Below are 118,141 nucleotides of genomic sequence, written 5' to 3' on the forward strand. Positions count from 1 at the left end.
TTCTAATTAGCATTTAACTGTATTTATCTCATTAAGTACAAGTCATGTGTAGTTTTGCTATATATTCACTTTTTACTTATTTATTTTTACAATCCTTTTTTGAAGCCAACCCCCTTTTTCTTAATAACAAAAAAGTTTTACAGCACATTAAACACTATTTTAAAAATGTGCTAGATGAATTGAAAGACTTATTAAGTCTATCATCATTCTATCACACAGTTCATCAGGTGAATTTAAATCTAGTAAATTTGAACCCCTTTTTCAATAGTAATACATTTAGATAAACAGATATATATAGTTGAGGAAGCAGAGAGAGAGGTGGAAATGACACTAGAGAAGAATGAAATGAAAGAAATATAGACGACAATTACTTTTGTTATTATTTAGGCCAAAATGAATACAGGATGTAACATTTATTGCAACCAAAATCTGTAATTCAGATTATATTTAGGTGTATTTTTCTGAAATATATAAACAGTAGTTGATATTCATTATTAAACACTATAGAATAATTTTACTTTCTGTTTCCTTAGGCAATTCCTTCCTATGTGCTTAAAGCAAAGTCACAGTGTCCATTTGAATTAATTTATCCTACCTATGTTTATCATTGCAGTTTCATGTTATTCCTATGTATGCTTACTCAAAATTAACTTCCACTAAATTGATTGAATTATTTCTATAAGCTTTCATTCAGGAAATATGTTTTGCATCTTTAACCTTTTTGACCAAGCTGAAAGCTGCATATGCATGAAAAAAAGAATAACAACATTTTGCAGGAACATATGTTAACTAAAACATATGTTAAGAATGTCAAGTTGGAAGGAGTATCTCCACAGCTGAAATGCATAGCATCAATGCAGTATCACAATGGGAATAATACAAAACATGCACTAGTTATTTTCAAATGAGATAATTTGTAGATGCTTTGAGAAGCATGTTGCAAATTAACAAGATAAGGGAAATGAGAAAAAACTTAAACGAAGCAAAACAAAATTGAACTGTTACCTTGCTTTCATTTCTTTATCTCTTCCAATTACATGATGGGTATAAATTTATTTAAAATATAATAAGGGGAATGGACAATATTTTACAATTAGTTTTATTTTTTATTCCTATTATTTTATTTTTAAAAGATTGTAACAAAACTAAGTACAATATCAACAATTAACTAATATAAATGGCTTTAAGAGAAATGAACATAATATGCTAACAAACTACTAAACCAAATATTCTTCAGAAAATGCCATCTTCAGTAAGCTTCTAGAAAGCTATAAAGGATTGGGAAGTCTGAATTCCAAGGGTAGACTATCTCAGAGCATCAACCGTGGGAAAAAAAGTGGAGGATTACCAAAAGCTTGTCTCAAGAGCATACCGATTCGGCTGTTGGGAGAAGGGGAGACATGGAGTTTATGTTGATTGAAACTATAACGCTTCTAGTGACCCACATAGGGCCTGAAACATAATGTGCTTGGTGGCTAATTGAAAACTTGGCTCTGCCTTGATAAAGGATGCACTATAATGCAGGAAGGCCTTTGGTTTTTAGCTCCCTATTCAATCCTCTTAATTTTAATCGTATTACCTTTTTTTACCTTTTTATTATATTATGCGCTTCCCTAAGTCACTGTAGCAGTGAGATAGCTGGCATAAAAATGTAATAAATAAAATAAAAATAAATAAATAATTCCACCACTATTTCAGCTCCATGTAGAGTGCAATTCTTGTGCTCCTGCTTGATCTCTTGGTAATACCACTGACTCTAAATGCCATCTGGCCTTCCCTCTTGTAGCCTCTTATAGCCCCTTCCCTCTCTACCCTTTGGAGTGACATCCTCCACTCCAATAGATAAGACCCATACCCTGACTATATTTAGAGAAGACCTTAAGGCTTGGCTCTTTTCCCAGACTTGGGCAAAAGTGGCTGATGGGTTCCTCTTGGGTTGTTTGATTTGTGAAATGATGGTCATTTGCTCTGGACACGTGTTTTGTATTTTGCATGAATCATAACAGGTTCAGCAGCCTATAAATGTATGATAATAAAATTAAAAAACATTAAAAGATGGCAAAACATTCACACATAAAAGAGGAATAGTAGAGCCATTAGCTAGCAAAGTCATTTCCTAGCTTCTACAAAAATAAAAGAATATTTAAAAGAATGCCCCAAATGTATAATTACATTAGAGAAACACAGCATTTTAATATAATAAGAGACTAGAAACCAATAGTGCTGTTTCTAATATCTCCCAAATATCCCAAAAAGACAACAAAGGAAAGAGATTTTTGTTTTATAAAATGCATTTTATTTAGTATAAAATACTGTAAAAACAATCCTGCTAATGCAAATGTCATATTGCATTGGAAAATGTCTTTTTCCTCATATTGCACATTAGAAGATGCCATGAACACCATATTTTATATTAATTCTGCACGTGATGGTACAAATTAGAAGTATGTTTCTGAGGGATTTAAAAATCCTATCATGTAAGCTATACTGATTTTATCTCAATTTGCTCCCAATCTTTATTTTACATATCCTTAAGAAATATTATTTGGAGCAAATCTCATCCAAATGTAAATGATAATCTTTTATGTCTATTGCTGAGTATCCAGGAGGAGACACATAATCTAATAGCAAGTATTACCACATTGTTAGTAGGGGCTATGAACAATGTCATGTTGTACTTCTAAATGAGAACTACCAGCAGAGTTTGTGAATGAAATCTAATAAACCTAGACACATTGCTATAATTTTATATAAAAGAAAGTTACATGGAAAGCATTTTTCATTAGAAGCCAAATATGAGATTTTATTCTACAAATGCAGGGCTAAAAGAGAAATCTTCTACAGTAATTAATCTGTGAAACTAATGCATAAAGGAGATGAAGAAAAATGCACAAAGGGAAATCACGTGCTGATGAGTTTCTCTGAAAACTCAATTCTTTCTTCTTGAATTAGCATATCAGATACCATTTATGTGGCACACTTATGCCATTATCTTTTAATTGCAAAGAGTTAAAACAAATGATATTGCTTGCCTAGTATGTTATTAAAATGGTAACAACAAATGGTTGTGATAAAATGAATAAAGAAGATGGGAGGAATGTGGTGAGAGTTTAATTCTTTTTCTCTGTCTGTAGCTGACTTTCGTATCCATAGGATCAAGGATTGGAACTGATATGAGACATACACAGAAAGCATTACCATTCCAGCGGATTCTCTTTTTCTTATCAGACATTTAGGAGAATTACAAAGCCATAGGATTTATTACAGATAGCTTGGAAGACACCTCTTGTCTCCCTTTTATTAGGTGGGACAAAAGATTGAATTTTCCATTCTGAAAACTCACTGGAATGAATAAACTTATAGCACCTTTGATTTATTATGCCCTACAATTTCATAGATCACAAGCAACTTCATCAGATGAACAGTGTTCTGGACTAGCCGGCTCGAAAGCCTGCAACTCTGATTGGCCCGCGAATAGCAGATCGTGATTGGTCACCGCAGACTGATGCGATTGGCTAGTAAACGGGCTGCCGTGATTGGCCCAGCCAAGAGCGGCAAACTCAAATCGCCTTCATTGGCTGCCTAGCCGCAGCCAGCCCTATATAAGGGGCTGCTGCGGCTGGGATTCTTTGCTCAGATCTGAAGTCACTAATAAAGAGCTGTTGTTGTTATCTGAGACTTGCCTCCGTTCTTGAACCGTCCTCCCAGATCTAACACTGGCAACGAGGATGGGATGCGGAGGCAATGAAGTCTATTGAACTCGAGCTAGCTGAAGGAGCACGTGGCTGACAGAGCGCAACATCGGCGACATGGCCAGCAGTGCTATATCACCCGCCCCATTCGATCCAGCTAGCGAGGACTGGGACTCATATATGGACAGGTTTCAAATGTTCCTAGAGTCCAACAACCTCAAGGATGCCACGCCCAGCAAGAAACGAGCCGTTTTCCTAACGCATTGCGGACCTGCCATTTTTAAAATGCATTAGCGAAACCAGCTAAAGTTAAAACGATGGATTGGGACACCCTTGCTCCCATCCTGCGCAACAACTACGCCCCAGCAGTACCGACTCTCATTCGCAGACACGAGTTCTATTAGAGGGACCAGCGTGAAGGTGAGAGCATCGGGGATTTCGTGGCAGACCTGAGAAACCTGGGTGGTTTATGTGGCTTTGCTAATCTCGAAGAAGCCATGAGAGACAGAAGTGTCCTTGGCCTTAGAGATCCAACTGTCCAAAGCAAGATCATGGCCAAAGGAGACATCTCACTTGCAGATTCCATAGCAGATGCCACCGCAGCTGAAGCCACTCGTAAATCAGCAGCACGAATGCGCCGAACCAGCGGGACCAACCGCCAACCCACCAACGATGCTGGGAAACCTTCAGACAAGTACACATCGGCCACCCATCATGAAGATATCAAGTCATCCTCAGACAGCGAGGAGGAAGAAGTCCACAGACTCCTATCAGAACGTGAGCAACGGGACCAGCGGGGTCGTAAATCCAACTACCAATGCGCCGGATGCGGTGGAAACCATCCTCGATCCGAGTGCAGATTCTTAGACACCATTTGTCGTTTTTGCGAAAAACGTGGGCATATTGCTAAAGTATGCAGAAACAAAAGAAGTTCCAGCCCCAGACGGAGAGGGAGCAGCCCGAAAAGAACCGATAGCAACCCCACCACACAGAGGGACCACCCTAGCAACCAGTGGAACCAGTACAACAGACCCTGAAGGTTTAATGGCATGCCCAGACGAGAAGAGGCTCATCAAACCATCACCATCGGCCACGCTTTATCGCTAGATACAAAGAAAATTCGTGTAGAAATCACCATTGAAAATAAACCTTGCATCATGGAAGTAGACTCTGGGTCCTCCCTATCCATGGTATCCTGGAAAACCCTCAAGCAACTGATTCCCAACATCCGACGCCAAGACCTCAGCAGTCAGAGACTCATACTGAGAGATTATCAAGGCAACCGGATTCCAGTCGCAGGTACCAGCCATTTCCAGGTATCTTTCAAAGGACATAATGCAATACTACCACTCACCATTGTCGACAAAGACCGGCCAAGTCTACTGGGCCTTCAGTAGTTCGCGCCATTAGGAATCGGAATGGCTGGCATCCATCATACTGAAGACGATGATTGGAAAGCGGCCCTCGTCCACGACTTCCGAGAAGTTTTCAGCGAAGAGTTAGGCAAGTAGAAGGGGTCCCCTATTTCGTTTAATCTTCACCCTGACATTGCGCCCATTCGCCTAAAACCACACCAAGTTCCTTTTGCTCTCAAACCCAAAATTGACGAGCAACTGGACAAATTAATTGCACAAGGCGTGTCAGAGCCCACTGACCACGCACGATGGGAGACACCAATTGTCACCCCCATAAAGCCTGACGGGTCCTTGAGAATCTGTGGAGACTACAAGGCCACCCTCAATCACGCACTGCAACAGAGCACCTATCTGGTACCAGTCATTCAGTATCTCCTACATTCACTTGGGGGTGGCAGAATATTCGCAAAACTAGATCTGGCCCAAGCGTATCAACAGCTGCCAGTTGATACCGAAACTGCAGAAGCCCAAACTATAGTTACACATCGTGGTGCATTCAAATGTAACAGGCTCCAGTTTGGAGTAAGCGTAGCGCCAGGCAATTTTCAAAGCCTGATGGAGAGACTATTACAAGGCATAAAAGGGGTCATGCCCTATTTTGATGATGTACTGATAGCAGCCCCAAGAAAAAGTCAATTAGAGAAACGCCTCAGAACAGTCCTACAAAGGTTCAAAGATGCTGGCCTCAAGGTTAAGAAGGAAAAGTGCCAGTTATGCACAGAAAGGGTAGAATTTCTTGGCTACCTTCTTGACAAACAAGGAATCCACCCTACAGAAAAGAAATTGGCAGCCATCAAAAATGCCCCAAGACCCAAAAACAAAACTGACCTTCAAGCCTTCCTGGGACTCATTAACTTTTATAACATTTTCCTACCCCAGAAGGCAACTGTTGCTGAACCCCTTCATAGACTACTCGATAAAAGGGCCTCCTGGATTTGGGGACAACGGAAGGAACATGCTTTCCAGCAAGTAAAGGACCTCCTCACCTCTGATGCAGTACTAATACAATATAACGAGACGCTCCTATTGACTGTTACTTGTGATGCCTCACCTTTTGGGGTGGGGGCCATTCTGAGCCACGTCCTACCAAATGGCTCAGAGGCACCAACTGCATTTTTTTCGAGAACTTTGTCAAAAACAGAAAGAAACTATAGCCATCTAGATAAGGAAGCCCTTGCTATTGTGTCTGTGATTAAAAGGTTTCATGAATATGTATATGGGAGATCATTTTCCATTATCACAGATCATAAGCCATTACTTGGCATTCTGGCGGGCGACAAACCTACCCCACACATTCTTTCCCCCTGAATGACGCGATGGTCAGAATTCCTAGCTGCCTACGACTATCAACTAAGATATCGCCCTGGAAAATCTATTTCTTATGCTGATGCCTTGAGCCGCTCTCCACTACCCGAACTGCAGGATGACCCAGCTCCCATGCTACCAATACTACAAATCGAGACAATTCCATCACCTCCACTAACAGCCCAGGACATCGCCTTTGAAACCAAAAAAGACTCATGTTTGGCATGAGTTCTTGGCTGGGTGGAGAGGGGATCGCCAGAATACGAGCCCAAGGAAACTTTTAAAACCATTCAAAAACAGACAGACATAACTCTTCTCACAAAGAGGGTGCGTATTATGGGGAGACCGAGTCGTCATACCAACTAAACTACAAAAAAAAGTCCTTCAAATGTTACACGATGGACACCCGGGCATCGTGCGTATGAAAGCGCTGGCAAGAAGCTACGCCTGGTGGCCAGGTATGGACAAACAAATTGAAACCTGGGTCGGCTCCTGTAACAGATGCCAGGAAAACCACTCAGCCCCACCAAAAGCTCCACCAGCAGAATGGGAAACACCCAGAGGTCCTGGTCGCGCATTCATATTGACTTTGCAGGACCTACTTTCCTAATAACTGTAATAACTGTAGATGCGTATTCTAACTGGCTCGAGGTCAATAAAATGAAAACAACCACTACAGATGCAGTCATCAAGAAATTAAACAGACTCTTTGCCACACACGGCCTACCCGATGTCCTGGTTTCTGACAATGGGCCCCAATTTACTGCTTTAGCCTTCGAACAATACCTAGCTGAACGGGGCATCCGACACGCACTCACATCGCCAGCTCATCCAGAGGCGAATGGTAGGGCTGAACGAATGGTTCAGTTCACAAAGAAAACCCTACAGAAAATGGAACAAGGTAACATCCACGATAAAGTCACTAGAATGCTGCTTCTCCAGCACATCACACCTAACAGCACGACTAACAAGAGCCCAGCTGAACTCCTGATGGCCAGGAAACTCAGATCGCCTCTAGACCGCTTACACCCTGCCTACACCCCGGAAAAGCCCCTAGGTTCCAGCAGCAAGCATCGCACCTTTAAGGTAGGAGACCTTGTATTTGCAAAGTTTTTCAGGGGATCCCCTCTGGATTCCTGCTCAAATAACTCAAGTCACGGGTCCCCGCTCCTACCATCTACTGACCACTGATGGCAGAGCGTGGAAATGCCACATTGACCAGCTATGCTCCAGACTGACCACAACTTCCATCCCTGACCCCAGCATCGACACCAGGGGGGAGGGGAAGCCGCGAGCCCAGAAATAGAACCAACACCTGTTCCTTCAGAACTAACCCCGAAATCACCACACCATAGCTTGCAATACTCACCAGCCGTAGTTGAAAATGGGCAGATGAACACTTCACCAAGAAGCAGCAGCCAAGCAGGTTCAGAGAGTCCGGGAAACCACAGCGGTAGCAACGAAGCTGAGGACTCAATCACCCCAAGGGCATCAGGAGAGAGTCCCAACTATAGCACCAGTTCACCATTCCAACTAGACCCAGCAAGTGGTCCATCTGAACCCGAATTTGAACACGGACAATTGGAATTATGTAAGTCAGGTAGACAGGTACGAAGACCTGCCTACCTGCGAGACTATATAACTCCACCCCTTAAACGGAACCGAGGGGGAAGGGGTGTTCCGGACTAGCCGGCTTGAAAGCCTGCGATTCTGATTGGCCCGCGAATAGCAGATCGTGATTGGTCACCGCAGACTGATGCGATTGGCTAGTAAACGGGCTGCCGCGATTGGCCCAGCCAAGAGCGGCAAACTCAAATCGCCTTCATTGGCTGCCTAGCCGCAGCCAGCCCTATATAAGGGGCTGCTGCGGCTGGGATTCTTTGCTCAGATCTGAAGTCACTAATAAAGAGCTGTTGTTGTTATCTGAGTCTTGCTTCCGTTCTTGAACCGTTCTCCCAGATCTAACAAACAGAGTCCAGTTCTGTGACAAGAATATGTAACATAACTGTTTCTTGGAATGGGAAAGACAAAACAGCTTTAGAAAGGATCACATATAAGGACTTATGTGTATGCATGTATGTATACATTCCAATCCCAAGGAATCTCAAAAAAAGAAAACTAAAAGTGTAACAAATAAATCAGAACACTGTCTAAAACAAAGCAAAATCATGCAAAGCAAAAATAAAGTGGGAATGAAAATAGATGTGGTCTAGACCTTCCTAATTATTTTATCAAACTTGTATACTGCCCAAAGACAACTCTTTGCCAATTATTGTGCCAATGTTTAGTTGGTAAACATAAGCAATGTGATAAAAGGATTTAATCTTTATTTGTAAAACAAATCATTCAGACTATTTCCCAATAAAACCAGTATTTGGATTTTTTAAAATCCCACCTTTATTACTTAACTGAAGGTGGGAAATATACACAGTACTCCTTCCTCCTATTTTCCACACAATTATATGTGAGGTAGGTTAGTCAGAGAGAATGACAGGCCCAAAGTCACCCAGCTACTTTTCATGGCTAAGGGTGGGAGTAGAACTCAAGGTCTCCTAGTTTCTAGGCCACTACCTCAACCACTACATCTGACAGACTCAAAACTAAAGGCTGCCATCCTGCATTTTCCTACCAATTAAGTATAAATTAAGTATATTGTTGCTTTTGATATAAAATTTATATCCACTGTTTGGCTTTGAAATCGACCACTTCTTCTAGTATAAAGTAAAATAAGGCACCACTGATGATGACAAATGGTATTTTAGATGAGCCACTGTGTATTCCCCAGTTTATTTATTTTTATTTATTTATTTATTTGATTTGTCAATTGCTTACAAGATAATAGGTATAAGTATATACATAGTTATGAATACATGAAATGGGTACATAAAAGAAAAATAAAATAAACAATAGGACAGGGACGGTAGGCACATTGGTACGCTTATGCACACCCGCTACAGAGCTCTTAGGAAAGGGGTGAGGTTAATAGTAGACAGTCTAAGGTTAAAGTTTTGGGGGTTTGGGGAAAAAACTTCAGAGTCAGGTAGAGTATTCCAGACATTGACCACTCTGTTGCTGAAGTCGTATTTGTTCTAGCTGGTCCTAGAACACTGCCTTGGGGGACACCACTATTGACAGGTACAGAATTTGATAGGACACTCCCAATTTTGACCATTTGTTGTCCGTTTGACAGGAATGCTTCTATCCAGTTATGCAGTTGTCCAGAGATACCATAAGATTTTAGTTTTAGGAGTAGTTTGTCGTGTACCACTGAATCAAAGGCTTTACAGAAGTCTATGCAGATTGCCCTGATCAAGTTGTGTAGTCCATATGTTTTTGCAGTGTAAGAGTTGCAGATTGCAGGATAGTTTTTTCCTGAAACCAAATTGTTTATTGGAGAGTAGGTTGTTTGTCTCTAAGTGGAGGATAATGGATTGGTTAATAATTGATTCCATGACTTTTCAGGTGACGCAGCATAAGGAGATTAATGAAGCTATTAGCTTCTGTAATAATATTGTCTCCTAGTCATCTTTATCACACTGGCATCTTAAGTGCCTCTACCATGTATTATATGGCAGACAGAATTTTTAATAATACTCTGCAAACAAGTACAAGCCCGTTGCTCAATGGTAGTGAATAGTCCAGTGGAGTAGTAATTAAGGTGCAAGTTACTGCCTTAGTGACAATAATTCATCCCTTAATTTCCAATTTGCCTCTGGAAACAACCTGAAAGCTAAATTAAGCACAAAGTGGAGGAACTGAATGCTGCTACAATAGTAGCAGTTTACTTCTGGGTTCAAATTAAAGTATCTTTAAAGTCCTACAAAGAGCAGCACCAGGCTGCATCAGGCAATCCCTTATCAGAACAAAGTCTGGGCATTCATTTGTTATCATTGCTAAAAGATAGTTTCGCTCCTTTGGGAGGGTCATAGGGTTTTGGTAAAATGTGCTATGGATAAGATTTCTCAGTAGTACTTCAACAGCTCTAATTTTCTGCAAACAAACTAATAAAGAGTTTTATTTCACAATGCTTTTAGCCCAAAACAGAAACAATTTTTTCTTCATTAGAAATGTTACTGTAATGATTGTTTTAATAACATTTAATAACATATGCTGCCTATAGTCTGTAATGAAGGAGCTAGAAATATCATGAAAGAAATATATAATTTTGCCCATTATAGAAAATTACCACCCACCCTCTCTTAAAATGAAATATTTTGAGAAATATTAGAAAGACAGGAGTATTATAGTTCCCTGGAAGAGAACTGAAGAAATATGCTCTTGGAAAGCAGCCTCACCATTTTTAATAGCCCTCAGCAGATGTCAGCACTTAAGAGATAGCTAGCTCTATTCATAAGCAAATACCCCAAGATCCAACAAAGGCAGGCTTAGACCTCAGCCACAATAGGAATTGCCCAAAGTGTCTTCATTGTATCATCTCAGTTGCACCATCCCCAGCAGTTAAAACTTCAACCAAACTTAGCTCAGACAAACTCCTCGGATTTGTACATGGCCCCATGGGAGTCTGACAACAGCCAATAGAATACATGTTCTTGTGCAGGAACAGGAAGTTCAAATGCAAAGCCCAAGAGAAGGGCTCTCAACTCTATGTGGTCAGCTGCCCAGGATCACATGTGCTTGGTGGTTCCACTTCATCAATAAACGGATCCTTTTTCCAATCAGTCTACAGCCTCCATTTTGTCTCCACTGCCTTTCTCCCAGCTTAGAACTGAACCAGATGCATATTTCTTCCAACACCATGTTAAACCTGTAATTAGTGTAAGAAAGGTGTCCCATTTAACCAGTTTGATTCATTTTAGCAGCTTCTTTTCAGTTTTGGGGAAATACCTGATTGATTGTTCAAGTTAACTCTATTTACTTGTACATATATACTATGATGAAAAGACTTATAGGTGGTTATAAATATATTAAAAATGGATAGATGGACAATTTAGAAGTGGAAAATATAAATAATAAACACATGTTCTTTTTTCCTATAAAGTTTCTCCATTAAAATCTTAATGGAATATAAAAATAGTGTAATTATCAGCCAGCTAGTTATGTACAGCAGTGAAGAAAATAAAATTAGAAAATTCAAAGAGGCAATCCCTTGGTTACAGTAACTAAAAAAAATATTTATGGAGCGATATCTTACAAACAGCTGAACATTTTTACTTATATTTCAGCAGAAATGTGCGGGCACATATCACTCAATAGAATCATATCTAAATAGTAAAATACAAGTTACAAAGTTCCATTCAAATACAAGAGAGAGGAATGTGAAAATTGCAGACCAAGATTGCTTCAGACCCTGAAGTGACACTGCAAGTGATTACAATAATCTGACATGGGAAAAAACAGTGTAAGTCTTAGAAGTAATAAAGGCTATTCAACCATGGAAGTTTATATCTAAGAGTTCAAATTTTGGTTTCATCATAAATAGCTATTTCAGTGCAAGCATGATTTCTTTTAAAAACATGCATTTGGAAAATATATAAAAAAAAACTATTTCAAACTTGAATGAATACACCCATTTATATTCTTTCAAACAACCTACATTGGGGACTTACAAAAAGAAGTTTTCTTTAAATGACTGCAGATAGTCCTCGACTTTTGACCACAAATGAGCCCCAAATTTCTGTTGCTGAGACATTTGTTAAGTGAGTTTTGCCCCATTTTATGACTCTTCTTGCCAGTCATTAAGTGAATCACTGCAGCTGTTAACTTAGTAACATGGTTGTTAAGTGAATCTGGCTTTTCCATTGACTCTGCTTGTCAGAAGGTCACAAGAGATGATCACATGACCCCAGGACACTGCAACTGTCACAAATACGTACCAATTGTGAAGCATCCAAATTTTGATCACGACCACAGGAATGCTGCAATAGTCATAAATGTGAAAAATTGTCATAAGTCGCTTTTTCCAGTACCTTGTAACTTTAAATGGTCACTAAATGAACTGTTCTAAGTCGAGGACTATCTGTACTTGATTGATTGGATGTGAACTATACAGACCGATGTTTATAACTGCACCAAGTTAAAAAGATTATATATAAATGCAGTATGCTTTCTTACTAGTTTATAAAAACTTTAATATAGGTTCTACAAATAAACTATGGAGATCAGATAATGCTGTTGAACCTTTTGAATCTTATGTCTGATTTGGAGTTATCAGGACCAAATCATAAGGTCTTGCTTTTCTCCCCATTCTGGCTTAGACGTATGTGTTTGGGAGTCCAGCACATCAGCAATGCATCATATGGGGGAAGCTTGGCCCATGCCTCCATGCTCATATGCCATCTGTTTCTGCATTCATTGCTTTTCTAATGGAAAACTGCTCTGTGCATTATACCCATCTGTACAGTACACAAAGACTGGAATAGAAATTATAGCTAAGAAGAGATACTTCAGTTCCTACCTAAGGAAAAAAACATCTGGCTTCTCGTGTCAGGAAGCCACTAAATAATAAGATAATTCTGTTCTGATTAGTTCCAATCCACCACAACATGTTGATGAAGAAAACAGATGAGTTAAATAACAGAAGATCGGTACTTGACTGATTCTGCTTGCCATGCCTGGCTTTTATTAATACTAAAATTACTAATGAAAGGTTTGTGTTTGTAAGCAAGTCAGTTGTTACTTTAGGTAGACTTGTAGAATATAATAGAGTATAATCTCCCCAGATAGACTGCCCTTGCCTGAATTATCATTACTATTCCAACAACTGGATGTAGTACCCGTGTTTTCCTGAAAATAAGACCTTGTCTTATATTTTTTGCCACCCAAAAGCCACTATGTCTTATTTTCAGGGATGACTCACCTCAACTGTGCGCATCAAACCCCTGCCCCCACCTCCTTTTCATTGTCAAGAGGCCTTCAGGAACTTCTTCTGAGGCAGGCAACTTATCAGCAACAGAGGCTTTTGGAAAGCCTTGTAGTCCTTGCCAGCTGCAGAAGAAATGGGCCGGCAAAGCAGGCCTGGCTGCAACTGTCCGAAGGTAAGTAGGGGCAGCTCAAGCCCCCCATCCCTATCCTAGAATAATTTTTACCTGTGCACCCTGGAGTGGGCAGGGTTTTAATTAGGGATTATTTGGGAGGCAGGATTTATACTGGGTGCACATGTAAAAATCAAGCTAGGGCTTACTTTTGGGGTAGGCTGTATTTTTGGGAAAACACAGTTCCAACATGCTGCTATTCAAATCTTCTCCAAATGCAATGCTCTGGAACCAGCTCATCCCCAGTTTGAAGATAGCATTGTAATTAACAAAATAATCATGCTGTAATCATTGAGAAGGAAAGAATGTTTTATATAGGGCATTACCAAGAAAATAGATGATAGTCACACTGATATTTGCCAATTGGTAGGAGAGGTCCTGATTTACTCACAGTCTCTCACATTGTTTCTAGATTATGATAGGGAGAAAATGTTCTTAGTAAAACAATATACTACATGCAAACTTCAATCCCATTTTTTGAAGTTCAAAAACTATACAGCTAAATTTTACATACTTACATACCACAGGTTAAATTCAGCCGGTTCTCACCAGTTCACGCAAACCATTAGTTAACTGCTTATGCAGTTTGGAGAACCGGCTAAAAATAAAGTGCAAGAGAGGGTTTTTTTTCTCTTTCCCCTCAGTTAATAGCTACGGGAAGACAGCCATGAACCACTTAACAGTTGCAGCTGGAATGCAGCCGATACACACTGAATCAAGTCAATAAACAGAAACTGACAGGATTAGAGCAGGGAAACCCATCAATCACCCATCTAGGGATGGGATTAATCTCTTCCCTTCAGGAAGAAGGACAAGATTACAAACATTTTCATTATAAAGAGTATTAAGTAACACTTCTGTGATCAGCTGATACATCTTGGAGTTTCTCCAAAACCTTTTATAGCTGCTGTAGTGTTGGATACTTCTTGTTTCTTCCTGGGGGGAAAGATACAGAGGGGACAATGATGCAGCTTGATCATACAGGCCATGAATGTAATACATGTGTGGTCCAGCCAGCTGTATTGCTTCTGCTGTGAAGCACCCAATTTAGAACATAGAATAATAGAGCTGGAAGAGTTAATGGCTTTTGGCAGCACACCCAGGCTTTCAATTAGAATGAGCTCTTAAGTTGAGCAGCATCAGCTGCTCTTAAGTTTCCCTCAGCATTTGCTTTGGGGTTGATTTTTTTTAAAAAAGGGGAATGCTGTTTTAAGTTTTCTGCATTGCTTTAGTGATTCCCGGCACTGTCCTTTTGGGATGCACTTCCCCCCACTCTTTTTGAAAGCTTCTAGTGATGGAGCTCTAGTTAGTAGTGTGATATTACCAGAGAAAAAGCTACGTAGGATTAGGTTAACAACTCTTAATGCCTTTTTGGCTACGTAGTTACAGTGGGCTCTAGCACTTAGATCATTAGATGACCTATAAGGTCCCTTCCAACTCTGATTATCTGTATCTGCTGGCAGCTCGCAGTCAACAGAAGTAGCTTTTGCAGTATTGCATTCTAACCACTGTGCCACCATGCGGTGTTCATTTGGGGAGAAACTCCTTTATTACCAGCATTCTCCAAATTTGGGGAGAAAGTACAGGTTTCCAGTATTTCAGTATCTCCTTATTCAGACCACATGATCTCCAGACCCTGGGACAAAGACTCAGCAACATTACTTGGTCAATCAGGGGCAAAGATATACACTGAGATCATCAGTGTATCAATGAAACTATATTCTATGTTGATAGATGACCTTTTCCAGCACCTTCATATAGAAGTTAAATAAACAACAACAAAAAAAAGAGTAGAGCTCTGAAGCACCACATGCATGCATGTCTCTGTGTACATGCACACATGATTTGAAAAGACAGAAGATGTCTCCAGTGCTACATTGTAGGAGAAACAAAAATGTTCCAGTGCTACCTTCAAGAATTTAGGAAACAATGGGGTCACCATTATACAGTAAAGTCCCAATGCTGTCTGGAAATCCTGTAAATTAACTTTATTTGGGGTTTGAACAAACTGCTCAAACAACAAATTAGTGCTGATGCTACATTGAAACAGATGTGGGATGCAAGGAAAGATTAGAGTTTTAACATGTTTATGGCTGAACGGAACACAACAGTGACAAGGGATGCCATTTCAATTCCTGAGGTGGTCCACCAAAAAAGCAAATTAAGCCCTTTAAATTCATAACATGCCTATTTCAGATTATTTTAAAAACTTTATCTCCCTCCCTAGCAACTTGCCAATGAATTTTTGCCTCTGTGTTTTCATGTCACGACATGGATTCCGTCCCTAACCTAAAATAGCCCATATCATCCAGAAGGACTGGAGCTTTGAGTATTCTTCAATCAACATCTCAACTCTGAATGATACACAGTATTTGAAATTACCTAGAAACTGCCTGATATAGTGAAGATAGGCTGGACCTGTTCAACTTTGCCTCATACAAAAAGATCCCATATGTTCTGATATAGAGATACCTATCAATAAAAGTGCCTTGCAAATAGGCCACAATGCATTAAGCATTTCTTTTCTTCTTCCTTATAGATCAAGATATAAATAGGGTTTTGATTTGTTTCTGCTCTGAAGAGTTTCACTGGAGCTCTGATCAGAAATAGATGACTATCATGGAACAGGCTCCAAGACAAATTTTGTCCTACATAAACACCTTAGTTATCTTCTACCACAACTGTTTATTTATTGAGAATCTCTGTTCCTTTGTGGACCTTTTGACAAGGAAAACATTAGCTCTACTACGGTAGAGCTAAGCAGTGGTTAGGTGGATGCTAAATCATATTTGCTGAATAATCAAAATATAGAGATCCTAATTTTATTAGGATCACATTTAGCATTTGAGGGAGGTAAAAGTAATGCAACTATGCAAAAGAGTAAGCGTAAGATAGTTGTTTCATTATTTCTATTTGTGGGAAACGAAAAGAGGAAGTTTTAACCTGCCACCAGTTTTTGCTGTCAAAATTAAACAGTGTAGCTAAAGTGCATTGGAATGGCAGGCATTCAGGGGATTTAGTCTGTCCATTGCAATTTGCTTATCTTACTAAAAACCAGAGTTTATAAATCAAAACACATGAAGTCAAATTAAGATTATAATGCAATTTTACGGGGAGATAAAATTATAGTTGTGGGCGACGTGATTAAGAAAAATTAAATTGCCCCATTCAGATAGGCTTAACCAAAAATCAAGCCAAGCCAGTTTCATTGTACCAACTTTTGCGATGCCTTTCAACAAAAATTAGCACCGTTCAGAACAGGAAATGTGGGCCCGGGAAACAGTTTCGACAGCTTTCTTCTACCCTCCCTGTTTTGCAGTCCTCCCGATCGCGGTCTGTGATAAAAAAAGCAAGTTCCCCGCTTCATTAGCGGTTACTGAAAGTAACGATGAAAAAAAACTTCCTTCCCATGAGGTCCGGAAGAGCGGCTGCAGTGTCCCCAGCGGCTGTTAAGCGAAGTCAGCCTGGCACCTGAGTCCGCTGCTTTCGTTCTCTCGCCTCGCAGCCAAGGTCCTTCTCAGCCCGCCTCTCACACCGAAGGGGGCCGCGCTTCGCTTTGCCCGCGCTGTGACGTCCCCTCGAATAAGCAACGCCAAGTGGCTAATTCCTTACGGAGGATCCCGGCGGAGTAAAAGTGCCGCAATTTAAGCGGCTCGTCTTTTTTATATTCGAGTTGAAGAAGCGCGAGAGAAAGGCGCGCCGGACTCCGGGTTTGTTTGTTTTCGAGACAGGTGAAGGGGATTCCGTCGCGGCTTGCCGAGAGGATGACAGCCACCCTCTCCGCGCCCGGAGCGTCGCTTTGGCTCCTTTTCCTCCTGCCTTGGGCCGCGGCGCCTTCCAAACTCAACATCCCTAAAGTGTTGCTGCCCTTCTCTCGGAGCGCAAGGATTAACTTCACCCTGGAGGCAAGCGAAGGCTGCTACCGTTGGTAAGCGAAGGGAGGGAAAGAAAGCCGCGTTTGAAAGCTGAGGCACATGGCGCAGGTGCAACAATCGCGGGCGCAACACGTGGGCTGGGGGGGGGTGGGGGAAAGAAGCTTAGTGTTTAGTTCGGCGTTCGTAAAAGCGAGCTCCTCTCTTGGCCTGCGCCGAACCGGATAATCGGCCAGATAGTTTCAAAGGAGGAGAGTTGACTGGCTTCCAGTAGAACAGCTTTTGCTTTGCAGCCAGTCAGAGTAATTATTGAGCCTCTTGGGCGCTTGCGCACTGCTTGAGATGAAACGCACACCTTGCTTCCAATATTGGAAAATCAGCCCGTCGATCGGGAAAAGTTGTTTTTCTTTCGTGGCAATGGTTTGAACCGCGGATTGTTCCCTTTCACTATTCGGGGATCCTTGCTTTTTTAGCTTCAGCGCCATTGGGTTGTTAGTTTTGCTTCCTACTAAGTAGGAATATGTGCAGTGGGGCCTCAAAACTTTCTGCAACAGAGTGAATTGTATGCTAATATATTGGTTTTCTTAAGAACCTAGGATGGCTGCTGTTGGAAAATGAGTTGGAATAAAAAGGAAATTGTGCAAGTCCTTGCTCGTTCAGTCGATACTGGTAAAACTGGTTGATTCTGTCTTCATCATCTTTTTATTGTACTTATTTATTGCCCTGGGTTTTTGTTTTGTTTTTTAATACAGAACAAGTGCTATTGAAATGGACAGTTCTGTTGAAAGTCTGAAATAAAAGCCTGGGTAGTATAATAATCATTATAAAAGAAACGTATTTTTTCTTAGGTGTAACATCTTCTTGCTGCCAGACAAGGAAAAATTCAGATTATTTCCAAAATAATTATGCCACTCTGTGTGCACGTGTGTGATTTCTTTATGTATCTTGATCTTTTAATGCTTTTTATTTAAGATATTTACATTCTGTCCAAGTCAACTTGTTTTAACAGTAAAAATAACTTGTCTGTGATATTAATAGATTTCCTGTATATTTTGAAAGTTCTATTGGTGACTATAAAGATTACTTGAAGTACCAATACCAATTTACAGATTTTATCAGAAGTAAGCCTAATTGTGTTCAGTTAGTATATAGCTAAGTAAATTGTATTGGATTAAAACTTTAGTGACTATTGCATATTTAATATAGTGATTTATTTGAGTTTAAAATATGGCTTTAATTATACAGAACGTGTAAGTATGATAGTGCTTAAATTCTTATTCAGACAATATTTTGAATTATTCAGTTGTGAAAATGTCCAGAATCTTTCAAAGTTTAATAAGTACAATGTCTATAAAGATGAATGAGCATTTTCTCACAATTCATTATTGAAAAGTACTTTCTATTCAGCGTTGGATATGTAACAGAAGTTAATATATTGCTATCTCCATATTTCTTTCTCAGAAGATATGCTAAATAAAGATTAACAATTACATTCATTTTTTTAAAAAAATAATTTTAATTAAAATGTATTTACATAATTAGATCAGATGGCAATAAGATGGCAGTGTTAAAATTTGATTGGGAAGCATAACAGGAACAAAGCTGCTTAAAATGCAGATCAGGTAACAATGTAATTGTACTTTTTAGTCAAAAAAGACCTGTCAGTCAGCTTAACTGGCAGTTTGATCTTGCACATTGTTAAAATAAATTCCAAAGAATTAACTGAAACTACTTTGCAAAATTTCATTAAAAATTAATTAGTTCATGTTGGCTTTAAGCATAATGTAACTTGGATTTGGTTTAGGCACATTTAATATTTAAAGTTAATAACATTTAACCTAACATTTAAAATTCTAAATTGTGCTTATTATTGACAGTGGTCATTTATCTATGGATGATTTTCCAGAAAGCAGGGAAAAAATGCTCCAATGGTTTGTTGTTCTTATGCTCCCTAGCTGATAAGTTATCCTTCTGGGTTTTCATTTTGCAAAGAGAAAAAAAGTAAAAGAAAAGAGCCATGACATCCTGATTTGAGGTCAGAGTTACTACTCATTCACTATATTCCAATGACATACTGGACTATTGATCAGCTAATAATCAGACCTTAGCCTTGTATTTTATGTGAACATAGACTTTGTTTTGGCATGTTAAAAAAATAAGCCTTCTGTGTAAATATTGAGTTAAAGCATGTAAACAAAGCTCCTTGGGCTTTTTTGTTTTCCTTTGATTTGTTTTAGAGGTGAAAAAACAGTTGAGAAATAATGGATAATCTTTATTCCATTCCAGATGATATAGGAGTTATGGTCAGACTAAGCAAGCATAATAAGCAGCATCTAACATGGATCTGCTTTTTAAATATAATTTCAACCATGAATCCAATTTAAATAATATGCCAAATCTAGCCATTGCAGGTCTACTGGCAGCAACTCAGAAAACTAGACAACCATGATTTCTTCATTAAAAAAAAAGATTAAAATGAACCATAACTTGCAATAGAGTAGGTGAAGTCAAATTTAGATTTATGTATTCAACTGTCCATCTCTGATGCTCTGGGTGAATAATTTGTGAAGAAGATAAATGGGGCCTGGTTCTTTCATTTTTCCGTGTAACTTAGACCAATCATTTCCTATAAATCTTGATAAAATAGAAATAACTAAATTTAAAAGTGATGTGAGATATGCAGTTTGTTTAAAAAAACAAATTGCCAAAGATACTATTTGTAACCTATGTTGCAATTGTGATAGATAATTTGCCCATATTATATATTTTCATGTAAGCAGACCCTGAACCTGCAGGAATAACGCTAAGATGATGATGATATATAACTTGGCTCTAAATTTTATGAAAAAAGTGTATGACCTGTACAAATGTTGTACTCCTGTGGCCATAAAATCAGAGTAGAGTTTCTTCAGACATCCGGATGCTTTTAGCTTCTACATGCAGTGAGGAAGAAGAATTAGTTGCTTCTCTATTGTTCAACATATTGTCATCCTGTATGAAAATGAACTGCACCAGAACCCTTTGTTCCTGCAGGCTGTTTCTGTGATTTAGAACCCTGATATTGTAATCTAATATCTCTTGCATGCTTAAGCTGTTAACCATCCATGACTGACTGACCTAATCACATTCATACAGCAGAGCAGTGTTCACTGGGGTTGTGCAGTGATCCAGATTTGAAGGAGAAAAGATGATTCGAACTATGCAGAAATACACAAGTTTTATCTATCATCAGCTTCTTAAAAAGAAAGTTGCTGCACAATGCCACAAAAAGACATGCTTGATTTCCGGAGATAACAGCAGGTACATTGTATGCACCCATGTGTGCTCCAAATCACCTTTCAGAATTCAACAATTCCTAGATTCGACAACTATCTTACAATAGTGTTCAGAGTTTTCTCCCATTAGAACTGTTGGAGAACTGACTTTTGATGTGTTACCTGTCTATATGTAGTTGGTGCTAGTTCCTGCTGAGTACAGGTAGTCTTGTACTACAGGTGGTCAACTTATGACCATGATTGAGCCCACAATTTCTTTTAAGTAAGACGTTAAATGAGGTTTTCCCCCATTTTACGAACTTTCTTGCCTGCCTTGTTACTTTCTTGTTAAGTGAGTCACTGCAGTTGATAAGTTAGTAACCCAGTTGTTAAGTGAATCTGACTTCCTCATTGACCGCTTGTCAGAAAGTCAAAAAAGGTGATCATGTAACTTTGGGACATAGCATACACTTGAAACAGTTGCCAAGTATCTGAATTTTAATCACATGATCTTGGGGATGCTGCAAAGGTAATTGTGAAAAACAGTCGTAAGTCACATTTTTCTGTACTGTTGTAACTTTGAACAGTCATTAAACAAACATATATGTCGAGGACTACCTATATTAGCTACATGTTGTTGGTCATTTGTCCTGAATGCACAGTACAATAAATATGATTGCATTAATGGATTAATTTCTTATAAAAGAATGATCTACCAGCAAACCAATTCCCTTTGGTAAAAATATGCACATTTATAAGTTAGAGCAAATGAACACAGTTTTGGGGAATTACTGGAATTGAATCTTAAATTTCTTATTAACAGTCGTGGTAAAACACTATTCAGCCAAAATTTATATCTCATAGCAAAAATAAATTGTCACCTGAGGATAATTTAGAGAATTCAGGAAGTATAATTAGGATTAGTTAATTCAACAGTCTTTTTAAAAAAGTGAACAGGTGTTAGTATTAATTCAATCTGTCAGTATCTTCAAGCATTGTGTGTGTGTGTATGATGTATATATATGTATGTATGTATATATGTATATATGCATATATATGGTATTCAGCTTTGTTTGGGTATTTTCCCACGTCATTATAGTTGTGCTTTTAAAGTTGTAGCGATGTTTTGGCAAAATCTCATTTGCCATCATCAGTCTTCTGTATTGTGTTCGTCTGATGAAGCCTGATGATGGCAGATGAGATGAGATGAGATGGCAGAAGCCTGATGATGGCAGATGAGATTCTGCCAAAAAGTCGCTACAACTTTAAAAGCACAACTCTAATGACGTGGGAAAATACCAGAACAAAGCTGAATACCATACATATAGATACCCACCCAAACTTAAGAAAATATATATATATAAACACATACATATTCATTCACCATCATTTTAGCCATTGTCTATCAACTGCAGGATGAAGGCCTCTTCCACATTTCCAACCAATACGGTCCTGAGCTTTCTTTTGCCAATCGGGCCCGCAGCATTTGCTGATGTTTTGTGGTGTGTGTGTGTATCTCACAATGTTGTATATCTGTTTTTTTAAACTCTTTAAAGATTGCAATAATTAATGAGAATACGTATGCGTGTGTGTGTGCATTTATAATTCTATATTCCATCAGATTGCTTTTTTGGCAGACGCTGCAGGACAGAATCACAAACAGTACAAATGAAAATGTAAAGCAGCCTACTTTAGTAACTACAAATAAAACCCTTATTCTCAAAAGTTTGTTTCCGTTCCTTGCTTACACATAGAATTTGAGATTAAAGAGAGGTCTGGTGCAATAACTCTTCCTGTTCTGTTGGTTTCTACTCTACATGAAAAAGGAACCTCTTTCAAACACCACATACCAAATTCTGAAGCAAGAAACAATGCCCAGATGTCTTACTACTAGAGTGAATGTAATAATTCTGTGAGATTCTTGGTTTACACAGATAGAAGCTTAATACAGTAGTTATACTAGCAACAAAATTAGAAACCTAGAGGAATAGTGAAAATATCACAATATTTCTAATTACTGAGGGTTTTGAAGAAATTACATATCCATTACAAGTGAAAAGGATGACATTCCAAAAGAATGTTTTTTTAATGTAGCAGTTTTAAACTTGGAAAATTCTGCAGTAATAGATTTTTCTTGGAAACTAGTTTAATCTGCAACATTTTTACGATTAAAAATATCTCATTTCTTCCAATCTGTTTCCACCAACTTTTATTACCCTTAGATCTAGCTCAGGCATGCCCGACCTTTTGGTTTGCCGGTGCCTCATATAAAATATATAATATAGTTAATGGATATAAATAACAAAATTCATTTGGGGGAGGGTCTTGTGGGGCCTCATTACTAGCTGTCCAGAGGTTGTACATGTCTGATCTAGACTCTTCTTTTTAAATCTATACAAAAATTACATGTTACTATAAGACGTCAGAAAGATAAAAGTAATGGTAATTAATATATGTATATGATTCTCCAGGATTGCTAATCATTAATACTGTTTAAAAGGCTGTATTACAGATTGGAAATGAGAAATTTGCAGGTGTGCCATGGGTACAATTGTCTACTTACATCCCATGACACTAGATTTTTCAGTCTTCCAGTTTGACAATATGAATTGTACAACGGGGGTTGTTTTTAAATAACATGTATCTGGATGCAGCGAAAAGTTATGTTTAGTGCATAATTTGCAAAGTAGATTTTGTGTTATAACATTTATCTAAATAATGTTATTAAATTGTAAATGTATTTCAGAAGATTCAGATATATCATATTCTAACGGACATTTTTATAAATACATTCAAAGGAGAACAATTGATGCTTATGTTTCTTGAAAGATCAAAATGAGGTTAGACTCTTGAAAATATATTTTGGCAAATGGTTTCCAGTAATTTAGATTTACTAATCTAGATTTACATACCTATTGTTCAAATGGATTAATAGTTTTTAGTTCATATAAATGTTAGTTAATGGGACCAGCAACAGTTGGTCAGGGAAAGCTTTAGTTATTTAAGCAATAATTTACAAAAACATGTTTAGAGATAATTGGCCCGGAAGTTGCAGGAACCCACCTCAGTAATCCAATCTGGACCGGTCACTGGGACCCAGATTGTATCTTGCAAAAATGTGCACATATATATTCACCTTCATTTCACCACAGTAAGTTTATTTATTCCCTTTAATTCTAGCTATTCATTCTCTAGATCGGTATTTTGCAGTTCTGAATGTGACCTCCCCCCACCCCCAATTATGCAAAATAAGTTTTAAAATAGGCAGGATGTACAGATCATTCTTACATTTTTAAGACTGGAATGTGTTAAGACTGCAGCCCAAACAGTTTAATTATTAATCAGTATGTTGATTCAGAAATAACTCTTGAATGTAATAGTGCAATATCTTTTTATCGTGCCTAAATATTGAATACAAACTGGCTTTGCCAACTGACCAGGTACATGAGTAAGACATTTACAGAGTATATGACTAAAGTAACATTTCTTGACAAATATCTATCACAAGTCTAAATCTGTAGGAGAGATAGCTTGGGCTTATTTTATTAGGCAACCTTAATCCTGATGCATATAGAGGTCTGCTTTATTTTGTTTTAAATAGGTATAAATGCATTCATTTCACATGCCATCTGTGCTTCAAAAGATCAGGACTGTAAAATAGTTGCTAACAAGATAGGCATATAGATGATTGGATTCATTTTACTTTATCTGAATTCACATTTAGGACTAAAGCATACTTTGCTAAGCAGTAGCTTGTTGAACCATTTATAACTGACTGGATTCATATAAACAAAAATCCAACAAACCACATGATAGGGTAAGACTGAGCTAGGTTTCATGAGCATATTGAAGATGTCTCAACCCAATCCTTCAGATGACTTCTTCCAGTGACTGCATTAGATATTTTGCAACACAGGAGACAGTGTTGAACTCTGGAGAACTCTATAATGGAACGTTCAGCTTTCTCCCATGAGCTGTTCAGAGCATCCAGAAGTGGGGAGGTGCTTCAGTCTCTTCTGGAAAGGCTGGGCTTAAAACTCCGGGATGCTCCTCCTCCTCCACGGGACACCTCCTCAGCATCCCCCATTTTTAGCTCAGCCTTCGTGGTAACAGGTTGTGCATTCCCTGACTGGAACGATTTCTGATTCAGGTTTGCTCTTGGGTAATTTTAGCTTTTAAAAATCTTCCCCATTTAATTTGGCTTTTTCAGGCTGGTCCCTCTATTAGGCTACCTCGATTAGTTCAAAAAACAAACAGTTTCTTTGTAAATAGCGGAGCCTGCCACTCCACAGGCAGCTTGAGGCTACTGCATCAGGCAATTACCTTATCTAACTTTCTGATGGTCTTCTCTGCGATCACAGCGGAGCGCTCACAGCCGCGGCTCACTTCGCCTTGCCGTTTCATCTGACAGGAGCTTTTAACTCACAAGTTAGAGCCTCAGCAGCAGCGGCTCATTTGACGGCTCAGACTTAGCAACAGAGATTCTGCTTCCTGCCCTTTTCAACGGCTGGCTCAAGTTCACGCCTAATTGTCACAGGCGCCATTCCCCGCTGGTTTCCCTTTTTGGGGACCGGGGCAGTACCTTCCCACTTTGTTCTCCCTGGCTTTAGCTCTCTCTTGTCTGGCTGATGTTGGATAAACAGGCTAGTCATTACACAGGCATTTCTTTGCAATTGCCTTCGGATCATTTCTTCGGAGTGAAACTGCAAGTATCATTTAAATTGTGGGACGTTTGGTTTTGACAGGAATGGATTACCTCAGATCCTGTATAGCTGGTTTCCCTTGTTGGGGACCAGGGATTCAGAAAGTTCTTGCTTGGAGCGCTTGGGGGTTTCCCTTGTTGGGGACCCTTAGATACTGTTTACCATATGCACAGTTTTACATATACATATAGACACATGTATATGTATACAAAAAAAGGCATAGATGATAGATAGATAGATAGATAGATAGATAGATAGATAGATAGATAGATAGATAGATACAGAGAGGGGGGGGAGAGAGAGAGAGAGTGTTACTCTCCTGGAGGAGCGTTCTACTTTCAACCACAGGGGAAGGAATCACCCCAAACTACTACTACTACTACTACTACTACTACTACTACTACTACTACTACTACTAATAATAATAATAATAATAATAATAATAATAATAATAATAATAATAAATTAAAGTCAGAGGCAAGAGAATCAGTCATCCACAATGGAAGGTGACAACGCCTTAAAAAAAAACCGCTCCAAGACAAATAAGTCCCGAGATAAGCCAGTGGGCCCCAAAAAGGCCTCTATGGCAAAGGATGAAGATGCCCATAGATGGCACCTAGCTTTGGAAAGGCAATTGCAGAAACGAGCCAGGGAGGCAGACAAGATGGCTATGACACAACAATCTTATCAGGACCCAAGTCCATTGTTGGGGCCCTTGGACTTATTCACCCAGCCCAGACAGGCTATTTCTGGACAACCCCCCATAGGCACATCTCCAATGACCACTGCCTGGCTTCATCCCCACGGTCGCCGGCCTAAGACAGGAGGAGGGATTCCCTGATACTATCCCCATCCAAATGAGGCAATTGATGGAGATGGAGATTCAAAGGGGCATGGCAGCTGGAGTTCAGCAATCCATTAGGACCAGACACTTCTCGGCCGCTTCGGATGTGGGATCCTTGTCCGCTCGATCCTTTGCGCATATGGGACAACATCAAACTCAGGTATTCCCCAATATTCCTAACATACCAGCCCAGGGCCTTCGGGAGGAGGTAGAATTTGAGGATCAGGATGTTCCCATGGAGGTGGGGTCGATCCATCAGATGGGCTTGGGGTTGTCAGAGGCTGACCCACTAGAACGGGGAATGTCGGACGACGAAGGCCTCATTCCAGACCAACCTACCTATTCTGGCCTTTTTTCGTCCGCACCTCTTTAAATCCTTACTGTTCAAGGCAAAGAACACCGCTAAACTAGGCACATCAAACCCTCATCCATTGTCAACAGAGGCTCAGGACGAATACGAGGATCTAATATTCTCGCAACCAGCTAATGAGGCGGAAAATATTCCTGCCCCTCGTATGTTGGCTGAATTAGTACAAAATCAATGGGCATCAGCAGCATCATACCCAGCCCCAACAGGGTATGATAAACGATATTATAATTTGGCAACAGAGTTTTTAAATTTTTCAAAAACACCGGAGGTGGATGAGCCCATTGTGGCACTAGCCTCTTCTTCAACCTTTCCCAACGAGGCCGAGGAAGCCCTGAGACCGGAAGAAAAGAGAGCAGAGTTGGCACTTGTAGGGCGCACGTTTCTGACGCCTGGGCCATTAGGGCAGCTACAGTGCCGTACTTTTTTTTACATGGTCCTCCCTCTGATGCTCTTCCATATTGTGCCGGTGTCAAATGTCAGAGCCCACCAGGACATAGCTAAAATTATTGCTGCAGCAGAATTCTCCGCCAACGCCACATTTAACGCAGTCAAATTCTCGTCTAGGGCCATAGCACCTCATGTATCAGCACGGAGACTGCTATGACTCAGACATTGGCAGGCAGATACCAAGCATAAATGCAAGTTAGCATCAGCCCCAATATCGGGGGATAAATTATTTGGCAGTCTCTTGGAGCCCCTCCTTATAGAGAATAGAAACAAGAAAAAAGTGCTTCCCCCTCTCTTCGGAGGTCTGAAAACAGAACGCCCCAGTCCTTTCAAAGGGGTTCCTTTCGGACCTGCTATCAAGGCCCATATGTTCCCAGATCTCAGAGAACATCAGGCTACAAGATAGATCCGAATCTTCCAATAGAGGTCAGTGGGGAGGTAAAAACAGAATAAGCCGCAGAGGCACCGGAGGCCGATGTTTTCGTCACCCCAAGTGAGTCCTTGACACCAGTTCCCATTGGAGGGCGGCTAAAATGGTTTGCTGATCAATGGGACAGTTCCACCTCTGTTGCATGGGTCAGGGACTCTGTTAGGTTTGGTTTGGCGATAGACTTTCAATCCTCCCACCCGAACTTTTTCATTAGGAGCCCGAGGTCCACAGATCCCATTAAGAGGGCATTGATGCAGGAGGCTATCAATCATCTTCTACATATTCGGACCATTAGAGAGGTCCCATTTGAACAGCGGCATCACGGCTGTTAATCTCTATTGTTTGTGATCCCAAAGACTTCGGGGGGCTGGAGGGCAATTCTAGACCTCAAACATCTGAACAGATCATTGGTTTATCGAAAATTCAAGATGACTATTCTCCAGTCCGTTCTGCTCAGCATCAGAGAGAACGATGTCCTGACCTCCATAGATCTCACAGAGGCTTATCTACATATACCAATTAGACCTGCTCACTACAGATATTTTAGATTCTGCTATTGTGATTGGCAGTATGAATACCATTCGGTCTGGCTTCGGCCCTAGGACTTTTACCAAGGTCCTCGTGGCCTTGGCGGCCTCACTCAGGATCAAATCTATTCACTTACAATGTTATCTGGATGATATTTTAATTTTGTCATCTTCCAGACATCAAGCAAAATTGGATACCAAGATTACTCTGGAGACCCTTCAGGGTCATGACTTTTCCATAAATTGGGATACAAGCCATTTGATCCCCTCAACTTGGTTAGTTCATTTAGGGGCAGTGATAGATACCGTGGAGGGCAAGGTCTTTCTCTCTCAGGACAGGTTAAACAGTATACAGTCTTTGGCCATAAAGATCAGAGCCTTAAAGAGGGCTTCCCTGGCAGGGCTGTCTCAACTGTTAGGGAAACTGATTTCTTGTATTTCCATTGTGCCTTGGCTTGATTCCATTCTAGAGAGCTGCAAGGGTTTCTGCTACCTTTCCAGCGATCTGGAAGAGCCACTTCCAACGTCCGGTTAAAAGTACCGCACAATGTTCTCCGATCGCTCCGTTGGTGGTCGGAAAACACAATAAACAAGGGGTGTCCTTTCAAGGAACCTTCCAGGGCAACGATCATAACTGATGTCAGCCCGGTAGGATGGGGAACTCACTTCCAATCCCACACTGCACAGGGAATTTGAACTATTTCCGAGCAATCACAAAGCATCAACCTATTGGAGCTGCGAGCAGTTCACCTGGCCTTACGCAGCTTCTACCCCTTTTCCAATCACGCCACATCCTGGTCATGACAAACAATATCACAACCAAGGCCCCCGTAAACAATGGGGTACCCATTCCAAACTTCTGATGCCGGAGACGGCCAATTTGTTCAAAGGGGCCAAGGCCAATCTGCTTTCGCTCAAGGCAGAACACATATCAGGGGCCTTAAACACACAAGCGGACTGACTCAGCAGGGCCACGATAGATCAGGCAGAGTGGCGCCTACACCCGTCTGTCTTCCAGGAAGCAGTGCGGAGGTTTGGGCAACCGGTGATCGATCTATTTGCCTCTCCTCTCATTGCCCAATTGCCCCAGTATATTTCAAGGTACCCGACTCAGGGGGCAGAGGCTGTCAATGCCCTGCGTTGTCAGTGGCCTCCCGGACTTCTATATGCATTTCCTCCACTCCCGGTAATACCCAGGTTGATCCAGAAGTTATTGGAGGAATGAGTGGAATTGATATTGGTCGTCCCTTATGGGTCCAGGCAAATGTGGTTCGCAGACTTACAGGACCTGTCAAGAGAACAACCTTGGAAAATTCCACCGTCGAAGGTTTTCCTCTCATAAGGGCCGATACTTCGCCCGAACCCACAATGGCTCAGTCTAACCATGTGGAGGTTGAGCGGAGCGGTTTAGGGGCCCAACAGATTTCAGAGGATGCTATTGCCACCATTCAATCATCCAGACGGTCCTCAACAAATCGTATATACGAGGCCACATGGTCCACCTTCTGTCGCTGGTGCCAGGGGTCTAGGATCCCATAGACCCAACTGCCCCATCAATACGACAATTATTGGCCTTTTTACAGGAGGGGTTGACCAAGGGCCTATCTCCAAATACTTTACGCAGACAGGTGGCGGCTTTAGCCTCAGTGATAGCCTGGGGTGACCTCCAGTCTATGGCTCTCCATTCACATGTCCACAGCTCTCTTAAGGGTGCTACAAACTTACGACCTTCTGTAATTCACTGCTATCCCACCTGGGCTCTCAACAAGGTGTTAACCGCACTTACAACTGACCCGTTCGAGCCTTTAAGAACCACTAGTCTTAAATTCCTGACATATAAGGTGGCCTTCCTAATTGCAATCACATCAGCAAGGAGAATTTCCGAATTGGCAGCATTGTCAATGAGAAAGGACCTGTGCGTGTGTCAGGCAGACAGAGTGATTCTCCGATTGGAGAATCGTTCACTCCATCATTCACTCCTAAAGTAAATTCAGCCTTCCGCAGAGTGCAAGAGTTGGTGCCTCCAAAATTTTTGTCCGAAACTATCTCATAGACTGGAGCATCAATGGCATCGACTTGATGTTTGAAGGGCCTTAAGCATCTATCTAGACCGCACGGTGGCATTTCAAAAATCTGAGGCTCTATTCCTATCCTTCAACCCATCCACTTTAGGGCAAAAGGTGTCAGCGATGACCATCGGTAGATGGTTGAGAGCCACCATAGCTAAAAGTTACGAATGTCAGTCCACCTCAGTTCCTAAGGGCATTGCAGCCCACTCAACAAGGAGTGCGGTAACATGGGCCACATGGGCTTCCATAGACAAAATTTGCAGAGTGGCAACTTGGGCCTCACCATCTCCCTTTGTCAGAAATTATAAAATTGATGTCTATGCCTCAGTGGATGCTTCATTTGGCAGAAGAGTCCTGCAGAAGGTACACAGAGTTTAGGAGTGGATTTCGATCCAGATGGAGTCCCTTCCTAAGGTCAGGCCAAGCTTTGGTATGTCCCACTTTTGGATGCTCTGAACAGCTCATGGGAGAAAGGGCGTTGGTACTTACCTGATACGTCCATTCTCTGTGAGCTGTGAAGAGCATCCAGCCCCACCCATTTTTTCCATCTGGTGGGGTTCCGTTCCAGTCAGGGATCTAGATTAGGTGATGAGTCCTGGACTTTGGCACTCAGTCTTCGCAAACTGGGGAACTCTGAGGAGGTGTCCCGTGGAGGAAGAGGAGCATCCCGGAGTTTTAAGCCCAGCCTTTCCAGAATAGACTGAAGCACCTCCCCACTTCTGGATGCTCTTCAAAGCTCACAGAGAACGGGCGTATCAGGTAAGTACCAACACCCTTTCTCCCACTATCACTTCCAACTGAATCCACTCCTACGGGAATGGAACCAATGTATTGTAACATGGTGTATCACACTACTATTTTCTTGTCAGTTGGTGAGAGATATTTCCTTTTGTTCATCCAGCCAACTTTCAGTAACGTATGCCAAATATGCACTCTATAATTTAATTGCAAGTGAAGTTAGATTCATTATATACAGATCTGATGTTCAGAAGCATCAGTCTGAGTCTGAGGCTTGCATCAATGGACTTCTCTTAAAAATTAGGATACCTTAATTAAAGATTTAAAATTTTATTTATTTTTATTTTAGTTATTTTGATTTGTCAATTGCTTACAAGATAATAGGTATAAGTATATACATAGTTATGAATACATGAAATGGGTTCATATAAGAAAAATAAAAGAAACAATAGGACAGGTATGGTAGGCACGTTGGTGCGCTTATGCACGCCCCCTGCAGACCTCTTAGGAAAGGGGTGAGGTCAATAGTAGACAGTCTAAGGTTAAAGTTTTTGGGGTTTGGGGAAGAAACCACAAAGTCAGGTAGAGTATTCCAGACATTGACCACTCTGTTGCTGAAGTCGTATTTCCTGTAATCAAGTTTGGTGCGGTTAACCTTGAGTTTGTATCTATTGTGTGCTCTTGTGTGGTTATGGTTGAAGCTGAAGTATTCACTGACAGGTAGGACATTGCAATGTATGATGTTATATACCATACTTAGATCAGACCGAAGATGGCGTAATTCAAGGTTTTCTAGGTCTAGAATTTCAAGTCTGGTGGCATAAGGTATTCTGCAATGAGTAGAGGAGTGGAGAACTCTTCTTGTGAAATATTTCTGGACTTTCTCAACCGTGCTAATATCAGATATGTAATGTGGGTTCCAGACTGATGAGCTGTATTCGAGTATTGGTTTAGCAAATGTTTTGTATGCTCTAGTTAGTAGTGTGATATTACCAGAGAAAAAGCTACGTAGGATTAGGTTAACAACTCTTAATGCCTTTTTGGCTATGTAGTTACAGTGGGCTCTAGCACTTAGATCATTAGAGATGAGAATTCCAAGGTCCTTTACAGAGCTTGGATCATCAACAAGTTCTTGACTATTCAGCCTGTATTTTATTTTCTGATTTTTGTTTGCCAATATGTAAGGCAGAGCATTTATTTGTTGAGATTTGAAGTTGCCATTTGTTTGACCATTCTGATACATAGTCAAGATCTTTTTGAAGGGTAGCAGTATTGTCTGTGGTATTGAACAGCTTTACATCATCAGCAAAGAGAACGCAGTTGCTCTTAATGTGATCACAGAGGTCATTTATGTAGAGTATGAAGAGAGTTGGTCCTAGAATACTGCCTTGGGGGACACCACTGTTGACAGGTACAGAATTTGACAGGACACTCCCAATTTTGACCATTTGTTGTCCGTTTGACAGGAATGCTCCTATCCAGTTATGCAGTTGTCCAGAGATACCAAAAGATTTTAGTTTTAGGAGTAGTTTGTCATGTACCACTGAATCAAAGGCTTTACAGAAGTCTATGTAGGTTGTGTCTATTGTTTTGTCCTGATCGAGTTGTGTAGTCCATATGTTTTTGCAGTGTAAGAGTTGCAGATTACAGGACAGTTTTTTTTCTGAAATCAAATTATTTATTAGAGAATAGGTTGTTTGTCTCTAAGTGGAAGATAATGGATTGGTTAATAATTGATTCCATGACTTTACAGGTGATGCAGCATAAGGAGATTGGTCTGTAATTTTCAACTAGGCTGGGGTCTCCCTTTTTGAAGATGGGGATAACCGTGGCTTGTGACCATAGGTTAGGCAAGGAGCTGGTCCTGAAAGATTTTTCAAAGATTATGCTTAAAGGTTCTGCTATGGCAGTGGATAGCTTTTTTAAGAAGTAGGCACATGGTTTTAAATTGCGTAGTGCTTTTTCAACATATTCTTCTGTAAAATCAATATGTATGAGATCATTGTAGTTTTCTGTGGTTCGGCTAGGAAATACTGGGCATAATCCATTGCTGTTTACAAAGACTGAGCCAAAGAATATGTTAAAGATGTTGGTTTAATGGTGTCATCGTTGCAGTCTTTACCATTAGGTCCTATCGGGTGGAATGGACCTTGAGTCTTTTAGTTTGTTGTTTACAAAATTGTAAAAAGCGTAGGTGGAATTGGTGCGTGAAGGTTTTTTTCTTGTTTAATGTGTCTTTATCTGGTGGCATAAATTTTTGTATCGGCTTTTGAAGTTGGCAACGTGACCAGATTTGTTTTTCCGCCAGAGTGATTTCTTTTTGGATTGAAGTTTCCTTATTGTTATGGGTAATCTGTTCTTTTTTTGTTTTGGGAGTTGTTATTGGTCCATATAGTTTGATGACTCTTTTGACTTCAAGTAGAAATATGTTGTAATGGCCTTCAACAGTATTGCATCCAGTGAATAGAGATTGCCAATCAAGAGATGAGAGATCATAGTTGCCTTTTTTGAAGTTATAATTGGGGATTACATCATTGTGATGATTTTTGTGTGGGTGTGTGTTGAGACAAAAGTCAATCATATTGTGGTCACTGTTGGAAAAGGGTTCTTTAATTTGCATTCCGTAAATTAAATTCAAACTATTGCAGAAGATGAGATCGAGGCAGTTGTTAAGTCTAGTATTGTTGGTTACTAGTTGTTCCAGTCCCAGATTTGTAACAGCATTGTAGAAGATTGCATGTATGGGTTCAGTTGTACATTCCTTTAGGGTCCAGTTAATATGAGGTAGATTGAAGTCACCAAGAAAGATAAAAGCATGAGGGCAGGATGTTGCCCTTGTTCGTAGTGAATTTTGCTTGTTTACATGTTTGATGTCATAATCAGGTGCTCTGTAACATAATAAGAATCGAAATGTGATATTTAAGGATAGTTCACAGATGATGGTCTCAGGAAGAGCAAGCTCCTGGGTAACTTGGATGTTTTTTAGATGTAAGGACTTTTTATAGAAGATAGAAAAACCACCTCCTCTATGAATTTCATGATCTGATAGGTAAACATGATAGTCTTACTGTGGTAATGGAATCAGGGAGAGATGCGTTGAGCCATGTTTCACAGACAAATATGATGTCAAATTTAGTCATATTTAGTAAGAGGAGAAATTCAGGTATTTTATTCATAAGTCTTCTTGCATTGAGTAGCTTGCATTTAAGGCCAGCTGTAGTTGGAATTGAGGTAGTTAGGGGTGTGCGTGCCTAGTCTTGGGTGAGGGTGGATTAGTTGAAGTCGGGTTGTGGTTGAAGGTTAAAGATGAGTTGCGGGTTGTGTGACTTACTTACAGTCAGCTTGGTAGTCAATGTACAGGTCCTTCTCTCCATTGTCTAGACGTTTTTTTAGTTCTGTGCGGAATACAGGGAAGCGGGCACGTTGCTATATGGTTAGGTCAGGGTGAGAATGGAGGTTCTTATGGTTAGTGTTGTGCCAATCTGTCTTCTCTTGAAATGCAAGTATTCCTGCAGATTTTCACTGCCTACTATTGCCATTCTTCCTTTTATCTTTGCCCTCTTTAGCTATCCAGTCCCATTCCCAATGTCAAATAGCAGCACCCAAAGAAGATACACCTAACCAACATTTTTTCCAATGTCCTACAGCCTTTCCCCGCACTTTCTTCCATCTTTCCAGTTTCTTCCTGGCTCTCACCCATCTGGGTCAGAGAGGACCAAGATCTTCCCTATTTTCTCATTGCAGTGGGCTTTGCAGTTCTTTAGTACTTATTCAGAAAGCAAATGGTTTTATCCTTATTTTGTTGGTCTCTTTTATTTTATCCCAATGCTGGTTTTTCAAAAAACAACTGGACTTTGTTGTTGTTGTTTTTCTTTGAAAACATTTAGCTTCTTATCCAAGAAACTTGTTCAGTTTCTTAGAACTGAAAAATATATGCAGTGCCCTTCTGGATCAGGCTCACAGCCGATCTGATCTAGCAGTTTATACTCACAGTGACCAACCAACTGTACAAGGAAGCCCATTAGCCTCTCAGCAAACTGCCATCAGAAGCAGTCACACATACAAAGCCCTCCCCAGGCAGGTTCCAAATACAGGCCCCTTTAACTTTAAAGATTTTATACTTAAGTGATTTTTTTGTAAGTTTCATAGTAGGTGAAACAATGTTAAGAAGTGTATTATTTTTTTAGAAACCTGAGTCTTACCAACCTACAGGATGCTGTTAGTTGACTTAACACTTGACTGAACTGAAACAATCTTTGGCACCTATTTCTGTTGTGTTGCCCTCATATTCTGCCATTTATCTTTATCTACAATTATCAAATGAACAAAAAGGAAAGGATTAGACTATAGGGTTCTAACCTGATGCTTTAATTACTACAGGTAATCCTCACAATTCATTCCATTTGAAGTTACAAGAGTTGAATGAATGAGATTTAAGATTGGTCCTCAAAGTTTTGGCCATTGCAGCTCACTTGAAATCATGTGACTAAAATTCAGTTCTTGAAAGCCTCCACAACTGCAGCTTACAAATTTAACTTCCCCTTTCCACCTTTCTCTTCAGGTCTCTGCCCTTTTGACCATTCTGTATTCCGCCATCACCTACCCCTGCCATCCTCTCCCTGATCTCTGTTGACCTTCACTGTCTTCATGCTGCCAGCAAGTCTGTTCTCTTTTAAGAAGGCTGCACAAGGCCTATCAAAGGGAACAGCCTTAGCACAGACAGATGTGCCTCATCAGCAGAGGGAAGAAGAGGCTGAAGATCAGCTGGCATAGGCAGTAGTAGATTTCAGGGTGACCAAATGGACAGAGATAGAGGAGATAGGTGGATTCGGAGAATTGAAGTGGAGGTGAGCATGGCAGGGCTGAGAAATATGAGGGCCTAACATTGGAAATACTTGTTTAGGCCACAAAAACAAACCTGCCCAATGCAAGAATTTAAAATTAAAGTATTTCTGAGAGCTCATATAGATAATTGATTTTCAAATTCTTCTTAATGTTGAGAAGGGTTTCTAATCCTTCCTGTAACTCAAATCCATTGTCATGAATGATGGAGCACATATTTTAACCACCTTGTTTATGACACACACACACACACACACAGGTATTTGAACAGTTCTGTCATAACCCACCCACCCACCCCGTTCCTCACTCCCACCTGTACTCCTTTCCATGCAAAGTGAAACTTTTTTCACTTTTTTCAATCCTTATTCATATGACTTGGCTTCTCATCCTCTGGCCCATCTGTGGAACTTGTGGGTAGTGCTCAGAAATAGATACAATAATTGAAGTGGGGTCGGATCAATGCAGAATTAAATAGAGCTATTACTTCTTGCTGTGTAAACTATTCTTATGTTAAAATGCCTACATGTGCATAAAATCATTATTCAAAATGTTCTGATCTTGAAATGGCTGCCTACAGTATTCTGGCATGAAACAAAATATATTTCATGAGTTGCTTTGTCAGAACAAAATTTTGTATCATTTATGTGATTTATATGTTATTTTTACTGTTCTAGTATAAGGCAATTTATATTTTTTAAAGCTAAGATATAAATAAAAACAAAATAAATCAGCAATTTAATTGGTGGAAGAAATGTATCTTTAGAGATTGTTCTGAGTGTGAAACATAAATGTGGCTGTTTTGAATAGCATCATTTGAAACATCCCAATTATTCTGAGCAATGTGGTTACTTTGAGGCTTAAGGTTAGGTTGTTTTTCCAAACTATTTCCACCCAAGCTAATAAAGAACCAGGGAGCATCATGTCCCTGCTATTATTGATTTGCATGAATGAGGTCATACAAGAATAAGATGTTAAGAAGAGAGGAATAAAAGCTAAGAACATGACTAGGCAAAACATGGTTCTTGGCTACCAGACTGCCTATTTTTGTTTCTTCTGAATTGCTATGGGGAAATTAGAATTTACACGGATTGCAAACATGTTGTGCTATGATTTATTTTGCAGATAGGTAGTATTTGCATATATTGTATTCATATTCTAATGCTCTGAGTAATTATAAAGAACACTAGTACCACCATCAAATACCACCATGTGTTTGATGGTGGTATTTTTTTAAATTCAAGGAGCACTCTGTAACCTTTCTTGAATTAGTTCAAGTTGTATTTTCACATGGAAAAGACTATGATTAGGTTGGTTTGTTGAGCCATATGGACATTCATTTTTTGTCATTGTAATGATAGTGATATTAAGTATTAGCAGCCAAGTTTTTCACTTGGAATCACCACATGGTACAAGAAAAACATTAGCAAATCAACATAGCTACTTTTGCTGTGCTTGCTTGTTAAACAGGCTCACTTAAAAATAAAACATGTCAATTCTGTTGTTTAAATTTGCTAAATGAATGGTGTGTTAAAACCTATAGGTATAGTGGTCAAAGAAATCTTTGAAAAAGAAAACGAATGAAATTGTTCTTGCAGAAACCTGGTCATGAAAGAAATGTTAAAGCAGTTAGGTGGTCTATTTCTTTGTTAGTCTATTGGCTGAGAATTAATATTTATATACTGAAATAAAGAAGACCTCAGCTGAAGACAGAAAGGAAATGGGAAGTTGATAAGATTCTAAATTAAATTGAATTTTCAGTGTGAGAAAAGGTATGGGGATTTGTTTTTACAGGCAGTCCTCAACTTAAGATCACAACTGAGCCCAAAATTTCCATTGCTAAACAAAGCAGTAGTTAAGTGAGTTTTGCCTCATTTTATGACTTTTCTTGCCACAGTTGTTAAGTGAATCACTGCAGTTACTAAATTAGTAATGTAATTATTAAGTGGCTTCCCCATTGACTTTGCTTGTCAGATGGTCACAAAAGGTGATCACATGACCTCAGGACAATGCATCCGTCATAAATAAGTATCCAGATTTTGTTCCTAGGGATGCTGCAACAGTCCTAAGCGTGAAAAACAATCAAATGTCCCTTTTTTCAATTGTAACTTTGAATGGTCACTAAATGAATTGTTGTAAGTCAAAGACCACCTGTATTGTATAGTACTTAGCATGGATTATCTTTCTATGTGTTTCTGAAATGAAAAATAAAGGAGGAGCTGACTATGGTGGGAATGCTTGAAACGTTTTGAATTTTGTTCTGATGAAATGCATAATCTAAAGCTATTTCAAGTGTTGCTTCATCAGAACAGACTAAGCTTGAAATGACTTGCCAGAAAGTTTCAAGTAAAGTTGTTTTGTTCTGAATGAAGCAAAAGCATTTTTTGTGCATAGCAATACGGATAGTTCTTGCTTACCAACATTCAGCAGCTATTCAAAGTTGCAATAGTTCTGTAAAAGAAGACTTAATAACTTGTCCTCAAAGTCGTAGTCATCGCAGTATCCCCATGGCCATGGGATTTTGATGCAGACACTTGGCAAGCAGCAAGTATTTACAATAATCACAACTCTCACGTGATCACTACTTGCGACCTTCACAGCCAGCTCCAACCAACCGAACACAATGGGAGAAGCAAGCACACAAAGTTGCAATTTGCAGTTGCATGACACCGCACTTAACCCACAGTGATTTCTTTAATGACTGTAGCTGAAGCTAACATCAAAAGATATATTGTGATCACATGACATTTACAACACATTGCTTAGCAACAGAGGTCTAATTGTGTTCATTAAGTGAGGACTGCTCGTTATGCCAATTTCATTAACGTACTTTGCACAAATCACTTTTTCACAGCTGCTTCACAAAGCATCAGAATATATATAAAAATTCTTCATGTTTTACAGCTGTTAACTGAACATGAAAAATGGGCACATCTTGTTTTAGTAATTCATTGCTTAATCAGTGGAAATGACAACTGACTGCTCTCTTCATTCTAGCTGTAATAGCTGTTCTCACCATCATAGAATTTTCAATTTCCAAAAGTCTTTGCTATCAGGATTAGAATGCAAAGGGTTTCAGCAGTTATAATTGGTTTATAACTCCAATATTTTTAATATTTTTAAACAGGTCTTCCACCAGACCAGAAGTTGCTAGCATAGATGCTATAGAACAAGATAACCCTCAGTGTTCACAGAAGGCTATTATTCAAGCCAGATCATCACAAATAACACGGCTTACAAGTATTATTTTGGCTGAAGATGTTTGTAAGTACTGTCTGTTTCTTCTCTATTAAGATTTTATTAGGATTAAATTTTAAGCACTTATAGGATTTCTACATCTATATACTACTAAAACTCTTGTGTCTGCTTGATTGTTTGCAACCATTTGAATGAAATGGTGAATCATAGGGCAGCCTTTTTTGACACTTCAAATGGGCTAACTTACAGGTTCAAAATCTGGGAGCCATGATACCAGTGGGATTGAACTTTGGCAAAGTTAAGGTAGATTCAGTACTGTGCATGTAACAGCATGTATGAAGTGCTATCTTTGGACTATAAAAGAAGCCATGGATCTGTGATTGCTTTGCCAGTGATTTCCAATTGCGTGCATGCTCATGCATCAAAACACAGTTAGAAGCAGTTTTGAAGGAGCCATGCTACCAACACTTTCCTGCATGCTCCCAGTTCACTTTGTTCAATGTAAGATTATTCTTAAAGTCTGTAGAGATTTTCAGTCACCCAGGTCAAGGTGTCTTTTCAGGAGGCAACTGGACTGTCTTGTTTTTTTCTTTGAAGACGTTTTCCTTCCAATCCAAGAAGCTTCCATTCTCCGCTATCCTGTCAGAGCTAAAGAAGCTTCTTGGATGAGAAGAGAAACGTCTTCAAAGAAAAAACAAAAGTCCACTTGCCTCCTGAAAAAGCATCTTTGGGATAAGATTATTCTTATATAGCAATTCTGGACAAAATTCCTGCACAACATGGTAGGTCATAGTCTACCTATCTAGAGGTAGTGCATTACAGAATGGTGTGCTGAATTGCCGACTATATTAAAGTTCAATGTTCACTGGATCACTAACAATGTTTTCTTCTTTTTCAACAAGTGACTGGCCAGGTCCTTCGCTGTGATGCTATAGTGGATGTTATTCATACTATTAACATAGTATCTACAACAAAGGAATTGTATCTTGAGGATTCACCACTGCAGCTGAAAATTCAAGCCAGAGATTCTGAAGGTATCAAATGTGTTATGGATTCAACATTTAAATCCATAGAAGGATATCACTTTGCTCTTTCATGTGCATATTTACATATTGCTGATTTGCTTTTGTTTTGATATCAGTAATACTCTTTAAGAAAATTTGTCTTACTTTTGTAGTATTAAACAATATGGCATGAAAATAGTGAATTACTATTATGCAACTTTGCATACCTATCCATTACATTTACTCATTGAAATATCTTTTCTCTATGATACACTATATGAGAGGGATCCAACCTTGGCAACTTTAAGACCAGTGGACTTCAACTCCCATAATACCCCAGTCAACCATGTAAACTGAGGAATTCTGGGAGTTGAAGTTCAAAGGTCTTAAAATAGCCAAGGTTGAACACCCTGTACTATATTATTAAATATTAATGTTTTTAAGTTCTTTTTCCTTAAAATCAGGAAGTGACACATAGTGAACATTTGTAAATATCCTCCATATATAGGAAAACTAACTTCCAGAATTCCAGGATAGAAAATTCTATGGGTTTATTCCAAACAAAGTTGAAGGAAGATGGTTTATATCATGAAAAATCAGAGATTTGAATTTTCCTAAAATTTATTGTGGCAACTTGTGCTGAGACGTTTGTGATGAAGTTCAAAAACATTAAGCAATTATTTACAGATAATTCTTTTTCGCAAATAAGCTCTCTTGAGGCATCTCATTTACAACATGAATCACAACTGTGACGAATATCAAGGAACATTTATCTTTAGAGTAAATGCACTTTCTGCATAACTGTTTCTTATCAGTAATAGGGAGATTGCTAGGATTTTAAAAGCCAAATGTATGTTGCAGAGGGATATATGCATTGGATCATGATATTTGATCATTTGGTGTTTGCAATCAGATTGGGAGCATTTACTATTCTATTGAATAGAAAATGTGCTTGAAAATGAAAATGATCAGTTGCAATTTCACTTTCTGTGGTTGATGAGGCATTAACAATATTACTAAAAGAAGATTGTTTCTGTCCCCTTTCTAATTTTCCCTAGTTGCTATTTTAAATGTTTCCATTAAAAAAAAACAAATTTCATGTTATGTATCTGATATACATACATTTATTATATTTATATTAATATAATACAAGGAATATTTTATTCCTTGTATTATATTTATACAATATTTAATATGAATTCATATTTTCTATGACATAAATGAATTGTGTTGTGCCTATATTCCTCTTTCCCCAGGTCATTGCACTTAGTCATGTTGCCATCTACTTCTGAAATGAGTTTACCTGATCATTTTATGTGTGTGCGGTTCTGCTTTATATTCATTGTAATTCCCAAACATTGTGGTTGTGCAGATAATTTTACAAATGAAGGAAAACTCTTTTTACATTCTAACTGTTTTGATAAATTATTTAAAGGAAACACTTTTAGCACATTGGCAGGACTTCCTTTTGAGTGGACCATTGTGAAAACCTCTGAAACTAATGAATTCTCAGATTTCCATAATGCACTACAGTAAGTTTAATTTATTCAGTTGTTAATATGTGCATAAATGTAGACTTTAGGTAAATGGCTAGACAGTTTGCATACTGTCATACTTATGCTAGCTTCTTCTTTTACCTGCATAAAGATTAAAACTCAGTCTTATTCTCTCTTTCTTCTTTCCCTTCATTTTTTTCTTTTGTTTTAGATACCCACAACTTTTGCTTTAATGCACATCTGTATATGTGTTCATGGTAATACTCAAAGGTGCTTTTTCAAAAGGCAACTGGATTGTCCTTGTTTTTTCCTTGAAGATGTTTCGCTTCTCATTGAAGAAGCTTCTTCAGTTCTGATAGAGAATTGCAGTAAACTAGAGCTTTTAAAATACCCAGATATAGTTCTTTTACAAGAATATTTGTTTAAAAGGTATGCAGGAAATATTTATTTTTCTAGAGTTCTACAGATGCATTCCCAGATTACCACTATATTTAACTCTACTATTCCTTGCTTCCTTACATTAGTTTTTTTGAACATTTTATTAAAGGCCAGTTAACTAGTCTAATTATAGTTGATGTTACTAATTCACAGTTGTAATTAATTGCAGTTCCAGCATGGGATGGATATTTGGGGATGGCTCGCCAAAGGGTTTTTGAGAACAGACTATAGACCTTTCATGAGAATATACTTGTCTCATCTATCTGGTTCTAACTAATTGTGCTATGCCGTTGCTTTCAAGCAAAGTACTCAAACTTGTCCAGTTGGTATATACTACAGTTACATTGAAAATTGTAAGACAAAAAAGCACTGTAAAGGATTATCTGTAATTTAAAAAAGTCATTCTAGTGAAACACACACAGCATGTGTGTGTGTGTGTGTGTGTGTGTGTGTGTATGGTGGAGGCAGCATAGAAGTGGCATTCTCTACAGAAGCTTCCCTCTTGTAAAATATCTTATCCGCAGAAGTAGTCCTCCATTATCTTTTGGAAATACATTAAAGCTTTGGGGGAATAATATTCTATGCTATAAGTATGAGATCTAATTTGACTCTGTTCATTTCTGTTTTTTTGTATTTATTGATTTTTATTGTATTATTGTACAGTTGTCGCAGCTATCTCAATAGGGACTCTACTTAGACTTATTGAGTGGGCAGATTCAATTCTGAATAAATGTTTTGAAGATCCTAAACCATATAGGGCTTTATAAATGTTAACAAGCACTTGGATGGAATCTAGAAAAATACTAGTCAATGCAGCTCATATATTACCAGTGAAATATGACAATAATAATTTTGTTCCATTATCAGAGGGATAGAAACAGTCTGTTTCAAGGGCAACCCTGTGTAAGGCAAATTACAATAGTCTAGTTGAGAGATGCATTAATGACTATACTCAGTGCATCTTGTTCCAGATAAGATCAAAACAGATGCTTCAGCCAGAGCCAGACAAATTGTTACAAAACCAATTAACAAAATTGGGAGTCTCTATTGACGTCGCCATTATTGATGCATTTATCTAGAATCAGGTTCATGGTTACTAACTGTACAAATTGTATAAAATTCCATTGGATTTTTACATTCTCCTCATAGAAGAGACAAACATTTTTAAATGATTTTTTAATATTTTAGCTTCATCTTTAGCTTCATCTGTTTTAACTGCTGTTTCGATATTTTTAACTACTGTTTGAGTATTTTTCTTTTGAACCTTTTGATGTTTTGTTATACCTCTAGCAGTTTTGGAGGAATTTTAGTTATAAGATTTTAAAATAAGTACTGTTAGTTACTAATATTAAATTAATAAAATTTTCTAATTTAACAAATAATCTTGGGAGAGTATCAGTTCATAAGGAAACAATTGGTTTTTTTTTTAGCTAACATACACTTTAAAAAAGCAAAAATATCAGAAGAGATGTATTAGAATTAAATTGGATAAAAAGATGAATAAATGAAAGTTAAAAGCTAGTTATTATAAAATAAATATTTTGGCAACAGCATTGAGGATATTGGATATTTTAACATTAGGAAAGAGTGATGCCATCATTCAGAACATATTGGATTTATGAAGTTATTATTTGGAAGTCAATTAGCAACCAGTGGACATTTTTGAGCGAAGTCAGCATCTTTGAAATTTTCATCAAGTCCAAAAAATTACCAAATAAATGTGACATACCACTCTGAACTTTAAATTCCATTTGATTATTTCTAGTTTATTTTGGGTCTGTGGACATTATTTTAAATATATTTTCATCCACATCTAAAATAACTTGGGTTTTGATCAATTTTCAAACTATATTTCTCTCTTTCCTATTCATCTTCCTCCTGAAGTAATATTCAAAAGAATTTTTAGAAACACCAAGGAGTCTTCTGCATCTGTTATGTTGTAGGTAGATATATAAAACACAAGATAGTATAATATAATTTAAAAGTATTAAACAGCTTTCCATAATGACTACATGGTTTGGAATTAGGTTTCTTAGGCATTGTATTTCTGAGTATATTCTGTCCATCCAGCCCAGATGAAAAGAGAGTGCCTGTTGAATGTACCAATTTATCAGCAGGTATGACAAGATTGGTCATTCAGGTGAATTGCCTCCTTTCTTTTGAGGTAACTGTGGCTGCATTCTTATGGTCTTTTGTGGAATAGTTAAACCAGACTTTTCTGAAAGGCTTATTTGATGATTAATCAGCTACAGTAGAAAAAAATTCCATTTCATTAATGTTTGCTACTGCTTGCATTTATGTTGTGTTTTATTCTATTGTGCTTTGTACAATGTTTATTTATCATTATAGTTCCTGGAAGGAACGGCTTTATCAACCTTATAAAGAAATAATATTAATATCCAATATAATTAATATTTTAACAGAATTTTAAAATTTTCTGAATCAACATATATACCACCTTCATATATATTGGAGATGGAGAAAGTTGAAAAACAAGGAGATATTGTTTTAGTATCTGGAATGAAAACAGGGAGTTCAAAACTCAGAGCAAGACTAGAGGAAACTATGTATAAGGTAAGTTACTGCTAGGTGCTACATTTATCATAGTCATTTCCCAACCAGTAATTTTCTTCCTTTGTGGTTACAGTCCTTTGATGAAACTAAAGTGATACCCATTAGCATTATAGCTATAAGATAGATTTATTATTATTTAGTGCATGATGAGAACATGACAAAATAGAAGTAAACACACATACACATGCACAATTATATATAAACTTCTACAGTGGTATGGCAGTAGCCCTATAATTGAGTGTCCAGTTCAACTATCCAGGTGATCCCACTTCTGGCATTTCTTTTATTTCTTTTATTTCTTTTATTTATTTGTCAATTGTTTACGAGATAAGTAAAAGTGTATACATAATTATGAATACATGAAATGAGTACATATAAGAAAAATAAAAGAAAAATAAAAGAAACAATAGGACAGGGACGGTAGGCACGTTGGTGTGCTTATGCACGCCCCCTACAGACCTCTTAGGAAAGGGGTGAGGTCAATAGTAGACAGTCTAAGGTTAAAGTTTTTGGGGTTTGGGGAAGAAACTACAGAGTCGGGTAGAGTATTCCAGACATTGACCACTCTGTTGCTAAAGTCGTATTTCCTGCAGTCAAGCTTGGTGCGGTTAACCTTGAGTTTGTATCTGTTGTATGCTCTTGTGTTGTTATGGTTGAAGCTGAAGTATTCATTGACAGGTAGGACATTGCAATGTATGATTTTATATACCATGCTTAAATCAGACCGAAGACGGCGTAATTCAAGGTTTTCTAGTTCTAGAATTTCAAGTCTGGTGGCATAAGGTATTCTACAACGAGTAGAGGAGTGGAGAACTCTTCTTGTGAAATATTTCTGGACTTTCTCAATTGTGCTAATATCAGATACGTAATGTGGGTTCCAGACTGATGAGCTGTATTCGAGTATTGGTCTAGCAAATGTTTTGTATGCTCTAGTTAGTAGTGTGATATTACCAGAGAAAAAGCTACGTAAGATTAGGTTAACAACTCTTAATGCCTTTTTGGCTATGTAGTTGCAGTGGGCACTAGCACTTAGATCATTAGAGGTGAGTATTCCAAGGTCCTTTACAGAGCTTGGATCATCAACAAGATCTTGACTATTCAGCTTGTATTTTATTTTCTGATTTATTTATTTTTTGCCAATATGTAAGACAGAGCATTTATTTGTTGAGATTTGAAGTTGCCATTTGTTTGACCATTCAGATACACAGTCAAGATCTTCTTGAAGGGTAGCAGTATTGTCTGTGGTATTGAACAGCTTTACATCATCAGCGAAAAGAACGCAGTTGCTCTTAATATGATCACAGAGGTCATTTATGTAGAGTATGAAGAGAGTTGGTCCTAGAACACTGCCTTGGGGGACACCACTATTGACAGGTACAGAATTTGATAGGACACTCCCAATTTTGACCATTTGTTGTCTGTTTGACAGGAATGCTTCTATCCAGTTATGCAGTTGTCCAGAGATACCATAGGATTTTATTTTTAGTAGTAGTTTGTCATGTACCACTGAATCAAAGGCTTTACAGAAGTCTATGTAGATTGCATCTATTGTTTTGCCCTGATCAAGTTGTGTAGTCCATATGTTTTTGCAGTGTAAGAGTTGCAGATTACAGGATAGTTTTTTTCTGAAACCAAATTGTTTATTGGAGAGTAGGTTGTTTGTCTCTAAGTGGAGGATGATGGATTGGTTAATAATTGATTCCATGACTTTACAGGTGACGCAGCATAAGGAGATTGGTCTGTAATTTTCAACTAGGCAAGGGTCTCCCTTTTTGAAGATGGGGATGACTGTGGCTTGTGACCATAGGTTAGGCAAGGAACTGGTCCTGAAAGATTTTTCAAAGATTATGCTTAGAGATTATTTCTTTGTGAGGATCTTCTAGGGAACCAGAGAACACATGTCTTGCGCAGTCTTGCACAGTATGTTTAATAGTTTGCATATCAGCACCAAAACAATACCTATATTATTCATTAATCAACAGGAAGCATGGGTGGCAAATATATTGGAGTCTGAGAGTCAGTTTGATGTAGTTAAGGTACCAAACTAGAAACTGCAAGATAACAAGTTACAGTCCCATCTTAGTTATGAAAGCCCTCTGGGTGACCTTGGGCCAGTTATCGTCTTAGCCTTGGGAAGGAAGCAATGGCAAAGCACTTCTGAAAATCTTGCAAAGAAAACTGCCCAAACTTGTCCACGTAATCTCCAGGAGTCAAGACTGACTAGAAAGCCTACAAATACAAAAGTTATTATAGAGAAGGTTAACAGATAAATAACAGATAACAGATAATCAGAGTTGGAAGGGACCTTGTAGGTCATCTACTCCAACCTCCCACCCAAGCGGGAGACCCTACACCATTTCTGACAAATGGCAATCCAATCTTCTTGAAAGTCTCAAGTGATGGCGCTCCCACAACTTCTGAGGACAAGCTGTTCCATTGGTTGGTTGTTCTCACTGTCAGAAAGTTTCTCCTTATTTCCAGGTTAAATCTCTCCTTGTTCGGTTTCCAGCCAAAAGCGGTTCCATTGATGAAGCCTATGTCATTGGTGGCTAAAAATTACAGATTATGCTGGGCAGGGATAAATAGTAGAGCTGTCCATTGCATTCCTTCAGAGTACTGTTCAAATTAATTAAAGATAAGTAACAGTGACAGATCTAAGCTAACTAATAAATCTAATCTGGTTTTAAAGTAGTTTCTGATCAAACATTTTATAATTTGTTCTGGAATCTTTTCGGGAACTTTGTATGGTTTTCCTAATGTAAATGTAAATTTCCTTAGAATTTACATCTTTACTTTTGCAATTGTCTTGTATATTTGTGTTATCAAAACATTTACTTTAAAATATCACAAAAGCCTATGAAAAAAGCTCATATAAAACTATCCCCTCCCCCCCAAAATACAGAGCTTCCATGTTAAATATCAGAAACGTAGCTCTGGAGATAATTTTGAGCAGGAAATGATTGATTTATTTTTTTAAAAAACCACTGCAGGTGTGAAACTCTTAACATTACGAAGAAACATATAAAACATCCAGAATAAAAGATTTAAACTCTACAGTATGAAGTATAAATAACAATCACACCACATACAACCTAAAAGTCTAATAACACAAGGAAAAATTCTTGAGATGGTGTCATCTTAAGTAAGCTAAAAGCTCTGTTTTAAAAAATTACTTTGGAAGAGTAATTGCTTCTGGAAAGCCATCACTATTGGGACAAGTAGAGATGATCTTCACCCCAAATCAGGTTTTGCCCCCAATTACCCCATTCTGCATCAGGTTCCACAACTGAATTGAATGAAATCACAAATATAAGGACTACATCCACTAAATCATTATTAATAAATGAACATATAATAATGACTGAAATTTGTTCTTATATGAACAGTTCATACATAGATGACATGTTGTATTTTGCGCAAAACATACACTGCTGTTCTATAGTAATTAGAAATCCTCAGTTTATAACATTGTACCATGCAAAACATACAGCAGATTTTTAAAATTTCATTTTGTTACTATTTACTCCCCCAAAATCATAGGAGCTGATCTTATTCTTGATTAAAGCAGTAATTTTATAGTAGTAGTAGGAAGGTAGTAACTTCATATGGCAACTTTGTATTTTCAAAATTTACTTTTTGTAAATTAAATATTTATAAATATTACATATTTGAAAATGTATGTTTATGAATGTTTCTTTTAATTAAATTCTTCCTTCAACCAACAGCATGTGCCTGGAGCTGAAGTCAGATTATTTATTTTGGAAAACATCATTTTAAATCCTGCTTATGATGTCTACCTGCTGGTAGGAATGTCAGTGCAATACAAAGTCATGAAAATTAGGCGAGGGAAAATGACAGGTCTGTATGTCATTTGTCCAGTTGTAATATTTTACACATATTTCCTGCAGATCTATATAATGTTACAACTATGTTTAAGTTAATAAAGTTATAACAGAGTCTACAAATCATTACTCAGGTAGATTTATGTCCCCTTTAATAATTAGCTTAACACATATTTGATCAATGCATTTTGAGAGTTAAAAGGTTGTCTCAATTAAATTTCATCATATAAACCTGAGTAAATTCCTGCAAATGTCAGTCCATGGTGTGTATGGGGAGTGGGTAGGGAAGAGAGAAGACAAACAAAAATAACATGAACTTAGTGCTAATTTTGTCTTCGTTACTTAGAGTAGTGTAAGATAGACCCACATCTGAACTGTATATTCTGGCTTGGAATTAAATTTCTACCATGTTATTGGCCAATTCTTCTAAAGAGTCAGTGAAGCAGCATATTTTGTTCCTATCTTCTAATAATCAGTTCCTTCACTCTATCTCAATAATTGTCTGTTTAGATAGCCAGCAACATCTAATGTTCAATGATTCTTCTGCTTTGCTATTGGGGAAAGGAGCTTAGTGGAAAATATGTATGAGGTCAGGAGAGATTGTTCTGTTTCAAGAAAGCCAGCAACATCTATGCCATTTGGTTTAGAAACATCAACTTGGTTGTAAAAAAAATAAAATAAAAATGTTTCACTCAATTGCTATTTGGACTCAATTTTTATAGTTCCTGATTCTCTCTTAAGTTTAACTTTCTTAAATGATAAATTACAAGAAGATATGCTAAGTGGAAAAAATAGTAAGAAATATCATCAATGAATTAATGTTAAGAAACCTAAACCCATTTTCAAGATTTAGAAGTACTTCTGAGACAAAATTAAAAATACAAGTAATATTGACTAAATCAGATTAGGATAACTTAATTTATCTCCAAATCACTAGGAGAAATAATTCATCACTTAAATGTTTTCCATTGATTTAAAATACAATACATTTGATTGGACCATATCCATTGATAAAATATTCATATAAAATTTATATTCATATTTTCCTAGTTTATTAATAAAACCACGTCAGGTCATCACCAGTTAGCATCTGTTATTTATTTTGGCTGTTATATCTAAAAGCTTAAATTGAACTCATTAATATGTGCCAAAGGATGGAAGAGATTTGCTTTGTGGAACAGAAAGTCAACATAAATGAAACAAGTCTTTCTCAGAGGCTGAATAAAGTAACCACCTATATTAGCAACATAATCACAATAAAAGTTATTTTTTAAAAAATGTGAATCCATTTATTTTTATCTTCCTAAAGCTTTAGTAATGAGGATTTCAGCTGTAGGAAAATTGGTTTCTGTTCTGTTGCATTTTTATGTAACTTTGTACTCTGACTCTTTATAAGTAAATAGGTAAAGCGATATTTTATAGTACAAAGCGAGCATTTCTATGCTGTGTTTTTCTTTTAAAGATGCTTTGATGAGCACAAAACATTGTCTGTGTTGCTTCTTTTTTTCTATTGGAAGCATTCAGTGACACTTTTTTTTGCTTCGATTGTTTCTTAATGTTGTCTTGCATTTTGGACAGGACTAATCATGCCTTCTGATCAATATGAGCTACAACTTCAGAACAGCACACTCAGCTCTGGGGGAGGTACAGCCTGGCCAGTTGCCAGATTGGATCAGGCAACATGCACAGTTACTGCATTGCAGCGGGGACAGGCAAATCTTGTACTTTCCCACAAAAATATCCTTTTTGTGTGTTTCATATTATGCACAATGAATGACCATTGAACTGGCCACCCTGTGTTTAGACGCCACTACCTTTCCAGGATACTCTGTACTGGTCCTGCTACTCATTAAGTAGCAATACTCTTGACTTGTTCAAACAGCAAAGAATATAATAGGTGTTAATGTAACAAAATTTTCAGCGTGACTTCTTTGATTCTTTCTAATATTAAAAATTAGGTACTTAATAGATTTTACTCATATAACAATATTAATTTGTTATCACTGTTTAACTTTTGGATCCTTAACTGATTTTTAAGTGTATTTATGCAAGGAGCTTCTAAATTACCCAATGGCACCATTTTTGTTGTGGAGCCAGGATACCTAGGTAAGTAGTGCTAATTGACTTTGGAAATAAACAACTTCATACAATTTTTTAAATAACCAAAGCTAATTCATTCCATATAAAAAGGTATACTTATATTGCCAAGTACTTAATACATTTGTAGACTTACTGGGAGCTGTGTGGCATAGAAATTAAAATCATTATGATTGGTTGCACAGTCAGCCAGATGTTTAGAGTGGATTGGCATTTTTGTACACCTATTGAGCCCTTCCCAATGACCTAGGGAAAGGCAGGTATTGTTTGATGGTGTTAAACAGGATGTAAACTGTTCCAAGTCAAACTGCCTTTTGGAATTATCTGATGGCAGTTTTGTCAACATTGATGGTGTTTGAGTAGTGATCCAGATGTTTCGGAAATGCACCCAAAGCTCCTATTAATATTATACTCCTTATACTATACTTTGGTTTCTTTTCCCACAATTACTTTACGTCTATTTGCAGATCTTTGTGTTTTGTGATTTTCTACAGTTCTTTCCTTTCTATTCTCCTGTCTCCAGGTACTGACTTTTTGCCCTTCTTATCAATAATTGTTAAATCTGGGATATTATGTGGCAGGTGCTTGTCTGTTTGAATTCTAATGTCCTAGAACCCGTTAGCTTCTTCATTTCCTATTACTTTGTCTTTTATATGATTTCAGCAGTTTTTGCAACTTTATTATTACTATTATTAAATTGACTACTCACATTGTTACATTTTTCAGAAGGAGGAGGGCTATTAACTCAAATATTGTATGCTCTTATCACTGCATGTGTTGGACAGCTTATCATAAATTACATCAGAGGTTGTCCAAAAGTGCAATCCATTTTATATTTGTTCCATCTTTAATCTCCTTCTTCAGAGTTCTTTGAAATGGGATCTGTTCTATGACTGTCTTGGTCCACCTGCCATTAGTTCTTCGTGCTATGTGACCAGCCCATTTCCATTTCAATTCTTTTCCAATTGACCTTACCGTTCAGCAGAAAATTATTTTCCCATTAAAAATCCAGTAATCTTATATATCATTCAGTAATCACCTATTTCCCCCTTATAGAAAAGTTTATATAGAATCACACTTTATGTCACTCTGATGTGTTTTGATCAAGTGAGTATTCTGTAACTCTACGACTTTCAGTGCTTTTGCTGTGCAGGATTTTCAATTCATCCTGGTGAGAGATGGGTGCTGGAAACTGAGAGGTTCTATGAAATCACTATTGAAGTATATGACAAATCAAGCAATAAAGTGTATTTATCTGAGGTAAGAGAAACATAAATAAGCATTTTTCTGAAAAATCACATCATGTATACAGTATAATGATAAGGATGAGACATTTCAGTCAGGAATACTATTAAGATTAGAGTGAAAAGAAAACATAAATACCATGTGAACAAAGAAACCAGTATTAGTTCAAATGTGAAACAACTTATAACTTGTAATCCCAACCCTGAAGCTATCTCTTTGCTTTTTAAAAATTGGCCTTTTATACTGCATTTTTAACAGAAGTTGCACTGTTTTATGGAAACAGTAAAATTTTCTAGGAAAATTAAGATCATAGATCATCTGTTGAAAAGCAGAAGTCCACACCTTTTAAGCAGATATAACACACTGACGTTTATTCTGGCTTATTAATGTTCAGGATGGCAGTGGCCATTTTATAGTTCTTTTATTTTGAATTGACAACAGATTTATGCATATGTATATTGAAAGTAAAGTACTAATGAAAAGTCTTTCAATAAAACTATAGGGCACAAACTTTTTACAAGATTTGCCCTGTAAAAATCTCAATTTCTTAGTGTGTGCTTAATAGCAGGTTATATGTAGTTCTGATAAAGTATGGTTTAGGCAGTGTGACCTTATGTTGAGCATCATAGCAGTTAATTAGGTTTTTTATTTCAGATGTTGGAATGGTTCTACATTTGCTATATTTTCACTTCGCTTGCTACATTTTTTTTTCAAGCTTTTCATTGTCTTGAGATACCTTAGACCATGGATGATTGAAGGAGGGAAAATATTGTCTCATATCCCAAGAGAGTAAACTGATGTCAGTATTTGGGAAATCATAGAGCAAATCAGAAAAAAAGATAAACTGCAAGCACATTAAAAAGCATGGTAATCATTACAACTCAGGATGGATTTGATAATAACAGAAGTTGCACCACTCACTACTTTTTCTTTCATTTTGATTTCCTTACGGAAGTGCAACATACATAATGCAACTTATTTTGAAAAAAATGACAAACTAGAAAAATTGATTCCATCTGACTGCTTTAAAAAAAACTGAGCACATATTTTTCCATCAGATTATATTAATGGTATTTCTATTAAGATATGCTTGTATTCAAAATGTATTTGATAACTATTCCTTTTTAAATTTCAGAACATCAGAATTGATACGTACTTCTCAAGAGAATATTTTGAAGTTGTGAGGTCTTCTCTGAATGGTTCATATCACTATGTAAAAGCAATAAAAGAAGGACATATTATTCTTGATGCTAAACTAACATCTATTGTAGATCAGGTATGATGCTTGAAAATAGTGGCTTTAAGGGAACCTTATCCAGTTAATAAGTAGACTACTAATTATTACCACATTTAGCCAATTTACTTGTTTAAATTTAAAATATAATCCAATCAAAAATACTCATATGAAAACTATTCTCATGAATGTTGTCAGAATTACAATTTGCAATATATTACATATTACATACAATATATTCAAAATGGATTATAAAAAAGTGGAAATTGCTGCCTTTCACCAACTGTAGCAAATACTTTGTTTAAGGATATAATTATAGTTATAGTGATTTATTTAGCAATGGGGGAAAAACAGAAGGTTAAAAAGAATTCTTTGTTATACATGTGCATGCATGTGCATAAATAATTTATTGTATATTACTAAGCTATAAAAAGTATTTGTACAGTTCCCATTAAAATACAGTAGTTCTATGGTGGATGGCATTCCCCCCATTCCACACAGGAAAACCTACTTTGAACATTTTTTGAAGGTGAAATCTTGGTCAGTTTCATTTGCACATTTGGAACCAATATGGTAAGTCCTCAACTTACAACTAGTCATTTAGTGACTGTTCAAAGTTATGACCGACCCTCCACAAGATTCTTATGATTTTAGTTTAGTTTACTTTATTGTCATTGCACCTCGTACAACGAAATCAAACAGCATCTTCAGTGCACATCATGACCATGACAATAAACACAAACATGCATCCTTCACCCTCCACAAATTGAACCAACTCCTCCCCCCCGACACCACACCGATATTGCACTAAACAGCAGAATTCAAAAGAGCTACTGCCCTGGGATAAAAGCTGTTTTTCAGCCTATTTGTGTTTGTTTTTAATATTCTGTACCATCTGCCAGATGGTAATAGTTCAAAAAAAGGGTTCCCAGGATGAAATGGATCTTTGAGAATGTTTTGAACTTTCTTAAGGCAGCAGGAGCTATAAAGCTCTTCCAAAGAGGGGAAAGGGCAACCAATGATCTTCTGGGCAATGACGTTAACCATCTGGAGTGCTTTCCTATCTGCCACTGTGTAATTGGCAAATCATACAGAGGTGCAGTAAGTTAAGATACTTTCTATGGTGCAACGGTAGAAGGTCACCAGCAGTTTTTCATTCAGTTGTTGTTTTCTGAGAAGTCTCAGGTAGTATAATCTCTGCTGGGCCCTTTTGACCAGTGCTGCAATGTGAGCACCCCAAGTCAGGTCCTGTTTTATGGTAACACCCAGAAACTTAAAACTGGCCACTTGCTCCCACTCGGTTTCCTTGATGATCCTACAAGAGGAGAGCAATCTCTAGGAATCAAGTTCTTTTTGTGGAACCCTCTTATAAATGAAGGGTTGAGGCTGGGCAGGGAGGAGAGAGGAAAGTATATGAAATGCTTCTCTTCACATTGCACCTTACCCAATAAAAATAGGTTTTAAAAATATTTATTGAATGCATATTTATTTTATTAGGATGGAGGTGTGCACACCTTTTCTGTTCCTGCACAAAATCAACAAGAAGTAGATATCTATGCTCCCATTGTTCTTCAACCAAGCATATTGACCTTTCCATGGCAAGCAAAAGCAGGAGCATATCAGTACAGAATCCTGGTATGTATTGAAGCCATCTAAGAACAGAATACAGCAAACTTAGAAATTGGATCCATTACTGTTCCAGTGTATGCTATTAGGTTGATGGCTTATAATCTTGTTTCTCTTGGGAAATGCGGTTTTGTTATTACTTGTTTTTAGTTTCCCACCTTTGTCCTTAAAGGCTTCATTTTACTTTATCTTATAATTTAGAAACATTTTAAACTTATGTAATCCGCAAATGAGAAATTTCGATAGAGATTTCAAATATAAAAATGACAAAAAAAATTAAAAGCAAATGGCAATTATAAAAAAGGACTTGATTAGGTGCTAGTTAGTTCCCTAAACCTACATCTGTATCCATTCCCAAAGGAAGAAGAATTGGCCTAGAACCTGACACTTCTATTCCCTCGCTCCCCCCACTATTGTTATAATATTGCGCTGTGTTTATATATTCTTCCAGCCATACTGTTTCTTCTGTACTCTTCATGTTTCTTCAATTTCAAGAATACGTTTTTTTTCACAGAAGTGCTTTTCTTCAAAAAAGTTCTGTTATGCAAGGATTTTTTTTAAAGTTAGCTCAATTAAAGTTTAAAAGTCTTTGAATTGTTTACAAAAAGATTCATCCTTTGGCTATGACTGAAATGCTTTTCTTCAAAACAGATATCTATGTGAAACATGCTTTTAAAAAGTGTCAAGCTGGTTGACACAGAAGTTGGTGATTCTTTTTTAGTTAGTCTATCTAATTAAAGATGAAAAAAATAATCTTGAATAAAACTATGCAGTTCTGGTTAATTAATAGCTGGGAATAAGCCCATTAATTAATGCCTCATTTATTTCTGAGTAAATTCCACAAGATTGCATTGCATTGCATTCCTGAAAGACTCAGTGAAGATCAGTTGAATGTTTGCACTTCAGAGTTACATATGAAATTCATTAATAGGAATATAGCCATTTTCACATCGACCAGTTCTTCTAATTGACTATGGCTTGTAGCTGTTATTAATTGTAGCTTCTGTAAAAAGATTTTTATATTGGTAATATTTAGGAAGAAAAGAAAAATAAGGTGGTTGATTCCAACTTAAAACATAGTACATAATACTATAGATACAGGAAGGATAGGAAAATGAATAGAGCTATTTCCTTAGGAGGAAAAGCTAAGCTATGCTTGTCTGCTATTTGGGTGGAAGATTATTTATGATTTTCAGACAGTGTATGTTGTTTTAGATCTTTAATTGCTTATTTGTTCTATTGACTGATAATGTGCCATCAAGTCAGGCTCAACCTTTAGTAATCACATGAATATTCTCTGTAATAATCTGTCCCTAATCTAGCCCACCAGGTCTTCCAGCAGTAAAATCATTATAAATGAGCCAACCACTTTGTTACTGGTCATCCTCTTTTCTTTCCTTCCATCTTCCTTGACATTACAGCCATCTCCAGAGAGTTAAGTTTTCCACATAATGTGTCCTTTGAGCCTTAAATGAGAACTCTGGTTTCATGTAGAAAGTACATAAGATGACCTTCGTGGAAATAAGAGAGTTCATGTCATTTTTCACTGTAGAGTGTGTGGTGGCCTAGAGGTGGAGCTCTCACCTCACAATCAGGAGGCTGTGAGTTCAATCCTAGGTAGAGGCAGATATTTCTCTCAGTGAGAATATAACTGCTGAACAAAACTATGCATTGGTTACAGGAAGGGCATCCGGCCATTATAAAACACTCTGCTAGCTCCATTCAGTTGCCGAGACTCCACCCCAGAAGGAATTATGGGGTTGTTAAATGAAGATGATGATATCATTTTTCACTATAGAGCTTTACAATGGGTAGAGCTTGTACAAAGAGTACAATGTTCGTACTTCCATATTCCAAACTTAATTCTTTCATTGCAGATTCAGATTTTTTTTCCCCCTGTATGGCAACATCAGCAATTAGATATTTCAAAGGTTTTAATACAGCCGAGCATAAACCCTATTAGTATTCCAAAATATCCTCAACTTCTCTTCAGTAGCATGTTGAATGCCATCTGACCTGAGAGAACTATCATCCAGCATAATATTGTCAATTATTTAATATTTTTTATCCATGTGGTTTTCTTGGTTAAAAGACAGCAGTAGTTTCTCAGGGTCTTTTTCCACACAGTATGAATTGATGCCTCAGCCACACTCACTAAAGTGATCAACTGTCTTTAGCATTGTCACAGCTTCCTAATATAGGTACCAACTTGGTTTAGCCATATTCACATCTGAGTGAATTATATGATGAGAATATGTACTTTGGACATAACTCCCAGCATTCTTCAACCATCCTTTCCAGGAGCAACCCTCTAGCATCATGAGGCAGCATAGCAGGGTGTTGTTTACTGTACTTGTATTGTTGCAATGTAAATCAGATAAGCACAAATGGACCCAGCAATCTAGAATAACAGAAAGAAAGAAACTGCCTATAAAGTCATGTTACAACAATGGATATCAATACAACTTTATCAAAAAAGTATCTGACTGCTCAAACCACTACAACAAAACCAACTTAAGCTGTGAAAAAGAGAACACAGTCATATATCAGAAGCAACTCAGAAACAACTAACCAAAAAACCTTCTACAAACACTGTTGTATCGCCATAATACAGAAACCAATTAAAGCCCTCCAAAACATTCTGAGTAAGCTTAAAGAGCCAGCAGCCCCAAAAGAAAAAACAGGATTCATCTACAACATAGGGTGTAAGCCCTGTAAGAGTCACTATGGAGGAAGGGCAGGCAGAAGACTAGCAGGGCACATTCACTGACACCAACCAGCAGTTAGAAGACATGATGAAAACACTTTAATAATACATGGGCAGGTCTAATCATACTAAGAACCATGATAAACCCATCCATTCACCTTGGAAACTGAGCATCCTAGACCAAACTAAATCCAAAAACACTAGGAAATTCTTGGAACCTTGATACTAAAACAAAATATGCCATCAATAGTCACATTATGATAAACCATAGTTATATACTATTCAAAAGAGATATTTAAAAACCCTAAGCCAGTGACATACCAGAACACACCTCTTCAATAGCCAACTTCCAGATAAGCAGGGATTGATATCAAACAGAAAACAATTCTCTAATCAAGGAACCACTCAGGAGACAAACAAGCAGAAAATAATATCTTAAGCAATTAACAAATAGAAAACCACAGATGCCCAATGGTAGGGGAGGCTGCTGCATATAAATAGAACAAATTCCACACTCATTAGCACTGATAATGTTATTTGGTCAGCTAATGAAATATCTGCAAGCAAACAGCCAAGACCACCAAGAATTCCACAATAAATCTTTATTATTAGCCTGGTGACTTATTGTAATGGAAATGGCAATTAGACAAATTCAGAAGGAAATCTGTAAGTAATGTCTATTAACAGGTGCACTTTAAGCATCTTAGTATCTGAGAAACCTTGCTTATGGGAACAGAGTGTTGGACTAGGTGGACCACAGTTTATTCTAAAATAACTTTAAAGATCATATTTTATTCCTATTTCAGCTGCTAATGCTAGAAACAGGATCAGTCATTATGATGAAGAAATTACTTGTAGAACGATCTGATTAATGCAATATTTTGGCAAATAATGAAACATTGATCATCATTATTGTTTTAGATGTAGCATGTTATATTAATTAGGAAAAGAAAGGATAAAGTTTATATTTAAAAAGAAATTCCACACTTGGCTTTTTACTGTGCTTTGCTGTATGTAACTTAATGTTGCTGAGAATAATTCCATGACAAATTAGACTTCATGTGCAGCCCTTTCCACACACATGGCCCTCCACATGGAAGAAATTGGTGGAGCATTAGAAAGGAACTGCAGGAAGGAAGTCGGAGGGGAAGTCATGCTAGCAAAAAATATGGACATATTTTATTATTATCCATTATTATTATTGATGTAGATTGTATATTCATGTTGGCAATGTGATACCTAAGCTGATTCTACTAGATGCTTTTCAGACTAGATTTTTATGCAACTACAGAGTTGAAACAGATGGTAAAGATCACTGATAGCTGCATTAGAAAGAGCTATCCTGCTGCTTAATTTGCAAGCAAATCCATCTTTCTGTATTCATAGGTTATAACGTGGAACAAATTGCATTTTCTTTTTCAACCTAGAAAAACTGAAAAGAAGTAAATTTTCTTTTATTGGTAGCCTTTGAAAATTATGATACGGGACCTTTGGAAATATCGATGATACTATTCAAGTCTCTGTGGGAATCATAATAAATGCAGTTACTCTTTATTGTTATCAGTGACTGACTTCTGATTAATTTCAGTAGCCATGTATATATGTAGCTAGTCTTCCCTTAGGGATAAAATAAAGGAAGCATGTTAGGAAGAAATCAGTTTTCTTCTTTTGGCATTCTCCGTGCCTTTGGCCTTTATACTTCCAAATAATTTCTGTCATTAGAAGTAGACATGTTAGTTGCAGTGAGACAAAATAATTCAGTTGGCTGCCTCCAGGTTCCATTGTAAGGAAACTAATCGGCTTCTAAAAATTGTGACATTCCTATCACTTTTTTATGTGCTGGCCTAGGAAGCAATAAGTTGACTATAGATATTGTTAATTATTGAAATCTCTCAAATTATCCAACATATTTGGAGACAATTGGTACTGAGATGTTTTAGAGATGTGTCAATAAATACACTGCTCAAAAAAATAAAGGGAATACAAAAATAAGACATCCTAGATCTGAATGAATGAAATATTCTTATTAAATACGTTGTTTATTACATAGTTGAATGTGCTGACAACAAAATCACACAAAAAATATCAATGGAAATCAAATTTAGCAACCCATGGAGGTCTGGATTTGGAATTACACTCAAAATTAAAGTGGAAAAAAACACTACAGGCTGATCTAACTTTGATGTAATGTCCTTCAAACAAGTTAAAATGAGGCTCAGTAGTGTGTGTGGCCTCCACGTGCCTGTATGACCTCCCTACAACACCTGGGCATGCTCCTGATGAGGTGGCGGATGGTCTCCTGAGGGATCTCCTGCCACATCTGGAATAAAGCATCCCCCAACTCCTGGACAGTCTGTGGTGCAACGTGGAGTTGGTGGATGGAGTGAGACATGATGTCCCAGATGTGCTCAATTGGATTCAGGTCTGGGGAATGGGTGGGCCAATCCATAGCATCAATGCCTTCGTCTTGCAGGAACTGCTGACACATTCCAGCCACATGAGGTCTAGCATTGTCTTGCATTAGGAGGAACCCAGGGCCAACTGTATCAGCATATGGTCTCACAAGGGGTCTGAGGATCTCATCTTGGCACCTAATGGCAGTCAGGCTACCTCTGGCGAGCACATGGAGGGCTGTGCGGCCCCCTAAAGAAATACCACCCCATACCATTTCTGACCCACTGCCAAACTGGTCATGCTGGAGGATGTTGCAGGCAGCAGAACGTTCTCCACAGCATCTCCAGACCCTGTCACATCTGTCAGATGTGCTCAGTGTGAACCTGCTTTCATCTATGAAGAGCACAGGGCGCCAGTGGCGAATTTGCCAATCTTGGTGTTCTCTGGCAAATGCCAAACATCCTGCATGGTGTTGGGCTATAAGCACAACCCCCACCTGTGGACGTCGGGCCCTCATACCACCCTCATGGAGTCTGTTTCTGACCATTTGAGCAGCCGCATGCACATTTGTGGCCCGCTGGAGGTCATTTTGCAGGGCTCTGGCAGTGCTCCTTCTGTCCCTCCTTGCACAAAGGCAGAGGCAGAGGTAGGGATGCTGGGTTGTTGCCCTCCTACGGCCTCCACCACATCTCCTGATGTACTGGCCTGTCTCCTGGTAGCACCTCCATGCTCTGGACACTACGCTGACAGACACAGCAAACTTTCTTGCCACAGTTTGCATTGATGTGCCATCCTGGATGAGCTGCAGTACCTGAGCCACTTCTGTGGGTTGTAGACTCTGTCTCAGCTACCACTATAGTGAAAGCACCACCAGCATTCAAAAGTGACCAAACCATCAGCCAGAAAGCATAGGAACTGAGAAGTGGTCTGTGGTCACCGCCTGCAACCACTCCTTTATTGGGGATGTCTTGCTAACTGCCTGTGCATTCCACCTGTTGTCTATTCTATTTGCACAACAGCTTGTGAAATTGATTGTCAATCAGTGACAGTTTGATTTCACAGAAGTGTGGTTGACTTGGAGTTACATTGTGTTGTTTTAGTGTTCCCTTTATTTTTTTTAGCAGTGTACAACCTCTGATAAAAAGAAAAGCAGTATTATACTGCAGTAATGGGTGTTATTTTGATACGTGCTCAGAAAGAAATGGACATTTGTGGAGCAATAGCACTTAGACTTATATATTGCTTCATAGTACTTTACTGCCCTCTCTAAGTGGTTTACAGAGCCAGCATATTGCCCCCAACAATTACCAACCTTGGAAGGATGGAAGGCTGAGTTAACCTTGAGTCCATTAGGATTGAAGTCCTGGCAATGGGCAGAATTAGCCTGCAATACTGCATTCTAATTCTATAGTATTCACTTTAATTTGAGTTAAATGATTAAGAGAAGTATATTTTAAAAATTATTAATAAAGCTAATGTTTTAATTTGCTTTTCTTTTATGAACCTAGGCTTATGGTGGGAGTGGAAATTTTACTTGGACCTCATCTCAACAAAATGTTGCTTCAATTACAATTAAGGGCGTAATGACAACTGGGAATGAAATTGGTGTCAGTGTCATTCATGCCAGAGATGTTCAGAATCCTTTACACCACGGGGAAATGAAGGTAAAGAATACTAATTTTGTAAGAATGTATCTTCTGACCTGCAGAGAAGGCTTATGATACTTCTTGTAGTGTCAAGAAGTAGGGATGTTCCTGAATGATGAATCTTCCTTGGCAGTTTAATTTCTAGGTGAACTGTTTATGTGGGGTAAAGAACATCAGTCTAATCTGAATATTTTAAAACTACAGGTAAATGAAAGTATTTCAGAAGCAGACTTCATACAAAATGCCATACTGTTGAGAACAAGTTTTTAAAAAAGCATAGGATGTGAAATATCATGGCCAAGAATTCAAATCCAAGCCTAAACATATAAAACGACTTACCTGAAATCTTATTTGGAGACAGGAATGACCCACCAAATTATCTACTCTTCTCTCAAATAATATACCTTATAAACCTCTGCCTCAGATTCAGAAGTTGCAGGTGAATGTAATGACTGATCAATAATGCCATGATTTCTGCACACACCCCAGTCAACTGCACATGTCCCTTATGAATACTGAAATACTATCTTCAGTCCTCTCCTACTAAATTTCAAATAAATGTCTGTTGCTTCCAAAACTTTCAGCAAATGTGACTTTTTTCCAGAAGGTTCAGAAATGATGTGTTTAATTAAAAGTCTACTTTCAGACTCAGGATTCAGAGCACATAGCAATAGGAGTGCACTTTACCCCACTTGTATTTGTAAGGAACTAATATTAAATTAAACTAACATCTTCAGTTTAAGATTTTAAATGGCTCACACTTTGCATTTTCTGCTTGAACAAAGCATCTGCCTGCTGACCTTGATTATCAGATTATGCAAGTAGTGTATAAGTTCCACAAGGATTACAATTTTAACACCATACCATATGGTCTACAATTTAACCTGAAGCAGTAAGCAGATGGCTTCGAAAATTAGACATGCCAAATGAAAATCTTTGATCCTGTAGTTGTTATGAAATGTTACCATCCATCTGTGATGTTTTCTTTATCAATAATAAAGAAATAAATGCAAACCAAGTGTTGGTTTACCCCTGTATTTGAGGTAGCAGTTTCATACAGATGCCACAGAAAACACACTATTGATTGCACTTAACAATCTGTTGTAAGTTGCCACTCATAAACCAAGTTTGTTGTGTTACAAACCAGGGCTTTCTGAAGTGTTTGGTTTGAAGGCTGGCAAAATAATAAAGATGGGCACCCTACAGATATTGTCTAATACAGATACTAGACACAAAGTGATTTAGTATGACTGACAGTTTGAAATAGGCTGCTTCCAAATCAATAAATCAACCTATGAACTTGTGCCATTAATGTTCAAGCAATTAAAATGAAATTTGTTTTAATTAGATTGGGTTTTGTTTGTTTGTTTCTAAATTCCAGTTCAAGATTTGTATCTCAGTCTTTATCTTGTGTCTTACTTTATTTTTGTCTCCTAGGTTTATGTGATAGAACCCAGTGATATGAAGTTCACACCTTGTCCAGTTGAAGCACATGTAGGCCAGACACTGGACCTGCCTCTGAAGATTATTGGTGTAATGAACAAGGAAACCAATGAGGTGGTCACTCTAAGTGATTGCTCACAATTTGATTTAGTTGTCAACATTGAAAATCACGATGTGTTCAGTCCATTTCAAGGTAACTTACAATAAAATTTAATGTCTAAGTAAATGGACAAATTTCCTTCCTGATATAGTAATTATTTCCTTTATTGATAGTAAATGCTTTTAAATGTTTAATATTATGGTTTATACATTATATACATTTATCTCGTAATTAAGCATACATCAGTGGGGTGGATAAAATTTGTCTAAGATGCAAAACAAAAATGATTCTATTATAGTAATTCATAAAATACCCCTCGTAGGTTTAAGTATTACTTATCCACTTAGGACTTGGGTTGAACATTTTCCTACATGTCTTGTTGCTGATTCTTTGTCAGTTAATATTTAATATAGTTTAATATTTCTGAAAACTTTTAGGCAAGTATTATTTTTTCAAATAAAACTAGAAGTCAGATCAGGCCAAGAATAACTGAGAATATTTCTTTGTTTTCTCTATCCCAATATATTGGGGGGTGGGGGTGGGGGGTGGGGCACCTGAAATAAGGACTTTGCATAATCACTTTTCCATCAGGAAATCTTTTAGAGACAAGTAAAATCATTTTTGGTTAGAGGCAGAGTTTTTAGAGTGCCTGTGCACTTGAAGAATAAAACTTTCTCTTGTTATTATTCATCCTGTATATCTTTCCAAAATCTGCTCCAGGAATGCCCCTGCCACCCAGGCCAGATTTTGTGGGCACTGAGAGCAGCACAATAGAAGGGCTCTCTTTCTGTACAAGATGCCTTTCAAAAGTCCTATTTAGAGGCTTCCAAGAAAAATCAATGACATCATTCCTCCAAATGTTTTAGACAATAGAGTGTTCATATGCACACTGTGGTTAGTCTGGCATTGGAATGTTCTCATTTACTTCTTATTTCATCAGTTTGTAATCATGATTACTACATCATGTTAACCAGACAGACTCAGTATCTTTTTTGACAGAGGTTCTATTTTATTCTCTGCAATTGGCTATTTTGCCTTTTGTTTATTTGTTTTATTAGTACATTGACTTGTAATCGTATGTTTATTAGCATGGGCAAGTTTTAAATCAACATTTAAAAGTGTAGTGTAAATATTATTTCATGTTATGCTCTATTGTGGTTTTTTTTAAAAAAACAGGAAGACTGAAGCCAACTTCTGAATACTGCAGTGGGATCAGAGTTAAAGCTGAAACCCAAGGGCATTCCTCACTTGTTGTTAGTTATACTCATGACCATATTTACCTCAGTGCCAGTATTACCATAGCAGCCTACCTGCCAATAAAAGTAAGCCTTGGTTTAATAAAGCTTTCTTTCTAATTCTGATAAATACTTTCTTCAATATATGTTGATTATACAGTATGAACTAATTTAAGATAACAAGTGAACTAAACAAATGTAATGACTGATCTTTTGCTTGCAATTAAATGAACGTGAAACATCAGATTATGGAAGTTTCTGTTTGGAATTATCCTCAGTATGTGCTTATAAGATTGCAGGGGTATTTATTTATTATTATTCTTTAATATTTCTGAATTGTCTTTCCTTTAAGAAATTCAGAAGGCTGCACAGCAAATCAAACAACCACCTTCATAACAAAATAAGCAATAACATTAACTAACCTTAATACATTAAAAACAATAAAAAATTAAATAGAATAAAAGAATAAAATAGAACATAAAATAAAATTTAATGAATAGAAATATTTATTCAAATGTATACCATGACTTTTAATCATGTGTATTTTTCATAAAATACACATGTAGTAGTATTTAAAATAAAAATAAAGCCTGGAACTTTTTTTGTAAGATTAGATGAGAAGTCTTCTACAGCTAGATTTTATTTGTTTGTTTGTTTGTTTTTATTTGCATCCTGGTTTTATTATTTTTTTACAAAAAACTCAAACATATCCTATTTTCCTCATGATTCTCTGAGATCCTGGACATTAACTGAATCACCTACTAGTTTTTATTGTGTATAACTATATCAAAATGTTAATGCTATTTAAAAACAGTTATAACAGCTTAGTATTCTAATAATTGGAACTTTCCAAAACCAAATGCAAGTTTACACCGGTCTTGCAGTTCAAGCTACTCCACTTGAAACAGTTGCTTGCTTTTATGGCTATTTGTTCCCTTATTTTATGAAGGTGTGCATCATCAAATGCTGCTATTTATATAAGTCTAGAATTTTGTTTTCAGGAAACACTAGAAAGATTTACTTTACTGAAAGCAGCTGGAAAAATTCCCCCTGAGTATAACTGCCATTAATTTGAGTACAGAATATTCAAAGAAAATTAACCAAAAAATAATATTATTGTATATAGAAAGGTGGAGCAAAATAACAAAACATGCTGGAATTTCCTCTCATGTGATTCTTTTCTGCAGGCAGGTTACCAAATCCATTAATTATCTTGGAAAAAATTATCCTTTGCCTGAATTACAAGTGTTGTACAGTAGAATCCTAAAGAAAAGAATTGAGCATGCACAAAAAGTATCTGAGCATTAGTGTTGGTGAGCAAAAACACACTGGAAACAACTAAAACCCTCCTAGATTATTCAATATGGAAATATTTCAGAGGATGCTTTGTTTTTTGAGCTGATATCAAAATGCCTCTCTGAAGCAAACGGGAACATCTGCTTCTAATCCTTCAAGTGGAATAGCTACACAACTGAATGATAAAGCACCATGATCTCTCAGCAGCTTTGCATGGCATCTTTCTGGATTGGCTCTGGCTGTTGTTAACCAGCACTGTACTATGCTGGTTGTCTTCCTTTCTCCAGGGCCACCCCAGTTGCTGTTGATAGGAAGAGGAGACATGCATCCAGTAGGCCCTGTTATGCGGCATGCTGCACAGCTTAGTATGATCTCTTCTCTTGCTTTACATCTACGTGAAGCCACAAGGTGGAATCATCCACCAGTTCAAACTCGGCTTCATCAATATGCAGATGATACTCAGTTATGAATCTCCATCCCAGATGATCTGATTGATATTTTGGAGGTCCTGTCTTGGTGTTTGAAAGCTATTTTGATCTGGCTAAGCAACAACATGTTTCAACTCAAATCTCGTAAAACTGAGTGGCTCTGGATTTTAGAGCCTCCTGGTTCTGAGATGGTGGTTGCACTGCCTCAGAAATATAATGTGCCCAATTTGGGGTCCTGCTGACTTCATGATGTAATATATACAGCTTACTCTACATACATGTCATATATACAAGCATTAATTTCATTCCGTATATGATCAGGTCATGACATCTGTCATTTTTTTTGACATCACTGCAGTTTTTTATGGGTATTGTGCAATGTCTAATTTGAGAAAAACTGTATAGGTTAGTTAACAAGATTAATAATTTCTGACAAAATTACTGATAATATTATCATGATCTAAATCATTATCATTTTCTCTCCTAGATTATTGACCCTATTTCTGCTGCTTTGGTAACTTTGGGTTCTTCTAAAGATATCCTCTTTGAAGGTGGACCCAGACCCTGGATTCAAGAGCCAACTAAGTTCTTCAGAGATACCAATACGGAATATCCAGAAAATGTTGGCTTACATTTACTAGGACCAGCTACATCTAGGAATTATTTCCAGCATTGGGCTAGAGCAACATGTAAAGCCCTTGGGGATCATGTGAGTGAGATAAATTTTGATTCTAAAGTTTGCTGTATTTTTTAGGTGAGAGGAATTGAGGTGGTTTATTTTAACAGTCGATACAAGAAATAAGGTGTTTAATAGTTACCTTGCATAATCATAACTATTATGACATTTGGATGCATGAATCAGTTGCTGATCCTTATGCTGTTTAACTCATAAGAATTAAATTTTGTTAAATTTACAAATGATTTTATATCATGAAAAGTGCCAATGCTTTAACTCAGTGTGTGTGTTTCCTGACTGAACATAATTACTTATTATATTACACATTATTCCTCAAGACTCATAAGAGTAAAAAGCAGCAGAAAAAAAATCTGAAAAGCATCTTTTAAACAAATTTTAAAATGACATTTAAAAGTTTTTTAAAATTTAAAAGTTTAAAATGACATTTAAACAAAAGTAAAAGTAATAACATAATGATTAGTTTCACAAAGGATCAAAAAAAAAATCTTCCCTGTACACTTAATGTAACAATTTAACTTTTGAATTTGTTCACTGATTTTTTTAAAAAAATTGCAGGTATGACTTTTAAATTTTAATGCTTCAGATAAAATAGCACACTTTTGCAAATCAATATGAGTGAATGCAATCAAAAAGCCATAATCAAATATAATCACTGATTGGTTGAGTGATTATGTTTTATCAAATCTTAGTGACATTGCATAACTACACGTCCAGGGCAATCTGTCCCCAACCTGACCCTACCTAATTGTGCATCCAACATCAACATCACTGAATCCTCTTGCTACCTGTTGTCCCTTTCTTTTTGTTTCTTTTCTTTGTTTTTACCAGCATTATGATTTCTCATAGGAGCTGGATCTTCATATATCTAAAATATGGGAGTCTGGTCATTTATGCCACTAATAAAAAGGGTGAATTGATTTGTTCTATGATTGGTTTGCTTTCTTCACTATCCATAATATTCTGAGGAGTCTTTTGCAAGGCCAAAGTTTAAAAGCATTAATATATTTTTTTATCCCATCTATCGGAATTTTTCTGTCAGCATAGTGCAGGCTCTTGATGTTTGTTCCTTCAGTTTTAAAACCATGCTTCTTAAATTCACAGACTCTCAATATACATATCTGGCATGTAGGCTGAACAAACAAGGAAAGAATATACGGTCTTATCTGGCTCCATTACTAACCCTGACCTAGTCTGTTTTACCACATTCTATTCTGTATATATGTGTGAATACAATGAAAAATTTTGAAATCCAGTTTTTCTTCTCACATGCTATCGCCTGACACAGTTTATATAATCACATATCTTTCTGTAATTACTGAAGCACAAATTAACTTTTTTGCTTGCTTGATTTTTTTTCAATTATCCAGTGCATATCAGCATCAGCATTTTTAAAAACCAGGTTGAACATCTGGCATCTCTCTTTCCATGTAGGATTGAAAGCCTTTTTTTAGATCAATCTAAATATTATTTTGCTAGCATGTGATATCAAGGATCTTGTATGATAGTTTCCACACACTCTTACATTTCCTTTTGGGGTAGTAAATAATTACCCCAAAGGGGGATTTAAGAGTACTATATGGACTGATCTGTTGGTCACCGTGTTGTTCTCCAGGTCTGCTGACATAGCTTGATTAGAATCTTCAGAGCAGGAGTGTCAAACTTGAATTCATTGAGGGTTTCATCAGGGTTCTGGTTAACCTCGGGGAGGGGGGTAGATGTGGCCAAAATAGGCATGGCCAGCCTGACCTCATTTCTTGAGGCTCTGTTTTCAGCCGTGATGGCCTCCTGCAGTCCTCTGCCAGCAAAAACAGAGCCTGGGTAGGCCATTGTGGTTGAAAATAGAGCCTGGGAGGGCCTTGCGTTGTCCTCCCAAGCTCTGTTTTTGCTGGCGTAGGCACTGCGGGCCAATCCTTTGCTGTTTCCAGGGTGGCTAGATCTAAGCACCTCATGAGCAGGATCCTGCCCATAGGCCTAAATCTTATAACCTTCATATTGTTAGTGACCAGAATGGTCTCCTAACCATCTAGTACTATAGGAACTCTTTTAAGTTCTCTGCCATATAAGTATCTTCTCCTATGGTAGCGGTCCCCAACTTTTCAGCTTTATGAATCAGCAGGGTGGGGGAAGAGAGGAGATGGTTCTGGGCTGTACAAGTGGTGGCTGTGTGCACTTGTGCATGCAGGTCTATTTGCACAAGCAACAAGTGCACACCCATACCAGTCATACAAATGAAGTTTCACACACGAGTGCAAGCACCAGCCGCTCATGTAAATGGATCTGCGCATGCAAATGTGCTCTCCCACTGCTTGTGCAGCTGAGGGGTGGGGACCCTGTTCTAAGCTCTTTAGATGTTTAGATCTTTAGATATTGACCATTTCTACTTTACAGAATATAAGTATCTGTATATAAGTTTATAAGACTTCCATCTTTCTTTGATCTTCTTTGAATCAAATACTATTGACTGGCATAGCAATTTGAAGGTTGAACTTATTTGGGAGTGGAAATATTTTTTGGTGGGAAAATTTTCCTTGTTTTTCCATGTCTGTTTCAATCTTCAGTATTTTTAGAGAGGTTATTATAATAGTGCTACTTATTTTTTCTAACAGCTCTATGAAATCCTTTGTTCAGTTCCTTCCTGAAAACTTTATCTTTCTTGGCTGGCTTTTCTTTTCTTGGCAATTTTTACTGTCTGTCTGATATTTTATCTTTCACTATGTTCATTTTCCAATGTTCACACTTCTTGTTCCATGTAATTGTGTCTTTTCAGTTTTAGATTTTCTTTTCCTGCATGGCAACATCAGTAGCTAGACAGCAAAAGACTTAAATGTAGCCATAACATAAGACATTTTATCTCCAGAAGATTCTCAATTCTTTCTCAGTAGCATTTTGAGTGCCATCCAATCTGAGAAGAGCATCACCTGGATTGTATAATCAACTTCTTACTCTTCCTTTCTATTAGATTTCCTTGCTAAAATACAGGAAAGCTTTATCGTTGCATTTTCCTGTGCATTATTAAAGGATGTGTCTGCCATTATCAGTAAAATGGTCACTCTCCTTCAGCATCTTCTTACATCATTTTTGCCTAATATAAATGTCTGCTTGCCTCAGCTGGGCAGCTGGATTACTTTCATGCCTTGAGTAACTGTGCTGGGAATACTCTTGTCATTCACTCCTATTGTCCTTTACTCAGCTCTTCCAGGAACATCCCTACGAGGCAACTGAGCAGGACTTGAGATTTGGGGATAGAGGGAAATGTAGGCAGTTATATCCTAAAAGGATAAGACTTTCATAAAAAATATAGTCTCTTAAATTTTTCAAGTAACATGTGCTCAAAAACCATTTCTTATGCTGCTAGAGTTGGATACATCCACAATAACCCAAGATTGTAGATTCTGGTCATTATCACTGATAATTTAACCTTATTATAAGAATGATACATTTTTTTAACCTGACATTCACTGGTTTTTACTGATCCATAACTATTACTTGTCTAAAAATAAAATCTAATAGAATAAGCTAATGATTATCTGAGCACACGGTCTTTAACTTTAATAGAATCTGGAAATGTAGCATCAGTAAGATTTTTTTCCTGAAAAATTAAACTTTCTTCTTATTAACAATTTAGTATGATTCATTTAACAAATTGTGATGATAAAAGTCAGGTATTAGACATGAATACAACAATTAAAAGAAATACTAAAGAAAATAGTTTTATAACATTCTCATTTTGCTGCATTAAACTTCTTTTTTAGTATTGTTAATGTATTTTGTGCAACAGCACCTTATGGAAGTTCTACCTAAAGTATTCATATAATCTAAATTTACTTGGAATAAACAGTAAATATGAGAATGTTACTTCTGCCCATAAAAACATTCTATCATTAAAATACAGTAATAAGATAGTGTTTCTTGAAGCAGTCACTTATATGTGCACATGTCCCTTCTTTTCATAAAGATCAGCCATCTGTTTCAAAATCCTAAAAACATAATTTTATTTTGCAGTGTTAAAGTGGGTAAAGGAGCAATAAAGTGGCACTCCGATAATGGACGAGAACTGCTTTTGAAAATAAATGTCAGAATGACATATCTTTATTTGTCAACATTTCAGGCTATTACTGAAACAAATACTCAACCATAATGATCTGTCTTAAACAGTATTGCATAAAAAAAAGAAGTGTTTTGCGATGTACAAACTTTTATTATTATTATTTATTCTTACCAATGTTTATGCAGGTAATTTCACTAACAATTGGCAACAAGCCCTCTGTAACCAACCCTTTTCCAGCTGTTGAGTCAGCTGATGTGACATTGATTTGTGCCACTCCTTCTCGGCTTTCCTTGGCACTTGTATCTGCTGATCCTGAGATGGATGTTTCCTGTCCCTTCCTTCATCAGGACAAACAAGGGGTAGGTATGAATTGGTGGAAGAGAAAGTGGTAACACTAAATACTGTACTTCCCTTGGTGCTCACCCTCATTTCGGATCTGCCTAATTCAATGCATTTTTACTGAGATCGGGCAGGCAGAGAGGAAGCTGATACAAGCTAATTCCCACTTCTATATTTTTATAAGAATTGTTTACAGAAGAGCCACACTTATTTTACAAAAAGAATGATAATGGTTTTGTTCAATGCTTTGGTTAGAAGGCTCCCAATTGCCCTGGAGAAAAATAAGCCATGGTGGTAGAAAATATCCTGGGAGATTAAGAACCGAGAGAAGCAACTTCATGAACTTGCCTTCAGGAAAATGATTTGGCCATAAACCACCATGATACCTTTGAACGGGGTTGGGGTTAACTTTTATGATGCTTTCAAAACCCTATTCACAAGGCCTGGGGGAACAAATGTATCAAGACATATACTTCAATTGTTCCAGCCATAGCTGTGGATCTGATTCTCCTTGCCCTCTGCACCTTCACATCTTAAATCTGGAACTCCACGGAGCAAATGGGAGATGTCTTGCAGAAGGAAAACTGTAATATGTAGAATTGCCCCAGCTCTCCTGCAAGTTAGATGCCTTTTCGATATCTCAGTTGCATTGGAAAGCTGCCTGTCTACAGCTACGTTCCAAAATGCTGCTGAAATAGTTAAAGATCTAGTTTGTTCAATATAGCAGAATATGGCCTGTTTTTAATCTTGTGCATTATCTTTGTGCACTCAGATGCATGTGTATTTTGAAATATGTTTTTCATATTTATAAACAAAATAATTATTTTCTAGGTTCCTATTTCCATTTTCCGCAATCCAGTATTGGAGCTAGATGTTTATGATCATCAGGGGCATAAATTTGACAATTTTAGTTCTCTAACTATAACCTGGGATTCAACAAACCATTTACTAGCTAGCATAGAGGCCAGGATGCCTATGGAACTGTCTATGAAAGATCACGGAAACAGTCAGAAGAAAATGCAAGGTACTGTTCCCTCACATTTTTTAAAATATTCATTCAGTTTCCTTGTGATACTAATACTAGTTATTCCATCACTACCAACCCTTGCTTCCTGGAATGAAACTTTATCATATTTTTGTAAGGATATTAAAAAATGGAAGGGCAGGGTGTGAGGCTGTATAACTGTGAAGGCTATTTTATTGCTATGGTCCTGTGTTCCAATGGTTTGTTCAGCAGTACTCACTTCTTTTCCAATTTTCTCCACCCTTTTTAGGTCTGCAAACTGTTTTAGTTCATCATAAACCAGGAGCAACAATAATATCAGCTACTGCAGTTGGCTATCAGCATATTCATTTGATTACCAATGAAGTAAAGAAACCGGTAATGCCTTATGCCTTCAGATTACTACCCCAATAAGATATATTTTCTATATCCATTTCATAATGCAGTATTAATATGCTGTACTTTACCATCATTCTGAAGTATTATAATTCAGATCCTTAGAAGTAAAATGAAATACTGAAATGGATTTTCTAGCTTTGAAATCCCTCCTCCCTTTCCTCATTATTCTTTATTCTAAATTGTTCTTTGCATATTTTACTGTAAATGCAGGTTTAACCTGTAGATGGTTCAATTGTCAAAAAGCCGACTGTTTGTAATTTTAGAGTTAACCATAAAGCAGTATACTCTTTGACTTATGACCACAATTTTGCCCAGAATTTCTATTGCTAAGTGGGACAGTTGTTAAGTGAATTTTGCCCCATATTTATTACCTTAAGAGAATCATTGCAGTTATTAAGTTAGTAACACATTTGTTTGTTAAGTGAACCTGGCTTCCCCATTGACTTTGCTTGTCAGAAAGTCTCAAAAGGTCAGTTGCCAAGCATCTGAATTTTGATCACATGACCATGTGGATCCTCAAAAAGTCATAAGTATGAAAAACGATCAGAACTCACTTTTTCAGTGCCGTTGTAACTTAAAACAGTCACTACATGAACTGTTGTAAGTTGAGAACTACCTGTACAGCTATTGGTAAAGATAATATTATTGTTTCTATTAGGGAAAAGGATAAATTGTTCAATCTGAATTTTTACATATAAAAAATTAATTATAATTCTCAAAAGTTGTTAGTGTTTGGGGACAAACCCCCAAGCAGAGTGCACAGCAGCAGTCAAGCCAGGCAGCCAAAATGAGAGAGAGGCTGGGCCCAAGAGTATACACACACTGGAGACAAAAACACTGTTTGTAGTTTTTAAATAGTTATTTAATTCACACAGAGATTAAGAAGTGTCATTCAGTCCATATGTCAGTATCCAGTATATCAATCCAGTTACCTAGTCTATTAACAGTCAGTACAATGTCTTTATCTGCTTGTAAATCTTCTCCTTCCGATACCTTTCTCTCAAAGACAACGCTGAGTATACACAGGATATCAGCACACCATGTAAACAGTCCTTTTGTTCAGTAGAAACGGTATCTTGCACAGTAGCCAACAATCAGACGTCTCATACAGGAGTAAAACAGCAGGCAGCAGAGATCAGAGAGACCAGCAGACCAGCGACCAGTAACACCAGGAATCAGAAACCAGTAACCAGGAAGTGTTACGTCTCTCTCACTGCCTTATTATTGCAGCTTGCAACCGCACCCTTAATTATCAGATTACATTGCAGTTTTTGTGCTTAAAGCTGCAAACACTTAAACCTAGGTTCATATATTTATTCACCCAAAATAGTTGGAGTATTCATATACCCAACATTCTCCCCTTTTGGGTGATATAAATATATAATGCCCTTACAATCTGAACCCATATTTTTCACAACTCTCTAGGTGCTTAATGGCACCTTGGGCTTTAGTAAAATTATCAGCTATATTGTCCTCCGACATGCAGTACTCCAGCTGAATCATTTTACTCTTTACAGATTGTCTAACATTTAGGTACCTCAAATCTGTATGCTTGCTCCTAGTTTTCACTGCAATATTTGTGGCCATTTGAATTGCTGCCTGATTATCTTCATGTACAATTATTGGATAATTTACAGTTATACCCATATCATTCAACATTTGTTTATACATAATTAACTCAGTACATAATAGTGATAAACAGGAGAATTCAGCCTCCATAGTAGACAAACTTATATGCTGTTTTCTTATTGACTTCCAACCTATTAATGTCTTACCCAGCATTATGGCTGTTCCTGAAGTCGACTTTCTTGTATCTCTTTCTGATGCAAAGCTAGCATCTGCATAAGCACTCAATATGAGATCACCTTTTGGTTCTAGATACAGTGCATGGTGTAATGTTCCTTTAAGATATCTTAAGATTCTTTTCAATGCTATCCAATGACATTGAAGCGGATCATTATTATGTCGTGCCAGCTGATTAATACTATAAGCAATATCTGGCCTTGACCAATTGCTAATGTATGATAAGCTACCAATCAAAGATTGATATATGACCTTATCAAACTTGGGACTTTGAGTATCCATTTTGCAAATATCCTGACTCATTGGAGTCTTTGCAGGCTTACAAAGTTCCATCTTATAATCTATTAGCAATTTAGATATCTTATCTTCCTGAGATATCTTAAAACCTTTCTGTGTTTTCACTATATTTAAACCTAGATATTTCTTTATCTCCCCTAATTGCTTGATTTTTATTTTCTTGCCTAATGATGCTATTATTTTATTTGCTTCATCATTAGTCTCAGTAATCAAGGCAATATCATCAGTGAATAACAATAATAATGATATTTTCCTATTTGTCTCCCTTTTAAATAGACATGGATCGGCTAAACCAGCTTTAAACCCTATATTTTTTAGTTCCTTCACAATATACTGGTTCCATTCATAGCCCGATTGTTTAAGACCATAGAGGCTCTTCTTTAACAACCAACAATCATTATTATTTTCACCTTTCAATCCACTAGGCTTTTTCATATATACAGTATGTCTTAGTGGAGCATGCAAGTAAGCAGTTTCCACATCTAAATGGTTAACTATATATTTCTTGCTTGCTGCCCACACTAAGGCTGCCCTTAACGTTGCTGCTTTAAGACTAGGTGCAACTACTTCATCATAGTCATTGGCACTTTGTCTAAAGCCTTGGGCTACTAATCTTGCCTTATGGATTCTTTTTCCATCCTTATCAGTTTTTATCTTAAAAATCCATTTGCAGCCAATGGGTTTTATATCTACAGGTAATCTCACATTTTCATATACTTTCATATCCTTCAAGGATTTCAATTCCTTATTCATTGCTGCATACCAACTTTCCTTATCTTTAGAAGGATACATTTTTATCTCATCCACAGTATTTGGGACTCTATTTTCCTGGCACACTGTGTTAGCCTGGTATCTATCAGGCGGTCTAGATATACGTGTAGGTCTTCTGGGAATTACAGGGCTTGTATGAGGACTTTTTTGAGTTACTACCTGTTCCTGTTCCTCATCTTGCTGAGCTATTGGTTCTATTTCTTCGTCTATAGGCACTATCTCTTCCTCTTTACTTTATTTTTAAAGTTACAGGGATAATTAATGGGATTTCTGTAGGATTCAATAACCACTTCTTTATTGTTATCCTGTTCTAACTTATCCCATCCTACGTGCTCTAGAAATTGGGCATTGGCACTACATAACACCTTAGATGTGCCTTTCTCCCAAAATCTATATGCCCTATGGTTAGCTTGGTAACCAACGAAGAAGAATTGTTTAGCTCTGTGTTGCCCTTTACGCCTGAGTTGTGTAGGGATATGCACCCATGCTGGTGCACCAAATGTGTGCAGGTAACTCAGATCAGGCTTCCTGCCATGCCACATGGTGAATGGTATTTCACCAGTAGTTGAGTTAACAACGTTGTTCAATATGTTATTAGCACACATTGCAGCCTCCCCCCACACAGAATCAGGTAATCCAGAATCAGTTAACATTGTTCTAACCATTGCCTGTAGTGTTTGGCCTCTTCTCTCAATAAATGCGTTGTGTTGTGGTCTGTATGGTGCAGATTTCTTATGCTCTATACCAGCTGCCTTTAATCTATTCTGGAATTTGCTATTAACAAATTCCGTACCATTATCTGTCACCAAGGTTATCAGTTGCCGTTTAGTCTTTCTTTCTGCAAACTTTAACCAGTTGAAGAAATGTTGATATGTTTCAGTTTTGCTTTTCATTAGGTAGCAAAACCCATATCTAGAGTAATGGTCCATAATGCTCAGTATATATCGAGCACCCCCCATACTGGGTTTCTTTGGACCTATAATGTCTGCAAATACTACTTCTAAAGGTTCTTTAGTTTTGAAACCATTTAGCCTATTTGCAGGCAATATTTTACTCTTATCTTCACAACAGACATTACAACGCAAATATTTATCACAGGGTTTTAACCTTATTCCTTCAGATAACTCTACTGTACGTTTTAGCATTTTAAAATTTACATGCCCCAAACGCCTATGCAATAAATGGATACATTCATTATGAGGCTTGATATTGTTAAAACAGTCTGTGCCTCCCCTTTCTTACTATCATGTAAGACATACAATGCTCCATTTAAAGCTGCAGTTACTCTTTTGTTATCTTTTTCAAGTATGCACTTATTATTCTTAAATGTAACTACATAACCTAGTTTATCTAATACTCTTACAGAAAGTAAGTTCATCTTTAACTGTGGTACATACAACATTTTTATATTCTGGTTTAAACATGGACAATATGCAATACCTTCACCCTTGGCCTTGAGGTGCCAGCCATTCGCGAGTGATATATGCTGAGAGCTTGTAGACATTTTTATAAACTTTGTCTTATCTCTCGTGATGCAGTGGGATGCACCACTGTCCACCACCCATAAATCACTCTTCACATCACAGTTGCTGAACGTGGCTAGTTCAAAGGATTTCTTTGGCTTTTTTACATTCTGGCTTTTTCCTTTTCTGCAGAATCTTGCCAAATGTCCTCTGCCTCCACAATTAAAACACTTCTTAATTGTGTATGCCGTCGAAGATAATTTCTCTTCTTCCGGGTGCTTTACTTTACATAGCTGGTTTCTGTCAAGCTTTGAAGATAATTTCTCTTCTTTAGGTTTATCTTCTCTCAGCTGGTCACGTTCACACCTTCTTCTGGCTTCTTCTAATAGCCTGCCGGTAATTTCAGTTACTGATAAACTGTCTTTTGGCAATACTTCTAAAGCAGTCACAAAATCATCATAGCTTCGATCCAAAGAAGACAGTATGATGTATACTTGTTGCAACTCATTAAAGATAAGCTCTTTTTCTTGTAATTCTTGAAAAATGCTTTTCATACAGTTTAAATGAGTTAACATGTCTCCATTTTTCTCAAGATGTGTTCTAAACAGCTTCCGTGTAAGATTGATATGAGCTCCTACACTGTCTCGAACATAAATCTTCTTGAGATTCTCCCAGCAGTTAGCAGCAATTAACTCTCCACGAATATGAATCAGTTGCTGGTCTGAGAGAGTCAGTCCTATGATGCACAAAGCCTGCTCATTCTTTCGTTCATAGTCTTGTATCTTTTTAGCATCCTCTTCATCATTAGGATCTAAGTTAGATACATCTGGTGGGTTTGTAATTATGTCCCACAAACCTTCTCTTCGTAGAAGTAAACTACATTTCATTGACCATGAAACATAGTTTGTTCCATCTAGTCTGGATATCATGGACAGACTTGGCAAATTTACTTGTGCCATTGCTCTTCAGATAAATAACTATTCAACAAACAGTTTGTTTTACAGTAATGTGCAACTCAGACCAAAACTCTCTCTGATATAACCTTGTTAGTTAGACTGTGCACACTGCTGGGCCCATAACCAATGTTAGTGTCTGGGGACAAACCCCCAAGCAGAGTGCACAGCAGCAGTCAAGCCAGGCAGCCAAAATGAGAGAGAGGCTGGGCCCAAGAGTATACACACACTGGAGACAAAAACACTGTTTGTAGTTTTTAAATAGTTATTTAATTCACACAGAGATTAAGAAGTGTCATTCAGTCCATATGTCAGTATCCAGTATATCAATCCAGTTACCTAGTCTATTAACAGTCAGTACAATGTCTTTATCTGCTTGTAAATCTTCTCCTTCCGATACCTTTCTCTCAAAGACAACGCTGAGTATACACAGGATATCAGCACACCATGTAAACAGTCCTTTTGTTCAGTAGAAACGGTATCTTGCACAGTAGCCAACAATCAGACGTCTCATACAGGAGTAAAACAGCAGGCAGCAGAGATCAGAGAGACCAGCAGACCAGCGACCAGTAACACCAGGAATCAGAAACCAGTAACCAGGAAGTGTTACGTCTCTCTCACTGCCTTATTATTGCAGCTTGCAACCGCACCCTTAATTATCAGATTACATTGCAGTTTTTGTGCTTAAAGCTGCAAACACTTAAACCTAGGTTCATATATTTATTCACCCAAAATAGTTGGAGTATTCATATACCCAACAAATACATTCTGCAAAGTGATTTTGTGAAACCCGCAGAACTTTGCAACTATCTCTTCTCTTCTTCTGAGCATCAATCATATCACAAGTTGTAATAGAGTTGGCTATTTTTTTTCTTCAGCAGCGTTAGTGTGTAATGAGTTATGCTATATAAATTTAAAAAACATAATTTTAAATAAAAGAGAAGAAAATTTAAGAAAATTTAAGAAAATTTAAGAAAATTAAAGAACAAACAAAATAAGCCACCAAGCCAAGAAGCAGACTTAATAATGAATGAAAAGCAAATAAACACATTCTGCTAGAGAGGATGGGCTCCAGCACGTCCGAAAGCTCAGAAGACTAAACCTCTGGTCCCAGTGACCAACCCAGATCGGATCCTGCAGAGTTTACATACTTTTAATTATATTTAGTACATTTAAGTTTGAATACAACCTTATTGTACAACTAGGGTGTAATATTTGTTACTGAAGACTCAGTAATATCATGCCTCTAAGCAGTAACATATATTTTCCCTGAATGTATTGGCATACCTAATCTTTCAAGAAAATATATTGAAACGAACTGTATCCATATTCTTGTCTCCAGGTTGAAACAAGGAGGGAAAATACTAAATTGGGATAACCGTCAGATCACCATTACTTAACATTTCAACAAGCCAAGTTCCTGCTTATTATAATTTTTTTTCTTGAAGAACATTAGGCATAATTTTCCAATTTATGTGAATTGTAGGACTTCCATCCTACATGGCACAAAATAATGAATAGGTATAGTGTAGAGTAAACTTAAATTGATAATCCAAATCCATTCTTCATTGTTATGATATATCCGGACTCTCATAACAAAAATTTGAAAAGAACTTTATAATAGTCAGGTGCTCATGTTGCTCAGTACTGTTGAAAATGAAAATGATTTTTCAAGGTCTTAAACTTGGAACACTTTGCATGCAAAGCTTGTCTTCTATGGTTGACATACAGCTTCTCCATTATTTGTATTTTTGTGTGATGAAGTTCTTATATGTTAACACAAACACTTAAATAGTAGATGTTTAATTATTTCCAAGGTCAAAATTTATAGTTAATCTAAGATAACTCATCAGATTATGAATTACTAGATGCTGATAATTGTTAGTTTACTTTAGTAGGAAATAATTATTATAGTACTTAGATAAATTATTTTTTAAAAATAATAATTTATAAATTGATATGCTACCTGTCTCCCCTGTTGCCGAAATATATTTGGCTATTACACCAAGGATTGTATTGTTCAATACAAATATATAAACATAAAATTCAATTATTTATTTATTTAAATAATATATATATAAATGTATTTTTGTATTTTATTACCAAAGCAATTTATGCAGCTGTTATGCTTCTTTTTTTCTTTCTTTCTTTTATTATTTTTCACATCTTAAAATCACCTATTTCCCTCGAACTCTGATAGAAATTCAGAGTCATTTATTCATATATAACGAAATATAGGAAAAATTCATTCTCATGTAATGCTATGCATTTATTGTTTTGATATCATGAAATTAAGAAAATAGAGAAAAAAACAAGAAATTTGGATAAGAAATGAGAATTAGATTAATATCAGGAATGTATAAAGCCAATGTTTCATCGAGCTGAGTTAGCTAACACAATTAGATAAAATACAAGCTACATTCATTGTTGATGTATTGTTGTATTGATGATAAGTTGATGGTTGGGATTATTCTGGAGACCATATCAAAATACATTGGCATTCATAAATATAAATATACAAATGCATGTTTTGTGAAAATAAAGATCTGGGAATGCTGAACTTGTTACTAGAACCACACATTCTAGAATCTACTTTTTTCAAAGAGGTTCCTCTTATTATTTTTTAATTTGTTAGAGTTATATCCTGCCTTTCCTCCAGGATTCAGGCTGATGTCCACAGCACTCCTTCCTATTTTTCCTACAGCAAAAATATGTGAGATAGATTGGGCTAAGAGAGTGTTACTGGGACAAAGTTACTTAATGGGCTTCCATAGTTGAGGGTGGACATGAATACAGTCTCCTTAGCTTGAGTCCAATGGTACCATTCTAGCTTACTTTTCTAAATCATTCTTCCATATTGTTATCATCTTCAAGAACCATCTTGCTTTGTTTTCCTGCTTCCTCTTTACAGTATGAAGCTCTTTTACCTGTAAATGCAGGTATTGAACTAATACTTGTGGAAGATGTTAAAATGAGTCCTAAAGAAGTGACTATTTATAATCATCAGACAGTTAAGGTAGGTCTGTATGTTTGTATCTGTATGTGTGTGCCCTGTTTCCCCAAAATAAGGCCTATCCCAAAAATAAGGCCTGGCATGTTTTATGCATGTGCTTAATATAAGCCATACTCCCAAAATGAGCCCTACTTAAGAGCCTGTGTTGCCTGCCACCTGCCCATTTCGTCTGGTTGCTCATAGTGCCGTGGCAATGAGGCAAGTGGGGGTAGTGAGGCTGTCCCATGTTCCCCGCACTGCCTTACCTCATGGCCCCCACAGCCAGGCCATCCATGCCCCAACACCTGCCTTGTGGCATAAGCACTGGCAACCATATCCAGCAGGAGCCCACATGGCTCTCAGCCCACTTTTTCTGTTTGCTTGTGGCCGCAATGGAGCAGGAGGTCGATTGGTATGTAGGAGCTGTGGCCGCGAGGTGAAGTGGATGTTGGGGTGTGGATGGCCTGGCTGAGGGGGTCCTGAGGTAAGCCAATGTGGGGCATGTGGAACAGCTCCATCCCTTCTGTCATGGTGGCGGCATTAGTGTGCCACGCAGCATCCTGCCCTGCCATGGAAAAAATATAAGACATTCCCTGAAAACAAGCCCTACTGCTTATTTTGGGGATCAAAAGAAAATAAGGCCCAGTTTTATTTTCGGGGAAACATGGGTAATAACTGTTATCTCAGTGTGAATTTTCTAAAATGTTCTTTTCTTCACAGGCCGAACTGATTATTAATGGGGGCTCTGGATATTTTTTTATTAATACCAGTGTTGTTGACATTGTTAAAATAGTATATGAAGAAGGTAAAGACATTGCTCTGGTAAGTATTTATGATGCAAATGATTTATTTTTTCTTTTGAGAAAAAGACCATGGAAAATCCTCTGGTTTTTTGTAAAGTATATTGGAAGAACTTTAAATCAAGTGATCTTAGAAATACAAAGACTTACAGAAACCATGGAATAAGAGTCCTCCAAGTCTAATTAGGTCAGGGTAATAAGACACATAAGTCTGTTCTGCTTTGTTCCAAAAAAGCTCTGTGAAAAACATTCTTAAAGGAGCCATGGTGGTGCAATGGTTAGAATGCAATATTGCAGGGGCAGAAGTTCAATCCTGACAAACTCATGGTTGACTCAGCCTTCCATCCTTCGAAGGTTGGTAAAATGAGGAGCCAGGTTGTTGGGGGCAATATGCTGACTCCGTAGATCACTTAGAGGGGGCTGTAAAGCACTATGGAATAGTACAGAAATCTAGTGCTATTGGTATTGCTAAAGTAGCAGGCTAGATCTAGTTGGTACCAGGCTAGAAAACAGGAGATTGTGAATTCTAGTCCTTCCTATGGCATGAAGCCAGTTATGTAACTTTGGGTCAGTCACATAGTCTCAGCCCTAGGAAGAAAGCAATGGCAAATTATCGCCCCCCCCCAAAAAATGTTGCCAAGAAAACTGTATGTGCTTATGCCAGTAATTGCCAGAACTCAACACTTGAAAGTGCACACACACACACACACACACACACACACGTACACACACACGCACACACACACACCCTATTGGGGGTAAATGGGGGCAGTATCTTAATGGTCTGATGCACCTTCACCTATATTCCATATATATTTACTTTGCTCAAGTTAGACTTATATTCAGCAAAATAAAATTCTGTCTTGAGTGTGACAATTATCATATTGAGTAAACACCAATTAATTAACTAACAATTTACCATTCAGTCTGACATTCATCAAATTAATTTCTGTCCTTTCATGTTTTTTCCTCCTTATTTGTATAACTTACTTTACATGTGGATGAGTGTGAGAGTTTTATATTTGAAGGCAGAGTTCAACCTTGTCTCTGCTGATGTGAGGAGATAATCTAACAGATAATATATTTTGCAGCATGAAATAGAAATATTGTAAAGCTAAATCAATTGATAAATCTCACTGCTTTGTATGGCATTTGAAGTTCCCTGAGTCTAGGTAATGAAATTAGACTAAACCCTTTACAAATTGTCACTTTCGTAGGCTGTCTGCTTTAGGTGGTTTCAAAAAATATGTGACCTCAAAGATAGTGACAGCCAAAGCTAAAAGAAATCGCTTGAAGACGTTACAGAAAATTGTAATACCTTGCGAGATACAACAAAAAGCCATTGTGATTAAAAGTTTTCACTGAAATGTGAAATTGTTCTTCAGGAACATAAACTGCCATCAGTTTATGTGGTGTCATTCAGAATAAAATACTCAGCAGTACAGATGCTTTCTTTCTTTTTTCGTTAAACTCAGTCTGTGTACTCCCTTTTAAGGCCTTTTTTATAAGATCCTTTCTCCCCAAGATTTGTGTTTTGTTTTTTACTTCCTAATTTCAAAAAAAGAATACAAGACTGGAGGCTAATAGTTTCATTAGACGCACCTGAATGCAGTTGTTACCTGCAGGCTGTTTCTATTGTCTCAGTGAAATTAGATTCCTCAAATATATTTTAAAACTTTATTTGGAAAGAACATCTTCTGTGGAAAAATGTCCTCCTTAATCTTAACTGCACATTTTTCTTTTGTCACTGTTATTTACCATTTGTTATTTCCTTAAAGCACAATAGCTTTAAGTAAAGAATAGTCACAATAACCAATTAAGAACATATGATTCCATTTTCTTCTCCTTATTTTAGATTTATCCCTTATATCCAGGGTCAGTATCTGTAATGATACATGACTTGTGTCTTGCGTCTTCCACCATTGCTAAAACTGACGTGTATGTTTCTAATATACAAGAAGTATATGTTGGAATTGTTGATAAGGTTAGTATTCAGTTCTAAATGAATGGTTTGCTACACTGTTTACTGAGACAATAAAATATTCTATTCAAAGATTCTTCAAGATCAATTCATTATAGGCAAGGGGTTGGAGTTTCATTTATGATTTATTTTGCTCCAAGGAATAGATTTAAGAATATCGATAGAAGGTAATATTTGTAGCTCAGGGTTGAACTGTGGGGTCCTTGGTGCTCTCTGAGCTTGGTTGCTTTCTTGTAGACATTTCATTACCAGTTTATGCTGTTATTTAGTTCGGTAATAAAAGTTGGCAAGAAAACAACCAAGCTCAGCAGGCACCAAGGAATTGAGAGTACTTTGAATACTTCTAGATCATATTCTGTTCCACTGATAAGCAACCAAGACTTTTCTAAGGTGTCTAAAATATTTAACAGATCTATACTCAATTAGATGTGTGTGTACATACATACACACACACACACATACCACACTGGCATCCTTCAGTCTCAAAAGACTATGGTATCGTGCTCTGAAAAGAGGTCCTAAAACAGCATCTAGTGTGGCTAAAAAAACTAATTCGAGAGTGGCAATCCCTTCCATACTGAGGACAGATACAGTCTGTCACCTGTCCAGCCCTCAGATTTTGCTGGTTCTGGGACTGTCTCTTTGCCTCAGCCTGCTGAATAAGTGTCTTTTCAAATTGGAGAAGGCCATGCTGTGTCTTTAGCCTCCAAGCTGAACAATCAGAGGTCAAGATTTCCCAGCTGTTAATGTCCATTCCCAAGGCCTTTAGATCCCTCTTGCAGATATCTTTATATTGCAGCTGTGGTCTCCCTCTATGGCTTTTTCCCTGCACTAATTCTCCATATAGGAGGTCTTTCGGAATCCGCCCATCAGCCATTCTCATGACATGCCCAAGTCAGCATAGACATCGCTGTTCAATAGTATATATATGCTAGAAATTCCGGCACATTCCAAGACTGCGCTATTTGGAACTTTGTCATGCCAGGTGATACCAAGAACACATCAGAGACCGCATATATGAAAGGTGTTCAACTTTCTCTCCTGCCATGCATAAAGGGTCCAAGACTTGCTGCAGTACAAGAGTGTGCTCAAGACAGAAGCTCTATAGACCTGAATCTTTGTATGTTTTGTCAGCTTCTTATTAAGCCATACTCTCTTTGTAAGTCTGGAAAATGTGCTGGCCACTTTACCAATACGTATATTCAGCTCAGTGTCTAAAGAGAGAGTGTCGGATATAGTTGAGCCTAGGTACAAAAAGTCATAGACAACCTCCAGTTCTTGTGCAGAGATTGTGATACTTGGAGGTGAATCCACATTCTGCCAAAAAGAGATAGATAGATAGATAGATAGATAGATAGATAGATAGATAGATAGATAGATAGATAGATAGATACATAGATACATAGATAGATAAATATATTGCAATGAAAGCAGCGTTAATGACTCTTTTCTAGGGGTGGGATTCTACAGGTTCGTACCTATTTGCTAGAACCGATTGTTAACATTCTAAGCAGTTCAGAGAACTGGTTGTTAGAAGAAATTACTGGCCTTATCCTATAAGGAAGGCAGGAAGGAAACATTCTGGTTTACAGAAACCGCCTCTCTATTAACTCTTATTACATTCTTGGCAGGGCTAGACTTCCTGTCTCAGGAACATCTCTGGAGTTTTTTTCCTCCTTTGCTGGTACTTTGCTTATGTGGAGTGACCATTCAAAGTTAAAATGGCACTGAAAAAAGTGACATGATCGTTTTTCACACTTACAACTCTTGCAGCAACCCCACAGTCATGAGAGGCCAGGCGAGGAGATGTGTGCCTCGATGTGAGTGATGTTGAGTTGGCCACATCCAGCCAGCCACATGACCACCAAGCCATGCCCACCAACTAAGCCACGCCACAAAACCAGTTGTTAAAAAGTTTGAATCCAATCTCTGCTTTTTTCCCCACAGCTAAGTCAGACTTCTAATAAACGTTGGTTTGAACATTGGCATAATAAATGCTTGAACACTGGCATAAGAAGCAACTTGACCATGTATTTCAATTTGTGGCCCTTCCCAATTCTAACAATGTAACATATTTGGGCAGAGGGGATTAGAAATGTGTACACTTAAGTGCGGGGATGAAAGTTGAAGGTCTCTTAGAAGCAGACTTAACTCATTTTGCTCTCCCCTAACCTATCTGCATACCCTCTCCAAAATAACCTGAATTTTGATAGCACATATTAGAGTTAATTTAAAAAGGGGAATGGGAATGGTTTTCTCAAAAAGGCATCCCTCATCATTCAGTCAGAGGAGAAAGAAGTCGTATTCTTATGTTCTCTGACTTGACTTTAAAAGCAACAAAGGGATATATAGTAAATAAATAAAATAGTGCCTTTATCACATTATGGCTGGGGAGTTGCACAGCCTTGATTTATTCCATATCTTATTCTTGAATGGCAACTGGGGATTATACTGGCTGTGAATGGCGTAGATATAGTACATCTAAGAAAGCTGATACAGAAGCAAGTTTGATTGCAATCTACAGTTGCTAAGAGATAATGAAATCACTTTGCAGTAATTCTGTACTAGGAGACTGATCGTGGTGTACAATATTTTAAGCTACAGATAAATAAATGTATTGCTTGAATTGAAATGGAAAACTCTGCAAATATATATTGTAGGTAGAAATTGGCAAAAATGTTAAAGCCTATGTCCGAGTGCTGGATGCTTCGAAGAAATACTTTCATAGTAAAAACTTCAAATTCATGGACTTAACACTAAAAGCAGCATCTCAGATTATTTCCTTAAAGTAAGTGCTACGTTCATTTGTTATACTCTGTTTTAAGTACTGTAGAAATACAACAGTGGATATTTATGACTGTCACAACATTCCATGATCACGTGATCATCATTTCAGTGCTTCATAGCTGGCTTCTGACAAGCTGACCTGATAGAGAAGCTGGCAGGAAAAACACAAGTCACAGTCAATGTCTTGCTTAAGAATCACACAGTAATTTGCTTAACCATAAAAGAAATGAGGTCATATATCTCAATAACAGAGTTGCCAGTCTAAATTGTGGTTATTAAGCAAGGGCTACCTATATATTTTTGTTATCTTCTCCCATGTCTTACATTGTTTAATACAGCTTATCACATAGTCTTGTTGATATTTCTCACTATGTTATCAGCTCAGAATTGCAAATGGACATGACTGAAAATTCTGCATTGAATTAAATTGAGGCAATTGCTCTTTAGTGCTTCTAAAGGCACGTTCAGATGTGTACTAATTCATACATTTTATTATTGCAGAGCCCTTGATGAAACTTCTGATGAATACACAGCTGTTTTTCTTGTGCAAGGCATGGCCATAGGTCAAACTAGTGTTACAGGAGTTGTCACGGACAGATACGGTGAAAAGATCTATTCAGTTCCACAGCAGATTGAGGTAAATATATTCACTGTTAGCTATTAATGCTTTTAGGGTGACTTTTTATAATGATGCTTCTCAGCCAGAAAAGCTCATCGCTCAAAATGAGTTTAAAATCTGAAAGGAAAATTATTTTAATGGACAAATATCAGTATCATTAGGCAGAAATATGGATGAGGTAATGCTATGCACTTAGCCTGATAAGTCAGGAAAGATGTTACTAATGATTACTAATGTTAGTAAGTATCAGAGCCTGGATGATTCTTTTGCTTTCTTTGCACTTATCCAAACAAAGGAGGGCCTGGGACTAAATGTTAGGCAGTGATGAGGGTGGAGAGAACAAGCAGAAAGTAGAGGGAAAATGCAATTGAATTAATAGTTCAGAAAGAAGGTGAGGATTAGATAATCAGATAAATGCCATGAAAATGCTCAAGCTCCAAAGCTGTTGCAGTAGAATAAGGGTAATTGCTAGATAATAAAATAACTTTAAAATGAAAGAAAAGTTGACAACAAGAAGTGGCATTGGCAAAACATGGCCACAATCAAGGGGGAAACAACACTAAAGTGCTTTTTAAAGTAGGAAAATGTAAGAGAAAAATAATGACAAGACAAAAGAGGGGAATGACAAACTGCTTTAAGTGCAGAAGTTTAAAAAGACAAAATAAAGGCACTATAAAAAGAAAAATCAAAAAGAAACACATAGAGCAAGAAGGTACATCGAAATGAAAATTCTTATATTGTCCCAAATTGTTGAATTTTAACTTTGTAAATAAACATTAATTCTTGTCCTACTTCTAGGTATTTCCTCCTTTTAAATTGATACCAAAAAAGGTCACCTTACTCATAGGCGCAGTGATTCAAGTAAGTTGTTTTTTAATTATTATGCTGAATTAATTATTTCCTAAAAGGAACATTAGTGTATGCATGAATAAAAAGTAATCTTAACCTTATTCCTCGATGTGTGGTCTTCCCAATCTGAAGCAACTTTACCCAATTTAGTAATTTCCAAATGCTTGGCTACTGTAGGTTCCAGAATTCTTAAACTGAATATTCAGTAGAGAGCAATTTCTTGACACAATGACTAGAAGGCAATGTTAGAACTAAAAAAAATTATCATCACTTCCAGATTTATCTTCAGAGTCCACACACATCAAACTTAAAATACTGTTGTAAACATTTTCAATACGTTCCAACAACTATTCAATAACTATAGGTAGTCCTCGCTTATCTACCACTAGTTCAGCAACTGTTGGAAGTTAGGATAGCACTGGAAAGGAACACTTTTGACCAGTCCTCAAAATTGTGGCTGTCAGAGTATCCCTGTGGTCACATGATCATTATTCAGCTGCTTGACTGTCAGCGCGCATATACAATGGCTGCAGCATCCCGCAATCATGTGATTGTCAGAACCAGTTTCTGACAAGAAAAGTCAGCGGGGAAGCCAGCAGGAAGTCATAAGTCACACGTGAAATCACACTAATGACTTCAGGTGACTCACAGAAATAAAATTTGGCACAATCACATGGCACTTCACTTTACCACCTCATGTCGGTTTGTGCTCCTTTCAAAATCCAAGAAAGAAATACTCAGACTCCATGGTTCAGAGCAAAGTTCTTCTTTTACTGGAAGATGAAAAGGAAGCTACAAATGGAATTCCGAAAGTGAGAATTTTTGGCGCAGATCACACATACAAAGAAATGGAATTGTTCCCACCCCCAAAGTCCAGAAGTCTCTGCCAATTAAAAGTTCGAATATGATCATGTGAGCATCTTCAGGTAGTGATGAGGCCTCTGTCCGTTGACCTTGACATATTTTGATAAGACCTCGCAGCTGCGCAAAAAGGATAGAGGCTAGGAAAGAAATGGAAAATTGGAAAGAAGAAATCCCCCCTTCTTCTGCCCACAGTAAAAGAATGCAAAACACCTCCAGCTCTCTTCCCTCCCACAATTACCCCTCCCCCCCGTTGCTAATGACAGCCGAAAGAAGTAAGCCTAGTAGTAGAGATACTAGGGAGAAATAAAGGATAATAGTTGGGGTACCGAAGAGATCTTGAGGCTGACATTCGGACCCCCTAGAAAAAGGACATTAGTCCCTGTAAGAGAGAATAAAAGATATGTTAAGCATTGCATGCATTCTTATGGTTTATCAGGATACTTAGTATAAAATTTCTTTAGCAGGTCAGGAGCCCTAACGTCTTTTCGTTCACCCACTCAGCATGAGAGGGGGAAATGTTTCCAGGCTACAAGATATTGTAGGCGACCCCTCCTTTTCGAGAGTCTAAAATCTCTTTAACTTCAAAATGTTGTTCACCCTCAATCAACAATGGGACGGGGGATCAGTCTGGGTCGGTCTCAATGTACAGGTGTGTTCGGGTTTTAGCAGGCTGACATGGAAAACAGGATGAATGCGACGAAGAGTCTTTGGTAGCGTCAATTGAACTGTCACGGGATTCACACCGCTCAATAGGAAAGGCCCACATACTTAGGGCCTAACTTCTTTGATCTCTGAGTGGTTTGCAGATACTTGGTTGAGAGGAATACTTTGTCGCCTACTTGATACGACTGTTGTGGGGCTCTTTCTTGTCTGCAAACTTCTTATGGGATTGATGCGCTTCGTCCAGAGCTTTGCGGCGACTGGCCAATTGAGTTGTAGTTGAGATATCCAGTCATCCAATGACTGGATATTGGAGTTTCTCGCGAGGAAGTTCAGGTATGGGTACAAAATCTTGTCCCGTGGCCACTTTGAACGGGTAAAACCAGTGCTGCTGTGAACGGAGTTGTTATACGCTACTTCGGCAAAAGGTAGCAGGTCCACCCAGTTGTCTTGCTGATAATTTATGTAACATCGGAGATATTGCTCTAGCACCCCGTTAGTCCTCTCGCAGGCCCCATTAGTTTGGGGGTGGTGGGCGGAGCTTAACCCTTGGGTGGAGCCTATCAACTTCAAAAATTCCCTCCAGAAGTTCGAGGTAAATTGAACTCCTCGATCTGATATTATACGTTCAGGAACACCATGCAGTCTGTAGACGTGTATAATGAACAGTTTGGCTAACGACTTCGCCGAGGAATCTTGGTGCAAGGTATGAAATGTGCCTGTTTGGAAAACAAGTCGGTCACCACCCAGATCACCGTGTGCCCAGCACTCTCAGGTAAATCTACTATAAAGTCCATAGAGATTTCCTTCCAAGGGGCAGTTGGCCTGGCCACATTCTGCAACAGACCTGGCGGCTTACCCGGAGGTCTCTTAGCTGAGGCACAAACTGGGCAGCTTGCTACATAAGTTTCAATGTCTTTTTCAAAGAGGGCCACCAGAACTGCCGTTTCACCAGGTGTAAGGTCTTCACGAAACCAAAGTGACCCGCTGCCTTGGAATCATGAGTTTGTTGTAATACTTGGCTCCTCAATGTTTTAGGTACATACAGCTTCGTTCCCATCCAGGCTAACCCATCTCTAACAGTGCAGTTATTTGCATTTGCCTGGAACCATTCATCTGTTTTCAAAGCTTCTTTAAATTGTTCGATCAAATCATTGGACAGATCTGCCTCTTGTTTCTTCTTTTGCGCCTGGTGACCACTGGTGCTGCCAGCTGTGTGGTGGGCACAATCGGACTTATCACTTCTTTTCGAACACTGTTGTATTGTGGCATCCTAGATAAAGCATCCGCCATAAAATTCTTTCCTCCTGGGATGTACTTCAGAAAGAAATTGAATCGTTTGAAGTACTGGGCCCACCTAACTTGCTTGGGAGATAGTTTCCGAGGCGTTTTTAAGGCCTCCAGGTTTTATGATCAGTCCAAACCTCAAATGGGTGCCTCGCGCCTTCCAGAAAATGCCTCCAGGTCATTAGAGCCCAGCAGACTGCAAAAAGCTTCTTTCTCCCAGACAGCCCATCTACGTTCAGTGTCAGTTAATTTACGGGATGTGTAGGCACACGGTTGTAGTGTCCCCTTCTCGTTTAATTGAAGTAAGACCGCTCCTACCGCTACATCACTTGCATCAGCTTGGATCACGAAGGGACATCCATGTCCGGATGCTTTAGCACTGGCTCGGCAGCAAATAGTCTTTTTAGCTTCTCAAAAGCGGCTTGGCACTCCATAGACCAATTCAACGGCTGGCTAGGCTTTGGCTTCGCTTCTCCCTTTGTTTTTAGGAGGTTGGTGATAGGCATGGCTATTTTAGCAAAACATGGGATGAATTGCCGGTAAAAGTTAGCAAATCCAAGGAAACTTTGAAGTTGTTTTCGGGTTCTTGGTGGGGCCCACTCCAATACGGCTCGTACCTTCTCCGGGTCCATCTCAAGACCCTCGGGTGAGATCTGATATCCCAGGTAGTCAATCTTTTCTTGATGGAACTCACATTTGGACAATTTGGCGTACAATTTGGCAGCCGCGCAATTTGTGCAGCACGGACCGTACCAGTTTCACATGTTGGTCTCTGGTCTCCGAGTAGATAAGGATATCGTCAAGGTAGACCAAAACCCCTTGTATAAATGTTCGTGGAGCACTTGGTTGATCAATTGCATGAAGACAGCTGGTGCCCCTGTAGGCCAAACGGGAGAACATTGAATTGGAAGCAACCTATTGGGCAATTGAATGCAGTTTTCCACTCGCCTCCCTCTTTAATTCGGATTCGTAATAGGCCTCCCTCAAGTCCAGTTTCGTGAAGATCTTCCCTTGGCCAGGTGAGCCAACATGTCCTTCATTAGAGGGAGGGGTACACATTTTTCCACGGATACCGCGTTCAAATTTCGGTAGTCCACCACCAAGCGCTTGAGCCATCTTTCTTCTCGCGGAACATCACAGGGGCCGCCACTCGAGGTCTGGCAGGTTGGATGAACCCTCGTTTCAAATTCTTGTCGATAAACGATCTCAATTCCTCTAACTCCTTTGGGGTCATCGAATACATCTTTGGTTTCGGTAGTGTCACCCCGGTAGAAATTCAATGCTGCAATCGGTTGACCGATGGGGAGGGAGCTCATCGGAGGCCTCTTCGCTAAAAACTTCTCTTAGGTCCCAGTACTCTTTCGGGATTTTCTCCTCCCCTTCTATGCGTTCGGCCCCTGTGGAAGCTGTCTCAGCAGGGGTTTGGGGCTTGGGATGGGGATTCTTCCCGGTTTAAGGGGGTTTGCTCCTCCTTCCTGGAGGTTGGTCAGTACGAATCCGTATCCACCCCTTTCTCCAGTTTACTTGGGGATTCCATTTCCAAGCCAGGGCAATCCCAAGATTAGGGAGTGTTCCATCCCGGGAGCCACAATAAAGCACAAGGTCTCGCTGTGGGTTCCCATGGTCATCTCTAAGGGCTCCGTTATGAACCGTGCAGGGCAACCCCCGCTTCAGACCCATCTAATTGGTAAAAGGATATGGGCGTTTTCAAATTTCTCAGTCCAATGCCCATGCCTTTAACTACTTTCATGCTGATTAGGCACCTCGTGCACCCCGAGTCCAATAAGGCCAGCATTTCCCCTCAATACCCGAGGTGGGCACCCTTAATTTAATTGGAATGGTAAGGGGGCCCGGTTAGGACTTACCGAGACGTCATCTTCCGAGTCGGTCTCACTCGTCGGGAGGAGTCGGGGTCCCAGCTCTTTTTCCGCTGGGGAGTGACTTCTACAACCTCCCCTATCGTTAGCCCGGTTTCGCGAGGCCTGGTTGGGGAGGATTCGGGCTTCCTTCCAGGGCCCGTCCTTTTTGGATCTGGTTTGACTCGACAATCCGCGAACGGGTGGCCTTCCTTCCCACAACGGAAACAGGCAGTGGATTTGGCCCTTGTCATCACCCCTCCCTTCCGGGCTTAGGGATCTCTCGGAGCCGAGGAGGGAGCATGGTGCTCCATGCGGAACCTCCTCTGCGTCTACTTCGAGCTAGATCTATTTCCACCTCTTCCGCTAACAGGTACCACAACTGCAAGTCATGGGGATCCCTTCTGGAGATGCACATGTGGTATACCTCTTCATTTAGGCCATCTTTGTAGGCTTCTATTAGAGCTTCCTGGGACCAGCCTCGAATGCGATATGCCAGCTGTCTGAACTCTTGGGTGTAGTCAGCAACTGATCTTCCCCTTGAGTTATGGTTTTCATCCTGATCCTGGCCCTTCTCTCTGCCAGAGGGTCTTCAAACCTCCTCCTCAAAGCAGTCATAAAAACATCAAGGCTTCGCAGTTGGGGGAGTTATCATTATACAGAGTCACCACCCAGTCAGCTGCCATCCTCCAGGGTTCTGGTAACACATCTTACTTTGGCTGCTTCAGAGGTGAACTCCTTCATATTCTGCCATAGCTTCCAACCTGCACCAGGAAAAACCCCAAGTCCTTGGGATTTCCTCCAAACTTCACATCTAAGGAGGGCAGGTGGCGTCTTCTAGGCATTACCCCGCTGCTGGGGCTCCCAGACGGGAGCTGGTGGTTGCGCCGGCGTGGGATGGGCCAGGGGGTGGTGGCAGCCCGACTTCCCAGGCTGAACTCGCTCTCTCTTCCCCTCATATGTTGGAGCCCTGCCGGGTTTCTCAGAAGCATCCTTAAAGCTTTTCCCGGCTTGATCCAGCCTGCATTCCATCTCCTCCCCCCTGCCACAGCCGTTCCTCGCACCTCTTCGACTTACAGTGATTCCAGGAGGGGGGTCTTCCGGATTTTTCCATCCAACTCCTAACGACCATCTGGGCATCTCGGTTGGAGTTTCTTCCAGTGTAAGGTCAGCTAACAAATCGGTGGCTGGCATCTCTGGTAACAGCATTTGCTGCCCCCCACAGCTCCTGCTCATCCTCCTCGCTGGCTGGAGATGACATGATGTGAAAACCCCTCGGAAGAAAAATTGGTGTTTTCTCCGGGTGGGCTGATGGGGACTTTCGAATAATGTCGGTTTGTGCTCCTTTCAAAATCCAAGAAAGAAATACTCAGACTCCATGGTTCAGAGCAAAGTTCTTCTTTTACTGGAAGATGAAAAGGAAGCTACAAATGGAATTCGAAAGTGAGAATTTGGCGCGCAGATCACACATACAAAGAAATGGAATTGTTCCCACCCCCAAAGTCCAGAAGTCTCTGCCAATTAAAAGTTCCGAATATGATCATGTGAGCATCTTCAGGTAGTGATGAGGCCTCTGTCCGTTGACCTTGACATATTTTGATAAGACCTCGCAGCTGCGCAAAAGGATAGAGGCTAGGAAAGAAATGGAAAATTGGAAAGAAGAAATCCCCCCCTTCTTCTGCCCACAGTAAAAGAATGCAAAACACCTCCAGCTCTCTTCCCCCACAATTACCCTCCCCGTTGCTAATGACAGCCGAAAGAAGTAAGCCTAGTAGTAGAGATACTAAGGGAGAAATAAAGGATAATAGTTGGGGTACCCGAAGAGATCTTGAGGCTGACACCTCACTTAGTTCCTGGTACCAATTGCGGTGGTTGAGGACTATCTCTAGATTGGAATGTTACAAGGAAAGAAAAGTCATAGGAGAAATTTAGCAAATAATTTTGATCTTGAAAGTATATATCCAGGTAAATAAAAGAAAAATACAAGCATTTTATACTCATTCTCAACCTTTCAGTGCATCACATAAAAGGGGAAGACCTAGAGCCTAAAACTATACAGTTGGGCGAGGATGAATTATATGCTTAATAATGTGCCTTTTCCTCTTCTGTCCTCTTTGAAGAACAATGTAATGACAAATAGCTTTGTATAACTAGCAACCTCAGTTTGCATCTGTTGTATTATTAGAATGTAAGTAGCTGTTACCAGATCTTATTCAAATTATGAATTGAGAACAAATGAGAAAGTAATTCTTGTTTTTTAAATAACTCACCACAGATTACTTCTGAGGGAGGGCCACAGCCTCAGTTCAACATAATCTTTTCCATCCATGATCCCAGCATTGCTTCCGTAAACAACAGTGGCTTTATAATTGGCAAAGCCGTGGGCAACAGTACCATACTGGGAATGGTCCAAGCAGTTCACGCAGAAGCTGGCAAGGTTGTGGTTGCATCCCAGGTAACATCTTAATACATGCACATGTAGCAAGGACTACCAGCACTGTATATCACTAGGTCTGGTTTTTCTTATGCAGTCTGTTTTATATTAGACGACATATTATTTGTTTTACCAGTTTCTGAATGTCACTTACGACTTTTTATGCTAAGTCTCTAAAAGCATAAAACCATAATGAATTGTACCAAACCAGTAAATATGTTCCAGGAGCATAGACAAGGGACACTCTAATTTTTAATTTTGTTTTTCCTTTTTCCTCTTTTTTAACTACTTTGTAATTTGTTATGAGAACTTTGATTATTGGGATATAGCACTATTATTAGCAATATGATAAATAATTACTTCTCATAGATTTTATATTTTAACAGTGCAACATGCTGCAGTTCATGAAAATAATGTTTAGTGAGTTGCAATTTTTACTCATTTTATTTAAACAGCAATCCTACCCTTATGTCAATATTTATTCCCTTTCCAAAATGAAGTGTGGATGAGTAAATCCATGACCTTGGCAATTCTCTCCCCACTTCCTCTCACATACATCAAATTAAAGATCTATTTTCAACCACTTCTTTATCTGTACTTGTTTTGTCCATAAATATTGTTTACTATTATTTCTGCTAAATACAAATGGAAAACTCTAAACAAGTCTGTGTTCATGAATCCGTTATCCAGTTTTAAATATACTTTTCAAATAAATCTTCTATTTATGTATTGCTTTGCTTGGCTAGATTTTGATGAGCAAAGATTTCATATACTCACATGGCTATGATCTGTCATTTGGTTTTTATAGCACCCTGATTTATATATCACATCTGAAATTTCATCCATTATGTGTTGTTATCTCACTTAGGCTTTAAGTCTTTTACTGTTTTTCTAATTCAGTGCAGGAATGAGCTATAAAAAAATTAAAAGTTAGACTGAAACTGCTAATCCCATCTAATCAAACTCCACCCTTTAGATTAACAATACAAGGTGTTTCTACTTTAATATCAAAAAGGAAATTATAATTCCCAAGATCCCAGAGGGAAAAAAATGGCACTTACCTATCTATATCAGGCATCTCTGTAGCTTAGAATAAATCATTTGATTCTCTTGGTTGTTCTTTTCATGCTTTTATGTTATATAATTTGGGTTTAATTGATTGGTTGATTTTAGCCATACATTCACTTTTTGTAATTTTGAATTTTTGTGAGTTATCGTAGTTGCCATATATTGACACTGTAAAGCTAGCTGGAGTGGCTTTGAATAAATAATTAATGCTGTTTCTAATGTTTAGATTCAGATGGTGAATGGCAACAAATATGAAAGAAAATGCACACATACAGCACAGTTAATTGAATTGGTATACTTGCTTATGTTCCCTTTAGGATAAAGTTGAAGTTGAGGTAATCCAGCTTGAAGCTGTCAGAATCCATGCACCCATTACTCGAATGAAAACTGGAACTCAGGTAAATCAAAGTATAACATTATTTCCACTGTGGCAGCAGCTGCAATAGTCAAATATGATTGGCCCTCAATGTAGCACTTTAATACTCACTTAATTTTAATCTTTTCCTTTAAAAAAAAAATGTCCTTGAAGAGGAGAAAAGTTTTCCTTAGTCATTGTTTCTTTTTTTCCAGATGCCAGTATATGTGATGGGGATTGCTAGCAATCAGACACCTTTTTCATTTGGAAATGCAGTGCCAGGCTTAAGATTTTATTGGTCTGTCACTACGAGGGATATCTTGGATGTCAAGTCAAAATTCAGTGAGGTAAATGCTAATTCCATATTATGATTTAATTTTTTACAACTTTGCTGGAATTAGTGTTTCATACAGTGTGATTTGGGGCAAAATTGTCTTCTTCAGCATTGGATATATAAAATATTGTATCTGCTTTGATATAAAATAGGTGGTCTTCCCCACCTTGGCATCTTAAGGCATTGAAACTGCCATCCACAAAAATATAACAGAAAGGAGAAATCTGGGGATAATATCTCCAGATAACCCTAAGAGTTGCTGTAATAAGGATTTTCCTACATTAGCAGGAAGCTCCTTTCTATTCTGTGATTCTTATATGTGCATCCTGGGGTGGTTTCTAATAAATCTCTTTTGTCAGACCATAAAACATTGGAAGCAGTGGTGAGATTCAAACTTTTTTACAACCGGTTCTGTGGGCCTGGCTTTGTGGGCGTGGCAGGGAAAGGATACTGTAAAATCTCCAGTCAGAGGTGATATTTGCCGGTTCTCTGAACTACTCAAAATTTCTGCAACTGGTTCTCCAGTACTGGTCAGAACCTGCTGAATACCACCTCTGATTGGAAGGCTAATATTTTTTTTAATAGAAAGGGAGAGCATCAGCCCTGAGATAATGAATAAAATTCCACCACTGCCTTAATTAACACTTGTTTTTCCTTTCAGGCTTCCCTTCAGCTTTCGGTGGAAAATAATTTTGCAGTAGATGTTTATGGAAAAGGGAAAGGGAAAACGGGGCTGAAGGTTATTGTGAAAGTCCTTGATCCTTCAGCTGGACAGTTCTCATACATGGCCAAAGAATTGACAGATGAAATTCAAATACAGGTAATCCACTGGGCATTCTGTTGTTGAATGATCCGTAGCCCTTTATAGAAAGCTGCTAAAATCAGTCTAAAAAAAGAGACTATGTGCTGTACCACAAACGAAGGACTGAATGATTTTGCACAATCACAGGAAGAAAACGTGCACATTGGGATTGCTCATCAAATCAGTACCGATAGTCCTCAACCTACCACCAAAATTTCCAGTGCTAAGTCACATGGCTGTTAACTGAGTTTTGCCCCATTTGCAGCATTTTTTTGCCAAGGTAATTGAGCAAATCGCTGCAGTTGTTAAGTGAAACGTAGAGTTATTAAGCTTCCCTCATTCACTTTGCTTGTTGGAAGCTGATTGGGAAAGTCAAATGGTGATCTCTTGACCCCAGGACAGGGCAGCTCTCATAAATATATGCCTGTTGCCAAGCACCTGAATTTGGATCACGTGACCATGGGGATGCTGTAATGTTCACATGAAAAATAGGCATAAGTCAGTTTTTTTCAGTGTTGTTGTAACTTTGGTCACTAAATGAATGGTTGTAAGTCAAGGACTACCTGCACTGCTATGAGAATCCAAAACTTTTTGTTTGTTTCAACGAGAAACTGAAAAGCATATCTAACATCTAATCTAATATCAAAAGCCAGAAGAGCTATACATCTAGAAACAGTTAGCTGTCTTGGCTTTCTCAGATTAGAAAAAATACAAATAAAATTAAGTAAAAAATGCAATTTTAAAAATTGAATGCAAATTTCAAAATTTACTTCTTTTGGTACTGAATTTCTTGTTTCTTTTGATATAGGGTAGACAGAGAAGAGTATAATCATTCTGTATCAGAACAATGCTACAAAATTCATGTTTCAGAGATTCACAATTAATGTAACAATATCAGCAATAACTTTCCAATTTTAAAATAAACTGTATCTATTGTGAGCTCAGTTTAGAAAATAGTCAAATTATACTTAGAAGAGTTACTGTAATGTAATTTCACTGATTTAATTGAATCTAATTAGAAGCAATTGTGTTTAGGATTACCCTAAAATAAGTGAATGGCATTTTCTGAGCTAAAGAACTTGAATAATTAAAGTTGGCTATAAAGATTAAATATATTCTGAATAATTTCTTTCAACTGAACAATTAGTGCACATTATCACAGCATTGAATCACATGCATGTGAATTATCTAGATGGAATAATGTTTCTCTTGGATACATAGTAACTAGCAGTTTCTTGAAGTACAGTAGTTACTTTAGGAAGGGGTATGGAACAGAATAGTTTGAGGTCTTAAATATGCTCAAAAGTTCAAATAGAATTATTTTAAAGAATACACTTTTTATATTAGGCAATTACCAATCCAATTCTTATCCCTGTAAGACAGGACACTGAATACAGAATAAAAATTGAATGTTCTTTCCTCTAATGACAGGCAGTGGGATAACCTGGACTTCTGGTACAGATCTTTGCCCAGTAATTACCTTTGTTTTTACTATGACATCACGACAAACCTGGGAATTAAGCTTAATAAATAATAAGAAACAAAATTTCCGTTTATATATGTTGATTACATACAAAATACCAAGACTGCATCTACAGTCAGAATAATAACGGCTATAGTATGTGTCAAAAACAGATACAAGTGAAAGAATTGCTGTATAAGCTTATATGTGTATATGCACATAGAAATACCGCCATATTCCAACACAATTATTTGTAAGCAGGATTACAGCCTTAGAGGCTTTTATAAATAAAAATAATTAAATGTTTAAATGATATTTTATATTCTGTCTAGTGGGTACATGTGGTTTGAAAAGGACTTTATATATACTGTAACTTGGGATTTTAAAATGATGTATCTAAGTAAGATTCTGATAGCAAGAAGCATTTTTGCAATGAATAGGGTCGATACAACTGGAATATTGTTGAGTCAGATTCAATTTAGCTATTCCTATTTAATCTTCCCCAAGTACCAACCATTTGGATGGTGATTTTTCATTTTGGAAGTCTACCTTGCATAGTTCATAGTGTTATTACATTCCATTGATCAAATTTGTCTTCATACAGTATTCTGGAAGTGAAATTCCTTTAATTCATGACTTCTAGTCTATCACCTTTCATCTATGCAATTTCCAGAGTTCATTGCCAGGCAATACAAAGTCCTGATATATCTGGGAAATTCTAAGTTGGTGAATTATGCTTTAGCCCATGGTCACCAACTGGTGGGCCAAAGACCACTGGTGGGCCATGGGGAAATTTTGGTGGTCCGCAGAGAAATGTCTCCCCAAAGCAATTAATCCAGGCTGTGCAGGAACACAAGAATGTGCTGCCCACATGGCCCACCCATCCACTGGTCCCCACCCTTTGGCCAAGTGTAAATCGTACCTTGAGTAGAGCCACGTGAGCTGGAACTGGAAGGTAAGACCAATGGCGGGGGAGAGAAATCTGCCCCGGGGTGGCTTGCTGATGTTGGTGGGAAAGTCGGTTTCATATTCCAGAGCTACAGTAGTCACAAGACTGGCCCTTTGGTCATCCCAGAGCAGCTCCTCCAGTCCATGGCAGGCTGGTGTACCCAGGTGTTGGAGCAGCTGCTCTGGGATGATCAAAGGACCAGACTTGTGACTACTGCAGCTCTGGAATATGGGACTGACTTTCCCACCAACATGTTGTAGTTTGCCGGCAGCAGGTGCTGACAGCTGAGGTCTTGGGGCCTGTGTATGATGAAGGAATGGGGCCAGGACCATCAGGGAGTGGAATGCTGCCTTCAGAGTTTGTGGAGGCTGGCAGCAGTGATGAAGAGGTCCCCAAGGAGCCTGTGCCCAGTGCACAGGGCTGCTCAAAGGAAAGAGCAGCTGCAGCAGCACGGGTGACTCAGGAGTAAGGCTTCAAGGTAATGGCCCCTTCCTTAAGAGATAAAAGCCTGCTAGAAACCGGAGTTCTTTGCAGGAAACAAAGAAGTTTTTGCACTCAAGTCTTGTGGACATTCAGAGTATCTTGGTTGTGTTTGGAGACTCTTTGTGTTTGAAATATTTCTTAGTAACTTTATCTAGTGTTCTTGGCAGCTTTGCACAACCTTGGCAAGGCTTGTTCTTATCAGAGATAATTAGTTTGAAACAGCCTTTTAACCGCAAAGGAACAGAATTCATAAAGAATCATTAAAAGTTTTTGCTGTTACCTCTGTTCGTGTTTGTTTCCTTGGAACAAGGTTTGGGTCAGAACACAATGTCGTCAAGTTAAAATTCATATTAGTGGTCCATGGTATTTAAAATGATGAGTTTGGTGGTCCCTGAGGTCCAAAAGGTTGGCAACCCCTCCTTTAGACTGTTATGCATACTTTCTAGTTTATTCCCAGATTTTCTCACAATCCCCACCAGGGAATGAAATGTATCTCATTCTACTTTGCAGAGATGCACACTGTTGCTTTTCCATGCCTATGTAACATCTAAAATAAAACAAAGTAGGATCATTTTTATTGTACTGAACGTTATCTCACTATTTAGCTCAAAAGAGGTTTTATGGTATATATAATATAAGGAAACCAACAGATTCACTTAAAAATTAGTGTGCTTCTACATTTTCCCAGAATAAATATTAGGAAGTAGGCAATATGCACAAGAACACATATAGTTTTCTTTTCTTTGCCCAATACTTTTCTCAGACTATTGCCAACTCTGGTTTCCAGAACTGCTTGCTAAAGAAAAACAAAAAATATTTTTGCGAAACTTTGCAACTTATAAAATTTGGGAGGTTAATCATAGCTTAGGGAATATTTTCCTGCAATCCTAGTATATATTTTGTCTCTTATAATTCTGAATTAAATCTCTGTAGATGTGTGTGGGTGTGGGTGAGTGGGTGCGTATGTGTGTGTGTCATTTTAAAGTGCATTCCATTCTTTATTATGCAAGTATTTGAAGATAACACTAATACCTATTTATATGATAACTTATCTAATTTTTGTTTTCTAGGTGTTTGAGAAACTAGTTATCCTGGGAATAGAAGTAGAGCAGATATTAATGTCAACAAACTCCTTTTTTAAAGTTCAAACAAACAGGTAAGTAAACAAACCAATCAGCTGCTGATTAGTTACAAAAGCCTCAGCATCTAGTAGTTTTGCCCAGTTCTTCCTGCCTGGAAGAAAAATAGACCAGTGCCAAAAGAAGGGTGCCCAGGAGTAGCCATGTCTGAAGTAGACCTCATGTTCCGTCCACCTCAGAGATGGAGATGGAGAAAGGCCCTCAGATAAAGTAGCTTACAAGGAGACTTAGTAAAAAATAAATGTACTGTGTGTGTTTCAAATTATGCTTGGTAAATTCCCAAAATTTGAATCTGGTAGCACAGAAATATGTTTACTCAATGCTTTGGAGGTATATAAGAACAAGACAATGTGCTAAGAAATGGGAATGTATCTTGTATAATTACTCTTTGAATTCTAGCATTTGAGTTTCAGAGATCTACAGCCTGCCAGCTTATTTGCTTATTTTTTATTTATTTAAAAATCAAGGGATGGAGCCGCTTTTCTAACTTACCGTGTACTGGACAGTCAAGACAAGGTTCCTGTGGTAGAAATGGATGAAAGTGGTCATCTTAGTTCTCATTCTCAGATTGGACTATCAACAATAGAAATAATTTCCCAAGAATCATTTGGAATCAACCAGACCCTTGTTGTTGCTGTCAAGGTACTATGTTTCAGTTCCTTTCAATGAGAACAGAATGCTAACTTTCTTAAGGCATTTTGCTATATTTAAAATTAAAATTTCCATTACTCTAGCTCAAGAAAATAATTGAAGCTTTGAATCACTTAAACCAGATGACAAAGTACTGTTTTCATTTTATTCTCTGATATAAACTTTGTAAAAATACATAATGTGGTCGTGATGAACAGAGTTTAGAAAATATAATTGCGTGATGCTGATTGAGTGATTGATTGATTCATTCATTGATTCATTATTTGCCATGAGGTCGTGTTGGCTCTTAGCAACCAAAGTGACAGATTTTTCTCCATAATCTGTCCCTAATTTGGTCTTTCACATCTCCAAACAAACTTGATCTTTCATAAAACACTTGCAACTCCTTAACTTAAAAGTTTAGTGCAATTAATTCTGATGTTATTTTCTGTAGAGTTTGGGGAAGATAATGGCTGAAGAAAATGAAAAGCGCTTCTTGAGAAAACATCCCTAAATGGTTAAAATATGGACAAATGAAATAGTTGGACAGAATGAGGTGGCTAACTCAGTCACTTGAGTTTAAGTGTTATAAAAAGGCACCAAATAGTATAACTATTTGCATTGGTGGTGGTTGTTACCCTGTCAAAAGTCGGAAATATATTTTTGTCCTGGGTTCTAAATACATGATGAGATATATGCACATCAGTCAGAAAAAATGGACTTCCTTCAATCAGCTCACACTTCAGAGAGACACAGTTAAAATCCCAAACAATGAAGTAAGATCAAAAGCATGTTTATTAATAGGGTAGAAAGTAATCCAGACAATCATATACAATATAACTGCTTACATGTATCTTGAGCAACAGGAAAACTGATTTCACCTTCAATTTTTTACTGAACGTGTCATGCAGGTAGCTCCTATTTCCTATCTGAGAATATCCATGAACCATATTTTCCATATAAAAAATCATGAACCTTTAATAGCATTACCATTGGGCATCACTTTGAGTTTGACTATCCACTTCCATGACAATTATGGCGATACTTTCCACTCACAAAATTCCATGCTTCACTTTGCAATCAACAGGTAATTTGATTAGCATTTGATTGTCATAAATTACGGGAACATTACTAAAGCATTTCAGATTGACTATTACTTAGGGTCTATGTGAAGATGCACAGTGAAAAAGAACATTTTAATTATCATTTATGATACCTGATATTTGATTGTTCTATGGCAATTGTCAGGTGCTTGATATATATCAATAGAACAGTGTATATATACTAATGTTTTATTGCTATATGGCCAACATCCATGAGTTGGATGAAACTGTTGAATGTAGTTTACAGTTAACATATTGATAGGGTACATGGGGCCATACAAGATTGTTGGGTGGAAAACATATTCCAGACAGTGCTTTAGAATTTATTTTCAGAAAAGTGCTTTTGGAGTGTGGGGAAATAAATGTTGCGCTTGTCATTAAAGTGTTTAAATCAGCCTCGTGTTTACCTAGGACCACTTGGCAACCACAAGGGCAGCTGAAAGCTACTGCTACTCTCAAGAGTTGTAGGCAAATGTTATATTCAGACTACCATGCACTTCAAAGCATCTTTTCAAATTATTTGCATAATCATGTATATCAGGGTAATGCAACAGCATTGTGTGTTAAAACTCATGCCAGTTTCTCTTAATAGTAATTAAATTCATTTAGCTGGAATAAATCCCATTTGCTTTATAGTATTCCAAGAAAAGCACATGATCAAGTGTATCAGTCATTTCTAAGTGGACCTAGACAAATAACCTGTAAGTGGCCTCAAACAAGCAATTAACATATGACTGATACTTGATCCTATATATATTTATATACAGTAAACATTCTGTAATGGTGTGCTGAATTTGTGTACAACACTGTACATGCTGGAATTAAAAACTATCTTAAAAATTGGCCTTCTGGGAACAAATGAAAAACATTTCCAAACCACATTAGACAGGTATAATCTAACTGTTCATCCTCTTGTATCTATGGCAGCACACGTCATCACAATGGCAGCACATGATGTATAGGAACTTTTCCCCCTTTGCTAAACCGGGTGTGGGTGTAGCCAGCACTTGACACATCTGGCCCATTGGCTTGGAGTTTGACAGCCCTGATCTATGATATTCTCGCACTTCTGTTCTCTTGACTGTTAATAATTATTTAGTTAATTTATTATTTATTTTAATAAATTGTTTTTCTCGACAGAGATGATTTTTTACAGGTTGGGAAAGGGACCTCTAACAATACTTTGGTACTTCGAACAATGAACGTTGGACTAAGTTTGCTTAAGGTTTGGGATGCGGAACACAATATTGCAGACTATGTCCCTCTTCCTGTCCAACATGCCATCTTCCCTGAGCTCACTAATATTGTTGTAGGTGATGTCATGTGTTTAACCTCCTCACTGGTAAACCAAGATGGTAAGATGATTTTGAATAATAATTGGCATGAACGGAGAATTAAAAAAAGACTAAGTTGTCATTGAAACATTTTCTGTTTGTATGCAAGGCACGTATTCAAAATTGAACATATTCAAAATTTAACATATATTACAGTTATATTTAATACAATTTGTGTGTGAAAGAAATTGGGAATAGCTTTTATACTTGGTAATGCATCCCTTTATAAATACTAAGGATATTTTGCTGATCCTTTTTTAAATAACCTCTGTAGAATTGATCTAAGAACTGATGAATAGATATGAAAATATGAATGAAAGCTAGACTTAGTATTGCCCAACTGGATTTCTTATTTGGAAGATAATTCTATGCACTCATTGCTCAGTCTGTGGGATCAAATGTGCACTTGCAGCAGCAGTGAGAGAGGATTTGGCCAATTCGGAGCTTTCCCAGAGGGAGATTCAGATCAAGAAAGTATGTAGTCCCAAGCTAGAAGGGATGAGATGGAAAGAGGTTTGGAGAAGCCATATTCTACAATCTCCCAGGAGATATTAAGTTAGAAGTTTTTTGCTTTAGTCTGGCAAAATTCTGTCTAATAGGTGTAAGCAAACAAAGGATTGGACATGACTGGATCTCACTGGCTTATGTCTGGGCTTGAGTCTGAAAGTAGCAGCAGTAGACTGAGCATAGCAGGACAAAGTTGGATCTTCTAAAACATAATGTCAGCTTATCAGAAGAAAAAGTGCTTCTATGTACAAAAATACTGCTTTCAGAAAGATGAATACTATTATGAAAAAAATAAAAAGTACTAACTAACAGGACTAGGAGAGAGCATCTTGATATTATTATAGTGTAGCCATCTTACAAGTTCTCCATTTCCATCAGGTTCTCAAATGTGCTGATATAGCCACATTTTAAGGGATTTCTGGCATAAAAAGGGTCAATCTCTCTTGACTGACATTCCTGAATGATGTTCCAGGGATAGATGCCATGAGAGAAAAGATATTTCTCCTGGGTGTTGCCAGATATAACTCATTAGTAATCGGGACTGGTTCCATACCCGTTCTGCTGGACGTAGGCAGACATAATCAGAAAGAAGCAGTCCCTCAAATAAATATTAAAGCCACACTCATTACGAGCAAAGCAATCTTTTGTTCAGCATGACAGATTTAACATGCTGGCTGAATAAAGCAATGTATTGAAGGTGCTTTTCCTAGGATTCTGGATAATTCCAGTAGGCCAGATGCAGGTTTTTTATAGGCCGTAGCACAATAATAAAGAAATAGGTATGACACAGATCCTGAAGTACTATTCTGTGAATGCTTCAATGCTTCATTGTAGGGATCAGATTACTTATATTCCAAAAGAAAGATTTTTGTAATGTGGTATGTGCATTTGTGAATGCTTATTCAATTTTTTAAGACAATATTCATAATGCTACCACTGAATTTATAAAAGTAGAAAAACAATATATTACAAACATTTTTTTGTTATTAAAAACCTGCATATATCCATGAGAGATACTACTTTTCTGGAAAATAATTAAGTGTTATGATTGGCAGTTGCGGTATGATTATTTTTACAAATACTCTTTTTCATAGGTTTATCAGGAACATGGAGTTCTTCAAACAGTATTCTTCAGATTGATTCAAAAGCCGGAGTAGCTGTAGCAAGGAACTCTGGAAGTGTTATAATATATTATGACCTATCTGGATTGTGTAAGACATATAGGGAGGTAAGTCACTTGTGAAATTCATCATTATTACATTTTTATTTTATTTGGGTTTGTATATTTAGAGTTTTTATGTTATAACTGAAACATTTATGCCAACCCTGTAAGGGGTGGCATAAAATATTTATAATAGCAAATACCTTAAAATTACTTACTATTAGCTCATGCCAAAGAGGTTATAAGTCCTAAAATAAAAAAGAATCATTTATAATCCTAGAATTGCAATGAATTGTTTGAAGAGACATCATCCTTCCTCGTGGAACCTCATGATTTGTAGAAGAACCATTAGTCATAGATTGCCAATGATTTTTGCTGCCACCATGACACAGCAATAAGTCAGAGGAATGGATCATTAATATTAATTTGGGACCAACCAAGAGCCAATGTGAAATCACAAATTGCATCAATCTGTGCAGTCATAATATTCATGGATCAAACAATTGCTGACAACTCTGCAAAGAATGTACCTGGTTTCATGGCATGGATCATCCATCTTTCTGCATCAGCATCTCCTGAAACATCAACCAGCAAAACATAGGTCACTTCTTCTGCATAGAATGAATCATTAGAACTAAATAGGAGATTGAAGCTGAAGCTTTATTGCTTGCCAGCTCAGAACCAGTTGAGGGGCCCTTCATGGGAATGTTTGGTATTATTTGCTGTTTCTTTAGGAGGACTGCTTAAGGCAGAATGACTTGGGTTGAAACCTCAAGGGAAGTGTCTCTTCAAGGAAGAACCACTTTGGAGCCAAAAGATGCAAAGGGCTGAACACCCTAATAGCAGTATTTCAATATTAGTGCAGGGAGAAGAGCTGTTGTTGGGTGGGAACCAGAAATTGCTAGGAGGGGAGTTTAGATCTCACTTTGGCCACCTGATGAAAGATGGACCAACTGGAAGTAGGACTCAAAGTTAGAACTTGGTTGGGACTTCAGGCCAGTGTATTCCTGAATTGAAGTTCTTTGAGTGGAAAAATGCTGTCCTTTTGATCTATTAAAAATTCATGTTGCTATATGGAAGACAGGCAGGGTGGATCTGCCACATGGAATCTAGAGCGGCAATAATAATAGTTTTGAGAAATAGAATATTTAATATTGGCAGGAATATATTAAAGATTAAAAGTTGAAGGCATCCTAATCAGTTTCCAGGGAATGTCTCAGCGCTATAGATAACCGGCATTTCTTCCCATCTAATTTTTCTTAAGCAATCTGGCTGCAGGAGGCATGTGGGGAAATATAGTTGTGATCTACAAGAACAATATCTTAATTCCTGTGACAGAATTGTTTCATACTGAGTGTGTGAATCTGCATCTTGAGACTTAGAGTTGATTGGAAATTCTGTAAATACATTACTAACTCATAAGCGTACCAAAATCCCCGACTAAACTTTCCTATAATTTTTGTTGGAGACTACCTACACTGGGAATTTAATAAATGACTTTGAAGCTGGTTTGTTTGAAATAGTCAGGAAAAATGTGCATTTATCCAAATTACTCAATTTGCTATTTTGTTTTAACTGGTGAGGTACTCTATGAGTGGAAATACCTGAGGTTCTCCATTCTCATGAATGGCTTATCATTCAGTTATGTTTGGATTGATAGTTGCACATCACCTCTTCAGGATAGTGGGTGTGTTAAGAAGATCTACTTGAAATGTTTATTGGATTTAGTTGGAAGCCAAAAGACATTGGAAGCGTTTTGGACTGGTTCCACCAGTTATTAGAGTGATTGACATAATTGTTGTTAAACCTTTTTTACTTGCTTCGAAGTTAGTCCTATTGCACAAAATTCAACAATAGATGAATCAGTAAGAGCCCAGATGAAAAAAGACATGACCATAATCTAGTACAGTAACACAAATCCTGTTACACAAATTCTATTTGAAACACAAAACTATATAGTTCATTACAATTTTTCTTAGATGGTAAATAAAAAATAAAGCTCATGGTTTATAGAGAACAAACTACAGGTACTCCTTGACTTACAACCATTCATTTAATGACCAAAATTCCAATGCCATTGAAAAAAATGACTTATGGTTTTCACAGCATCCCCTGGTCACATGATAAAAAATTCAGGTGCTTGGCAACTATTGCACTGTCCCAGGGTCATGTGATCACTATTTATAACCCTCTCAGACAGCTTCTGACAAGTTAAGTCAATGAAAGAAGTCAGATTTGTTTAACAGTTGACTTGTTCAATGAGTACAATGATCACGTAACAACTTTGGTTAAAAATGTCATAAAATGGGGTGCATCTTTCTTAACAATTGTCTTGCTTACTAATGGGAATGTTGGGCTCAACTGTGATAGTAAATTGAGGATTACTCAACATCACATATCCAACAGTACTGTAGTTATGTTTTTCAAATTCTGATTTTGTGTGCGAGAGAAAGGCATGTTGGGACAGATAGTATAAGAGTTGATACGTTGAATACATCCATAGAGCAAGAGATACTGAAAATTGTAAGAAATTAATGTTTATGCCAATGGTTCTTAAACAGGGATAATTACGCCCCAGGGAGAAACCAGGGATATCCTTGGAGTAGGAATTTGTAATTGCTTGTTTGTGAGCAATTTGTAATTGCTTGTTTGTGAGTCAATGATCCAGTTTGGGACTGCCACGACTGAAATGCTTGGCTAAAACAACAGTCTAAAAGGGGGGAGGTGTTGCTGAGACTAATTCAGACAGTAAGTAATCCAATCCAACAGCAGGAAAAGAGATAATTGAGTCAAAGGGTTTAACAACTACTAGTTTAAGTTATTTCAACATAGCTGAAAAATGAATAGAAGTCAAGAGCATGAGTATAAATTAGAATGTTTTAATATATAAAATACAGTTCGTTTCCTGTAGTGGTTAAGGCACCAGCCTCGAAACCCGGAGATTATGAGGCGCAAGCCAGCTGGGTTACTTTACGCCAGCCACTCTCTCTTAGCCCTAGGAAGAAGGCAATGGCAAACTACTTATGAAAATTATGGCAAGAAAACAGGCAATTGTGTGTGTATGTGCCCATGCATGTGTTGTTTTTGTTGTTAATGTTTTATATGGTAACCATGATTTGTTTGATGCAAATTTTTTCAAAGGTTTAAACTAAATAATAAGGCAGCATGTTTAAATTTATAATATCACTGAGATTAAAGTGAGATACAGGCTAATTCAGAAAATACCCAAGTGGCCAGATTTATGATCCCTAAACTCAAAAGAAAATTAGATCCATCCAAACAATACTGAGCATTATGTGATATTTTTCCCCTTTAGGTGTTAATTAATGAACCTAAAAGGATTGTGGCAACACATGTAAGTGGAATGAAAACAAATCTTCAGGATACTTCAAAAGTTATACTTCAAATTGGAGATAGAAGTAAAAATTTGAAAGGTATATTTATTAAACTTAAGCTTACATTTACAATCAATATTTTATCTATTTTTTAATTATTCTGCATAACGTCTAATGTCTAATGTTTAATTATGGACACCCATTTGAGCAGTCTTTGCCAAACTACTATCTTTCTATGGGTTGAATTTTAGCTTCTAGAAATCCCAGCAAGATGAAAATTTTGGAAATTGAACTTCAACATGTATGGAAGAACTAGAAATAAGAAGTCTATATGATATTTTTATGGACATGTTTTATAGCTCAATGTTAATATACATTTATTCCAACCTTAAATAGCATAACTACCATGTTCATTGTAACCAACTCATTGCCACGAAGAGTCTAATATTGTGCAGAAGTCCCCACTGAATTGTAGTCTATGCAAGGTATATTGAAAAATCTGGTTATAAGTTGAACAAATAGTAAATTAGCTACCTATGTAGGTAGAAATTCTACTTACTTGAACACTTTCCCTTACCAAATAGTAGAGAATATAATTAAAATCATAATTACGTATGTTTTAAACCATGGGCGTCTAACCTTTTGGCTTGCCTGAGTCATACTAAGTGAAGACGACTTGCCTTGATCACATATAAAATATATAACACAGTTACTATACATAAACCACATAATTATATTAAAAGTTTACGATCTTGTGTGACTGTTTAGTAGCTGTCCTGGGCCACAGGTTAGGCATGCCTATTTAATACAGATAAAGTCTAAGTGTATATGCCCTGGCTAAATTCATCCTTGATAATGCTCAAATTATGATTCAATTTGTGATATAAATAATATCTTTTGTGGCATAACTAATACTGAATGATTTATAGGTACGTATATTTTTCAACAGCACATTGCAGAACACTCAGCAGTTTCTGATCTATTGAATGTATTTTCAGAAGAACTAATGTCCCATTACAATTCAATAATAAATGACACAATTTATCTTCTTGACAACCTCTGAAAAACACATTAATGAGACTTCCATAGAATACTCTAACTTCTTGATTACTATGTCTTTATCCAGAGTTTAAATAAAGTGAGATTATATGTCATTCAATATGACCTATCACCTGGCAATGCTTTATACATAATTCATTCTCAACAAATATTGTTATAAAAGTTTTTTTATTAAGTGTTTGAACATAGGAAAGAAAGCTTGTCCATTTAAGTCTTATTGATCTAATCAATGGTACTCTTCAAAAATTCTGAAATCGCTACATGAAATGACTTTTCTTGCTACAGCTTATTCTTGAATAGATTTTTCTTTTATAATTTTTCAATAGTTCATTGTTGATTAGCCATTGGGCACTATAAAAATGCAGAATATAAAAACAAGCTTAATAAGACCATATATAAAAACGAAATGATTTTCTTTTAAAAAAAGAATGAAGAATGCAAATCATATTTCTGTATCATTCATACAATTAGATGCACATATGCAGGTCTGAACTGAACCATTTTATTCAAATAAAGTGCCATATAAGATATGTAGTTTTTAAATTCTGACTGCACACGAAATATGTGGTTTTAATAAAAGGATACCAGTGGGTTGTTTATCTAATGTGCAATCTACAATACTGATCTCTTTCTTACATAATTGACATTCAAATAATATGTGTGCTATGCCTACTTTCTGTGGAACTATGTAATTTGTCAATTCTATTATTCAATTTTTCTTAGGAGAATGCTCAAGTGCCCAAAATGAAGTAATTGAAAAAATGAAACCCCAGTCTATGGTCAACTGTCAGCTTAATTTCAACAACAATGTTTTTGATTTCCAAGCTTCTGAAATTGTTGCAGCTGAACCCATGTTTGATACAGCTTTAGGTAAGATAAAAGGGAAAAACTGTAGTAAGAATACAACTATGAATTCTAATGGTAGTCATCAGATTGAGAATCTTATGAGAAAAGAAAGACAATATTCAGAGTTTGCTACATTGTTTGTTTCCAGTTGAGTATAATGGGCAATGCTTACTCATAGAACTGTCTTTCGGGAATTTGCCTAATCTTTTAAACTAGCAAAATTGGTGCAGCAACTTGTAACCCGTCATATGGATGTGGCATATTAAAAATCTTTAAAAGGTTGTAAACCTTGAAAACACTTTCCGCTTAATTGAACTTATTTCTCAATTCTGCATAAAATAAAGATTTGTCACAAAAAATCAGTTCTGTGGACAATTTGCATTCTTTCCAGCAAAATTGCTTCAACTTTCCTATACATAGCCATGTAAATGGTTATTCATTGGTGCTGGCTTTGTAAATTACTACGATGTTTCTTATAAGAGAAATTCATGGTAGACTTTATGTGTTAAGAATCTCAGAATCACTCTTGGATTCCTGATACATGTCTTATGCTATTTCTCCTGTTAATTTAATAAAAGGTCATTAATTGAGAGCAAAAAATAATTCAAACAGTAAGTAATAAAATAATTATGAGCAGCCTGCAGAAATAAAGATAGAAAATGCTAGACCAGTTGGCCTATAATCAAGGCAGTATTGGAATTGGTATCAAGACTAATAAGTAATCTTGACAAACATCAATTTCTCCCATTATTGCTCAAAGTAAATTTTTAAAAAATTGCATGTTAAAAAAATATTTCAATGAAATTTAAAAGAATGGATATTGTCCCTTTTGTTATCTGCAGCAGAACCCTAAGAAGCCACAGGTGCCAACATTGTGACAAATAGATCATAATGTTATCAAATTGACATTATGTACTTTTATCATGATTCTGATGTAACTATGTAAGTCACATCATTTGTCACCTTCCTCTTCCTCCCACTGTGAATGCATAGGGTTATCTAGCAATTATACTGTAAATATAATATTGTTTGTGGTGCCTTCCTACCGATGCTGTCCAATCATCATTAAAATTGCCACTTACCTCTAAGTGACCAGGCTTAGCCTTAGCATGAAGAATATTCAGCAATAAAAAAATATACAAAATGAGAAGGTAGAAGGATGTTAACATTCAGATTGGTCTTCTTTTATAAGGACAGTATACTTGTTCCATCAGAGTGCTCAGACTAGCTGACAAGCAGCTAAAACAACTCACCATGAGCAAAACTGGCATCACCATCACACCTTCTCTCCAAGGCAGCCATTCCTTAGAGCAAATTAGCATTGAAGTGCCATTTAATCCAGGATTCTATGCTAATCAAACTGAATTTATCCTAACTAATCATTACACAAGTTCTGACGTAAAGATCTTTGGAGCTGCTGAAGTTCTTAAACATCTTGAAGTGAGTTTCAACACAATTTCTCCTTTAACTTTTGTGAAGTAGGCTTGTGTTTTTTTTAAACTTTTGTTTGTACTTTTCCTATTTACATCAATATGTTTGTTGGTTTGTGAATTATTTTTTATTTAAATACTAATCACCTAGCAGTCTCTAGAGTCAGAATCTCTAGAGCTGGGTGAGATATAAATGGTAGTAAATTGATTAAATAAAGCATATGAATATTTTAGCTGTGATGAAAAATTTAAAGCAAATGGGATTTTGGCCACGGATAGAAACCAGCCTTTAAAAAGTAATAATTTATTCATATTGCCTGCCTTTGAACAAAAAGTAAAACTAAATTTGCCAATTCTTTGAGGTGTATTCTATTCATCTAGAGATGCCACTAAAGATCAAAACATTCATTAAATAATTTGGTTTCTGGCTTTCATCTCATTATTTAATATTTCACTATAAGTGTAGTTTGTGTGTTGAATCTATTATATGGTGCCTCTGTTATTGTATTATGATTATTTTAATTCTTTTCCACTTGATATATACAGAGGTGCTATTAGATCATTTTTGTTGTTGTTAACCATCCATAATTCAAATGTAAGATGATTACCGACATAAATTTTCTATATTAATAAAAAAGTAAATGCCTTCTCTTTTAATTTAATGTGATTTGATTATTCCAGGCCATCTAACACAGATTTACTGTTTAAAAGCTTTGAAAATAAAAGACAAAATTCAACTTTATATGTGTAATTAATTAATTGTCACTCGCAGTTTAGTTATCCCAGGTAAATGATCAATTAATATTCAATAATGAACTTTTGCTTAAAGGAAAAATGGCATCATACCAAAATGTAAAACTCCATTTAAAATTATCAAATTGAGGCAATTTGCAAATAAATCAGAAAATAAATGACATATTTGATTGAACATATTCTTTGAAATAGTGTGTCATATATGAATTTAGGGGAAACTATGCTTTTGGTAAATGATACCAAATATTTATCTTACAGGTGAGATCCAGCTCACCTCTGGTGGTAGTTTTTGAGAAAGAGAGATTCTATGGCTTGCCTAGTTATGTAACCTACACCGTGAGTTTATCAGACCCAGAAATTGCAAGTAAAACAAATTTAAATACTGTACTTACTATATCCAGCACAATGACGGAGCAGTCTCTCGCTATCCCTGTGACAATTACTTATGTGTCTGACAGAACTCTGCCAATGAAATGTAAGTTCCTATTCCTCTAAAATATTCATGTAATTTTACTAGTAACCTGTTGTTGACATAGATATATTATTATTACTGAATGATTTTTCAATATGTCCACTATTTCAGATGTTTTTTTTTTTAATAGTACTGAGTTTTCACAAGAAAATTCTGAACATGGTTTGAAAATGTAGGATTAGATTGGATTGGATCAAATTAGATAAAAATGTATGAGAAAAAGTAATAAATTAAAGCAAAAATGTACACCTAGAGTACAATTTAAAGACTAAAATCAACATTTCCTCCTTTTTTATTCTTCAGATAATACAAGTTTATTCCAACACTTTCTTGATTCCTATCAAGTTATCTTTTTTACGGCTTTTGCACTTTTGGCTGGATTGGCTGTTATGATCATAGGTAAGAATATCAATTGAAATATGAACTATTTACTCTCAGATTAAAAAATAAATAGTAATTTTAAATAGAACCAAGTTTATATATTTGTTCCATTATGTATTTTAGTGCACTATACTCTTTTCTCGCCAAATGAACAGCAAATACATCCAGCTTTTATCACAAAGACGAGTCCTCAAAGACCACGTAAGCATAATATTCATTAAACTTTTTTCTACAAGGAACATGGTAATTAATAATATTGCACCTAAAGTTGGAGTTTTACTTTACAAGATAATTGAATTTAAGAAACTACATTATCGTCATGTACAGATTTAACCTGAGTTGATGATAACATTAAATTGGTATAAAGAAAAGAGAAAAACAAATGAGAGCCAAATGGGGACTTAAAACCTCTTTACTTGTAAATGGTAGAGATTTCATGTAAAGACAGTAAGCACAGGATGAAAAGAGTTGTACTGCTTATTATTGTTATTTAAACTGATTTTGTTATAGATATTATTATAATTGTTATTATTATAATAACAAAACACAGCACTCCAGATTAAAAAGCAGCCATAACAATCAGAAAGCATAACTGTGGTTCCACCAACACTCCAAACCGAGGCCTGGGAACAGATCCACCTTTTAAGGGCCTTCTGAATATTCAGGAGAATGGACATCATACCTATCTCTGGAGAGATGCTGAAATAAGATAGAAAAATATCAAAATATCACACAGAGATACATGTATACCAAGAGCATTGCCTACTGTGGGCTCCCACTTTGTCATCCTTCCTGAGTGGTTGTTTGCTTCTATTTGCCTGAAGGCCTAAATGGATAATATCAATGCCACATTTGAACATTAGCTTTATCTGTCTGCTTCACTTTGGGAAGAGTAAACGCTGTGGATGTTCCACTCCAGATAAGCCATTGGCCCTTGATAAATGCTGTTTGCTGCGAACAGATCTTGGGTACAGGGGTCACCTTGTGGAGGACAATTCTTAGCACAAAATCATTAAATTGTTCAAGTTCAGACATTAAACGTGCTCTGGGTTAGACCTTCCACATCTGCATTTTCTTCTAATTAAAAACAAATGTTGTTTGCAGTTTAGTGTAAAGTTTGGTGGGTGTTTATCCATGGACTGTAGTGACACGGTTTTTCCGTATATCTACATTTTAATTGTTCTGAACCAGATATCACAGTCAGTTATGTAGAGCATTTTTGATGCACACTCATAATTCTGCTTATTTACAGATATCGGAACCCCTGTTAGTCCTACAACTTCCTTCAGCCCTATATGTTCAAGTCAACAAAAGAGTTCTCCCAACAGATTATGGAGTCCTCCATATTCTTCACAATGAAAATCTTTCTGACAAAAACAATGTTTTAATTTTAAGTAATGTGGACATTTGAACCATAACATGTAATGCCTTGGTTTATAAAATTTTCTTTAGATTCATGATAACCTTAAGGGGAAGAAAATTCAGTCAGTACCTATGTTGAGCCACTCTGCTTATCTGCTTCAGTTAATTTCGACTAGAATTTAAAATTGCTGTACATGCGTGGTGGCATCTGTGTGGAAAATATGATTTTATGATTTTATAAGAAGGCTTGATATCAGAGACATAATGAAAGGGTAAACCCCAACATAAAAAAAGAAGAAAAATGTTAGTTTGAATTCAGATTATATTATTTTATTTTTTGAGGCTCAGGGATGAAATGTTCTGCACTGATACCTTTTTTGCACTATTTAGTATTAGCATTTGAAGTTGCTGGCTTTAGGAAGTAGTTTTGCTTTAATAGCTATGTTACCTATTTATATAGGTAACAAAAGAAGGGTAGGTAGGTATTTAGATAGGGACTGTGTGTATGTGTGTATGTGTGTGAAGAGAGAGGGGTGATTTTTTTTAATTTCTCATAAAATTATTAATATAGTTTCAATCAGGTGATACTGCATAATCTTTTGTTATCCTTTATTATACCAAACTGCATTTTTTTAAAAAGTTATTTTAATCATTTTTCCCTAAAAATATTGTTAGCCTAACAAAGAGAAGATTGCATTTTATGTGTTTTAGTAGTGTTAAATACCTCAGCAGGCTTTCCATATGCAACTGGTGACTTATAAACATTACTTGGATCAGGGAACTTTTTCTTTGCACTACTGAGTTAATGTGAATGCTACCTTTTCTACTGAAATCAGAGTTATTGCTCATTTCAGAAAGGAGTTTAGCACGTGTATAGATATCCTGATGACCTAGATAGCTGGTACAATTAATACTAAGCAAACTAATTTTACTCAACAATAGGAATTTTATTAGGTCTCAAATCTGAACATGTATGGGTAACTCAGACAAAATTTGCTTTTCAGAAGCCAACCGTCTGAAGTATAAACATTATTTTTATAAGACTTTTTTCTCAGCTACTATTGTTCAGTTCGTTTTCTTTTTGCATATTTCCATCCACGGGCTGCAGCAATGCTGACAGTTAAAGTAGTAAAGAATTTCAAAATTCAGTACCAGCCAAGTAAAAAATGTGACTTATAAAACTATGTTCCACAGAGGCTTGTTTTTTCTAGAATTCCCCCAAAGCAAAGAAAAAAGAAAAGACGAACCAACACATCACCACTCTATAGGGCCAAAGAGTGGGTCACTGCAAATATTAACCTACTAGAAAACAATATTGCCTATGAAGTACAAAGAACCCCTTTTTCATAGCTGTCACATTACAATTATATGATTACAACTGAAAAACTATTCCAAGTGAATATTCTAAACATATTTATTTGTATTATAAAACACAACCTGTTATCATGGGATTTTTTTTGCATTATTTAGCATAAGATTCTGAAAAAGTATTGTGGAATAATCTTGGATAGGTTCAAAAAAGGATGGCAAAGCTGGTCATCTACCTGGTACTCACATCAGACCAAAAGCATGTGTGTGGTGATGGGATAAGTTTTCAGCTGTGAGATTATAAGTGAGAAACTCTTTTTAGCAATGAAATGTGGATTGAGCATATGACAAAATGGTGCCAGCTGACCTGGATCTTCCATATCACTTGGTAAGAACTTTCCACCTAGGTGAGCCTGGGTTGCCACTGTACCCCTCCAGTTGGTCATGTTCTCTTATTCTAACACTGTAAGAATTGTGATTTTGAGTCTGCTTAATTGTGAATGTATATATGGACTATATGAACACAGAATTATGAAGACATTTCATAGAAGTTAAAACTTCGATTGTTGATAAAGGTTTTGACTGTGTTTATTATTTAAAAAGATTAGCCATTTTTTCTATATTTCTGACATGTTGCACAAATAAAAAGATGTTTTTAACAAATAAACTGCTTGAAGGTTAGATTATTATGCTTTAATTATTAAATATATTAATACTGGCTTTTATTATAGTAAATTATTCTGTAGGGAAATATGGTTCTTCACATCTTCTAATATATTGTTGTAACACTCTTGCTGATGGGTCCGCTCCATCTTTCCAAATATATTTACATAAATGAAAGTTATCCTAAATAGAAGACTAAATGAGCACAAGAAAAAGACTATGTGGTGTCACTGCTATATTATCTGAAATTCTTGAGGCAGTATTCACATTTTTATAACCCAATACTTCACAGAAAATAAACTGGAGAAGAATAGGAATAGGACAGAACAGGAATAGGAATAGAATAGAATAGTTGGAAAGGACATGGAAGGTCTTTTGGTTCAACCCTCTGCTCAGGCAGGAAACTGTGTACCATTTTAGACAGATGGTTATCTAATCTCTTCTTAAAAACTTCCAGTGTTGGAGCATTCACAACTTCTGGAGACAAGTTGTTCCACTGATTAATCGTTCTGTCAGGAAATTTCTCCTTAATTCTAAGTTGCTTCTCTCCTTGATTAGTTTCCACCTGTTGCTTCTTGTCCTGCCCTCAGGTGCTTTGGAGAACAGCTTGACTCTGTCTTCTTTGTGGCAATCCCTGAGATATTGGAACACTGCTGTCATGCCACGCAGACATAGCAACTACTCTAGGCTTTTTCAAAACCAGTTTGAAGCTGTTCCACAGTTGTCTTTACTTTGCTAGGTATTCTTAAAATACGGTACTGATAAAATGATGTACCAATCACCACTCTTCTAGAGGACCAGA

At 37.4% G+C, this 118,141-nt stretch overlaps 1 protein-coding gene across 1 annotated transcript; it reads left to right on the forward strand.

Annotated features, from left to right (window-relative positions):
* The first annotated feature begins 15,384 nt into the window (after positions 1-15,384).
* On the forward strand, positions 15,385-117,343 carry NUP210 (nucleoporin 210). The gene is made up of 40 exons (XM_087923911.1): positions 15,385-17,332; positions 38,625-38,761; positions 39,598-39,729; positions 41,135-41,231; positions 44,057-44,207; positions 47,933-48,065; positions 49,628-49,784; positions 50,085-50,155; positions 51,300-51,406; positions 52,527-52,667; positions 54,123-54,260; positions 60,861-61,016; positions 62,436-62,634; positions 63,718-63,863; positions 65,988-66,209; positions 70,431-70,604; positions 71,416-71,608; positions 71,859-71,965; positions 80,185-80,289; positions 80,986-81,087; positions 82,921-83,049; positions 85,707-85,834; positions 86,335-86,470; positions 87,251-87,313; positions 94,244-94,423; positions 95,788-95,868; positions 96,041-96,172; positions 96,821-96,979; positions 100,926-101,011; positions 101,462-101,636; positions 102,536-102,711; positions 103,868-104,082; positions 105,663-105,796; positions 109,047-109,164; positions 110,848-110,994; positions 112,163-112,410; positions 113,412-113,628; positions 113,929-114,024; positions 114,130-114,207; positions 115,259-117,343. Exons 1-40 carry the CDS (start codon positions 17,169-17,171, stop codon positions 115,363-115,365), a joined length of 5,637 nt encoding a protein of 1,878 aa, XP_087780037.1. The 5' UTR covers positions 15,385-17,168; the 3' UTR covers positions 115,366-117,343.
* The last annotated feature ends 798 nt before the right edge of the window (positions 117,344-118,141 follow it).

Source organism: Pseudonaja textilis, chromosome 2 (assembly GCF_049901715.1).
Source record: "Pseudonaja textilis isolate UNSWEBS1 chromosome 2, rPseTex1.2, whole genome shotgun sequence".
Lineage (NCBI taxonomy): Eukaryota > Metazoa > Chordata > Lepidosauria > Squamata > Elapidae > Pseudonaja > Pseudonaja textilis.

What these genes read in the sequence shown, in the direction of transcription:
- NUP210 (XM_087923911.1), top strand. Translation starts at nt 17,169, where the DNA reads ATGACAGCCACCCTCTCCGCGCCCGGAGCGTCGCTTTGGCTCCTTTTC. An exon ending in ATAAAGTGTATTTATCTGAG is followed by an intron (nt 51,407 to 52,526) that starts GTAAGAGAAACA and finishes TTTAAATTTCAG; the next exon opens with AACATCAGAATTGATACGTA. An exon ending in CCCTTGTTGTTGCTGTCAAG is followed by an intron (nt 101,637 to 102,535) that starts GTACTATGTTTC and finishes CGTGTCATGCAG; the next exon opens with GTAGCTCCTATTTCCTATCT.